Source organism: Urocampus carinirostris, chromosome 20 (assembly GCF_059441175.1).
Source record: "Urocampus carinirostris isolate Australia breed hairy pipefish chromosome 20, RoL_Ucar_1.0, whole genome shotgun sequence".
NCBI classification, from domain to species: domain Eukaryota; kingdom Metazoa; phylum Chordata; class Actinopteri; order Syngnathiformes; family Syngnathidae; genus Urocampus; species Urocampus carinirostris.
The window spans coordinates 29,184,795-29,314,970 of NC_142368.1; the positions used below are offsets into that span (position 1 = coordinate 29,184,795).

Below are 130,176 nucleotides of genomic sequence, written 5' to 3' on the forward strand. Positions count from 1 at the left end.
GGAAACCGTGGAGGGCTTTCTGCTTCAATGAGTCAGGCACCACAAACTGGAAGGTTTTCTTGGCAATGCCAAGTCAACTCATGTTACATTTATTTATATCGCCATTAATCACAAAAATGTCTCAAAGGACTGCAAGGATTACAATTACACAATTGCACAATTACCTGATCTTAAACCAGCATGCGAGGATCTTTCCTTATTTTGTAGAGCATGCCATTCTCTATGGTGAGTCTGCACCAATGCTTCAGTAGTTTCATCGCGCTAGGTGACGCGACAGCTCTCTCACGCTTGGTAGGTCTCCTGTGTCTATGTGGGAGTGCCGTTGACTGATCTTCCTTCTGCAGGAGATTGAAGTTAGCATCCGTTCCCATCACTTGACACACGCCGCCAGTGGACTGAGCACTGAGGACAGCAGCAACTTCTTCTGATGTCACAGAACCATTCGTGTCTGGTGGAACTGCCCTTTTCACTGACTCATCTGATGTCCCAACACTCTCGTCTACAACAGCGTGACAATTGTTGGATACTCTGAACACCTCTTGCACAGTACTGTTGTTCACCCCGTTGACCTGGTCCAACAGTGAGGTATAGGGCTCGGTAACAAGGCGATGACCCACACATGACCGTACAAATGGTTCACGGCTCAGAGCGTCGGCTACGGGAATGTACTTCGGGTCAAAATTGTATGCAGCTAGCTTCGCTACCCACCGCTGTTCACACGCATCAAGTCTTGGTTTGGTCAAAATGTATGTCACCGGGTTATTGTCGGTCCATGTGGTGAAGTGTCTTCCTTTCAACCAATGGCTGAATTTTTCACATAATGCCCATTTCAAGGCAAGAAATTCGAGCCGGTGTGCAGGGTAGTTGAGCTAGGAGCGAGAGAGCGTTTTACTTGCAAAGGCGACTGGTCTGGCTACTTTTCCACCAGGTGGCAGCTGTGACGGGACTGCTCAAAACCCATCAAAGGATGCGTCGACAACCAGAATAAATGGCGCATCAAAATCTGGGTGGGCCAGGGTGACAATTGTCACGAGGTCTTGTTTCAGTGTTTCAAATGTGTTCTGGCATGCACCAGACCAATCAGCAGGCGGCAGTTTCACTTGACCTTTCCTCACTAGTTTGCGGCCTCTCTTGCGCTCATGCTGGGCACCAGATTCAGATGTGAGCCTGAACAGAGGTTTTGCCTTCGCAGAACGTGCCTCAATGAAGCTTTGGTAATACATCACCATGCCTAGAAAAGATCTGATTTTACTAGGGCACGGCGTCTCACCGTCAGACTCCATTAGGTCGGCGACTTGTAGGTCATTTATCGCTCTCAACTTCTCAGGGTCAGTCCAAATTCCATCCTCACTGATGACATGACCAAGAAATTTCACAGTCCGTCTAAGGAAAAAACACTTTTTGGGTGCGAGCTTGAGGTTGTGTTCCTTGAGGCGAGTAAACACCATCTGCAGGCATTGGAGTGCAACTTCCTCTGTAGGGGCAAACACCATCAGATCGTCGAGGTAACATAATAGGCTCATGAAATTCTGAATTCCGAATATCGACATCATCATCCTCATAAATGTTGCTGGGCTGTTACAAAGTCCCTGAGGGAGCCGGTTGTACTCATGAAGCCCGAAGGGTGATGAGAATGTCGTGTACTTTTTGTCATCAGGGTGCAAGGGGACATTGTAGTAGCCTGACGTCAGGTCCATCGTGGAGAAAAAGGCATTTCCCCCAAGTGCGGCCAAAGCATCAGCTTGATGCGGTAGTGGGTAGGCATCCTATATGGTTCTCGCATTAAGCCTTCTGAAATCAGTAGATACCCTGAGTTCTCCATTCCGCTTCCATATGAGAACAAGCGCAGATGCATAGTCGCTAGTCGACTTATGAATTATTCCTTTCTCCTCCATCTCGTTCAGAGTCGTCCTCAGTTTTTCATACTGACTTGGTGGTATGCGTCTGTAGGGTAGACGAAACGGCTTATTATCAACAAGGTGGATACGATGTACAAACTCTTTGGCCTCTCCACAGTCCATCTTATGGCGAGAAAAGATTGACTTGAATTGTTCGATGATATGAAGGAGCTTGTCTTTACACTGCAGCGAAACCTCGCATGACTTCAGGTCAATGTCTTGCAGTCCCAGAGCTTCCAATGTACGCATCATGTCCTCTTCTGACCTGGGCTGGACCTCTTTGCTCTGTACACTCTGCACGGTGCACTTGACCTCCTTCCGCTGGGATACAAGGAGACACATCTGCAATTTTTCTGTTTCTTCTCAGCACCACAACTCTGTCCGTAGGATTAAAGACTTTAACAGGCACCCACCCATCTCCCAAGAGTGGAGTAACAACTCGCCCGACAAGGACCTGTCTGGGCCCAGCCTTAGAATGGGTTGGCTCAACGACCACAGTGCTGCCCGCTGACATCCCGGCCGACTCAGGTAACTTGCCCCAAATAAGGTACTCGGTCCGTGGATTCAGCGTCACGCAGCTCTTGATTTTCACTGTCCTTACCTTATCTGGAATGCAATCACCTCTCCATCTCTCTTAGAAAGCATTTACAGGGATTGACTGTGGTCATCAGGCAGAGCATTTTCAGGAGTGGAAACTAATCTCCAATAGCCGTCAGTGCTCTTCAATTGAGTCAAAATATGCTTAATGGCATTGCTGCCAAGGATCATCTGTTCTGTCTGGCACGGCACAACCATTACTGGCATTATCATTTTGCATCCGTAAACGGTAACACAATATAGTAGCTCCTAGCTCTGCTGCCACACAAGATGTAGCAAACATATTGAGTCAGCCTAGTCATGTGTCAGATGTATCACAGGTTCAGGTGGTTACACAGAGTTAAGGAACCACCGTCATTTATTGGGGATGGCTCAGACTCAATAAAAGTACTTGAGTGGGAAGATCTAATGAGGACATTTATTAAGAAAAGTAATGTGAGGCTTAAAGAACAGGCCGAGTAAATCATTATGCATTTGAGAGGAAAAGCTAAAGATGTAGTTAGGTTTGGCATTAGAAACAGTTATATAGACGTCTATACCCGCCCTGACATTATTTATAGTCTTCTCAGGAAACACTTTAGCTGTACCAAGTACTCTGCTGTCCCTTTAGCTGACTTTTACCCAACCTTGCCCAAAGACCAGGAAGACTCCTATGACTACTGGCTGAGACTAAACAGAGCAGCTGACCTTGCCTGTGACTGCTTGAGAGAGCAGGGCAAAACATTGGACAACCCTGAAACTGAGGTAACTCGCATGTTTATTAGGAACTGCTATTGCAAAGAACTGGCACTCACTTTTAGATCCAAAACCACCGATAAGTGGTCAGCATGTGAAGTACTAGAGGTGCTGAATGAATACCACGCTGAGAAGAGCTACAAAGCAGCTTGCCCACAACAACCTGCGAATAGGGCGGAAATTGCCGTACACAAAGCTGAGGTGAGCCATAGTCCAACCCTCATGCACGAGCCACCTCAGACTTCGAGCCCACAGAATGTCCCTCTAACGGACGTTATTAGTATGTTGGAGAAAGTTCTGCTACCAAGCCATGTATTATTTGCAAAGATGACGAACACAGTGCTCTCTCTCATTGCGGAGAAAAAAAGATTTGCTTTCACTGCCATGCCCCATGGCATTCTTACCCCATTCCAGCAGGTGGCACTGTTGGACTCATCATTGCATGACACTTACACAAAAACTATATGTATCCGCGGTGTACTTGTCTCACCAAAGATCCACATTCACGCTGGACTGGATGATGAGGTTTTTATTACAGTTACTGCAAATGGATGAGTCACAACATTAGTTTTTCTGTTGGCTTTGATCTCTTTGATCTCATTGCAGTTCTCTCTGGTAAGACTGCCAACAAATCATATCAAAGAGCTTTCTTTTCACTTTACAGAAAATACATTTTAGAATATCACAATACATTTTTACATCTTTACATTTTAACAAGATACTTTTAACAAGAGATCGTATAGTGGATTTTTAACGTTTACAATGGATTCAACATATTTTTCTTTCGTCCGAATTTTAACCAACATCATCCTTTTTTTAATGTATATGAAAAAATAGAAATAAAAACAATAATGAGTATAAAAACGGGTACAAGTTACCTGCAAATGGATGAGTCACAACATTAGTTTTTCTGTTGGCTTTGATCTCTTTGATCTCTACAAGGGGAATTCATAATTTTGTAAAACAGAAACAAAACAAAAATAAACCTAGACAGCTTGACAATATCAATCACATTACTGAGCATGTTGAGAGATTTGTCAGCTGGGGTTATAATGTTTAAAATTAACTTCTTTTGTGGAGCACCAAAAGATGTGTCTTACCATTGCAGTTCTCTCTGGTAAGACTGCCAACAAACCCCGCCTCCCGGTCACATGTCAGAAGCCAAAACCAAACCCCACCCCATACCAGCAGATAGCACTGTTGGTGTAGCGACCCTCTTTCATGCACGACACAAGGTTTCACAATCTCTGGGTTTATTGCCTGCATTCAATAAACAAAACAATACAAAAGTCAGGGGCTTCTGTTCACGACTGCAATTATCTTCAACGCTTACAAACTTATTTAAGCTACGGCAAGCGCTGAAGCCCATAAAGTGCCAAACGAAAAGAACAGTCGCAGACGCCCATGACTTAACAACTGAATGAGGTACCGGAATATTAACAGTAATACAACAAAAACACAGATTTTGTGAGAATTCAAAAAAACATTCAAAACAATAAAATTTCAACTCTGTTACACCCACCCCCACCGAATTCTGGACAAAATCTGACACTTGGTTATAAAATCAAAATCAATATATAACAGTAGTCATTGGGTCACACATATTAGGACCGACTTGAGAAGTATCCTTTAAGGATGCAGTGGACAGAGAAAATTCTCTGAACCAGCCACCGGCTATAGAATGCCTTACACATTCCACATTCACCCAAGACATATATAAGACATAAATGAGCACAAAACATTATCTCCAAAACCAAGTTATTTCAGAAGAATTTTAAAGGGAAAAAATGTCATGCCCCAAGAGCTCGAACTACTGTGTTACGCATAGTCTAAACATTACACTGTAGGTGTCTGGTGACATCTTGTCTAGCCATAGTGTGAAGAAGCCTGTTGACTGGTCGTATAACACGACCCAGGCGTGTAGTGTGGTGTGGTGCAGACTCTGGTTGATCAGTGTGGCTAACGTTACCTCCAGAGACAGCAGCCACTACAGATTGAACATGATCATGCTCACTAAGAGTCGAAATGTCATCCCTAACAGCAGTGTCGTGAGTATGAGTGGTCAAGGAATGACCAGAGTGATCAGAACTTTCAGAGTTCAGCCCATGCACCCACTCTCTGGTTCTCTCCCCAGACGCAGGCGTGAGATCTGTGTAGTTGTCAGGGCCTGAGATGCTTACAAGACTCTGCGCATCATCTGCCGTACATCCAGACCGGTTTAGCTGAGCAGGCACTCGAGCGTGAGATTCTTCGGAGACAGTGGGACTGGTCATTGAAGAACAAACAGAGGCAGATGATTGTGCAGAGGACAAAGACAAATCAGACTGGAGAGAGGGCTGGTCTTGAACTGGGAGAAAGTTAACCAACATCAGCAGGTTACGGTGAACAACCTTCTCATTCCCTGTGATGGTGTCTTGAATTTTGAATGTGTGTGTTTGAGGGTTCATCTCAATAACAGTGTAGATGGTAGACTCCCACCTATCAGCCAATTTTCGCTTGCCCCTCTCATTTTTGTTCGCCAGAAGGACTCTATCTCCAACTCCAATCGACGGCCCTTTTGCTGCCCTGTTATAGAGTCGAGTCTGTCTGCCCTGTTCCTTTTTTGCATGTTCCTGAGCAATTGACATAGCCTCCCTCAGGTCTTCAGACAGTTTTGCAACATATCTGCCGTAGGTGGTAATGTCAGGGTCAGACAAAATGTTCCCAAACAGAGTGTCGACTGGGAGGCGAGGAACTCTCCCAAACATCAAGTAAAATGGTGCATATCCAGTAGTTTCATGAGCAGTGCAATTGTACATGAATGTGAGTGTTTGTAAACGTCTTGGCCAGTCCTGCTTTGATTCAGGGGGCAGAGCTCTGATCATATTGCCCAAAGTACGATTAAAACGCTCAACACTTCCATTTCCCATCGGATGGTACGGGGTAGTATGTGACTTACGCACCCCAGATAATTGTAAAAGTTCTGCAACCAAATTGCTCTCAAAGCTTGGGCCTTGATCACTGTGGATCCTCTCCGGAAAGCCATAAACACAAAAATACTTTTCCCATAGAACTTTAGCTACTTGCCTGGCTGACTGGTCTCTACATGGAAAAGCTTCTGCCAATCTGGTGAAATGGTCTGTTATCACTAATACGTCAACAGATTTGTTGTGTGAATCTTCAGCGGACCAGAAATCAATACAAACAAGTTGCAATGGGCGGGAAGTGGCAATGCTTTCCAGAGGGGCCCTCCCTGCAGGCTCAGTGACTTTGCTGACTATGCAACGCTGACATTGACGAACATGCATCCTCACATCTCTGTCCATATGCAACCAAAAGAATCTCTGTCTGGCGATGCTCAGGGTTCTTGACTGGCCTTGATGGCCCGCACTGTCATGCACCCCTTTTAAAACTTAAGCCTTCAGGCAATCAGGGACCACTAACTGATGGCGTTTTGCATTTGAAATCTGATTACGGAATACTCTGTACAAAACATCATCACTCAGAACAAACTTCTCCCAGTGCTTCAGGAGGCCCAGAACTTGACTTGTCTCGTGTGCCCTTTCACGTCTAGACGGTCTTCGAGACCGTTCCACATAAAACCGAAGACGAAACAAAACTCTGTCCCTGGACTGAGCCTCTCGCAGGTCATCCATAGAGAAGGCAGGCAGACTGGGTAGTGTATCTGGAATAAGGTGGGGCATGTGGCTTATCAGTTGAGCTGCACGAGTTCTCGCACCGGAGGCCCATTCAGTGTGTGACTGGACAACAGCAGCAACTTCTTGATTGGATACAGTCTGGGCCGACACGAGTAATGACTGGACATTTGTAGCTATAGAATGGGACAGCTTCTCTGCCATGACAGGCTGATCTGTAGAGTCTCTGAGAGTCTGTTGGACGGCTGTATCAGACAAAACCGCAGCTTCCGCAGTGAGATCATGAAGAGGTTCACTGACTAGTCTGTGGCCAACATTCTGACAAAAAGGGAGACGGCTGAGAGCGTCAGCAACCGTGTTTTTGGGACCAGGCACATATTTGATTTCAAAATTGTAACTGGCCAGCTTTGACACCCATCTTCGCTCACAACAGTCCAATTTGGGTTTAGTCATAATGTGTGTAAGTGGATTATTGTCAGTCCAGATGGTAAACTCATGGCCTTTCAACCAATGGCTAAACTTCTCACACACAGCCCACTTCAGTGCAAGAAATTCCAAACGGTGAGCTGGATAGTTCTTCTGTGACCGGGTCAAAGACTTGCTAGCGAACGCAATTGGCCTAGCCACTGTGTCACCTTCACGTACCTGGGACAAAACGGCTCCAAGGCCATCCAGTGAGGCGTCAGTCGACAGCAAAAATGGACGACTAAAGTCTGGATGAGCCAAAACCACAGAATGGATAAGGGCCTTTTTGAGGTCTGTAAATGCCTGGTCGTGGTCAGCAGTCCAGTCACCTGATTTCAGTTTGCGGCCCACTACAGTGCATTTGGGCTTTCTGCCTTTCTTCCGTTTCTGGCCAGCCAGCAGATAAAACAAGGGCTTTGCGAGTGTTGAATACCCCGGAATGAAGTGTTGATAAAAATTTAACATGCCCAAGAAAGACCGTACACGTTTCTCAGAAGGTGTCGCTCCATCCGACTCCATCAAGTCCGCCACAGTCATTTTGCTTGTACTTTCAACTTTTTCTGGATCGGTTGACACTCCATGTTCATCAATAATGTGGCCCAAGAATTTTACAGATTTCCTTAAAAAGTGACATTTCCTGGGGGCCAGTTTCAGATTGTGGGCACGGAGTCTGCTGAACACCATTTCAAGACGTCTGAGTGCAGAACTTTCATCAGGGGCAAAAACTAAAATGTCGTCCAAGTAGCACAACAGACTTAAATAGTTTTGGTCCCCGAAAATGGAAGTCATCATCCTCATGAAACTCCCTGGGCTATTACAGAGCCCTTGTGGCAACCTGTTGTACTCATAAAGCCCCATAGGCGTAGTGAACGCTGAGTACTTCCTATCATCTTCGTGTAAAGGCATGTTGTAAAACCCAGACGTCAAGTCCATTGTACTGAAGAAGGAGTTGCCACCAAGTGCTGCTAAGCAATCAGCCTGATGTGGCAGAGGATGAGCGTCTTTCAGAGTCCTCTTGTTCAACCACCTAAAGTCAGTGCACACACGCATATCACCATTCTTCTTCCAGATGAGAACTAAAGGTGAAGCATATTCACTTGTCGACTTTCGAATGATCTCTTTCTCTTCCATTTCATTCAAGACTTGGCGTAATTTTTGATACTGACTCGGTGGCACACGTCTGAAAGGGAGTCTGAACGGCTTTTGGTCAACCAGATGGATTCTGTGAACAAAGTCCTTCGCCTTTCCGCAGTCAAGGTGATTACGCGAGAAGATGTCTTGGTAGTGAATGATCAGCTCTGACAACTTGTCTTTACACTCAGACGATGCATCACAACAGCCAACATCTAGTTCACCCAGGCCAATAGACTGTAGCTTCTCCTCAGCATTACTTACATCAGAGCAGACAGGAGGCAATTGCACAACGGAAGTACTCTGATGGCCACTGACCAGGTCTAGATCCTCCAAAGCAACACAAGGCACCAAGTCAGCCAGCTTTGCATTGCGTCTCAAAAACAGCGGATATTCTGTGACATTCATGACCTTCAGTGGAACCCATCCATCTGCCCACAGAGGTGTGACGATTCTGGCGACCATTAGACCCTTGGGGGCAGATCGTGCCGACGTAGGTTCTGTCATCGCTGCGCTCCCAGGAGATACTCGTGCAGTTTTTGACAGCTTCCCCCACAAGAGGTACTCATGGCCAGGCTCAAGGCATGTGGCTGAATTGCAGAGCACTGTGCCTATCTTCTCGGGCATTTCACCACCACTCCATCTATGCAAGCCAGCTAGCATTGAAAGAAATTGCTCCGTTTCAGCATTAGTGGATGATGGAGCAGAGATTGCTGTCCAGTACGCACTAAACTTCTTTGACTCATGCAATATGTTTCTGATAACATTAGTTCCAATGATTAGGTCATCAGGTTGCCCCTCAACAACAATTGTTGGCACAATCATTTTACAGTTATTGATTTCCATATGGATGTTGAAAGCTGACTTTGGGCACACTCGTCGACCCCCAACACCAATGAGTGTCACGTTGGTGGAAAATTCGTCTTCTGTACGTACTGCTCCAACAGAGAGCATCTTACGCAGAGCAGTCTCACTCACGGTACAGGCCATGGAGCCACTATCCAACATCCCCCCCAAAGTCATACTGCTCCCCACTCTAACTGGTACATAAAACAAACTATCGCTGCCCCCTACAGTATGTGTGTTTTGATAAACAATATTAGGCAACTGAGATTGTGTGAACGTGTCAGAATTAAAAACTGAATTGAAATTGAGATCAAATGGGTGGGAGAACTCATTTTGACCTGTACGGCCTCCCTCTGAATACAGGTCAGCTAGTTTCCCGAAACTGAACTGATTTGGGGAGAAACTTTGTCGGGGCAATGCTGCTTAGAGTGACCAGGGGCTAGACACTTGAAACACAGATTATTCAATTTGCAATGATATAAAGTGGAGTGATCAGCGCCACCACACACCTTACATGGAGGGGAGTTGAAAGGACTTAAGCGCCTCTGAATACGCTCAGGATTGCGTGGCTCCACTCTAGACAAAACTCTCTCTAGCATGCTCATCATTCGGCCAAGGACATCACTGTCATCTTTCTGAGCAGGCTGTGGGACATGCTGTGGTAGGACATGCTGTGGTGGGACATGCTGTGGTGGGACATGCTGTGGTGGGACACGGACAGGCGGTGAGACATGCTGTGGGCGCTGGGCATGATGTCGAACACACGAAAAATCTGTATATGGATCGGGGTTAACATGGTGGGGACAAATGGACTGGAGACCCATCTCTATAGAGCCAGAGTAGGAACAACAAGAAGATTCACTGTCAAGCACTGCAGTCGGGTAATTCTTCAGTGGAGGGACACTGCAAGACCTAGTTGACGCCCCTGATTCCCTTTGATACTCATCTATCCTGAGTTGAACGTCCTTAGAGGTCCACTCATTAACAGGCTTGCATCTGAAAATGTTCGATAGCTGTGGATCAGGACAGTACTTTGCAAACATTTGTGCCACTTCCCCACCAAGGTTTTTTCATTTTTCTGCCCAAGCGACGCAAACCCTCATCAGCAGTGTCTGCTGCTTTGTTTAGTCTGATCCAGTAGTCAACTGGATTTTCCTTTGGCGTGGGTAGCATGGTGTAAAAATCTTGCAACGGGAGAGTTGACGAGGAATGACTAAAGTATCGTATTAGAATGTCATAAATGATATCTGGGTCTTGCCTCACCACTCCTGAGAGCTACTCTGACAACGTCTCTTGCCCTCCCTAAAAGCCTACTTAGTATCTCATCTGCTTTTTCAGCTGTTGTATAAGACTGTTTCCGAAGCTGGGCTTTAGTCATGGTGATCCATTCTTGAATTGAAAACTTGTCAGAACCATTTCCCCTGAAAGTCACATTTTCACGTTCAGTCTTGACATGGACAATTACCGGTGTAGTGTTTACCTGCGTTGTGTTATGTGGTCTGGGGTCGTCTTTAGTCATAGCAGTCGCTGCTTTGCCAGTCATTGGTGTGTCATGTGCATGTGTGCGATCAATGAAACCAGAAGAGAGCAGACTAGCCAATACTGAGTTGCCTATCTGCTCTCCAATTCGGCCTACCATGTCAGTCAGGTGTTGCAGGGCAATGTTATCACTCATTGGGGTTGAAGTCTGTGCACTCTCCCTCAAGAACTGTTCACTTGGAGACCAGTTTGGGCTCATACCACGCCCCCTGTCCCTCCCATCACTAACATGTTCTTGGAGACCACCTACACCTTCACTTCCATACCCACTAGTAAGTGTGTTTGCATTCAAACCATTAAAATGGACACCCCTGCCCCTGCCAATAGAAAAGCCCTGAAAATCGTCATTTTGACTACTATATCCTTCAGCCATTATACTTTCAGTAGTACAAAGAATAGAAAATAAAACAGGAAAAAATAAAAACCAGAAATTAACGAATAATTTACGTATTGATAGCAAATGCACAGTGGCACAAATACATAAGACGAAATCAACGCGCCAATGCAGTGCAACAGTACCCTCTAGTGGACACAAGAAGAATATGCAGCAACGCCGGGATCTGCTCAGAGGCTGATCAAAGTGATCCAGTTGTGTAGTCACGGCACCAGTGTAGCGACCCTCTTTCATGCACGACACAAGGTTTCACAATCTCTGGGTTTATTGCCTGCATTCAATAAACAAAACAATACAAAAGTCAGGGGCTTCTGTTCACGACTGCAATTATCTTCAACGCTTACAAACTTATTTAAGCTACGGCAAGCGCTGAAGCCCATAAAGTGCCAAACGAAAAGAACAGTCGCAGACGCCCATGACTTAACAACTGAATGAGGTACCGGAATATTAACAGTAATACAACAAAAACACAGATTTTGTGAGAATTCAAAAAAACATTCAAAACAATAAAATTTCAACTCTGTTACACCGGACTCATCATTGCAGGACATTTACCAAAAACTATACACATATTTCAGCAGGAATTTCAATAAAACAAAAGTTATTATTACACCCGTTACATATACAACATATTTCAGCAGGAATTTCAATAAAACAAAAGTTATTATTACACCCGTTACAGATACATAAAATGATATTTCGAACATCAAAAAGACAAGAATAAAAGGATAACTCAAGATGAGTTGATAATTGCAAGGAAAATAGTGCAATGGAGGGATTTTGTAAGGTTTATTGTTCTATATTCTTTATCAATTATTCATTATCGGTTAAATCATAATACGCTACAAAGCCAACGGGCCGAGACACTTGCTCTCAGCCAAGAGGCTGAGTCAAGGTCCTAGCCACAGAGCCAAGCACCGATCATTGCGAATGCACCTTTCCCGGAGGTACTGCAATACCGGGCTGGTGAATTTCATAATTGCGGCACGAGCTCTAACAATTTGCAAAACATTTTTTGGGAGAGATTGTGGGTTCCCTTAACCACTAGGGTTGTAGGGGCACCACGCTTTCATGCGGTCTCGAACTGGGGACCTTTTGCGTGTTGGGTGTATGAGTAAAAAATAATATTAAAATATACTTTTGTCACTCATGTGTTTTTATTAAAATATTTATATAGTTTTTAAATGCACATGTGTTCTTTTTTCTCTTCGAATGTGTAGTTTCTGCTTGCATTTTTTAAAGGGTGACGGGGCTTCTCCTAACATGTACTACTCTGTAATAACTAAAATCCAGTCTTTGTTTTTCCTAAGGTGACGTTTCACAGACCACCTTCCACGACATGCAATTCAAAAGTACAAATCCCTAATACTTCAAATAGTAGCAAGCCATAGCAGTGAAAACATCCACCCATCCGGATCTGATCTGCTTTGCTGACGTGTCGCCTCCTTCTCCGGCGCTCAAGCCTAAATCTGCCAGCATGGCAGCTAATCATTTTTACCGAATTTTTTTTTTATTACTTTTATTTAATTTTATCCCAACTGCCGCCGTCGAAAAGCGATTTTCAGACTTTAAGAGATGTGCCGACGAGGAGTGCAGCAGTAAGTTTTTTTTTCTCCCTTTTTGGGGGGATGCCTCTTCATCTTTTCCTCGGCTAGCCATAAACAGATCCTTATCTCTTTGACCTGTTGACGGTCGATATGCGTGATTGTGATAACACGGGCTCCCGGGGTTTTATCTCCGCGACAACTGTCGACCGGTGAACGTTTGCGTTGACCCGGTAAGCTTTTACGTTCTGAAGCCGTCTTGATTTGACTATTTGCCGGTGCCCCTGGCCTGCTTCACTCGCTAGCTTTCATTAGCGGCTAATTGCTAAATTTTCTACAATAAACAACAAATACTTTGACAAAACAGGAGTAACAGTGGCTAATCTTAGCACTTCTTGGTTGAAGACGCACGTTGGTACTAGTTTTTTTTTAACAAAGTCAACCCAGGCTTAACTTTTTTTATCTGTCAGCTTTGTTTGCAAAACACAAACTGTAGAAAGCTACACTGAAAGTGTCTTTATTTTTTTGTTTCTTATATTCTTGTAAAATAATGGACTTGTTTCAAAACTTAATTACATACTTTCTTCCCCAAATTTTATAGCCTCAAAAGTATTGAGGAGAAAAATGAAAAAGAAAAAAAAAAGCTAAAAAATAATTTAAAAAATACTTAAAATGAGACGTTTTTCCTGCCACCTAACCCCCAAAAACTATCTAAGGGGAAATACTAAACATGTTTTTTTGCATATTTGCCCCAATTTTTAGTGTGTTATTTACAGTTTTATTCAAAACGCTTTGAAGCCTCACTAAGTTATAATGAAATTGACACGTTTTGATCTTCGATATAACTTTTTTTTCAAACCGTTACAACTACGGATACTATTTAGTACATATGTTTCCCTTCCCTCTGCAGAAAATGACTGATCATTAACATTAATTAAATCTCAACAAATTTGGTATCTTTGATATTGCATTTATTTACCAATTTATGATCCTTTAATATTGGGATCCTGATTGTTCAATGGCTACTAGGAAGAAGCTGTCGGTTGCGTTGGCTTCCATCACGAGTACCAGTATCGGGGGAAAAAAGTGCTCTCATTGAAACCGATATCAATATTTAGTATTGGTAGTCTGCACTAGGGCTGCACAATTAACTAATCGAATCGACATTGCGATGTGACTAGTGCGGTATTGAAACGCAAAGCATTGCGTTTTCTTTTTCAAGGTTTTGTAGTGAGTGATGGAGTTTTGGCTAACCACAATTTTTACTGTTTGGTCGGCGCTTTTAAAACTCAATCAGAAGCTTCAAAAATAGCACTAGCCAATAAATGTGATTCAAAGTTTGCAAGCACCACACTATGCCACACCCACCGTGTGAGCTCATTGAGGGTCATGGCAGACTCTGTAAACAGTCCCAGAGTCAACAAACGAGAAGGAAACAAAGCTTGCACAGAAGAAGGGCGGTACATCACTTGTTTGGACCTATTTTGATTTTGAGGAAGCGGACGTGGAATACTAGAAAAACGCCCGTTGCAGAATTTGCTTTCACAGAGGCGCTAGGTCCAGAAGAAATACAAGTAATTTTACCACTACCTTAAAAATGATCACGTATTAAAATACATGGCATGTAAAAAGGATTACATGTAAAAGACGAAGAAGGTGCATCTACAAGTGGACTAGGAGGTAAACAAACCTCCATCAAAGCAGCATTTGCGCCCTTCATGCTGTATGCAAAAAGTTTGCAAAGGCACTAGGAAATAACCAATGCTGTGACTCTAGCTAAATATGTCTAATAGTGTCCAACCCCAAAACTGCATTGTTGATTAGAGGTAAGACTTCTTATTTATGCAAGTTAATAAGTGAAATCTTATAATAAGAGTAATAAGTAGTTGTACCAGTAGTGTTAATAAGTTAGCAGGAATGGTGGGTTTGAATTAATACTCGAATCCAATTCTTGCACTGATGAACATGCTGCAGTAGCAAATGGTAAATTTTATATTACACTAATTGCAGACATGTCATGTTTACAGCCTTAAAAGTATGGATTATCTTTAGATAGATAGATAGATAGATAGATAGATACTTTGTTCATCCCCGAAGGGAAATTCACATTTCCAGCAGCATCCCTGAGCTGAGAACAATCGAAAATAACACGGGAGCTGCTGGAGTGGCTGCCATTCGTGACGGCGCCGGAAGAAAAGATTCAATTTGAATCATGTACAAACAAACAAACAATTGAATCATGTACAAACAAACAAACAAACAAAATATTCATGTTTCAATAAGTGGAGTGTTAATATTTAGTGTGCAATATTTACCTTTTTATAGTGTACACAATTTATATTTGTTGGACTTTCATCTTTTGTACTGTGCAAATGTTCCTGATTTTTTTTAAGAGTTCATTATTTCCTTTTTCAAATGTTATTTATGGTTGACTTTGTTTGGTTATGAAGACATGTCAAAATAAATAATTGGAATGCTATTTTGTGATATTTTATTCAAAGAATTGTCCAGACCACTATTTTAATGAGTTTGATGTGCTATCTAGTGCATTTCATTGGTGGATAGGTATTTTTGTCGATTGAGGAATTAAAAAGTAAAAAAGTATCAACAAACAGCAACTCAACAAAGCTCGCCAGAAGTTGGTGCTGTTTTCTCTAGGTTTAGCATTTCAATATGGTTGAGTATTAACAAAAACAAAATGATCACAGAAAATGTACTTAAGTAAAAAAAATTGAAAATCGCATTGAAATCGCATACTGGTCTGAAAAATCGTAATTACAGTGCATCCGGAAAGTATTCACAGCGCTTCACTTTTTCCACATTTTGTTATGTTACAGCCTCATTCCAAATTGTATTAATTTAATCTCTTATCTCAAAATTCTACACAAAATACTCCATTATGACAATGTGAAAGCGTTTTTTTTTTTTTTTTTACTTTTTTTGAATTTATTAAAAATAGAAAACTAAGGAATCACCTTTACATTTTGTGAATACTTTCCGGATGCACTGTAGTTTTTTGTTGTTGTTTATTTATTTATTTATTTATTTTTTTTATTTTTTTTCCAAAATCGTGCAGCCCTAGTCTACACCTATTTCATCTTCTTTTTGTCTCATTTGTAACCTTAAAAAATACATCAAACACAATTCTATATGTTTTATTTTTCTAGTGCTCCTTTGTCGTGGGAAAGCATTGGAAGATTTCTCAGGACCCGACTGTCGGTTCTTGTCTTTCAAAAAATCAGAAACTATCTATGTATATTATAAATTGTCAGGACAAGTGGCTGACTTGTGGGCTGGAAGTGTGAGTATATTCTACTTTTTGATTTAGTGGCTAAGAAGAATTCTGACAGTTCCTGAATGCACCTCTTTGCCGCAGGTCGGAAGTATGTTTGGATATTTCCCAATGAATCTCCTGGCTGTCAACCATGTTTATAACAATAAAGAAGTTGAACTTCCAGCAGAGGTAGATGAGATTACTGTTTGTTTGTTTGTTAGTTTTTTTGCTAAAAAAAAGTATTCTATCTGCTTTACAGGAAACAGATTTTGTCTGTTTTGACACTGGATTTGACAAATTTGAAAACTACAATGTTGATTCATTGTTGAGTTTTTTGACAGAGGAGGGAAAAGTTAATCATAAACAGAATCTTAATCAAGTGCCAGAGGAATCCGTGAAAGACACAAGCCCACCAGACAAGCAGGTGGTGAATTATATTGTAATCGGAGCTAAAGATATTGGAATGGCCTCAGATGATCCAAGTGTCTCTTTACTTCAACTTGACTTGGAAAATGAATCTAAAGAAGAAAAAGTTCCTAATGTAGTATTAACACCCGATGGGTTACATAATACTGCTACTAATTACATGAATGATCAAATAACGACCGCAGACTCTTACCTTGAAGATGCTAAGGTAGAACTGTATGAAACCAAATATGTCCAGGAAGAATCGGAGTCCCAACACATTACACTCTTAACTCCTCAAAGAGAGGAAATACTTGAGTTGGAAAATATCTTTGGATCAACTTTTGATGCTGTGACCACAGATACTGAAGCCACGGCTAAAGTTACTGCGTATGACCGAGAGGCGGAAACCGAAATTGTTGAGGGTGAGGGTGATGAGGAAAAACAGACTCTATTACTATCTTCTTCAGAGAAAGATGACAAATCTGATGATGGAAATGATAGTTTGATGGAACATGATCCAAAACAAAGTTGGAAAGATGTTTTGGAAGTAGAGCCAGAGTCATTAACACCTCAGAGTTATGAGGAACCTCAAAACGCTAAATCTCCAGTTCATGGAAATACACCTGATGCAGAATTTGAACAGGAAATTGAAGAGCAGGAGAATCTATATCTGATACATAGCCAATCACTGGATTCTTCCTCTGTTGATCATAGAGATGACGCAGCTTCAGAAAACCTAAAAAGAATCCATACAGATTCTGGAGATTCTCTTCCAAGACAAACAGTGGTCCAGGAACTCTGGTTGGATCTTGAAGATGTGAACCATCAACCCGAAACGCTAAAACCTACCAAGAACCCGAAACATCAAGGCGAGACTACCATTCTGAGTGCATTCGATTCTGCATTGTCCAAAGCACCTGTATCTAAATTGCCCAACGAATCCCCAAATTCTAACAAAAAGATTAATAAAAACAAAAAGAAGGAAATTTTCCTTGAAAATGTAAAACATGAAGAATGTTTTACTTCCAAAATGAACCAGGATGTGTTTTCGAGGGAGATTCGGCCCCTTGATTCATTTGATGATTCAGACCATAATGTAGTAGAGCATTTCCTTGCAGATGTTGAACATGATCAAGATGAACCATATATGGATGAGGAATCAGAGAAAAATACAGCAACTGATAAAGACAAATTCGAGGGAAGGGAACATCTACTTGAAAATGAGAATGCACTTTCTTTCTCGAAGTCAAACGACGCAGATACTGTAATTCTCCCACGAGAAACAAAAAAAGACGTCACCTCTATCCCTGAGCTGACCTACAGCGAAGATGTCCTGAGGCTGACTTTGATGCAAGGCTATTTTACTGAAGAAAAAATTCTGCGTTTCCAGAAGTTTCTGGGTCTCAAAAACCTCTACAAAGTGGAGTCAATGTTCTGGGAACTGGACACGGAGTTACAGACTACCCGTTTGTCGCATTCGGGGACGATGCAAGACCTTGAAGAGGCGCTGGAGAGTATCTTGGAAACTTCGGAAAATACAATCTTGGATGAGATTGAAAATATTTTAGACAGCCGGCACTCAAAATATGATGACGAGCAGCGGATGGGAACGATTGATGAGGAAACGCAAATGCTGGATGATTTCCAGGAGCTTGCATTTAGTCTACGAGTGAAGTATACTGCCACAAGGGAAAGCACAACTTTGTCTCCGGAGCAGAATGAAGTTAATCATGATCAGGGTATGCATGTTTTACTTTTGATACCTTTTGGGGGGGAAAACTCAACTGCACAAATTAGCAAACCATCAGAGGGCGCAAGATCTATGCAAATAGAAATCCTGATACAAGTTAGGATATGGTGGTAGTTTTGCGATTTTACTGTAATTATCACATCCATTTAAACTCACAGGAAGATACTAAATTTATTGATGATAGACTTGTACTAGATTGTAATAAGACTTTTTTGATTTTATCTAAATTTCCCAAAGCTCGTGTAATTTTTTTTAGTTTTTATATAAACTCACAGTAGAAGAAAGACAATGTTTATATACAATCAGCTAATTTTTTACTTGTTTTGTGAATTATATTTTGATAGTTACTTTTACATGTATGTATGTAAGTAATATTTTTTATATATTTACTACTGTGAACGATATAAGGTAAAATAAATGCAAGCCAAAATACACTTAAAAAAATAAATAAAAAACAAATACAATTTTGGGAAAACAACTGAAAACAAATCTCTGAATAAAATATAATGTATTCATAAAATTTGATAAAGGTAAAAAAAAAAATAAACACATAATGGCGTACATGTTTTTGATTTCCATCTTTTTGTTTGATTTTGAAAAAAAGATGGAATTATATTACATAGGTTTCACGCCATTATTTTTTTCCCCACTTTATCTTTTTGGTATTTTGATTATTTTACTATGATTGTTATTCTAAAGCTACAACGTTTTTCAGTTGTTCTGGAACCACCTGAGATCGAAACGGAGAACAAAACTGATGTCCCGGAAATGGAAAGTGAGGACAACCACACATTATTTTTTGGGGGGGGTCTCTGACCTTATTATTACTGCCATCTAAGCTACATTTTTTTCAGTCATTCAAGACCAACTTGAAATCAGCAACCAATCAGATTTGCCTCACATTGACAAAGCAGAGAACAGACCTGATGTCCGGCAAATGGAAAGTGAGGACAAGCACACAATTTGTGTTCGTTTTCTTTTCGTCATTGACCCTATTATGATCACCATTCTAAAGCTTTTGAGTCATTCCAGGCAAACCTGTGATCAGCAATCAATCAGATTTCCCTTACATTGTCAAAGCAAAGAACAATCCCAATGTCCTGAGGGTGGAAAGTGAGGACAACAACATCATTGCAGATCTTGTGAAAGAGGCTGCTGAGCTTGATATAAAAGCGCAGATACTCCTGGACAAGGAGCGCACTACGCCAGATAATAATGTGGAGGAAGACAGCGGCCACTTCAATAAAAACAAAGAAAACCAGCCAATTTTTGGATCGTCTGACGAGCTGCAAAAGTTTCCTCAAACAACATTTGAAAGTCCCTTGGACAAGGGCCTTGGAGAAGTGGAACACTCATCCTCAGGTTGGTCATATAAGCCGCAGATATTTTGGATATACAGATATTCCTCTGTTTTAACAGTTAACGGAGACCAAAACCACATGCGGAAAGTGAAAATCCACAAAATAGCGTCACACTTTGGAATTCTATGAAAATTGGAATTCTTAGACCATTTCCACACCGTCACGGACGTTGAAGCCCCTTTGCCTGTGTGGGTACAGAGCCGAGCGGCTGGCTAGTTGAGCGCTATGTGCAAGTGGAAGGGTAGCCGTAGCAGTAGGGCCAGACCTGCAGCCAGGCTATTGCTTGCGTTTCGAGTCCGCCTTAGTTGATTCCCGTACGCGATAACAATCCACACAGCAAACATAGCAGATAATCAGCATTTCTTTGCGTTTTTCTCTGACTTACCTTAGATTTTAATTTAATTGATTAATTTCTTCTCAATGTAAAAAGCCGCTAAAATCTAGTGGCCACTATGCTTCCCAGTTGTGTGAGATTGTGCATCCTCCATCTGTTTGAACTAAAGCATACAGCAGCTGTAGATTACAATTGAAAACAATTCGACACAGTTGAAAATCCACAAAAGAGTGAACCAGAGTGAAGGAAGTAGCGAAGGGTCTCTGTATTCTGGTCTCGTGTACAAAATGGCTTTGCAGCATGGCTGTAGTCAAATTAATTAATCGGTTATCCTCAGTCGGGTCATCTGGGGTCCTGGGGCCCATCTCGGCTTTCTTTGGGCTGTGGGCAGGGGATATCCTGAACTGGTTGCGATCCATCCATCCCTTATCTGCACCGCTTATCCTCAGTAGGGTCGCAGGGGTGTTGGAGCCCATCCCAGCTATCTACGGGCAGTGGGCAGGGGACACCATGAACTGGTTGTCAGCCAGTCCCAGGGCACACAGAGACGGACAACTCACTCGCTCATTCACACCTAGGGACAATTTGGACCCGCCAATTAACCTGACATGCGTGTTTTTGGAATGTGGGTGAAAACCGGAGTGCCCACGCAACACGGCGAGAACATGCAAACTCCACACAGGAGGTTCGATCTCATGTCCTCAGAACTGTGCCGCACACGCGCTAACCAGTGCGCCGCCATGCTGCCCTGGTTGCCAGCCAGTCCAGTCAAATGCTTGGTATTAAAAATGATTGTTTTACTACAGAGAAAATAAACTCATTTTCCATGCTTGGTCACGATTGGAAACAGAAAACGTCTTTCAGCAGAAACTTAAAATGACTTATGCAAAATGACTGGAGTCAGATTTTCTCCAATTCCATTATGTCATCCATTTTTTTTTCTTTACAGGGTCTTTGGACTCCATCAACCCTTTGTCTAAAATTCATGAGTATCAAGTGGGATTTATCTCCGATATGTTAACTTTCCTTGGTTGGGCTGCTACTTCGATCACAGCTAAAGTTGTGAGATGGACCATTATTGTAAGTATCAAGAGCTAAGATTTTGTCTCAGGGATGTGCTGTTTCTTTGTTACTTCTTTTTAAGGCAGTAAGTTCAAACACAATGATGCCTCACTTTTCGAACACCTCTGCACTCGACTAACTTAACCCCCGACCAAAAATATCAAGAAAGTTTACCTTTGCTTTCAACTGACTTTCAGCTTTCCAACAGCTCCCGTCGAACCGAACATTGTGTCTCGTGTGTCTCGAATGTTTGGTACTGCTCTCGCTGTTTATGATTATCCAGGGTTTGTACAGGTGCTCGAAATCCTTACAAATGTTTGCCAAGAAGAAAAGAGGATGCCAGTCGCTTGTTGTATAACAACTCGTAGGTTAGATTATGCCGTGCTTGATATATTTATTTTCTCTTCACCTCCACCACAAGGTCAAACTGTATTGGAGAACCTAGATAAGTATTGTGGCCCGGGTTTGTACGGGAGCTTGACATCCTTGAAAATGCTTGGATTTTGATGTTGTGTTTTCAAGGTCTGGAAAATGCTTGAATTTGGAAGAAGTGCTTAACATTTTGAAACTACATTTTTTTAAAGTGCGTGAAAATGCTCACAGGCCTGTTCTGGAAGCTTATCATTATGAAGTTGTCATTTGAAGCATCGCCACCCCCTACTGGTACCACTCAAGACAGTTCTATTTAGAAAACAGGCTTTTGGCTTTTTTCAGCTCCCAAACAGCTCTTCAGATGTTTTGTTTTTTAATTATAAATTATCAATAATAATAAAACATTATGCACCAAATTATTTAGTCATTTTATGTTTGCAGGGTATCCCTGCAAAAAACATGATATATAAGTTAAAATATTCAGAGGTCTACAAAAAGAATTGTAGAATTCAAAACAATTTTAGCCTTTTACACATAGAACAGATTTAAAGTCGTACAACAACAAAAAATCCGGAAAATGCAAAAAACAATAAAATAAAAATATTTATCTCTTCAGTGCTATAAATAAATAATGATTAGAGATAAATATAAATATTAAATAAAAAACATTTAAAATCCTTTTTTACCCAGTTTGGATACAGTAGCTCTGAAAAACACACAAAAAAATATGCCTTGTCAAAACAATATTTGATCTGCAACCTCAGTGGAAATGTTTAAATCTAAGCTTAAAACACACTTCTATTATATAGCATATGAATAACCTATATTTTATGTTGACAATATCAGGGGATGGTGTCATAATAGTCTGTAATAATAGTTTGCGATGGTCTTTGATCTGTGCAGCCCTTTGAAACTCTTTGCGATTAAGGGCTATACAAATAAACATGACCTGACTTGACTTTTTATACATACAGTCCTTACTTTTTTTGTCTTCCATATTAAACCTCCCAATTACCCAACACGTATAGAGCCCTTTCCTTGTTTTAAAAGAAGTGTGACAGAAGCAGAATGGCAGAATTCATGTAATTTTATTGTAGCCCATTGACACAAAAAGATTGTAGACCATGGATAGGAACAGCTCAAAATAGCACAAAGTATGTGCTAGCAGCAAGATAGTGACTTTATTTTAGTCATCAATGTAAGAAAAAAGTTATTGTTGATCGACACTGCATTACTTTCTTTGAAGATACTGGACACGATTAAAGTGCTTGAATTTGCCCATGAAAAAGGCGTACAAACTCTGATGTTCTGAAAAAAGATAAGTGTGGGGACGAGCAGCAAGGGGAATGTCGAAAGTGATCAAAAGTGCTTTACTTTAAAAGCAAGTTGTAGCAGATTATAGAGAATTACTTTCCATCGTGTGACTAAACATGGAGAGGCGGAGAATTAGAGCAAAAAGAAGGTATTGTTCAACTTGTACGTTGATTTTGTCTGAAAGAGTTGGGTAAACACACACACAAGACTAGAATTAAAAGTGACTGGTTTAAAGGTTTAAACAGAGAACTTATATCCATCTCATGACTAGTCATGTAGAGAGGTGGCAAGTTCAGACCAAAAGGAAGTACTGTTCAACTTATTATATGTTGTTGTTTTTTGGAAGAGTTCAGAAAAGTCACAAGGCTAGAATAAGAATAGTGACTGATCTAAAAGTTTAAGGCTCTTTAACTCCACCCGGCAGAGTAAAGGCCCACATTAAACCACACCACCTACATTGGATATTACCGAATCTTACTGCAATATGTATTCTGTGTAGCACTATTTAGTTACTCTATATAACACGCTACAGTGGGCATTTGCACGTCACACTGGGTATTTGTATATTGCATTCTTTTGGCTTTATTATTGTACTGTTCTCAGCTCAGGGATGCTGCTGGAAATGTGAATTTCCCTTCGGGGATGAATAAAGTATCTGTCTATCTATCTATCTATCTATCAATCCCTTAATTTTCCAGTAAAATTCACCTAAACTCCCAATCCTAGGAGTACCCTAAGTATATTGAATGCTGTTCTTGAACCGTTTGGAGAATATGGATGGTTCTGGTCTCTTTTGAAAGGTAAAACACTGAAGTTTTGTCCCAAATAATCACTGCAGATGCTACCAACATTAATTAATCTTAAGTTGGAACACACATAATAGAAGGGTTTTATTCTTTGTTATCAAACACCTACAGACGAGTGTAGCATTAGCTGGAAAACTGGTGGGACAATTGCATGAAGCCTTACCTGGTCCCAGGTCAAATTTGGGCTCAATCTAAAAAACTAAACATTGTATTATTTTACAGTTCTCGAAAGGTATGTCAAAAAGTTTCCCAAAATGGCCATTTGGAGATGACTAGTTTACAGCCCTAAACATTTTGCAACCGTGTATTTTACTTTGGGCAATTTAGAGACATTGTGAAAGAGTTTGACTTGTTTTTCAATAAGTTAATCAATAATTGTCCACTTTTGCTCATGACAATCGCGCGTAAAAATAGATCCTGGGTGGCCTTTACGCATTTTTATTTTTGGCCCTGATTTAAATATGTATAATACTATGTTGGGAATATGCTAGACAATGTGTCAAGCAACATTTGAATCGGTCACTCTTGGCTAAAGATTTTTGAATCCGAAGTAGTCATGTCTTTTTTTTTCTCTTTAATACAGGCCCTCATAGGTTTTTTTTATGGGCCAAAAGCGTGGAAAAAAAGCTTGCAATTGGCTGAGAGTGGTGTCAGTCTCTGACCTTTTGATTAACGGCCATATTGGAAATCATCTGAAGAGTCTGTTTATTTTTAAAGGGGAGTTAAAAAGCGAAACTAACCAATTACAACAGGGATCATCAAATAGTGCAGGAATGCTTTTAGGAGGATTTTTATCTGTCTGCGTTATCGTGTGTTTTACATGGTCAAATCATGTTATTAGCTGACTATCAGAATGAGTTATACCGGCTTTATAGATTTTGGTTATCTTGTTTCAGATTGATGGTGAGATTTTATTGATAAGTACATTTTTAAAATATATCTTCATTCCCAAGAGTTTAAGCTTTCTAATGATATGTGGCATTCCATATTTAAGTGACTGGGGACATCGTGAAGACATGTTGCTTTGTTTATTGACAGACTTCTCATATGGGGTTAAACAAAGAACTTGTATCTATTCCTCGTCTAGAAATGGAGAAGCGGAAATTCCAGCCCAAAAAACAGTTTTGTTCCATTTATAGGTTGTTGGTTCTTCAAAAGAGTTAAGAGAACCTAACACAAATCTAGAGTGAGAAAGGTAATTGCCATCTGTAATAAAGTGCTTTTAAGTGAAGTAGAAGTTGATTGCAATCGTTCTGAAGTATGGCGAGGAGAAGAATGAAACAAATACGTAATCAAACTTGCCCAGTACATAAAGCTTGAATAATTTGTTCCTCAGCAAGTGTTTATTTGTGACGAGACCAATCTTTTGGGGAAAACAATGCGGGACCAATAAAACATTACATACACACATACTGGAGCCATATGCCCCCAGTGGGAGGTGCCTTGAGTAATTTCTGACTTTCTGGGAGATTGATACAGAGGAGGGGATTCCCAGCCCCCTCGCTCAACTGATGTATTGGGAGTCATTAGGCGACCAAACCCCCTAATGCCGAGCGCCAAGTAGGGAGGCAATTAGTAACACTGTTGTAAGTCTTAGGTATGACTCGGCCGAGGCTTGAACCAGCAACCTCCCAGTCTCGGGAAACATTACAAATAAAGGAAAAAAAGGATGTTCAATGTATGTTCAAAAAAGCATTACTTTGCTGGTTAGATGGGACTTCTCATATGGACCAGAACAGTTTAATGAGTATTATTAAGTAATAATGAAAAAAATACTTTCAGATTTCAACCAAATCAGACAACCTGGAACGTATTAATGTTAAAAGCTGTGTCACCACTGTAAAGAACTTTTGAAAGTAAATCGGAATCTAATAATTATGTTTACATGTACAATCGTTGTCATTGACCATTCGTCAAAATGAAGCACATTACTACGCTAGAGTCAAATGTCTGACGTCATCCATCCCCCTAAATCCGAGTTTTATTGAACGTCTCACGCTCATTGGCCCCCGTCTGTTGACTGAAGGCCGAAGTTCAACACAGCTTTTGCTTAGCTGCTTGCTCGCACAAACGATCGGGTTTATTTTTGCATTGATACACATGTTGACTGATGTTAACCGATGTACCTTGATATTGTATTTACACAAAACAAAAAATCTGAATTCGTATCAGTTTCGCGTTTCTTATCGTTACGTATCCGGGTCTGCTCGCAGCCTGCACAACAACCTTTTCCGATATCAATTTTAGTTTTGATTAGGTTTCATTTCTACATTTTTAAAAATATATCCACAATCGTTGGGCTTCAATGTCTTCTTCATCACAAAAAAGTCCCCGTTGAGCTAACAATCTCACAAGCTAGCAACCGTCAATTGTTTAAAAAAGAAAAACATGGAGCGTGATATACTAGCACAATCTTTCATGGAAGTCCAGCCTGTTTACATGTTTTTACTAAAGGAACTTCAACATGTAAGTATGAAATAAAACGTTGCATATGCTCATTGATAGGCTAACGTGTTAAGCACGTTTGCCTATGCGTCTTAAGTCACCGCTCGCTAATGATTTACACAGCGTGCAAATTTCCAATTTTCTGTTTTTTTCATACGTAAATCATTTTTAGTTTTTTGGCCTGGACAGATCTATTGACACTAACAAAGATGTTAAAATGTCAGAAAAAAATGTTAAAACGTCATATTGCCAGACATAACGAAATTGTGAATACGCTTGATTGCTGTTAAGATTGTCGAAAAGAGTTGTTCAAACCTCACATTGTTTGTTTGCTGTTATTAGTGTCAATAAATTTGTTCAACCCCCCCCAAAAAAATTGGATGTCTGCACCTATAATTTCGATGCTAGTAAGTGAATATTGGGTGATCGTTTTTACATGCAGTTTCCTACTTGGCAGATGGCCATACGATCTGTTCCATTTTTATTTTACACCTTAATTGTGAACACGGGTTCAAAATCTTTTTTGTGCCTTTTCGTGCGTTCCTTTACTGAAAATTTCCCAAAAGGATACGAGTTTCCATACCATGTTGAGCACACATCGTTTTGGAATTGATCTCCCTAATTGAGCAATCATATGTATACCTTCAGATTATTTCACTTCTGCCAGAGGAGTGGAAGCCCGGGGAATCCCTGTTTGGCTGTCCTTGGCAAGCAGTCATCATCACCGCTGTGGTTGGCGTACTGACCTTCACCTTCTTCTTCTGGAAAACCGTTCTTTTAGTTAGTGTTTTTTCAAGTTATTGTACACTTTACAATGTAGCATTTACATCATGAAATGCGGGAGGGTATTATTGTGTTATTGAATAATCGCTCGCTTTACTAATTTTTTTTTTTTGCAGGTAAAGAGAAGGGAATATCTTGGTAAGTTTTAATTTCACAAGGTAACTTTATGTATGTTAAAGTATTTTAAAGCCATTGTTACTGTTTCTAGTGGATGAAGCACAGCTGTCTCATAAAATCCAAGCACTTAAAAAAGAGAAAGAAGATGCACTCAGTAGAATTAATGATCTCCAGAAACAAGTACGCCTGTAAATCGGAATAAAACATGAGCACACTTCAATGTGACACTTTTTAATACTGTATTTTTGTTTGCATTTCAAAAACAAGACCAAAGAACTGAAAGAAACTCAAAAGGACACTGCTGAAACTGTTAATTGTACAATGAAAAAGACTCATGAATTGGAGGTACAGTAAAAAGTTACAATGTTACATGCAGTTCACAGTTTGATAACACTTTTTTTTTTGTAGAGTCAAATTTTAGAAGCTGAAAAAAGGTATAAAAGTATGGTGGAAGAGAAGAAGACGTACCAAAAATTACTTGACGAAGAAAAAGAAAACTCACTACAAATAGAAAATCGGGTGTTGTATTATTCTTTGAATCTTTATTTTATTAATATACCCCACCCTGTGTTTGAATAACTTTGCAAACATATTTTACAAACAGATTAAAAAATTGGAGAAGTCAAACGAGAAACTCGAGCTGAGCAGGAAGAAAGTTCAGGAAACCTTAGATAAGGTACACATGAAGAGATGATCTTTTTGGTGGCATTTAATTAAGCGTTTTAATCATTAAACTTCTGTTTTCCAACAGACGTCCGTCCTTCTGGATGAGGCCAAGATCCGGGAAGATGCACGCAGTGTTCAACAGAAATGTCTTAACAAGGAGTATGCAGGACTGAAAGAAGAAAATAAACATGTAAGTATGTTTTATGAGGCAAATATATATATATATATATATATATATATATATTTTAAATGTGGGTGCCTTCAAATGTTATACCAAGATTTTATATTTTGTTTTACAATATGATGACATTAAAACATGAATATGTTTCCTTTGATAAAAGCTTACAAGCTTTGCTGTGATATCATTGTCGAATGCCTTGCTACTGTTGTCCATTTTATTGCCTTTAGACTCTCAAATGAAATTAATCTTCTTACTGTGGCCTACTTCCAATCAAGGTAACCTTGTTCTCCTTTGTTTTTTTAATTGCGTTTACTTTTTTTTTTTTTAATAACTTTTTATTTCTCACACAAATTCTGACAGAGGTTCGATTCCACCATCATACATCAACACAAATACAAAACATATACACTTGACACAACCATAAATAACAGAAGGAACAACAGGAAAAAAAATAAATGTCAGTTGAAGTCTTGCAGTGTTTTTTTCCATAATGTACAGTTGCTTTAATTTGTCTCTCCATTGTTTTATGTCACGGGGTTGTGGTTTCAGCCAGGACACTGTGATCATTTTCTTTGCTACCAGAAGAATAACTTTTAGTATATATTTCTGTTGACCAGACAGTAATTCTTCTGGCAAAATTCCCACTATGTAGGCCATTGGGTCCAACCGCAACTCCCAGCCAATAATTCATTTTATTTCTGTCTGGATACTTCTCCAAAAATTTAATATTACAGTGCAATTCCAGAAAATATGCGTAAAGTCTCCGACCCCCCCACAGTTACGCCAACATAGATTTGAGGTATTTTTATATTTTGAAGTGATAGAGGGAGTATAGAAGAATCGCTTTTTTACTTTCCATTCAAACTCCCTCCATGTCGGGCTGTTGGTTATTTTGTGTCCCTCTTTCAATGTTTTTACCCATTCGTTGTCTTTTATCACTACATTAGTTTTTTGTTCCCATTTTTCCTTAACCACCATGTCATTATTACTGAGATCCATTCTCAGGGCTTTATATAGTTTTGATATAACCCCCTTTATTGATTGTCCTTTTGAATATGATATTAATAATTCCTCAACTTTAGTTGGCTCCTTAAATATTTTCCCCCATTCATCATGTTTCTGGAGGTAATGCCTTAGTTGCAAATATTTGTAAAAATCGTTTCTAGGTAGGTCAAATTCTTGTTGGAGTTGGTCGAATGATTTAATTGCCTGTCCTTCAAATACTTGGGTAATTAACATCAATCCTTTTTGGGCCCATTTTTGAAATCCTACCTCCATAACCCCAGGTTTAAAGTCTGGGTTTTTCGCTATTTTTGTAGCCCTATTCATAGATCTTGATATATATATTTTTTGTATTGACCAAGTTTTAATAGTTCCCTTAATCCATTCATTCTGGATTTTTAATTTCTTCCACCTCGTGACTGATATGTATGGTAACGATTCCACAGGCATATTTGGACAGGATGGCTGCTCCATGTCCACCCATATCGTATCTTTGTCTGTAGTAATCCACAAAATAAGTGCTTTAATTTGAGCTGCCCAATAGTAATATTTAATATTGGCTAGGTCTAGGCCCCCTTTTTCTTTAGACGCTAACAGGGTTTTGTATTTTATTCTAGGTTTCTTGTTTTGCCAAAGGAATTTTGTTATCAATTTATTTAACATCTTAAATGTGGATGCCGGGATCAGAAGAGGAAGAGATTAAAACAGAAATAATAGTCTTGGTAATATATTCATTCTAATTGTTTCTATCCTTCCGATAAGGCTTAAGGGCAAAATTTCCCATCTTTCCAAAACTTTCCTTATTTTTTTTTATCAACATTCCATAATTTGCATCAAACAGCTGTGTGGATTGTGGTGTAATGGTCACCCCCAAGTATTTAAACCCTTTATTTGTCCATTTGAAATCAAATCTCTTAATCACATCTGTTGGACATTTTACCGATATCATCATTGCTACTGATTTGCTCTCATTATTTAAATACCCAGCTACTTCTCCATATATTGTAAGGCTCTCCAACAGTGGTGGTATTGATAACGAAGGTTCTTGCAGCATTACCAACAGGTCATCTGCAAACAATGTTATTTTATGTTCTGTTCCTCCTTCATCTAATATCCCCCTTATTTGCTCATTTTGTCTTATTGATTCCGCGAGTGGTTCTATGCTTATTGCAAACAAGAAGGTGACTTAAACAGTCCCCTTGCCAGACTCCTCTTTTGATATCGAAGAAATCTGAGCAGTGACCATTTACTCTAAAACGAGATTTAGGATTATATAGATTATTTTCACCCATTCTACAAATTTTTGAGGGAAGCCAAAAGCTATAAGGGTTTGATGTAAAAAGCTCCATTTTACCCTATCGAAAGCCTTTTGTGCATCCAAGCTTAGTAACATAGAGGGTTGGGTCTTAGATTTTGTGCGCTAATTATGTTTAGTATCCTTCTAATATTGTTTGCACCCTGCCTTCCCGGAATAAACCCTGTTTGATCATATCTAATTAATTCCGCTATGAATTTCTGCATTCTTTTTGCCAGTATGCTTGTAAGAATTTTTAGATTGTTACACAGTAAACTAACTGGTCTATAGCTTTCACGCAATATTGGGTCTTTTCCTTCTTTGTGCAAGACTGTTATGATGGCTTCTGACCATGATTTGAGGGGATCCCTTTTGTTAGCGCATAGTTAAATACTTTATGCAGTACTGGTGTTAATTCTTCCTTAAAGCTTTTGTAGAATACCCCAGGGAATCCATCCGTTCCTGGTGATTTATTTATTTTTAAGTTATTTATTGCATCTTGTATTTCCTGTTTTGTAATGGGGCGAGTAATTTCTAATGTATCCCCCCCCTGTTAGTGTTGGTAAAATGTAGTTTTCCCAAAAAGTTTTGTGCCGTGTAGTTATCCAAGTCATTTTCTGAGTCCCTGTATAAATCTTTATAATAATCTGCAAATGCTTCTGCAATACCTTTGGGTTTTACTAAACATTGTTTAGAGATAGGATGTTTTATTTGTGATATAATTCTATCTGTTTGGGCCTTTTTAAGTTGGAAGTCGAGCAATCGACTGGCTCTATTGCCCATTTCATAATATCTCTGGTTCATAAAACGCAAAGCCCCTTCTGCCTTATTTGTCAAAAGTTCATCTAATTTGCTTCTGGTTGTTTTTAATACCTGTAATCTGGATTCATTTGGTGTTTTTTTATGTTCTTCTTCTAGTTCCTTAATCTTATCCTCCAATTCCTTCTGGTTCTTTAATCGGGTTCGTTTCAGTCGGGAAGATATTTCAATTATTTTCCCTCTTATTACAGCTTTCCCTCCCTCCCATGATATTGATGGAAAAACCTCCCCGTTGTCATTGATTTGAAAATATTCCTTTATAAACTGTTTTATTTCTTGTACTACGTTTTTATCTGAGAGAAGAAATACATTCATCCTCCAATACCTAAAATGTGGTTCATTGTCTAAACTTAATTTCAAAGTAATTGGAGCATGGTCACCTATAATGACATTCTCTATACCACACTCCACTACTGTATGCATATGTTGTCTTGAAATGTAAAAGAAATCAATTCTTGAATAGCTGCCATGAGGGTTTGAATAGAAAGTATAGTCTTTAGTTTGGGGCTTCTTCTCTCTCCATGGATCTATCAATCCCAATTCTTTAGTTATGTTATTTAACATCCTTGACCTCTTTGTATTTGTTCCATGTACTGATGGATACTTGTCCACTTTGCCATTTTGTACAGTGTTAAAGTCACCTCCTGTAAGTAACATTCCCTTCGCACAGTTGGTTATTACTTTGGCTAATACTTGAAAAAATGTCCCCTTTTCCTCAATTGGTGCATAAACTTTCATTATTGATATTTCCCTACCGGCCATTGACCCTATAATCATTATATATCGCCCCAGATTGTCCTTTACTTCTTTTTCGGCTTGAAACGCCACCCCTTTTCCAAGTAAAATTGCTACTCCCCTTCTTTTACCATAAGAGGCGTAAAACACCTGGTTCACCCATTCTCTTTTTAGCTTCCTATGTTCAATCTCTGTCAAATGTGTCTCTTGTAATAAGGCTATTGAGCTTTGCAATGTCTTGAGTTGATTCAATATCTTCTTTCTCTTGATGGGGTGGTTTAGCCCATGTACATTATATGAAACAATATTTAGATTGCTCATGATTTATATTGAGTCCCACTGATTTTTGAGGCATACAAAAACATTACATTAACTACTAACACCTCCATTGACAAAACAAAACAACTAACTAGCAAACATGCTAACAAGCACACATAATACCCCACCAAAAAGAAAAAAAAAACATACCCAAAAAACAAAAACACATGTCTTCCAAGAGTCCAATCTGAGAGTTGTGGCTACCCTCCTGGAAATATGCACTCAGTGCGTGGACAACTTTTGTACAGTTGTCCATAGTTATAACTAACTAAATATTTTAGTGTAGCTCTATACAAAAAAAACAAATATTGTTTTAATTTAAAGATAGTAATTTTACTTACTTCTAACTTATTGAATACTTAACAGAAAGGGCAGAAATGGTCCTTACTCCTTCACCCCAAATCAGAATTTAGCTTTGTTTTGCTCCATGAGAGCTTGTAAGTCACCTTCTGTGATGGGGGTGTTCCTTCGCCTTCCTCTCGTTCCGGTCGCTGTGGTCCTAATGTTCTTTGACAACATCTTTTGAAATGTCTCCGTGTTGTCTTCTTCCACTTCGATCCCCATTTCTTTTAGCAATGTTGCTGCCTCCGTCAGTGTAGAAAATGTTTTTATTCCTGAGTCCAAAAACATCTTCAGCTAGGCGGGATATGGGGATTGTGCCTTTACGTTTTTTTTCCTTTAGCTTTTTGATGACGTCCCTTACTTGTTTCCTCTTTTTTTGGATTTCCGTGGTGTAGTCTTGGTTGAAGTAAACGGTCTTGCCTTCTTCTGTTTCCATGCTTTTTTCATCACGGATTCTTTTACTCTGTAGTCAGTGAAACGTACGATAATTGCCCGTGGCGGTGCTTTACATTGAGACTTGTTCACCAGTGAGCGGTGTGCCCTCTCAATGCGCAAATCCATATGTCCAGTTGTCGGAATGTTCGACTTCACGAAGTTTGTTTTGAAGCCGATTGTGTCGTTCCTCTCGGCACCCTCCGGAATGCCATGTATTCGAATGTTGTTCCGTCGTGATCTTAACTCCAAGTCCTCACACTTTGTTGCTAGTTTGGCGGTTTGTTGGAGCAGGAAAGCTGTGAATTTTTCTAGTCGTATCGTTCGTTCTTCCGTGTTAGCATGTAGCTCCTCCATGCCTTCCACGCTTTGCTCCAGCAACGCAGTGCGCTCCAGAAGCTCTTCAATGTTTTTTTCAAGTCTTGCCATGGCAATCTTGTTCTCGCTGGTTGCTTCGGCATGTTCTTGCCTTAATTTACGGATTTCTTGGAGGATGGCTGAGTCGCGTCCCTCGTCGACCGATGACATTCCTTCTGCTCCTTCGATCTTTTTCTCCTTGGCGCCAGTTTCCTCAACAAGTCTCCCCTTCTTGACCATGATTTCCTAAAGTGATTTTTTTTATATGAGTTACAAATTGTACCCTTTCTGTCTTTTTCCTAGTAGGTATTAGTCTTTAGTGATTTTTGCCAGAGCTACTTCCCTTGCTGCCGTCTACCACACAGCGCCACCGGAAGCCTCCTGCCGCGTTTACATTTTTGATCGATAGAGATTTGAGCCCCAGAAAAACCGTCATTCGCTTTTTGTGAAAGGTAATCAGATCAAATTGGGGTGCAGTAGACCCCCAGGATACGATATTATTTGGTTCTTTGGTAGGGATTGTCAGGTGAAATTCCCGCTTGTTGAGTAATAAAATAACCATTGTAAATCTTTGAGTTCCAAAGCCCCAGTACCCCAAATAAAATTAATAAATTAACAAAATACTCCTACTTTTTGTGTAATACTGTATGTCTGCACATGATTAAATATCATTATAAATATATATAATCCTGTGGTGAGAGGCCCTTCCCTATCTGAGGTGTGAGAATTCTCCCACCGTGATCCGCTGCGTACTGTAAGAGGCGACTAAAGTGGAGGGAGCGAGGGGACTGGGGATCCTCTCCTCTATCTCTACTCCCTCAGAGACAGCAAGGCAAAGAAAGGGGGTCGTTTGCGCTCCGCCCTGCTTTATTCCTGGACCCTGGCTATTTCAGCTGAAAATGAAAATCTCCATTCTGATCCCTGATTGTTTTAAAAGAGGGACATGAATAAGTGTACCTTTGTCAGAGTGGATGGTGGACAGACCACTGATGGATTATGTGGTGGTTAGGAAAGGGATGTGAAGTAGATTGTTGGATGTGCATGTTTACAGAAGTGAAATGAATGGTATGTCTGATCATTTTATGTAGAAGGAAAACTGAGAATAGATGGATCGTGGAGGGCTAGTCATAAGAAGAGTGTGAGGGAAGAGGTGAAAATATCAGAGTTGAATAAGGCAAAAAAGGAAAGAGAGGTTAAAGAGAAGTGGTTTAAATAGGCAGTGTTGAGGAGGGCAAAAGAAGTGTGTGGAGTGAGAAAAGTTGGTCGAGGTATGAGGAAAGGAATGGTGGAATGATGAGGTCTCAGAGGCTGTGACAGAGAAGAGACATGCCTTTGAGGAGTGGCTGCAAGATAAGAGTGGTGATGCGTATGAAAGGTATAAAGTGTAGAAAAGGTTGGTAAAAGTGGGAGTGGACGCAGCTAAAAGGAAAGCAAATGATGAATGGTGTCGAAAGAGGAGTGAACTTTGAGGAAAGGACAAAAGTGTTCTGGAAAGAAGTGAAAAGAGTAAGAAAGAGCGAGTCTGGAAAGGAAGAGAAAGTGAAAGATGAGGACGGTAGCAGTAGTGCAGGCAGGACGAGATGGGCAGAGTATTTTGAGAAGTTGCTAAATGTGGAGGATGGGAGAGAAGTGAGAGTCGAGACGATCGGTGCTATGGGGAGAATGCCCGTGCTGAGTGATTTAAATGTAAAGTCTGTGGAAACATCGGAGGTGCAAGAGGCAGTGAAAGAAATGAAAGGGGGGAAGGTGCCCGGGTTGGATGGTTGTACTGCTGAATGCTTGAAAAAAGGTGGCACGGCTATGATTGACTGGCTAGTACGCATTGAATGTATGCTTTTTAAGTGGTGTGGTTCCTGTTGATTAGTTTAGTGCATGTATAATGGTAAAGGTGATAAGATAGATAGATAGATACTTTATTCATCCCCGCAGGGAAATTCACATTTCCTGCAGCATCCCTTCGCTCACAACAATACAATAATAAAGCAAAAGGAATACAATATATAAATACCCAATGTGGCATGCTAATACCCACTGTAGCGTGTTGTATAGAGTATTTAAATAGTGCTACATAAAATACATACATTGCATATTACCATACTTTTATTGCAGTAAGGGGTGTGGTTTAGTGTGGGCCTTTACTCCGCCGGGTGGAGTTAAAGAGCCTGATGGCATGAGGAAGAAAAGATCTCTTCAGTCTGTCCGTGGTACAAGACAGTGACAGCAGTCTGTCGCTGAAGCTGCTCTTCTGTCTGGATATAATGTTGTGTAGTGGATGTGATGAATTGTCCATGATTGACCGCAGCTTTTTCAGTGCCCATCCCTCAGCTACTTTTGTCAGGCTGTCGAGCTCTGTGCCCACAACAGAGCTCGCTTTCCTCACCAGTTTATTGAGATGAGAGGCATCTTTCTTCATGACGCTGCCTCCCCAACACGCTGCCGCATAGAAGAGGGCGCTTGCCACAACTGTCTCATAGAATATTTTCAGGAGCTTTTTGCAGATGTTGAAGGAGGCCAGCCTTCTGAGGAAGTAAAGTCAGCTTTGAACTTTCCTACATAGAGCTTCTGTGTTGGAAGTCCAGTCCAGTTTGTTGTCCAGCTGCACACCCAGGTATTTGTAGGTCTGGACAAATTCTACACCTTCTCCTTTGATGGTTACAGGAACTGGGTGAGTTTTAGTTCTGAAATCCACCACCATCTCCCTGGTCTTGGTGGTGTTCAGGTGCAGGTGGTTTGCGTTGCTCCATTGGACAAAGTTCTGAATCAATTTCCTGTACTCCTCCTCCTGCCCACTTCTGATACATCCCACGATCGCAGTGTCATCAGCAAACTTTTGCACGTGGCAGGACTCAGAGTTGTACTGAAAGTCCGATGTATACAGAGTCAATAGGAACGGAGAGCGCACGGTAAGTATGAATGTAGCAATTCGAGAGGTATCAGTTTGTTGTCCGGGTAAGCTGTATGGAGGTCTTGATTAAGAGAGTGAGAGGAAAAAGGGAGCAGACTGGTTTCAGGAAAGGAAGCGTATGTATGGATAAGGTGTTTGCAGTATGACGGGTGTGTGAAAAATATTTAGCAAAAGGCAAGGATGTTTGTTTGGCTTTCGTGGATTTGGAAAAGGCGTATGACAGAGTTGATAGAGAGGTGTTTGTGGCAGGTGATGGTAATGTATGGTGTGGGTGGAAAGTTGTTGACTGTATGAGAGAAGAGGGGACTGTATGAGAGAAGACCCCTTATGATGAAACAAAACGTTGGTCCTCAATTTCCCTCGCCCGGACGCGGGTTACCGGGGCCCCCTTCTGGAGCCAGGCCTGGAGGTGGGGTCCGCTGGCGAGCGCCTGGTGGCCGGACCCTTACCCACGGGGCCTGGCCAGGCACAGCCTGAAGGGACGACGTGGGACCCTCTTCCCGGGGGCTCACCACCTGTAGGAGGGGCCAAAGGGGTTGGGTGCGAAGAGAGCTGGGTAGCGGCCAAGGGAGGGGTCCTTGGCGCGACGATCCCCGGCTGCAGAAACTGGCTTTTGGGACATGGAATGTTACCTCTCTGGCGGGGAAGGAGCCTGAGTGTCAGATTCAGATTCAGATCTACTTTATTGTCATTCTAGTACACGTGTATACAGAACGAAATGTCGATGCATCTGACCCCCACAGTTTCCTTGAATGTACAGATATAAATAAAGTTGTATTGTATTTTGGCTACGTATAGTATTTTACCATAGTGCCGATAGTGCAAGAAGAGTAGCTAACCAGATGTGCAAAATGAGCAGTCAGGTTAACAAGTCAGGTACACAGTAACATTAACACTGTGACAATACCGCTGTAATTACCAAAGTGCAGAGAGCAATGTGCAATGAGTGGCAAGCTATAAAAAACTGCCAGTAGTGCAAAAGGTCAGATTAGCAGCCGTTTAGATTTAAGTTAACTATATGTTAGATTGACCATTTAACAGTCTAATGGCCAGGGGGACTAGACTATTGCGGAGCCTGGTGGTCCTGCACCGCACACTGCAGAACCTCTTCCCAGAGGCTAGCAGAGTGAACAGTCCATGATGGGGGTGAGAGGGGTCCCCGGTAATGTTCTTAGCATGGGATAGGCAGCGCTTCTGGCCAATGTCCTGAATGGAGGAAAGTGTAGTCCCGATTATTTTCTCTGCTGTCCTCGTTACCCTCCTCACACTACCCCAGTCGGTAGCGCTGCAGCCTCCACACCACACAGAGATACAGCTGGTCAGGATACTCTCTATGGTGCCCCTGTAGAATGTGATGAGGGAGGGTGGGGGCAGGTGGGCTCTCCTCATCCTCCGCAGGAAGTACAGGCGCTGCTGTGCCCTCTTAACCAGTGATGCAGTGTTCACGGACCAGGTGAGTTTGTTTGTAATGTGCACCCCTAGGAACTTGATACTGCTGACAACCTCCACAGCCTTGTTGTTGATGCAAAGTGGGGCATGGTTGGGCTGGTTTTTCCTAAAGTCGACAATGATCTCTTTAGTTTTGTCAACATTCAGGACCAGGCTGTTGTCCCTGCACCAGCCCACCAACTGCTCCACCTCCTCTCTGTAGGCTAGGTCGTTGTCATCCCTGATGAGGCCCACCACTGTTGTGTCGTCAGCATACTTCACGATGTGGTTTGTGGCGGACCTAGGGACGCAGTCGTGTGTCATCAAGGTGAACAGCAAGGGGCTTAGGACGCAGCCTTGGGGGGAGCCCGTGCTGAGGTAGATGACATCTGAACTGTTCTGACCTATCCGCACTGATTGGGGTCTGTCACAGAGGAAGTCCAGCAGCCAGTTCCGCAGGGGGGTGTTGAAACCCAGGAGTCTCATTTTGTCTACCAGATGTTGTGGGATGATGGTGTTGAATGCTGAACTGAAGTCCAGGAACAGCATCCGCACATGGGTGTTCTCCTCTAGATGTGTCAGGCTCAGGTGAAGCGCAGAGGAGATGGCATCCCTGGTGGAGCGGTTTGTCCTGTAGGCAAACTAAAAGGGGTCGAATGAGGAGGGGAGACTGGAGGTGATGTGCTCTTTAACCAGTCTCTCAAAGCACTTCATTATGATAGGAGTCAGTGCAACGGGCCGGTAATCGTTGAATGATAAGATCTGGGGTTTCTTTGGCACTGGGATGATGTTGGCAAATTTGAAGCATGATGGTACTTTGGCTTGGTCTAGCGAGGTGTTGAAAATGTCTGTTAGTACACAAGCCAGCTGATCGGCGCACTCCCTAAGTACCCGCCCCGGAATGTTGTCCGGGCCTGGAGCCTTCCTTGTGTTGACCCTTCTCAGGGTCTTCCTCACGTCAGATGAGTCCAGGTGGAGTGCTCTTTCGTCCTGATTTGGAACCGCTTTCGCTGCAGTGGTGCCGTTTTGTGCCTCGAACCTTCCAAAGAATTTGTTGAGGTCATTCAGAAAGTCCATGCTAGTGTCCTGCACTGGGGCGGTGGTTGGCTTGTATTTGGTAATGGCCTGAATGCCTTTCCACATATCCCTGGTGTTGGTTTTGTTGAGGAAACGTTCCTGGATTTTTTGACTGTACGTTCGCTTTGCTAGTCTGATAGCACGGTTCAGGTTAGCCCTCGCTGATCTCAGCGCCTCCATGTCACCAGATTTAAAGACAAGGTTCCGTACTTTTAGTTGTTTGCGTATCTCAGCAGTCATCCAGGGCTTCTGATTGGCACGGGTGCATATAGTTTTGGTATTGCTGACGTCTTCTGCACATTTACTGATATAGGCTGACACAGAAATGGCGTACTCATCTATATTTATTTTGTTGTTGTAAGTGGCAGCCGATTTAAACATGTCCCAATCAGTGCAATCAAAGCAGTCCTGTAGTGCCTCCATTGCCCCCTCAGACCACACCCTCACCTGCTTCTCTGTAGGTTTTTCTCTGGTCAGCAGGGGCTTGTATGCTGGAATTAGCATAACAGAAAGGTGATCTGATGAGCCAAGGTGGGGGCGGGGGGCTGCTTTATATGTACCTTTGATGTTTGTGTAGGCCAGGTCTAATGTGTTCCTACCTCTTGTAGCAAAATTTACATGCTGATGGAAATGCGGGAGAACTGTTTTCATATTGGCCTGGTTAAAGTCCCCCGCCGCAATAAAAATGCACTCGGTGTAAGCATGCTGCAGTTCACTCACAGTTCGGAAGAGAACGTCCATTGCCTCCTTCGTATTAGCTCTGGGGGGCACGTACACGGCAGTAATGATGGTCGCGCTAAACTCCCTCGGTAGGTAGAAGGGTCTGCAGATCACCGTCAAAAGTTCAATGTCTCGTGAGCAGTGATTCGAGATTATCTTCGCATTTCTACACCAGTTGTTGTTTGTATAAATGCATAGACCGCCACCCTTTCTTTTGCCGGTGAGCTCGTCGCTTCTATCGGCGCGGAAAGCAGTTAGCCCCACAATGCTAACAGCGTCATTCGGGAAAGATGAGTTTAGCCATGTCTCCATCAGAATTAAAGCACAACAGTTCGTCAACTCGCGGTTCGATGAGAATTCCAATTGTAAATGGTCCAGTTTGTTGTCCAGGGAGCGGACGTTGGATAGGAAAATGGATGGTAGAGGCGTTTTGAAGGGTTTAGCCTTCATCCGAGCCGTTAGCCCGGCCCGACAACCTCGTTTCCTTCCCCGGTCACAGCGCTTCCGCTTGCCACTTTTACTCGCTGCTTTGTAGGCCGCTGTGTTCTGTTGACGTAGCACTCCGAGGCTAAGTAAACACTCCAGAGTGATCGTCGAAATTTGCGCTGGATTTCTGGATGTTCGCATATCCAGCAAAAAACTGCGATCGTATATTAATCTACAGTTAGAGTTGTCTTTGTTCGCCCTCATAAACTGAGTCGAAGATTGGGGTTTTTGACTAGAATGTGAGAAACTGTCGGGAGCAGATCCAGCCGCAGCCATAGAGGGCGCCGCCATTTTGATGTGCGTGAGGTTGAGAAATTCCGACTAGATAAAGTCGGACTCACCTCCACGCACGGCTTGGGCTCTGGTACCAGTCCTCTCGAGAGGGGTCGAACTCTCTTCCACTCTGGAGTTGCCCCTGGTGACAGGCGCAGAGCCGGTGTGGGCATATTAGTTGCTCCACGGCTCGGCGCCTGTACGTTGGGGTTCACCCCAGTAGACGAGAGGGTAGCCTCCCTCCGCCTTCGGGTGGGGGGACGGGTCCTCACTGTTGTTTGTGCTTATGCACCAAATAGCAGTTCGGAGTACCCACCCTTCTTGGAGTCCTTAGAGGGTGTGCTTGAGAGCGCGCCCCCTGGGGACTCCCTAGTACTGCTGGGAGACTTCAACGCTCACGTGGGCAATGACAGTGAGACCTGGAGGGGCGTGATTGGGAAGAACGGCCCACCTGACCTGAACCCGAGTGGTTTTTCGTTATTGGACTTCTGTGCCCCTCATGGTTTGTCCATAATGAACACCATGTTCAGACATAAGGGTGTCCATATGTGCACTTGGCACCAGGACACCCTAGGCCGTAGTTCGATGATCGACTTTGTCGTCGGACCTGCGGCCGCATGTTCTGGACACTCGGGTGAAGAGAGGGGCGGAGCTGTCAACTGATCACCACCTGGTGGTGAGTTGGCTTCGATGGTGGGGGAAGATGCCGGCCCGACCCGGCAGACCCAAGCGTGTTGTGAGGGTCTGTTGGGAACGGCTGGCAGAATCTCCTGTCAGAAGAAGTTTCAATTTACACCTCCGGCAGAACTTTGCCCATGTCCCGAGGGAGGCGGGGGACATTGAGTCAGAGTGGACCATGTTCCGTGCCTCCATCGTCGAAGCGGCTGATCGGAGCTGTGGCCGTAAGGTAGTCGGTGCCTGCTGCGGCGGCAACCCTCAGACCCGTTGGTGGTCACCGGCGGTGAGGGATGCCGTCAAGCTAAAGAAATAGTCTTATCGGGCCTCCCTGGCCTGTGGGACTCTGGAAGCAGCTGGCAGGTATTGGCTGGCCAAGTGGAATGCGGCTTCGGCGGTTGCGGAGGCAAAAACTCTGGTATGGGAGGAGTTTGGCGAGGCCATGGAAGCCGACTTCCGAACGACTTCGAGGAATTTCTGGTCCACCATCCGGTGTCGTATGGGGGGAAGCGGTGTGCCATCGATACTGTGTATAGTGCTGCGGACCAAGACCCAGGACGTTGTGAATCGGTGGACGGAGTACTTCGAAGACCTCCTCAATCCCACCGACACGTCTTCCTCTGGGCAAGCAGAGCCTGAGGACTCTGGGTTGGGCTCTCGTATCACTGGGGTTGAAGTCACCGAGGTGGTCAAAAAACTCCTCGGTGGCAGGGCCCCAGGGGTCGATGAGATCCGCCCGGAGTTTATTAGGGCTCTGGATGTTGTGGGCGTGTCATGGTTGACACGCCTCTGCAACATTGCGTGGACATCAGGGACAGTGCCTCTGGACTGGCAGACTGGGGTGGTTCCTGTCTTTAAGAAGGGGGACTGGAGAGTGTGTTCCAACTACAGGGGAATCACACTTCTCAGCCTCCCTGGTAAGGTATATTCAGGCGTACGGAAGAGGAGGGTCTGCCAGGAAGTCGAATCTCGGATTCAGGAGGAACAGTGTGGTTTTCGTCCTGGCCGTGGAACACTGGACCAGCTCTATACACTCTGCAGGGTCTTTGAGGGTGCCTGTCCGGTCTACATGTGTTTCGTGGACTTGGAGAAGGCATTCGACCGTGTTCCCCGGGAGGCCCTGTGGGGGGTGCTTTGGGGGTATGGGGTACCGCACAGTCTTATCCGGGCTGTGTCCCTGTATGTCCGGTGCCAGAGTCTGGTCCGCATTGCCGGCAGTAAGTCGGATTCGTTCCCGGTGAGAGTTGGGCTGCCCTTTGTCACCGATTCTGTTCATAACTTTTACAGACAGAATTTCTAGGCGCAGCCTTGGTGGGGATGGATTTCGGTTTGGGGTCCTCAGCATTGCATCACTGCTTTTTCAGATGACGTGGTGCTGTTAGCATCCCCAGGCCGTGATCATCAGCTCTCGCTGGAGCGATTCGCAGCCGAGTGTGAAGCGGCTGGGATGGGGATCAGCACCTCCAAGTCCGAGGCCATGGTTCTCAGTCGGAAAAGGGTGGTATGCTCCCTCCGGGTCGGGGAGGAGGTGTTACCCCAAGTGTAGGAGTTCAAGTATCTTGGGGTCTTGTTCACGAGTGAGGGTAGAGTGGAACGGGAGATCGACAGACGGGTGGTGTTCCGGGCATATCCCACCGGCAGGAGGCCCCGGGGGCGACCCAGGACACATTGGAGAGACTGTCTCTCGGCTAGCTTGGGAACGCCTCGGGGTCCCGTCGGATGAGCTGAATGAGGTGGCTAGGGATAGGGACGTCTGGGCTTCCCTTTTAACGCTGCTGCCCCCGCGACCCGACCTCGGATAAGCGGAAGACAATGGATGGATGTATGAGAGTGTGATTGTGCCGACTGTGTTATATGGTGCAAATACTTGGAGCCTGAATGCAGATTTGAGAGGGAAATTAAATGTTTTTGAGATAGGTGGGATGTTTGATGCGTTCTCAGGGATGGGCAGGGCACCCGTATGATGCTGCAGGAGTAAACCAGTGAAAGCTGTCGGACCTTGCTGTTGAATAGAAGAGTGTATTGTGTCACCCTGACTCGAGTGACGCGGCCACTTTCTTGTGTCCCGTATCATCTGGAGGGACGAAAGCATGACCAACGTGCTTAACTTGTTAGGGTGTTTAGGCATTTAGGTCAGCCATGGTCCCAAAATTTTAATGTGTGTTTTTGTTCTCTCCCTTTTTTAAAATTTTTGTATGTGTTTATCTTGCTGTTGGTCAACCCTCCCGAGGGATATGACCAGGGTTAGACGGAAAGATAGATATATAAATATATTTGTAAAGGAAAAAAAATAATTGATCTTTGGTGTGTTTTGACTGGTGCTGGTCGAGTAGACTAGGGGGGTCGATGCAGAGAAGATGAGGAGACGACAGATTAAAAATAAACAGATTTTATTACTTGTACTACTTAGGATTGTCATGCCCTTAGAAGCTTTCTTTGCAGTACTTGCCTCCCTATTTTTAATAATTGACCCGGTCGTCGATTGGTAGCCAGGTTAGCAATTCGCTTTCTATATCTTCATAATCACAAGCTCCGTTTCATGGGTTATCGGCGGTTGACTGCGCACAAAGTCGGCTCAAACTGCAGATGAATATACGATCGCAGTTTTTTTTGCTGGATATGCGATTATCCAGACATCAAGCGCTTGGTGCTACGACCACTCGGGAGTGTTTATTAACCACGGACTGCTATGTCAACAAGACCCAGCGGCCTACAAAGCAGCGAAGCAGAGTGGCAAGAGAGTGGCGTGACCAGACGAGAAAGCAAGGTTGTCGGGCCGGGCTAACCACTGGGCTAAAGGCTAAACCCTTCAAAACGCCTCTCCATCCATTTTCCTCTCCAACGTTCGCTCTCTGGACAATAAACTGGACCATTTAACAACTGGATGTGGCATCGAACCGGGAGATGACGAACTGCTGACGAAGACATGGTTAATCTTATCTATCCCGGCTGACGCTCAAGGAAACTGTGCGGGTCAGATGTATCGACATTTCGTTCTGTGTACACGTGTACACGAACGACAATAAAGTAAATCTGAATCATGTTTTTGCTTCCCCTTAAGCATCACTAAAAGCCTTGGCACCCATAGCAAATAATTACAGCAAAATAGATATAGTATTGTGTCACCTATTTGTAAAGTCTTTACCAAGCACAGGAGTATTCTGGGCTGAATGAAAAAGGAGAAAGTCTTTGTTTGAGGTAGTTCAGCAGCATATGCTGTGACGAATAGCAGACTCGCATTTTATATGACGTTGAACAATATGTATGAATGGTTTGGTCCGGTATACAAAGAGCCTAATCCCTACGGCAGTTTACTGTCGCAGAGTCACACAAACACACCCCGTTTTGGCTGTACGTCACTAAGGACTCCTTTATATGGAAGTTCAATGTAAATTCAATGTTGAAAAAAATGTTACAAACCCACACAAGAAAAAGTAAACACCCAGAATGCTCAGCCAAGCACACAGAGCATTTTGATTGGGTGAGCGGTAGGGGTGGGCAATATTTTGCACACAGCGCACTTCTGTCCGTGCAGCACTGTCGCTTGCAGTATTTTGTGACATTTTTTACAAAAGTACTCTTCTTTTACTTAGTTTAAAATTAGGGATGCAACTGGCGATTATTTTCATAAGTATATGACGATTTTTTTTTTCGATGAATGGAATTAAAGAAAACATTGATTTCCTCTTCTTAAATCAAATTCTGTGGACAAATAAGAACATAGTGCCCAAGACAGAATATTCTAATATTAAACACTAAAAAAATTAGTGTTTGTCAAATGGAAAACAAAATACTTTCAAATGTATGCTATACACCTGCAACTGTGAATATGTATATGTGTGTGTGTATAAAGTGCAAAAAAAAAGGCATATTTGTTGTCTGCAGGACAAGAGTTTTTGGAACAAGGAATCATTGCAAATCTGAAAACCCAATGACACGTATCATCATTAACATTCCAAGTGTTTGTCGAATAACATGACAATTAACAAAATACATACAAATCAATAGTATACACTTGCAAATGTAAAATAAGTTTTTTTTTAATTGTTTAAAGGGACATGGGCTTTTGAAACCTAAAATAAACGCAAATGTGAAAACCTAGTAATATGATTTTCAACATTAACATGGAAAAAGTAACCACTATCACCTTTGCTCACTGACTCACTCACCTTCCTTCGGTTAGAACTTGCAATGCACAAATGTGAGCATGTCAATGGGGATCTCATTGATGATAGCTGCTTGCAATGGCGAGCATGATGTCTCTTTCTCATCATGAAGTTAGTCATTGTTTGCTGTTTTCTAATGAGATAAAAACGTATAGTTTAAGTATTATTATGGCACAATTTACAAGGACACAATACTCAGACTTTGTCAGAAAAGTAAAACTTGATGCATAATCTTAAACTTATTAACATAATTGTGTGGGAGTTGAGCTTTTTTATAAAGTACAACCTTAACCCTATTCCCTCCAGGCACATGTCTATAATTATTATTGTATTGTTCAGCTTATTTTTTTTTTCTTGGTACTAATAATTTGTTGTTCCCTTTTGTTAATTAGTTGTTGGTACTTTTTTCTATGCTGTGCCAAAATAAATGTAATTTTTACTTTTTATTTCAGTTAAATGAATCTCGCTCACACACAAGCAGTCACTATTAAGCTAACAAATGCTAAGACATCAAGCTAGCTACCAGAGACTAACGTTATGCTTAATCACTCAGACTTTACCAAAAAAATTACAAAATTGAAACTTGATGTTCAATCCTACCAACATTGTGTGAAAGTGGAGGTTTTTTTATGAAGCACAATTAAACACTGCTTAAGAGGATTTAACTGAAATAAAAAGTATCTCACACGCACACATGCGTGTGCAGTCATTAATCAGCTAAAAAGCAAACATCAGCTAGCTACCAGAAACAAGGTTACGTTTCCAAACTTAAAAACCCAAATAACAAATAAAAACATATAATGTAGTGGCTTACCCTTCTTCTGAGTTCCCTTTATCGTCGTTGGTGACTCCATGTTTCGGTTTTAATTGCTACCTCACCATCGAGGTCCCTACGGTGTCATATCACTTTTTTGTTATGTAAAGTGTGAACTGCTACCACACTAATTGTGGACTTGGGTCAAAATGTTTTCTTCGCGTCCGTCGTGTTTCACGAGTTGAATTGACTAGCACAGGGGTCAGCAACCTTTTTCGGTGTAAAGTGTCACTTTTAACTGTCCTTGTAAATCAGTACGCCACACCAAGATTAATGACTCGCACAACATTTTTTTAATATCCAACAGAGCTGTAATTTTACACCAGTTCAAATATACAACATGGATATACATTTTAATCTTATAACTCACCAATTTATCTTCCACTCTTCTTGTTCATCAATCAACTAAAAAATGAATGTGAATAACAAGTGGAAAGACCTGTAGCCATCCATGACTTCAAATTTTGCTGCAAGAATTAACCAGAATCAACTATTCTTCATTAACAATGAACTACAATCAAAAACAGCTACTAGACCATTCATCAACGATATCTTGTTAAATATCAAAACTTGAAATAACAGCAGCAAAGCAGAAGGCACGCGCACACACGCACACACACACGCTTCTTTAAAATATTCGCCATCAGTAAATGGTTTTCTGTGCTTTGCTATGCACTGAGCAATGTGATAGCTTGATTTTGTGGTGGTGTTTTTAGCAGTGACAAAGGTTTTCAGGGTCTGTGTAAGTTTGCCGTACCTGGACACTGCGCGTTTTAATGTCTTCGCCATGTCAGACTCATCCTTGAATTCATGTTCCATCTTGTAAATACGTTTAACACTTGCTGTGCGAGGTACAACGCTCTCAAGGCATAATGCACAAAACAGCACGGTCATTTTTTTACTCAAAGTCTCATTCGTCTGTCCATGCTGGCTGGAAAGAACGTGATTTTTTTTCGCTCGAGAAGCCGTCATGATTCGTTCATTTATCGCACGCGTGTGTTTTGTTGGCTGCGTTAAAACACGAATCTCTCCTTTGCGAGGCGCCGCGCAAACACTCACTGACACACGAAGCAGAAGAGAAGAGGAGATGCGCTACTGTAAAGCCTCTAAATAACACGGCGCGCAACTGAGAATGTCTAAATTTCAGGTATAAATGCGCATTTTTAAAATATAATCATTATTAATTTTTTTTTTCCGTGCGCTCGCGTGCCACCGGTTAACCCCTCGCGTGTCATAAGTTGCCGACCGCCTTAGTTCGCACTCCACCTTGGTCTGTTATGCTCGCCGACTCCCGCGACGTGCTGAGTGATGCACAAATCGCGCAACACAACGAATCATGAACTAATTCGTTGTCAACACTTTTTATAATAAATTTTATTCGATTTTATCAATTTGTTGTTTCAGCTCTATTTGAAACCATTATTCATGAAAAAAATAATGAACCTAAACAATTGCAGGAGGGAGACAATTTTAAGGGGATATATTTGCTGATATGGGACACAGGCTCTGGCATTATTCTTATTTCATAGATTTTATTAAATAATCTAACGACACACAATGAAATGAAATGCGCTGGAAAATTTCTATTTTTATTTTTTTTCTGGAGAGTGCGAATTGCTTTCATGTTTCAAAATATATTGTATTGCTCCCTCAAAAAATGTTTTGCTATTATGGCTATGTAGGTCGAAAAGATTCCCAATACCTTCGTACAGACGCTCCCCTACTTACAAAACTTTTTTTTGGTATGTTGAAAAATATCCGGACATTGCTGTAAGTTAGATTTTGTATTGTGTGCACGTTTTTGCAAGTAGAGGACAGTACTGTAGTCCTTCTTTCCGCTGCGTGTCGCTGTGAGAGGTCACCCAGCATCCACCCCGAAGAAGAAATCCGGCTTCTACTTCCTGGTTTGTGTGTAATCATAACAGCGTGTACTGTATTGCTAGCGCGCTAAGAACGTTTTTTTTTAATATATGGCTGGTGTAAAGTTTAAAGAGGAGGCAAGCCGTTTCTTTTGAAACGAAAGTGGAATATGAAAGCTTGATGCGGTTTAAAAAAATGATCGGAATTTTTCGCCACTTTTTACTACAGAGAGAACCTCTTGAAGCGCATCTCCCAAAAGTTAGTTAAACCTCACTTTATTTATCTTAATAGAGCATATTATTTTATGAAATGTTTACTTTTTTAGTATAAAACAATACAGGTTACTTATAAAAGTCATAAACATACTTATATAAACCTTAAATATACAAAATGTAGCACTGAAACAACTTACGAACAAATTCAACTTATGAACGATCGTCCGGAACCCAGCATCCGTAAAGTGTCGAAAATGCCAAAAGAGGGGCTGATAAAACATTCTACATTCTAAAGTGAAAACCTCAACAGGTGGTGTCGCTGTATTCGGGTGCTCTTGTATTTCACTTAATTTTGCCCCTTTGATTCAGAATACTTTTGTATTCTTACTTTGAAATAATTCTTTTCTGATTCTTTTCATAGCTAAAAGTGACTATTAAAGAATGGGAGGACAAAAAAAAAGTGATGAGCGAGCAGATTAAAGTCTACCAGAAGGCTCAGAAAGAGCTTGAAGACTCAGTGGTGCTCAAAGATCACAATGTGGAGGTCTTGTACTTTTGTTTTGTGATGTTTCTAAGTATTCAAATAAGTATTTGAACAAATAATCAGTTCACATTGGAAGTGTCTGCTGTTTTGCAGGTTTTGTCTGAGCTCCTGGCAGACCTTGACGCCTGTGAATTGCAGAAAAACGAAGGCAAAGTATTGGTGAATGGTGAAGTAGAACCTGGTATGTGCAGCATATGAAAGATTATTTTTTTTAAATAAAAAGCTTACAATGTCGTTCTTATGTACAGATAAGAAGACTATGGTAAAGAACAGGATTAAACAGTTGGTAGATGTCTCCAGGGTATTGAGCAAAAATTCAACAGTTTTGTACTATACATATTATTGTTGTGTTGTCCAAAACTAAATAATTTTCCTGGTTCAGGTCCAGACCACACTGGCAGTGATCAAGGAGGAGCGTGACTGTTTTATGGCCAAGCTTTCAGATGAAGAAAAGATCCGAAACTCTCTGGAAGGTGTGTAATCTTTATAACACAATGAAAAAAGAAGAATGTCTTATGACTATGATATCGTGCAACAGAAAAACACCAGGAGCTTGAACATAGCATTGCAACTCTCAAGAGTGAAAAAAGCCATGTGGAGAACCAGTTCAATGTCCTCCAGCAGAAGAATGAAATTATGGTGGAAATGTACCAGCAAAAGGAAAACGCTCTTCAGCAGTAAGTAACAATGAGCAACGTCAAGGGAATGTGGAGCCAATATTTTATTTTTTACACTTGAGGACTATTCTTCTGATACATGTTGTAAAGTTTATTTTAGTTACTTTTTCCCATGCTTACTATTGAATGTCCAGTCAGAACTAAAGACTCTGGAGGATAGGTATTATTTTTTTGTTAAATCAAAGTTAGTACAGTAATCCCTCAGGTAATCGCAGTTAATGGGGACTAAAACCACCAGCGAAAAGTGAAAATCCGCGAAGTAGCGACGCCCCTTCAAAAATGCTTAAAAAAATATATATTTATTTTTTATTTTTATTTTATTTTATTATTTTTTTTTTAGACCAGGTTAACGGGGACCAAAACCACCCGCGAAAAGTGAAAATCGAAGTAGCGCTTAAAAAAAATAATATATATATATATATATATGTATGTATATGTATATATATAAATATATATATATATAATTTTTTTTAATTTATTTTTTTAAATTTTGTCATTATTAATTTTTAGACCCGCGAAGCTCTGAACCTGCGAACGTGGAACCGTTTAACACTTGCTGTGCGAGGTCCCACTGTATACTTCAAGATTAGGCATTAACGCAAAGACAGCCTTAGCAGCTATCAATTGTGTCTGCATGCTAGCATCAGTGGTTAGGGTCCGTTATGCATCCACCGCTAAAATATTCAGCATTAACTACTAGAGTGATGCGAAGATAGGCATTAAAGTGATGGTATTTGCTAATGCAGCTAGAGGAGAATGGAACTAAACCCAGAGATGATCTCACAATCTCATTGAAGTCCTTGATGGTCGAATATAACTATCACTCACCCTCAAAGCAAATGCTTGTCTTCACAATGTCACCAGTCTCTGAAATATGTCATGCCATATATTATTGGAAAACTTAGTGTTGCGATTCAAGATAAGATGACCATTTTAAAGTATACTCTATTATTTTATAAATTTTCATTTTGTTATGAGAGAGCCATACCATATATTTAAAGACAAAATTTAGCAAAACCGCCAAACCTGCTCTCCAGACAAAAGCAAAATTTTCAACGCGTTTCATTGTTCTGTGTGACGATAGTTGATTTGATACATTTTATTCAATGATATTCATGCTAGAGCCTGTGTTCCATATCAACAAATATACCACTTTAAACTTCCTCCCATAGTTACTGAAGATAATTGAGGCTCATTTTGCCATTCATTTTATTCTTAAACAACGGTTTCAAAACAGGGTGTAAAGCAGAGTTATTTTGTAAATATGTCTCAAATAACTGCAAACGAAAGTATGGATATATTTCCCTTAGGTGCAGTGTGAGCAAGAGGGCATACGACCGCCCACCCCTACCGCTCACACAAGAAAATTATTCGGTGTGTTTGTTAACTTTTGTGGGTAATAACAGTGTGTTGTGTTGGTTTTTATCATAGTTTTTCAGTGGTGAACACGCAATAATTAATGAGCTTACGTGTGGATTTTTTAGATATGTGCAGCCAAAATTAATTCTATCGGTGTGTCATCTTGACTGTAAGCTGTAGGTAAAAACTGTGCCCTTTATGGACCAAATTAAAAACATGTGTGGAGTAGCTTTGGCTATGCATGCACAAAACCCGACATAGAGCTTAAAAGAATTGGAACGCTACGGAGGAATTTGCAAAAGTAGCATGTTTTTATCGAGCCAAATGCACTCATGAAAAGAGCCATCTATGGTTCTTGAGCCATAGTTTCTTGACCCCGGTCCAAAACAAGGTACTCGAAAACAGTAAAACTGGTATAACTCACCAAAAAAGTGCCCTAGTATCCCACTCATTAAACAATTCTCCACAAACATAGTCTCATTACATTTGCTACAGTCCAGTGAATCAAACCGTGTAAAATATTTACACCAAAACACACGATAATGCTGACAGTAAAGAAAAATGCCTTAAAGCATTCCTGCATCGTGTAACGATCCCTGTTGTAATCTGTCTGTTTTACCCCATAATTTCCTTTTTAAAGTCAAAAGAAACTTCCAATAAGCCTCTGACCTTTCGATTGACACCACTCTCGACTAATTGCAAGCTTTTTTTTTTAACTGGTCCTTAGCCTTTGTTTAGCCTATGAGGCCCTGTACAGATGCTCCCCGACGTACGAACATTCGACTTATGGATTCCAGCAGATACGAATTTTTTTTCCGGGATGTCGAAAAATATCCGGACATTGCTGTAAGTTATATTTTGTATTGTGTACACCTTTTTCCGAGTAGAGGACAGTACTGTAGTGCTTCTTTCCGCCACGTGGCGCTGTGAGAGGTCACCCAGGATCCACACCGAAGAAGAAATCCGGCTTCGACTTCCTGGTTCGTGTGTAATGATCACAATGTGTACTGTATCGCTAGTATGCTAAGAACATTGACATTTTTATTGTTTAATATCTTGATTCAATATGGTTTGTGTAAAGTGTAAGGAAGAGGTGAGCCCTTTCTTTTGAAGCAAAAGTGGCATACGAAAGCTTGATGTGTTTGAGAAAATGGTTGGAACACCTTTTTTTTGGCCACTTTTTACCACGGAGGACTCCCAAAAGAAAGTAGGACCTCACTTTATTTATCTTTATAGAGCATATTATTTTATGAAATGTTTATTTTTTCAGCACAGGTTACTTATACAAGTCTTAAACATACTTATATAAACCATAAACATACAAATAAAACCACTGAAGCAACTTACAAATAAATTCAACTTACGAACGATCGTCCGGAATCTAACTCGTTCGTAGGTCGGGCAGCGTCTGTATTGAAAAAAAACGACTTGGCCTACAATGGCTTCAAAACTATTTAGCGAGTAGTGACTGATTCAAATGTTGATTGAACATTGGTTGCCCAATGAAATTCCCAACATACATATGTGTGTGTGTATATATCCATCCATCCATTATCCGCAACGGTTATCCTCAGTAGGGTTACAGCGTGGTGGAGTTCACCCCAGCTATCTTCGGGCTGAGGGCAGGGGACACCCTAAACTGGTTACCAGCCAGTCGCAGGGACAGAGACGGACAACTCACTCGTTCATTCAGACCTAGGGAAAATTTGGACCGGCCAATTAACCTGTCATGTATCTTTTTGGAATGTGGGAGGAAACCGGAGTGCCCGGAGCAAACCCACGCACGTGAACGTTAAGGGGTTTATTTAAGATTATTTCAAACAAAATGAAACCTAAGGGGATCAGTATACCTGTAGTGAGATTGCTCTTTCACATTAAAGCAGGCTCACAAAAGAAGAGTTAAAGCGTCGCACCAAGGAGACCATGCTTTCCGAGGTGGGAGGCAAAGCCATGGAAGCCGAAGAGCAGGTCAACGTTTTGCGTCAGCGTATTACCGAGATGGAGGAGCAGATGAAGAAGACCGAGGAAGTCTATAAGGAGCAGGTAGGCTTACACTGAGCTGAGAATTGTCCTCTTTTACATTAAGCCTTTATCTGTTTACCCGTTACTTTTTTCGTACTTTTTTTTTTTTTTTTTTTTTTTTATTTTTTTTTTTTTTCCAAAGATAAAAGAGCAAGAAAACAAGACTCACTTCAACTGGGTATGCCTGACAAAGTTCCTTTTTTGAGGAAGATTTTACGTGATGTTGAGTTCCATTTTCAATTTCAGATGAACGCTCGTAACGCAGAGCGGGCTTTGAATCAAGAGAAGCTGGAATCCTCCAAGCTCCGAGAAAAGTCAGCGGACACACTTACAGTTACTAAATGATGCATCATATTTTTTGTTTTTTAGCACGAAAAGATGACAGAAGTAAAAAAGTTAACTTGGATTTGTGGCACACTCCTTGGTTGGCAGGTTGGCAGGGCTGACTTTGCAGCTTAATGAACGCCGCGCTCCTCTTTTCAGACCCAACTCGGGACAAGCTGCTAACACTAGGCAAGGTGAGCACATATAGTGGTATGAAAAAAGTATTTGAACCTCTTGCAATTTCTAAATTGTCGTCAAAAAAATCCCCCTAAAATGTGATCTGATCTTTGTCAAAATCACATAGATAAAAAAATTGTCTACTTTAACTAAACCAACCAAACATTTGTAGATTTCCTTATATCAATGAAGACGCCACGCAAACCATGACAGAAGGGGGAGGAATAAGTATCTGAACCATCACATTTAATCTTTGTTTTTCCCCCAAAACGGTGTGTCTGCTTAACAAAAAAAAACTGAAAACTCGTGCCAACACTACCTCATACGAATATAATGGTACTCATGTCTATGTTCTTGCACATGTCGACTGCACTACGTTTACTGCTCACCTTGCACAATGTCTGACCATTTCCTTTTTCTGCACTATGATGTCTATGTTTGCACCAATGCATATGCTGACTATTTTTTTGCACTATGATGACTTTGCACCAAATGCAATATTGCACAACCCTTACGATACCAACGGTATCACGATAACACTGTATGTAACATTCCACATGCCGACATTTCTTGTGTAAATATAATGTAAATTATAACTATAGCCTTATCCCCCTTGTTTTATAACCTTATCTTCTCTGTTCCTTATCTTCTTGGCTCATACCTCACTGTGAATGTGTAAAACTGGAGTGTCATGCCCAATTTCGTTGTCACAATATGTTAACCCATTTTGTAACAATGACAATAAAGGTATATTCTATTCTATTCTAACTACAATCATCCAAATAATATATTGTTTTTATTATTTTATTGTTGGTGGCAAACAGTGGCGAAAAATACTGAACTGCCACATTTTTTAATATGTGCCTTACTCCCTTTGGTAGCTGTAACTTCAACCAGAAACTTCCTCTAGGTGTTTGGCACATTAATGGGGAAAAATTTTGGTCCATTCTGATTTACAAAATTACTCTAGTTCAGTTAGATTCCTGGAATTAATAACATTAATTCTCTTGGGGGCATGCATATCTAAAATACACAAAACATTTTCAAAGAAGATCTCTGAACATTAATTCCTATTGTTCCTATGATGATAAGAATAGCCCACAAGAGAATTGTGTAAAAAGAATGACGAGACAGAGAGAAACATTTGAGGAAAAGCAATTTGGGGAAACTCATCCAAACTGCCATACAGTGATGAAAGATAAGTAATGATATATATTTGATATATATCAATTTTTCTTTCTTTTTTTATTTTAAATTTGTGATTTATTGTTTTTATTGTCTGCTTCTATCTTTGGTGTTTTTCGTCCCGTTTGACAACTACACTTTGGATTACTATCCTATCCTTTTCTATCCTATGGACATGGTTTTAACGCACAAAAATGCGTTTATTCGAGGAATCTACTCCTTGCCCTGAAGAATTCTCGTGCTGGGGCCCTATCATGGATGGAGAGCCGGAGCTAGCTAAGCGGCCAGCGGCGTTATAAGTCTTCGGTACCGTCCGTAATCATGGTAAATGTGAACTCTATACCGAATAAGACCAACAAACTGGCTGTGTTGGTGAAGAACATCAAAGCGCACAGGGAGTGCAGTCTGCTGTGTTTTACGGAAACGTGGATCACGTTTAGCATCCCGGACGCTAACGTGGAGCCACCCGGAGCTAGCGCTGTTAGACGGAGAGAGACACGAAAGCCTGCGGGAAGCGGTGAGGAGGTGGACTCGCTAACATGAGGTGGTGTATCCCTGGGCACAAAGATTTTCATCTGCTGCAGGGACGTCGAACTTTTGGACTAGCGCGTTACGTCATCCACTCCGTGGCTAAACTACAACAAGCACCCCGAGGGCATCCTCTTAATCTGTTAATAAACAACAAAGGAGACTGCTGGAAGTGTGAATTTCCCTACGGGGATGAATAAAGTATCTATCTCTATCTATCTATCTTATTGAGTTATTGATTAATCATTTAGTACAGCGATGACATTTGTTATTTTGGTAAACGGCTGGTCTGATCACAACAGGTGATTCATACGGGCCCTCGCCAGTCAGTGGGGGTGCGCCATCACCTACTATAATGATCGAAGGTCCCAGGCGCCCTCCCTCAGCCCCTGTGGGGCGAAGAGCTGATCCATATGGTGAGTTCTAAAGGGCCCCTTCGACGACGTAGAATCCTTTCTTCCTGTCTTGTTTTTAATTCACTATTTTTTCAGCTTTCTTTACTTTTGAGTTCTTTAGTTTGCTTCTTCACATCCTCCTTGGACTCCTTCAACTTGAATTTTTTTTCCCTGAATTCATAGAGATTTGTGTTTCTCCTCTTAAAGAACCTCCTCAGATCATTTGTTGTTGTTTGACTTCTTCTGGATTTGATTTTTTTTCCTCCCTTAAGCACCTCTTAAAGTACAAAGTCAGCAGAGTTTTTTTTCTCTTCAGTCATTCCATTTAAGCTTTGTTTTTGTCATCCCACAGGCCCACGTCCTCCGTCAGACCCACATAGTCGTTATCTTGGGATGGGTAAGAATAGTCCTATGATTTATTTCTAAACACAACTGTAGTGTGACTTTTCCTGAATCTTTTTGTTTCATGTTCCTTGTTAGACATGTCAGGCCCCCGCAGTTCATCTCCCGCCAACATGGATGGTTCTGTAAGTCACATTCAGGTTTTTTTTTTGTGTTGTTAGTAAAACAACATTTTTCATAGACTAGCACAACAGGTGTGTGTTTATAGGTAGCGTGCAATCATGACTTGAAGCCAGGAGATGGCAGGCGAGTACCACATATTTCTCATTTATTTCTTAGACACGCTCGAATAAACTCTTTTTTCATCTTTTTGGCGTTTGTTCCGCTCCGAACAGGCCTGATAACGGTGAAATTAAAGCGGATAGGTACAATTGAAAATAGGGCATAGGGGCTTTTTGAAATTAGTCGGGCATTGTTGAAACATCCTTGAAAGAGAAAATCTTTAACTTTCAACTTTTTAAGGACACTTTAAAAATCAAACCTCCACTTTTGAAGAGTTATACTAGTTGTGTTTTATTCCCGGTATTCTATAGTTGCGTTTCATCAACTGCCAGGATAATTTCATATTGCACTTAAGATCACAATCTGACATTTTGATTTGGTCAACATTTGGGGTTCTTCTGTACCTTAAATATGAGGCTTGCATAGGAAACCAGGTCAAGATCCATAGTTATTTTCAATGTCATCTCAGCAGGTTTTATTGTAGCCAGGCAACTATCCACTTTGGATTAGCTGTGTTGGAGGAGTGAGCCATTGAAAACAGGCAGAATTGGGCTCTTGAGGATCTTAGTGCTGCTTTTGACACAGTGCACCACAATTTCCTACTAGAACGGTTGGAAAAATGGATTGGTCTCTCAGGAACCGTCCTCTCGTGGTTCAGATCCTACCTCTCAGATAGGACGCACTGTGTTAAATATGGCGAAATGACATCTGAGCCCTTTAATGTTACCTGTGGTGTTCCGCAGGGTTCAGTGCTTGGCCCCCTTCTTTTCAGCATTTACATGCTTCTATTAGGTGATATTATTCGCAAGTACAATATCAGCTTCCACTGCTACGCAGACGACACTCAACTATATCTTCAGTTGGAGGAATCTCCCACACTAAACTGTGGAAATCTGAGAGTGCTGGTCTTCTGGTGATCCCTAGAGCAAAGAAGTGTTCTGCTGGTTCGAGAGCGTTCTCCATCCGGGCACCGGTGCTGTGGAATGCTCTTCCCCCTGAGATCCGATCTGCAACCTCAGTGGAAATGTTTAAATCTAAGCTCACTTCTACTCCATAGCATATGAATAACCTACTCTTCTCGTCGGCTGAAAAATAGTCTGTGTAATATAGTGTAATAATCTGTGAAGCCCTTTGAGACTCTTCGTGATTTAAGGCTATACAAATAAAAATGACTTGACTTGACTTCTTACCTGTATGTAATCAGTGTTGGGAATAACGGGATAATCTAATAACCGTATTTTCATGACTATAAGGCGCAACTAAAAGCCTTTATTTTTTTTCTTAAAAGCTGACCATGTGCCTTATAATACAGTGCAGCTTATGTATGGATCATTATTGCGTCTCAAGGTCTCGCAACTAAGGCAAGCAGCCGCCGCCTTGATTTTTTCCCTGTAAGCGAAGTTGTGTGGGGTGAATGCTGGGATATATATATCGGCGTTTAATTTCCTAATCAATGTGTCAATCGTCATTTGGATCGGTCACTATAGGCTAAAGTTATTCATAGGTTAAGGAGGCGGGTTGTTTAAAACATGATCTCTCCTCATCTCCTCGGCATCGAGCAGACACACTCACACACGGAACAGAGGAGGAGAGGCGCTTCCGTAAAGCCACAAAACAACATGGCGCGCAATTGAATCCATCCATTATCTGCACTGCTTATCCTTAGTAGGGTTGCGGGGGTGCTGGAGCCCATCTCAGCTGTCTTCGGGCAGTGGGCAGGAGAAACCCTGAACTGGGACAGACAATTGGCTCGCTCATTCACACCTAGACACAATTTGAACCGGCCAATTCACCTGACATGCATGTTTTGTTAGCTCATTGTTGACAGTGTTTACAGGTAGCATGAGCTAATACTTGGGCTGGCTATGCAGCTAGCTTGAGTAAGCATAGCATCAGCCTCACACGGCTACACCAGCTTAACATTTTGCTAGCAGTGCATGTGGCTGTTAGCATCAATTCTTCAGCATCCACTCGTTAGCATGTATCCATTAGCATACAATTGTTAGCCTCCGCCATTCGTCCATGTCATATTTTTTGTCTGTCAGTTTCCCGTATGTGCCACCGCAGGTTAGCATGGCTACCTATTGAAATGAATGGGCCCATGCATTCCAGATGGTAAATTTTCAAACCCCAATCATGTCTATTGGACAAAATGTTGTCTTTGTGGGGGTCCTGTGTTGTCATGGTGATCGCCATTGCTTATCCAGGAGATGGCACACGATTCCCGATCGGGCCGGGCCAACAGTGCTTTCAGCCATCACAACTAATAATAATCTGGTGGAAAGTAATCGCACAACCCATTGCCACTGTGCTTACAGTTTGTGGGTTGTGCTGTTGAAGCTATCACAACTAAATATAGAATTTCCGAATGCGCTGAGGGCTGAGTTGCAAAAAATGTAAGCCATGAGGGCTTGTTGACATTCGTGGATGGGGCACAACCAACTAATGTCATCTGTGATCTAAACCTCTCTAAATAGAACGGAGAGAGGCTCCCCACCTATCAACAACTGGTTCCCTTCGAGTCGTCATTTTTTCTCTTGTGATTGGTCAATATGCATTTGTTGGGCATTCTGTTTTTGACTTTAAATTTGTTGAGCATAAACAAGGTTAAAAGTATTATGCATTGTCTTTTTTTGGCAGATTTATAAGTTTTTGTTTCATGTGTTTTTAGTGATAGTATGTCTGTATGAAAGTGTAAAGTTTATTCTTTTTTTATTTGATCTCTTGTGTTCCTTTTTTTGTCATTGTATATTTCTTCTGTTTCTTTCATTGTTTTAATTTAATTTATTAAATTCACTTTATTTTTTCCTACTGATTGTTATTCTATATTTAACTCTTTATAATTTTGAACTCTAAGTGTAGGATGAAATCTGTTGCTGGTGAGGTGCAATAAATATTACAAAGTTCTGCTCAGATTTAAATTCTTTAACATACAAAAACTTATTCTTAAAGTAACAGATATAGTTTATTTCCCTGGTAACATGTTGTGTGTACTACGGAGTTATTCAGTTCCTAATTCAGTTACTGTTTGGAAGAAGTAGTGAGTAATTATAGCTTATTACTTTTTTAAAGTGACATGCCCAGCACTGCCTGTACCAACAATAGATATTTATATTCTGGTGGTAAAAAAGAAAAAAACAAATCAGATAAACTTAGCTTATTACATATTAATCTAGGTGCATAAGTTTTTCATGTGTGTGATCCTGAAATGCAAGGGAAAAGTGAAATAGTTTGTTTATTCCTGCCGACTACCTTCTGTTACTTTTGCAAATGATCAAACCTGGTCTTTGGTAAGCTCTTTAAAGTATCCTCATGAATCAGCTATGTTGGATGAGTAAGCCATTGAAAACAGGAAGGATTAGGGATCCTTAAGATGGTTTCTGGACCTGTCATATATGGTTTGATTTTAACAGCTCAAAAAACACATCTAATTTCTGACATTATTTTGACATTCAGAAACAAGCTTACACGTGTTTTTCTTGGGGCAAACAGTGACACAGTGGCACTGACATGTTTTAATTTTTTAAGATATAATTTATTTCTGTATAATTTACACTTTGGTAATGCATTGTAGACCTCATGCGAAAATGGCATTACTGACAAGAAAATGGCTAAAAACTGTCAAATTTTATAAATAATAGTTGCTCTTAGTCTATTAATTAGCATTTATACCACATAAAAAGGTTGTTTCAATAAAGGCCTTAAACAGACTTATCATGCAATAGTAGCCTTACTAATATGCAATACTACAAATAAAGAAAAGTTAATAAAATATGAATAACAGACCAGGGGTACCTAACCCTTTTCAAGCGTCGACCTACTTTTTGTTCCTAATTAGCGCAAAGGGCACCCAGTTCGATATCAATTTCTAAAATAGCAACTCCGCTAGATTGCTTGCTAAATAGCTTGATAGTTAGCTTGATAGTTAGCTAGAAAGGTAATTCTGAGAAAACATACAGGACTGTCTCAGAAAATTAGAATATTGTGATAAAGTTCTTTATTTTCTGTAATGCAATTAAAAAAACAAAAATGTCATACATTCTGGATTCATTACACATCAACTGAACTATTTCAAGCCTTTTATTATTTTAATATTGCTGAATTTGGCTTACAGCTTAAGAAAACTCAAAAATCCTATCTCAAAATATTAGAATATCATGAAAAAGTATACAAGTAGGCTATTCAACTAATCACCTGAATTATCTAACTCGAAACACCTTGCGAGGGTTTCCTGAGCCTTAAAAACACTCAGCTTGGTTCAGTAAACTAAATCACAAGTATGGGGAAGACTGCTGATCTGACTGCTGTCCAGAGGACCATCATTGATACCCTCCATCAGGAGGGTAAGACACAAAAAGAAATTTCTCAAAGAGCAGGCTGTTCACAGAGTGCAGTTTCAAAGCATATCCACAAAAAGTCTGTTGGAAGGGGAAAATGTGGCCGGAAACGCTGCACAACCAAGAGAGATGACCGCAGCCTTAACAAAATTGTGAAGAAGAGCTGCTTCCAGAATTTGGGGGAGCTTCAAAGACAGTGGGCTGAAGCTGGAGTCCAGGTATCAAAAGCCACAGTTCACAGATGTGTCCGGGAAATGGGCTACAATAGCCGTATTCCCATGGTCAAGCCACTTCTGAACTCAAGACAACGGAAGAAGCGTCTGACTTGGGCTATGGAGAAGAAGCACTGGACAGTTGCAGAGTGGTCCAAAGTCCTCTTTTCAGACGAAAGCAAGTTTTGCATTTCATTTGGAAGTCAAGGCGCCAGAGTCTGGAGAAAGGCTGGAGAGGAGCAAAATCCAAGTTGCTTGAAATCCAGTGTGAGGTTCCCACAGTCAGCAATGGTTTGGGGAGCCATGTCAGCTGCTGGTGTTGGTCCACTGTGTTTCATCAAGTCCAGAGTAAATGCAACTGTGTACCAAGAGATTTTAGAGCACTACATGCTTCCATCTGCTGAAAAGCTCTATGGAGATGAGGATTTCATTTTCCAGCATGATCTGGCACCTGCCCACAGTGCCAAAACCACCAGTAACTGGTGCACTGACCATGGCATCACTGTCCTTGATTGGCCTGCTAATTCCCCTGACCTGAACCCCATCGAGAATTTGTGGGGTATAGTTAAGAAGAAGATGAAAGACACCAGACCTACAAATGCAAATGAGCTGAAGGCCGCTATCGAAGCATCCTGGGCATCAATAACACCTCAGCAATGCCACAGGCTGATTGCGTCCATGCCACGCCGGATTGATGCAGTAATCCGTGCAAAAGGATTCCCAACCAAGTACTGAGTGCATCAATGGACATTTTCAAATGTTTGATTTAGTTTTGCTGTTATAAAATTATTTTTTTACTTGGTCTGAGGAAGTATTCTAATATTTTGAGATAGGATTTTTGAGTTTTTTTCAGCTGTAAGCCAAAATCAGCAATATTCAAATAATAAAAGGCTTGAAATAGTTCAGATAGATAGATAGATACTTTATTCATCCCCGTAGGGAAATTCACACTTCCAGCAGTCTACCCTGTTGTTTATTAACAGATGAACATGATGCTCTAGGGGTGCTTGTAGCGAAGTGGATGACGTCACGCCAGTCCAAAATTTCGACATCCCTGCGGCAGATGGAAAACTTTTCTTTGTGAAAATCCAGGGATACACCACCTCGTGTTAGCAAGTCCGCCTCGTGTCTCTGTTTAGCAGTTGATGTGTAATGAATCCAGAATGTATGACATTTTTGTTTTTTTAATTGCATTACAGAAAATAAAGAACTTTATCACAATATTCTAATTTTCTGAGACAGTCCTGTATAAGGGAGCTAGATAACTAGCTCAAAAACATCAAAATAGCCAGATAGAAAGTTAAAAACAAGGCTTGATAACTAGCCCAAAAAACTGCACATTATTTGCTTATTCGCTTTTAAAAGTCTATAAATTGAAATTCAGTTTGTTGTATTTCCTGTAAAACAAATATTTAAAAAGATTGATTAATTAAAATTTAAACGTATAAATTCTCATTACACTCCTATTAAAAGCAATAAGCTTTAAAATATGTATCAATACTTAAATACATTTTTGTTAATGAAGCCCATGAATTTATTTGAGTTTCTCAACTCATTATTACTATGTCTTTTCTATGTTATTACCAGGTTTATTATTGAAAATAGGGTTTCAAAGACTCAGAAAACTAATGCAAAAAATGAATTTTATTCAAAAATAACAATGACTCAGCCCTAGTGAGCCATTTTTGGGACAGGTCCACTGACACTTCTTTGCGGGGCACCACGTTGGAGACTCCCATACTGAGACGATCCAACCATGCATCAAAAAAACCTAAAAATTAAAATTCAGTTCTCCCATTTTCCCAAGAGGTTAACAAAACCGATTTGTTTTCTCAGGATCGCTGGATTAGGGAATTTTATTCATATGTTCTTCTCCCCATCTTGACCTGTTTTTGTATATTTCCTTGTTGTGAAGTAGACTCAAGCACTAGATCCACACATAAAAGATGAGGATGAAGCCCAAGCCTCCAAAGAGGTTACCGAGTCAGTGAGTAACGAGGCTGTTTGGTGGTCTCTGTGTGCAAGGGGACCCCTTTACCCTTCCTCGTTTAACTTCACATGCTTTTGGTTTAACAGGCTTGGCTGCATGTTGTCTTTGGAGTGTTTTTAACACAACCACAACAAGCAGCAGTCTAATCATAATTTTTCTGGTTATGGTTCCGTGTAGAGGGTTGAGTGACCTGGCTGGGGATGGTTATTTGAGTTTTTTTTTTTTTTTTTTGCAATGGCAACCAGGTTTGAAACGGCATCACATGTTCTCTCAGGGTCCTGGATCCTTCCTAGCATCACCCATCAGGGACTCACCAGGCCCATTGGGTCAAGGATTGCCTCCACACAGTCGCCATGAGCCACCCTTCCCCCCAGGACCACACGGGCGCCTGCCACCTGGTGGTCCATACAGACCCCCGAGACCACCTCTTTACCACCCGCCCCCTGGACCTCCCAATGGGCACCTATGTATGCCACTGTCTGTGCCACTAGGAGGAGACTCTGGGCCCCGCCCTGCCAATGAACAGCAATTCCCTCCCAGGGGTCCTCTGCCTCCATTGTTTCGTCTGCCGCCGCATCATTTTGGGCCGATGCCACACGGTATGTTTATTTTCACAGACTAACCTGGACTGCACAGCACACCTGATTATAAGCCACATTTGCAAATTTAACCCCTTAACAATCTTGTGAAATCGCCTAAAATCTCTACTTTAAGTAAATTAATTACTGTTTTTAAACCTTTTGGAGAATATGGATGGTTTTGGTCTCTTTTGAAGGTAGTTTTGCCCCAAACTGAAATTATCACTGCAAGTGTTACTAACATTGAGTAATCAACAGTGAAGAAAATAAGTATTTGAACATCCTGCGTTTTTGCTATTACTCCCACTTAGAAGTCACAAAGGGGTCTGATGTTTTAATGTGCCAAGAAAAACGCAAGTTTAATGTAACTTCACGCTTCGTGCATGAATAAAAACCAGCATGAATAGACCCTCATCATGGAAAAGGTGTCAATCAAAAGGGGAGCTTTAAACATACAGGGAATAATTTAATTTAGTCAGTGTCTAAACGGAAATATTGTGGCAAGATGAACTGATTACAGGAAGCAACGTCCAACAAAGCAGGAATGTTTAAGACAGATTTTATTTATCTTGTCGGCATCGTTGTTCGTTTTGAAGTAAATGTTTTACAGGGTTTGATTCTATGGATTGTCCTTGATGTAAACAAAGTTATTTACACAGGCATTCAAACAAGTTGAAGATGGCCAGGGGTTGTATTGGTGAGTAACCTCGGCTTTGTAGTTTTTGGGTATCTTGTTTCAGACTGATTTTGATGTTTCTCTGATAAGTATATTTTGAAATGTTCATCATATCTTGAATTCAAAGAGTTTTTTCCAATTATATGCAGCATGACCTATTTTAGTGACCGGTGACATTGTACAGACACACATTTGTTTATCAAAACTCCGACAGGCCGTTGGAACGTTGAGGGGTTAATGAAGTATTTTTCAACCTTTTTTGAGCCAGGGCACGTTTTTTTTCCTTTAGAAAAATTTCGCGGCACACCACTAACTAAAAATGTTGTATAATGACACTGAACAGTATGTTTAATTACAATATAATTTATAGTACCCACAGTTTTTACAGCACAGACACTTGACACTGACATAATATTTGCAGAAAATGATTCAAAAATGTTTTATAAAATTTTTAATTTTAAAAAGTGACATTGGATAATTTCTCACGACACACCTGATGATCTCTCAAGGCACACTAGTGTGCTGCGGCACAGTGGTTTAAAGTCACTGGGTTAATGTACCGTATATCATTAAAACACTTGCTGTGTACCGTCTTTGTAAATATCTTATGTTTCAATGTGGGCACATGTGGCTTATAGTCAGGCACGGCTTATGTATGTAAAAAATGTTTTTTACGGTTAAGATGTACTGGGTGCAGCTTATAGAATAGAATCTACCTTAATTGTCATTGTTACAAAATGGGTTGAAAATATTGTGACAACGAAATTGGACGTGGCACTCCGCCCTGGTTTATTCCTGGACGCTGGCTATTTCAGCTGAAAATGAAAATCTCCATTCTGATCCCTGAAAACTTGACATCAAGTTACATTTTGAGTTTCCGGCAATGCAAAACATTTTTTCACTTTTGAATGAATTGACTAATGTATTATTGCAAAGGTTTTACTGCCTACAAACGTCATTTGTTTTTACAACAATTCTTTCACAAGATTTTCTTTTTTTCCTGGTATCTTTTGATGCATGTTGGTTTCAGATCAGGGGATGGTGTAATAATAGTCTGAAATAATAGTCTGCGCAATAACCTGTGCATGCCTTTGAGACTCTTTGTGATTAAGGGCTATACAAATAAATATGACTTGACTTGACTAACATTTTTGGGGGCTTATTTAGTCGGTTGCAAGATACAGTTCTGTATTTAATCAAATTTTTTTAGTGGAACTACAATGTTGGCAACAAGATTGACTTAGTATAATTGGAAATTATTTGAATGCAACACAAACTTTTTCTTCTTTTTCCCTGTCTTTTTTTCTATTTTTTTTTAAATTATTTAAAAAAAAATCTCATTGTGTTTATTTTTTTTTTTTCCTAGCTTTTTTTTTTGTTCTCAATTTTATTTTTATCTGGCTTTTTCTGATTTTTTTCTTTGTTCACTTCCTTTTGCGTCTTTTTTCTCAGCTTTTCACTTCTTTTTTATTTTGGTATTTTTTTCTTCCTTTAAGTCATTTTGTGCACAATTTTACATAATTAGTCGTGTAGGGATTAAAGAAGCAAAAACAACCTGAAGAGCCGTTTGGGACCCGAAACCGAGCCGAAGAAGCCGGTTTTAGAAAAACTCTACTTACTTTACTTTTCAACTTGGTTAGACATTAACTTCAAAATACCGCATTTAGAAAACTGCGTCGGGGGAACCCGTGTATTTTTACCTTCATGCACTGTAACTTTGACTTAATTTGCTTCTTAATTAGCAATTTCGAGCCCTTATTTTTGTGCACTGGCTAGATTTTCATGTGCGCTGAGAATGTGCAAGCAGTGCGCAATTGTGCACGCGCGCAGCTCAGAGTGAACGTTGCTGTACACACGTGCCTGGTAGTCCACTTTTATGGTAGATAATGAGGCATTTGGCTACCAGACAGAGTTAGTTAGTCTTTCCGTTAACTTGCGCTTCTTTGGATTTCTTTATTTTGACATTTTAGCACTTGGCCAAAATCACATTATCACCAGCAGCATTCTCTTGGGATGATTTGTTTTAATTGACCCCTGATGTTCTGACTGCCCGCTGTCGTGTCTTCATGATGTCACCAGTCACTAAATTGCGTCATGCCACATATCATTCGAAAGCTTAAACTCTTGGGATTCAAGATATGATGAACATTTTAAATGTGCTAATCACAGAAACAAGATACCTGAAAACTATAAAAGCTGGTATAACTCACACAAACATGGTCTGGTTTCATTCATGAGAGTCCAGGGAATCTAACATGTAAAAAAATTACTCTAAAACACATGATAATGCTGACTGATAAAAAGAATTCACCTAACAGCATTCTTGCATCATTTGATGATCCTTGGTGTAATCAGTTCGTTTGGCTATATAATTCACCATTTTATCATAAACCGACTTGTCAGATGGCATCCAATTTGTCTGTTAGCCACTGACCTTTTCATTGACACCACTCTCGGCCAATTGCAAGGTTTTTTTATGGTCCTTAGCCTGTGACAAGCTTTGGGTTTTTTTTGGGGGGGGGGGGGGGGAACATATAACCTACTTGTGCTTTAAAAATCTTCAACTAATAGTGATAGATTTAAATGTCCATTGACACATTGGTTAGCCAATGAAGTCTACAATGTAATATGCCATTTCACAGGATGAGTTCAAATCTGAGACAAAAATAAATGTGTGTAAATACAATCAGAGGTCCACAAGTGTGCACAAGTATAGATTGACTTGTGGAAAGAGAAGTCAAACATTTACAACTCTCCACAATGTCTAAATATTGGCTAAAGATATAGGGCTGAAACTCGTCTCCAACTAGCCACTTTTGGAAAGGTTTTAACATACCTTTAGAAAAATGCGTAAAATGCAACGTTTAGTCTTTTAGATTTAGATCAAATTTGACAAGGTATCAGAAAAGCTATTGTCTCTCCTGTTTTCCAGCTAAGTTGCCCATGCTACACTCTTCCGCAGGCATGTCATTGCAAAAACAATTTCAGGCGAGATTGCAAAACATTCTTTGTCTGTGTGTTTCAACCTGGATTACTCAATTTTAGTAGCACTTGCAGTGTTTTAGTTGTGACAAAACTAAATAAGTGTGTTACCTTTTCAGAAGAGAACAAAAACGGTGTATTTTCTCCAAACAGTTCAAGAAGTCATGTTTGTTTGTATCACAAGAAGTCTCAAAGGACTGCACAGACTATTACGGACTACTTTTACAGCATCCCCTGATCTAAAACCCACATGAAGGCAAGGAAAAAACTCAACATGAGAATGAAGAGACCTTTTGAAGGGGCCACACGTACAGTGTTGTTTTTATCAGATTTTTTGTGGCAAACTCGATAGGGCCCAACTTCACTCAGACCCTAGCTTGGAGTTTGAGACCCCTGGTCTATAGACGTAATAAATTGCAATTTACTTTGGGTATGTCTGGAATTGAGATTTTAGGCGAATCTTACAGTAGCGTTAAGGGGTTTAACAGTCCGATTCCCTGGTCTACACCAATCCTAAGCCATCTGCTAGGCACTGGCAGTATTTAAAACGTAGAAAAAAAGTAAATGGACACAAAATCTCAACACACTTTCTGTGCTGCCTCCGTTTTAGGTCTTCGGGGGGTGACGGTGCCCCACGTCCCCTTACCTCCTGACACACGCTTCCCGGGTCTGCCTCTACCACATCCTGGGCATAGCGAAGCTTTGGCTCCGCCCCCAGCTGCCAGAGCCCCGCCCCCAAAGCGGGAGGCCTCTCAGGACTCGGTGAGGCAAGCCACCATCAAGCCTTAAAAAAAAAACACGTTTGGAACGGGAACACTCCTCACAACAATACAAGTCCCTATATCGAGAATGATTTTCGTATTTTCAGCCTTGAAAAAAAAACATGCCATTTATAAAATATGGTCCTTGAATGGATTTTTAGCGATCGCGCGGAGTGTATTACAATGAGATAGTTGCCACATTGTTTATTAGTAATTATTGTGCAATAATTGTATGTCAAAGGATTTATGTTTTGAATAATATAACAAATGATTCATTTGTCATTTCCTGTGGAAATTTTTCAAAGCGGGCAAAGTGAGCTTTCGCTTCTAGCATTTCATGATCAAATGTAGTCTTCCCTCAAGTTTTCTCTGGTCCTGACTCTGCAGGAGATGTGTGATTTGATAGACAGATGTTAAACTTATTTTACTATGTTGATAGAAATCTTTTCAATAAAGAATGCAAAAACTGTTTAGCATGATGTCACACGCATTCACTGCTGGCTTCAGATGGAAAATACTTCTGTCTTTTCCTGTGAATGGCCCTACATAGGCGAAATTTCTTATGAGAAATTTTCATTGCTGCAAATCAAAGTGCTTGATCAACTAAAATGAAAAAAAAAACAATGCTTGTACGAGAATTTAGATTCTAACTTTCAATATGTGCACTTGTGAAGACAATGAGGAGCTCTTAAGTGGTAGTACAAGTGGACTTAGTCACAGTAAACATGATTCTGTTGAAGTATTTTTTATAAGATTAAAAAAATTATACATATTTGTTTTGATATGTTGTGTTAGAATGTTTAAAGTTTTTATTTTCTTTAGACAATTTTGTTCTAAACGTTTACATTTTTTTCAGTGCCCACCCACTGATACGCTCTTTTTGGTGTGTGAGTTTGTGTGTGAATGGGTAAGTGTGAAGCACATTGTAAAGCGCTTTGGTAGGTCTTCATTGACTTGAAAAGCGCTATATAAATGCAGACCATTTACCATTTGTTGTTGCTTTAATCCATATATTACCAATTATGTAACATTATGCACAGAATTGTTTAAAAAAGACAATTGAAAAAAAGGAAACAAAATGAAAACTGATTGAAAGCTCGAGGGAAAAGTAAAAGCAGGAAAAAATAAGTAAAAGGTAAAACAAGGAAAAGCGGGAAAATAAGTAAAAGGTACAAATGAAAAAAAATAAGCTAAGAAAATGAAACAAGAAAAAAAGGTGGAAAAAAGGGATTGGAAAAAACAAGGAAAAAAATACAAATAAAACGAAATATGAAGAAAGCATGAAGAACAAAAAAGAGAGGACAGGTTTTGGGGGTCCTTCGATCAGTATATTACCAATAATAATGCAATAGTATGCACAAAAAGAATATTTTTTTTAATCTATTATACCATTAAATTATAATAGCAAAAACGTATAACCTTTTTATATAGAGCAACTAAGGTAAAGCAACTGGAATCCCTGCCTGACAACATAATGTTAATTTCAAATATTGACTTTTCATTGCAAGAACAAATAAACGACAAAAACATTTTTTTTTTTCAAATCTCTTTAATGTACTCAGCGGGGAAAAAATAATTGCTGCTTTATTGTTCTAGCTGTCCTTGTGCAATGTTTGATGTAGATGAAGATAAAGCTGTTTCTTAGTGAGGAGCTGAAGTTTCTTCCTCTTGAAGTCGGTGGGCTTCTTGTATCTAAAAAGAAAGTTTTATTATGTCAATATTGTAGGCGTTTGGTCACCAAATGACTCCTAACATCAGGTGTTGCGAGACATCAGTTGAGTAGAACTATTGTCGCAGCATTTACTGTGCACAGTAGTACGAATGTTTATGGGAGCCGGCCCCTTATTAGGGATATGGCCAGGAAAAAGAATAGAATTATGTATTGTAGACAAAGTGACATAAATGGGGAAACAAAAAAAATAAAACTAGACCAAAAAAAGGGAAAAAAAATACAGGACAAACAAAAAAAAGCAGGAAACAAAATAAAAAGGAAAGAGCTAGGAAAAGGAAGTAAATAATTGTTACAGTGCATCCGGAAAGTATTCACAGCGCTTCACTTTTTCCACATTTTGTTATGTTACAGCCTCATTCCAAATTGTATTAATTTAATCTCATCTCAAAATTCTACATAAAATACTCCATTATGACAATGTGAAAAAGTTTATTTACTTTTTTTGAATTTATTAAAAATAGAAAACTAAGAAATCACATTTACATAAGTATTCACAGCCTTTGCTTAATACTTTGTTGATCCACCTTTGGCAGCAAATACAGCCTCAAGTCTTTTTGAATATGATCCCACAAGTTTAGCACACCTATCTTTAGGCAGTTTTGCCAATTCTTCTTTGCAATAAGTCTCAAGCTCAATCAGGTTGGATGGGAGACATTTGTGCACAGCCATTTTCAGATCTCTCCAGAGATGTTCGATCAGATTCAAGTGAGTGGTTCTGAAGCCAATCTTTTGAGATCTTGGCTGTGTGCTTTGGGTCCTGCTGAAAAATGAATCTTCGCCCCAGCCTGAGGTCAAGAGCGCTCTGGAGCAGGTTTTCATCCAGGATATCTCTATATACTGTATTGCTGCATTCATTTTTCCTTCTATCCTGACTAGTCTGCCAGTTCCTGCTTCTAAAAAACATCCCCACAGCATGATGCTGCCACCACCATGTTTCACTGTAGGGATGGTATTGGCCTGTTGATGAGCGGTGCCTGGTTTCCTCCAAACATGGCGCCTGGCATTCACACCAAAGTCCAATTCTTGTCTCATCAGACCAGAGAATTTGGTTTCTCATGTTCTGAGAGTCATTCAGGTGCTTTTTAGCATTTTAGCATCATTTTAGCATACAAAATGGCGGCGCCCTGTATGGCTGCGGCTGCATCTGCTCCCGACAGTTTCTCACATTCTGGTCAAAAACCCCAATCTTCGACTCAGTTTATGAGGGCGAACAAAGACAACTCTAACTGCAGATTAATTACGATCGCAGTTTTTTGCTGGATATGCGAACATCCAGAAATCCAGCGCAAATTTCGACGATCACTCTGGAGTGTTTACTTAGCCTCGGAGTGCTACGTCAACAGAACACAGCGGCCTACAAAGCAGCGAGTAAAAGTGGCAAGCGGAAGCCCTGTGACCGGGGAAGGAAACGAGGTTGTCGGGCCGGGCTAACGGCTCGGATGAAGGCTAAACCCTTCAAAATGCCTCTACCATCCATTTTCCTATCCAACGTCCGCTCCCTGGACAACAAACTGGACCATTTACAAGTGGAATTCTCATCGAACCGCGAGTTGACGAACTGTTGTGCTTTAATTCTGACGCAGACATGGCTAAACTCATCTATCCCGAATGACGCTGTTAGCATTGTGGGGCTAACTGCTTTCCGCGCTGATAGAAGCGGCGAGCTCACCGGCAAAAGCAAGGGTGGCGGTCTATGCATTTATACAAACAACAACTGGTGTAGAAATGCGAAGATAATCTCGAATCACTGCTCACGAGACATTGAACTTTTGACGGTGATCTGCAGACCCTTCTACCTACCGAGGGAGTTTAGCGCGACCATCATTACTGCCGTGTACGTGCCCCCCAGCGCTAATACGAAGGAGGCAATGGACGTTCTCTACCGAACTGTGAGTGAACTGCAGCATGCTTACACCGAGTGCATTTTTATTGCGGCGGGGGACTTTAACCAGGCCAATATGAAAACAGTTCTCCCGCATTTCCATCAGCATGTAAATTTTGCTACAAGAGGTAGGAACACATTAGACCTGGCCTACACAAACATCAAAGGTGCATATAAAGCAGCCCCCACCTTGGCTCATCAGATCACCTTTCTGTTATGCTAATTCCAGCATACAAGCCCCTGCTGACCAGAGAAAAACCTACAGTGAAGCAGGTGAGGGTGTGGTCTGAGGGGGCAATGGAGGCACTACAGGACTGCTTTGATTGCACTGATTGGGACATGTTCTCAGTAGCCTAGATGGTAAGGCGCCCGCTTTGAGACTGGGAGGTCGGTGGTTCGCGCCCCGGCCGAGTCATTCCTAAGACTTAAAAAGTGGTCGGCGGCGCCCTCTGTTGGCTGCGGCTGCATCGGCTCGCTACAACGGGTCAGGTGCAATCGACATTTCGTTCTGTGTACATTGTTACACAGAATGACAATGCAAGGAAATTATTATTATTATTATTATTTAAATCGGCTGCCACTTACAACAACAAAATAAATATAGATGAGTACGCCATTACTGTGCCTATATCAGTAAATGCGCAGAATACGTCAGCAATACCAAAACTATATGCACCCGTGCCAATCAGAAGCCCTGGATGACTGCTGAGATACGCAAACAACTAAAAGTACGGAACCTTGTCTTTAAATCTGGTGACAAGGAGGAGCTGAGATCAGCAAGGGCTAACCTGAACCGTGCTATCAGACTAGCAAAGCAAACGTACAGTCAAAAAATCCAGGAACGTTTCCTCAATAAAACCAACACCAGGGATATGTGGAAAGGCTTTTAGGCCATCACTAAATACAAGCCAACCACCGCCCCAGTGCAGGACACTAGCATGGACTTTCTGAATGACCTCAACAAATTCTTTGGAAGGTTCGAGGCACAAAACGGCACCACTGCAGCGAAAGCGGTTCCAAATCAGGACGAAAGGGCACTCCACCTGGACTCAACCGACGTGAGAAAGACCCTGAGAAGGGTCAACACAAGGAAGGCTCCAGGCCCGGACAACATTCCGGGGCGGGTACTTAGGGAGTGCGCCGATCAGCTGGCTTGTGTACTAACAGACATTTTCAACACCTCGCTAGACCAAGCCAAAGTACCATCATGCTTCAAAATTGCCAACATCATCCCAGTGCCAAAGAAACCCCAGATCTTATCATTCAACGATTACCGGCCCGTTGCACTGACTCCTATCATAATGAAGTGCTTTGAGAGACTGGTTAAAGAGCACATCACCTCCAGTCTCCCCTCCTCATTCGACCCCTTTCAGTTTGCCTACCGGACAAACCGCTCCACCAGGGATGCCATCTCCTCTGCGCTTCACCTGAGCCTGACACACCTAGAGGAGAAGAACACCCATGTGCGGATGCTGTTCCTGGACTTCAGTTCAGCATTCAACACCATCATCCCACAACATCTGGTAGACAAAATGAGACTCCTGGGTTTCAACACCCCCCTGCGGAACTGGCTGCTGGACTTCCTCAGTGACAGACCCCAATCAGTGCGGATAGGTCAGAACATCTCAGATGTCATCTACCTCAGCACGGGCTCCCCCCAAGGCTGTGTCCTGAGCCCCTTGCTGTTTACCTTGATGACACACGACTGCGTCCCTAGGTCCGCCACAAACCACATCGTGAAGTATGCTGACGACACAACAGTGGTGGGCCTCATCAGGGACGACAACGACCTGGCCTACAGAGAGGAGGTGGAGCAGTTGGTGGCCTGGTGCAAGGACAACAGCCTGGTCCTGAATGTTGACAAAACTAAAGAGATCATTGTCGACTTTAGGAAAAACCGGCCCAAACATGCCCCACTTTGCATCAACAACAAGGCTGTGGATGTTGTCAGCAGTATCAAGTTCCTAGGGGTGCACATTACAGACAAACTCACCTGGTCCGTGAACACTGCATCACTGGTTAAGAGGGCACAGCAGCGCCTGTACTTCCTGCGGAGGATGAGGAGAGCCCACCTGCCCCCACCCTCCCTCATCACATTCTACAGGGGCACCATAGAGAGTATCCTGACCAACTGTATCTCTGTGTGGTGTGGAGGCTGCAGCGCTTCCGACTGGGGTAGTGTGAGGAGGGTAACGAGGACAGCAGAGAAAATAATCGGGACTACACTTCCCTCCATTCAGGACATTGGCCAGAAGCGCTGCCTATCCCATGCTAAGAACATTATCGGGGACCCCTCTCACCCCCATCATGGACTGTTCACTCTGCTAGCCTCTGGGAAGAGGTACTGCAGTGTGCGGTGCAGGACCACCAGGTTCCGCAGTAGTCTAGTCCCCCTGGCCATTAGACTGTTAAATGGTCAATCTAACATATAGTTAACCTATCTTAACGGCTGCTAATCTGACTTTTTGCACTACTGGCAGTTCTTTATAGCTTGCCACTCCTTGCACATTTGCTCTCTGCACTATTGTACTTACAGTGTTACTGTTACAGTGTTAATGTTACTGTTTACCTGACTTGTTAACCTGAATGCCCATTTTGCACATCTGGTTAGCTACTCCTCTTGCACTATCGGCACTATGGTATGGTAAAATACTATACGTAGGCATAATACAACTTTTACTTATATCTGTACATTCGAGGAAACTGTGCGGGTCAGATGTATCGACATTTCGTTCTGTATACACGTGTACTAGAATGACAATAAAGTAGATCTGAATCTGAATTTTAGGAAATTCCAGACGGGCTTCCATGTTCCTTTTACTAAGGAGTGGCTTTCGTCTGGCCACTCTACCATACAGGCCTGATTGGTGGATTGCTGCAGAGATGGTTGTCCTTCTGGAAGGCTCTCCTCTCTCCACAGAGGAACGCTGGAGCTCAGACAGAGTGACCATCGGGTTCTTGGTCACCTCCCTGACTAAGGCCCTTCTTCCCCGATCGCTCCTTTTAGAAGGCCGGCCAGCTCTAGGAAGAGTCCTGGTGGTTCCAAATGGCTTCCATTTATGAATAATGGAGGCCACTGTGCTCATTGGGACCTTCAAAGCAGCAGATTTTTTTCGGTATCTTTCCCCAGATATGTGCCTCAAGACAATCCTGTCTCGCAGGTCTACAGACAGTTCTTTTGACTTCATGCTTGGTGTTTGTGCTCTGACATGCACACTCAACTGTGGGACCTTATATAGACAGGTGTGTGCCTTTCCAAATCATGTCCAATCAACAATTTACTGCAGGTGGACTCCAATTAAGCTGTAGAAAGATCTCAAGGATGATCAGTGGAAAAAAGATGCACCTGAGCTCAATTTTGAGCTTCATGGCAAAGGCTGTGAATGCTTATGTAAATGTGATTTCTTAGTTTTCTATTTTTAATAAATTCAAAAAAAGTTGATCTTTTTCACATTGTCATAATGGAGTATTTTGTGTAGAATTTTGAGATAAGAGATTAAATTAATACAATTTGGAATGAGGCTGTAACAACAAAATGTGAAAAAGTGAAGCGCTGTGAATACTTTCCAGGTCCACTGTAATTGTTAATAAATAATGAATAAATAATTGTTCATTTCTTTTTGATGATGATGGCGGCGCTAATGGACATAGCGACTCACAGCTCTTCAGCTAATTTTCTATTTATTACCGTTCTTTTATCTTTTTTGCTTTATTTTCTGGACACATGCGTGGCCAATAATACCTATAGTTGTTGATAATATTATTCGTGATCATAAACTTAACCTGATTGGTCTGTGTGAAATTGGTTTAGACCGGATGAGCTGCTAGACCTTAGTGCTGCCTTTGACACTGTGGACCATAATATCTTACTAGAACAGTTGGAAAAATGGATTGGTCTCTCAGAAACCGTCCTCTTATGGTTCAGATCCTACCTCTCAGATACGACGCACTGTTTTTAATATGGTGAAATCACATTTGAGCCCTTTAGTGTTACCTGTGGTGTTCCTCAGAGTTCAGTACTTGCCCCCCTTCTTTTCAGCATTTACATGCTTCCATTAGGTGATATTTTTCGCAAGTATAATATCAGTTTCCATTGCTACGCAGAAGACACTTAACTATATCTTCCGATGGAGGAATCTGCCACACTAAACTGGAAATTTGGAGAACTGCCTCACTGAGATAAAAGAATGGATGTCACTCAACTTCTTGCGCCTTAACTCTGAAAAGACCGAAATGCTAGTTATTGGTCTATTTAAATGCCGTGACTTTTTCTCAAAAACGGCTCTGAACATTGAGTCACTCTGAGTGAAATTACATTTGTCAGTCAAAAATTTAGGTATCATATTTGACCCCGATCTTTCCTTTCCAACACACGTTAAGAATATTACAAGAACAGCTTTTTTCCATCTTCGCAACATTGCTAAAATTCGCCCTATGCCGTCAGTCGGATGCGGAGATTATAATTCACGCGTTTGTTACCTCCCGTCTCAATTACTGTAATGCACTACTCTCCGGTCTCCCAAAGTCCAAAATCAAGAGCCTTCAGCTAGTACAAAATGCTGCAGCAAGGCTTTTAACCAAGACAAGAAAGTTAGATCACATTACCCCGATTTTAACTAACCTGCATTGGCTCCCTGTTAGCTTAAGATGTGATTTTAAGGTTCTGTTGGTATTATACAAAATCATGCATGGACTTGCTCCCTCATATCTTTCAGAGTTAATCTCCCCTATGTTCCGGTCCGGAGCCTTCGCTCTGAAAATGCTGGTTTACTAGTGATCCAAGAGCCAAGAAGAGATCCGCAAGTTCAAGAGCGTTCTCCATTCGGGCCCCGGTGCTGTGGAATGCTCTTCTCCCTGAGATTCGATCTGCAACTTCAGTGGAAATGTTTAAATCTAAGCTTAAAACACAAACCGTAGCATTTGAAGAAACCTATATTGTATGTTGATAAATGTGTATGATTTGCCCTCATGTCGGTTTTAGATCAGGAGAGGTGTCGTAATAGTCTGTAGCTTGCAATAGTCTTTGATCTGTGCAGCCCTTTGAGACTATTTGTGATTAAGGGCTATACAAATAAACATGACTTGACAAATAGCAGAAAAAGGAAACTGGAGAACAAAAGAAAAAGGCAAGAAAAGAACAAAAAAAAACTAAAAGCTAGAAAAAAAGTTATCAAAAGAAGACAAATTTAAAGAACAAAGGGCAGGAAAATAGAGGAACGAAAAAAGCGGGACAAAAGACATGTTTTATAAAGGTGTATTTGATTGGAAATCATTTGAATGTAACAATCTTTTTGCCAACATTGTACTCCCACTAAAAAGTCCAATAAAAACCGTTAGGAAATTTGTATTTGTTTTGACATAATCTAGAGAAAGTTTTGCCTAGGTTTTATACTTCATATTTTACTCTCAAAATATGTGCATTAAAATGTAAAAGAAAACCAAAACTAATTGAGAGTTTGTTAGACTTAAAATTAACAGTTTTATTTTTTAGGTTTAAGACAAGTGAGTGGTTCCCTGTGTTGACTGGTGTGAGATAGTGGTGTGTGATGTTACCATGGCTGTTTAATGTGTACATGGATGGTCTGGTGAGAGGTGAATGCAACAGTATTTGGCAGAGGTGTAGAGATGATGGATAACAGTGGAACGGTGTGGCAGGTAAGTCAGTTTTTGTTTGCAGATGACACAGCGCTTCTGGCTGATTCTGAGAAAACATGGAGAAGGTTGGTAATGGAGTTTGGAAGAGTGTGTGATAGGCGCAAGTTATGAGTGAATGTTGGGAAGAGTAAGGTGATGGAGTGGGCATGGCTTAGAAATAAGGTTGCATGGACAGGTGCTGGAAAAAGTTGAAAGCTTTAGGTACTTGGGATGGGATGTAGCTGCAGTTGGTGGAATGGAGTGCGAGGTATTGCACAGTGTGAATCAAGGAAGCAAGGTTTTGGGTGCTCTGAGGAGAGTGATGAGCTACAAGAGTATGAATATGGATGTTAAGAGGGGACTGTATGAGAGTGTGATTGTGCCGACTGTGTTTTATAGTGCAAAGACTTGGAGCCTGAATGCAGATTTGAGAAGGAAATTAAATGTTTTTGAGATGAAGTGTTTGAGGAGTATGTTAGGAGTGACTAGATTGGATAGATTGAGAAATGAAATTGTGAGAGACAGAACTGTAGTTGTAGAGGAATTGAGAAAGCGTGTAGATAAGAGAGGTTGATTTGGACACATGGAGAGGATGGATGAGGAAGGAATGTTGAAGAGGATATACAGAGCAGAAGTGAATGGAAGGAGACCAAGAGGAAGGCCGTGATTGACGTGGATGGATGGTGTTATGAGTGCACTGCAGGAAAGAGGTCGAAATGTTGTGGAAGCTAGAGCTCTTGTTGGTGATAGGAATGAGTGGAGAGGTGTTGTGAAAGGACAGTGGGATGTTGGATGCGTTCTTAGGGATGGGCAGGGCACCTGTATGATGCGGCAGGGGTAAACTAGTGAAAGCTGTCGGGCCCTGCTGTTGAACAGAAGAGTGTGTTGTGTCACCCTGGCCTGAGTGACATGGCCGCTTTCTTGTGTTCCGTTTCATCTGGAGGGACGAAAGCATGACCAACTTGGGTGTTTGGGCATTTTGGGTTGACCATGGTCCAAAAACTTTTGTGTGTGTTTTTGCTACTTTTTCCCCTTTTTTTTTTTTTTTGTATGTGTTTTCCTTGCTGTCAGTCACCCCTCTCGAGAGATATGACTAGAGTAGATAGATAAAAAAAAGTTCAAAGCTGAGCTTTTAGAAAAATATTCAAAACAGATTTAACTTTTAACACAACTTTTTGTAGCACCAATCCTTGAGTTATGGCTGCTTCAATAATGACAAAAAACTTTAAAGCAACTTTAAACTTTTTACTGCCCAAATTGTTGACTTATAGCTGCTTTAATTATGACAAAAAAGTTTCAAACCAAATCTAACTCTTGGGTCAACTTTTAAAAGCCTTAAACCTTAAAATCAGCTTTTCAACTTTTCATTGCAACAATGATTGAAATAACACTTTTGAGGTCTGGGAGAGGGAGACAGAGTTGGGAGCAAAAGAGAGTGGTAGAGAGAGAGAGAGAGAGTTGGGAGAGAGAATTGGGAGGAAAAAAAAAAGAGTGTTGGGAGAGAGAATTGGGAGGAAAAAAAAGAGAGAGAGAGTGTTGGGAGAAAGTTGAGAAAGAAAGAGAAATAAAGAGAACGACAAAGACAGAATGATTGAGAAAGAAAAAATGGAGAGAGAGTGAGAGGAGAAAGAGATAAGAAATGGAGAGAGAGGGAGAGAGAAAAACAGTGAAGGAGAAAAATAGACAGAGACCGAGGGAGAGAAAGAAATCGAAAATAAATATAGAAAGAAAGAAAGGGAGAGAAAGAGCAGAAGGGGAAATATAGTGAGAAAGAGGGAGGAAGAAAGAGAGAGAGTATGTGTGGGAGAGAGAGAGCGAGAAAAATAAATACAGCTCCAGTTGTTTTGTTACTGGTGCCTGGCTTTACCAGCATCCAGTGACATATTTTAGACAGCAAGTCATTTTCTCTCGTGCTTCTCTCAACGTATCCTTTCGGGCAGGATTAAAACCCTTAACAGGCTTATATGGCCCGTGGGCTGCATGTTTGACACCTATGATCTAGCTCAACCAATGGCATTCTGAGGCTGCTATAAACTGACATGAATTCTGCCATTCTGTGTCAACAATACACACGCGCAGATTGGCTATGTCACACTTGTTTACTAACACGGAAAGCGCTCTATTGTTGGGTAGTAATTGAGTTGTATACAGAAGACTAAAAGGAAGGAACGATTTTATGTATAGGGACCAGAAAATGAGCCCAATTTGGACTCATTTTAATGATATCGATTGCTCTGAAGCACAGCGCAATCTTTTGATCTGAGAGACTGCTGATCTTTTGATTTTTGTTTTACTTAATTTTATTTTACATTTTATGTGGTTTTCAGAGGATCAGTGTCAAAAATTGTCAAATTAGAAGTGGAGTTAGTTATAGTTTTTTTGTTGTTGCCTTTTTATAATTTATTTAGAATTACCAGTCTTTTTTATTTTTATTCTTCCCTTTTTTTCAGGGCTTCCCTGCAAAACATATGAACTTATTAACTACTGAATCATTTGGTGCATAATGTTTTATTATTGTTAATAATTTATTATTAAAGAAACAAAAAATCTCAGTGAGCCAAGCCAAAAAAGCCAATTTTCTAAATAGCTGTCTTCTTTGATGCAACCAGTAGGTGACGCTTCACATGACAACACCACAATAACAAGCCACCAGAGCAGGTGTGTCAGCGTCCCAAAATTTAAGCATTTTTCAGACCTTGAAAACAACATTAAATTCAAGCATTTTTGAAGGATTTCAAGCCTCTATACGAACCCTGTATTTATCTGTGACTTACAGCTCGATCACAATGGGTCCAGGCTTGATCTCGTCTATCTCCAAGAAGGCAAAACATTTGGTGCTGGTAAACCTCTTCTTGGGTTTGTAGTGTTTGAATTCAAAAAAAATAGCTGCTCCTGAGGAAGACCAGTTATATTTTTGGAAAATAAGTCAAACTCACGTCTGTTTATGGTATTTTTTTTCTTTTACCTTTCGGTAATTTCTCCACATGCCTTTGGAGCTCCACATCCATGCTAAAGTGAATGTAGATGTCTTCCTTTTTGGTAGCTACGGGCGTGTCCTGCACCGGGTCCAGGTCAAGCCCATTCGAATCTGCTCATTATTTAAGAATTATTGACATGAATGATGAAACTGCACACCAAAGGGTTTCTGCACCCCCCCCCCCCCCCCCCCTTACCTTTGACGCTAATGCTCATGTACGGATCAATGCATTGCCCGGCGTCCTTCAGACCAATTGTTTCTATTCTAATAGTAAGCAGCGTCATCCCAGGCTCGGAGGGTAACCGTGGCAACAGGGTACCTGAGTCACAAAAATATACTTCACCGTGATGTAATTTGTGACTATTAAAAATAGCCAATCCCTTTCTTTTCTTTGACGAATAGTAATAACATAATAATAACATTATTAAATGTTTACACAATAGCATGATCATTAACAGAGTAGTAACATGGTTAAAAAAGTGTTACTCTGAGGGCGAGTTAATTGCTCTTACGAATAGTAATAACATAAGTAACATAGAAATAACGTTAAAAAATTGGTAAATGTAGTTCAGTACTTCGGATAATAGTAGGCTACAACACGAAACAGGATAAACTTAGTAGTGACATTGTATCAAAATAGTAATGAAATTATTATTATTACAATGTGTTTTTTGCACTTAATGGAATTGTACTGCTTTTATGATGCAACTTTCTTTCATGCACTATTATAACTAAGGCCAGTCTCTAAGCACTGTGTAGTAAACATCCATCCATCCATTATCTTCCGCTTAGGTCACGGGGCAGCAGCCCTAAAAGGGAAGCCCAGACGTCCCTATCCCCAGACACCTCCTCCAGCTCATCCGACGGGATCCCCAGGCGTTCTCAAGCCAGCCGAGAGACATAGTCTCTCCAGTGTGTCATGGGTCGCCCTCGGGGCCTCCTGCCGGTGGGACATTCCCGGAACACATCCCGAGGGAGGCGTCCAGGAGGCATCCTTATCAAATGCCCGAGCCACCTCAACTGGCTCCCCTCTATCCGGAGGAGCAGTGGCTCTACACAGAGTCCCTCCCGGATGATGTAAACATTTTTGGCTATATATCCTGATATTTATCCTGCGACTTATACACTGGTGCAATTCCTGTCTGATATCATTAACACATTATTATATCATTTTATAGGTTTCTTTCACATTAACCTTTATGTGTGAAATTATCAACATAATAGATCATTTCACACTAAAACAAAAATGGCACCGAAATAAAATCGTATTCTGCAGATTACAAGAAACAGATAAGTGGAATATGCAGCCTTAAAACAGATACATGAAAGTTTGGAGTTAGCGAAAAGCGGAGTCTAATGTAAGCATCGTGGAAGAGGTAGCGAGGAGTTGTTTGAAAGTGACACCCAGTTTAAATGTTTTATTGAATTTAGTGATTTGTAGTGAAACTGATAGTTAGGTAAGAATGTTCTTCATGTTAAGAGTTATCTTAATAACTCTTAATATTTTACATCATAACTGAGATTACCAGTCATGTCAGTCATTTAACATTGGTAAAATGGCGGCGCCCTCTGTTGGCTGCGGCTGCATCGGCTCGCTACAACGGGTCAGGTGTATCGACATTTCGTTCTGTGTACATTGTTACAAAGAATGACAATACAAAGGAAATTATTATTACCAGCTCAGTAGCCTAGATGGTAGGGCGCCCGCTTTGAGACTGGGAGGTCGCTGGTTCGCGCCTCGGTCGAGTCATACCTAAGACTTATAACATTGGTAAAATGGCGGCACCCTCTGTTGGCTGCGGCTGCATCGGCTCGCTACAACGGGTCAGGTGTATCGACATTTCGTTCTTACAAAAGAATGACAATACAAAGGAAATTATTATTATTATTATTAGTATACTGTAGACTTATTCAGCCTGTTGTTCTTCATTTTATTTTCATTTTAATTGCCTTTCAAGATGACAAGTATGTTTTTGGTGTTTATTTTTTTTTTTTTAAATTAACCCCCAAAAATGAGATGTAGGTGTATACACTGCCAGAAATACATTCCCCCTAACCTTTTCAAACCACTGACTCTTCCAAAACAAGGGAGAACCTCGAGAGACTCACAGCATGTCAAACAAGACCCTTTTTCTTTTTCTTATTTTGGTTTCCGCTGCGAGTATTGGATTACATAAACCAGCCTGAACTGCACCCAACAGCTCCCTGGACAATGGGGACAAAATTCTGGAGCCTCGGCGGTCAAGGAACGGGAGCGGCCAGTGGCTTCCTTCTATTTCCTCTCTTTGTTTCTTGAGCAATAGAGGAGTTCTGCCAAAGGGAAGTAAGGTCCAGGTTCCATGTTGTGACTCAAATAGTGCTTAAAGCCTTAAAAAAATGTAATACAACCCCTTGCAAAAAATATGGAATCACCAGTCTTGGGCAAGCCCTAACTCAGACATTTTATTCTGTAGAAAAAACTCAGATCAAAAATATTAAACAATAGTAAGGTCATTCAAGGGCAACATTTTGAAATTCAGAAACACTAAAATAAATTAAGAAAAAAAACATTGCAATGGTCAGTAAATGTTAATTTCATAGCGCAAGTGCAGGGAAATAAATATGGAATCATTTAATACTGAGGAAAAATAAATGGAATCAGGGCATTTTGAGTAGAAAATAAGGACACACTCAGTCAGTTTTCTTTCCTAAATTAGGCTCCTGGCTTAGATTAGGTCTGCTTGTTAGTCAGCGGTTAAAAACAGTGCCGTTGTCACACTCTGGCGGGCTCCTCAACTAAATGGATTGGCAAGAATCATGGCTCCAACAAGAGGGTTTTTTCTTGAGACCAAAGACAGGGTCGTCAAACTTCTTGTATGGTTGCCAAAAATGTGGGCTATTCACAGTCAGCTGTATTGGACCAAGTACAAACAGCATGGAAAGGATGTTTAAGTCAAGCGTACTGGTAGACCAAAGAAGACATGTAGGAGTCAAAACAAACAACTAAAGGCCATACGTCTTGAAAACAGAAAATGCACAACAATGCAAATAAGAGGAAATGGGAGTCAATGTATGTGACAGAACTGTGCCAAATCGCCTAAAGGAAATGAGATTTTCATATAGGAAGGCTAGAGGGAATCCATCACTGACGCTAAAAAAAACAAAAAACAAGACTGCAATGGGCTAAGGAGAAGCAATCATGAATTGTGGATGACTGGACGAAGGTTATCTTCAGTGATGAGTCACCAATTTGCATGTAACAAAGTGATGATGCTGGAACTTTTGTTTGGTGCCGTTCCAATGAGATTTACAAAGAGGACTGCTTAAAGAAAATATAAAAATTCCCACAGTCCTTAATGATAAGGGGGTGCATGTCAGGCAAAGGCACCGTGGAGATGACTATGGTCAAATCTGCAATAAATCCACAAGTTAAAGTTGAAACTTTGGACAGCTCTCTTGTTCCTTCAATTGAAAAAAAATGTTTGGGGATGATTAACTCATTTTCCAAGATGAAAGGGCATCATTCCACAGAGAAAAAACTGTGAACGCATTCCTTGGAGAAAGAGGCATGTCAATGATGACAAATAGCCCAGATCTCAACCCAATTGAAACCTGTGGTGGAAATTGAAAAAAGTTGTCCACAGCAAGGCCAGACCTGCGAAGATGACCTGGCAAGTGCAATCAGATAGTTGAGAGTTCATTAGATTGATGAAAAAATACTGTCACTCATCAAGTCCATCCCTCAGAGACTGCAAGCTGTCATAAAAGCCAAAGGTGGTGCACCTATATACAAGTGATATGTTTTGATTGTTATTTGTCTTTTTTTATTATTCCATTTTTTTCTCAGAGTGGAGTGATTCCATATTTTTCCCTGTGTTTGCTCTATAAAAGTAGCATTTACTGACCACCACAAATGCTTTGATTTATTTATTTTAGTCTTTCTGAATGCCAAGGAGTTGCACTTTTGAAAAACTATTATTTTTTCATGCTTTTTATCAGTTAGTTCTAGGTGTTGTATCACTCAAAATGACGCAGTCAAAAATGTAACATTTGATCCTTAGAAGTCGTTTCAGTTACATGCGGAAAATATGACTACAATAGTTTTCATTCACTTTCGTAATATTGCAAAGATTGGCCCGTCTGTCGCAATCTGACGGAGATTATAATTACCGTATTTTCCGCACTATAAGGCGCACCTAAAAGTCTTAATTTTTTTCAAAAGCTGACTATGCGCCTTATAATACAGTGCGCCTTATATATGGCTCAATATTAAATTCGCAAGGTCTCGCAACTTACGCAACAGCCGCCAACTCGATTTTCCCCCGAACGTGGAGTAGCCCGTGGTGTATGCTGGGATTTATATACCGGCGTTTCATTGGCTAACCAATGTGTCAATCATCATTTGAATCGATCGCTATTGGCTAAAGTTATTCAGAGCCTCGGATTGGCTAGAGGGCCAAAACAAACCCTGCAATTGGCCGAAAAAGATGTGTCAATCATCCGTTAAATCGATCGCTACTGGCTGAAGTTATTCGGAGCCTTGAATACACTAGAAGGCCAAAACAAACCCTGCAATTGGCCGAAAAAGATGTGTCAATCATCCGTTAAATCGATCGCTATTGGCTGAAGTTATTCGGAGCCTCGGATACGCTAGAGGGCCAAAACAAACCCTGCAATTGGCCAAAAAAGATGACTGAATAGCAAGCTTGCTAAACTACGGCATAGAGAAAACATTTTTTACTATTCTGTATTTGTAAATATTTTACTCTCCTGGATTTACTACACTCACGGTTGTAAGAAGACCATGATTGCGTATCATTATTGAACGTGAGAATTTAGGTGAGTTATGCGGCTTTATATTTTCCCGGTATCTTGTTTTAGAACGATCTTGATGTTGCTGTGATGAGTTGAGTGAATTAAACTCAATTCCAAGTGTTTATTGTCATATGCACAGTAAAGTTGCGACCGAAAAAGAAAATAGAAACTAAGGAATGGTTGGCATTTCTTGAATCCCAAGACTTTAACCTTCCGAATGATATTTGAAATGACGCATTTAAGTGACATCGTACGGACATCGCATCCGCACGTGTCTACGACACGTATTTGCTTCTTTGCAAGCTTTGGGAATGTTAAGGGGGTAATCAGTTTGACTGAATCATCTGACTGTTTTGTCGACGTTCCCATTGTAGCGCCTTATAATCCGGTGCGACTTATCTATGGAAGATATAGGACCAAAACAGTTTTTTTGGGGGTGCGCCCTAATAGTGCGGAAAATACGGTAATGTGTAAATTACTCCTCCGCTAGATTACAGTAATGTATTGCTCTCTGGTCTCTAGATGTCTAGCATTAAAAGTTTGCAGCTGGTTCAAAATGCACAAGTGAGAATTTCGACTAAGACAAGCAAGTCTGACCATATCACTCTAATATTAGCTAACCTGCACTGACTCCCTGTCCCCTTACGATGAGACTTTAAAGTTCTCTTACGAACACACAAATGTTTGCAGGGACTTGCCCACTCTTATTTCTCTGAATTGAATTTCTCCAATGTTCCACCACTGACCCTACATTCTGAAAATGTTGGTCTACTTGTGACTCAAAAGCAAAGAAGTCTGCAAGCTCAAGGGAGTTTTCCATCCGGGCCCCTGGTCTGTGGAATGCTCTGCCTCCTGAGACGATCTATAACCTCAGTCGAAGTATTCAAATCTAGACTTAAGACACATTTCTATTTTATAGCTTATGACTGATGCCGACCTCATACATTTTCTGTCCTTTCCGGATGCCTGGTTTAGGGCAAATTGACTGAAAAGGATGAGTGATGAGTCAGTGGACCAGCACCTTGACCTGAAGCATGTCAACATCTGCAACAAGCACTCAGCTGAGATTGGAAGCTGTGTCTTTGCTGTTAAGAATTTCTTTAACAATTTTACACATTACTTGAGTTTTTTTATCGATGTTGACTTATGTTTTGTGTATTGTTACCCAATGCAACATCTATTGGAGCCTGGTCATCCTTGAACAGGGATTACCACTTGTATGACCCTTTCTCAAGGTTTCTTACTTTCCTAATGCTAGGGGTTTTGAGTTTTTCTTTCCCCACATGTTGGTTTCAGATCAGGGGATGGTGTAATTGTGGCTTGTGCAGTCTTTTGCAATATTTTGTGATTAAGGGCTTCACAAATAAGTGTAACTCGACTTCACATGTGGGACCCTTCCCACACGCGAAGCTCCCTCTGACCAAAGGCAAATCTTTTCAGATTCAGATCTACTTTATTTTCATTCTAGTACACGTGTATACAGAACGATATGTCGATACATCTGACCCGTACAGTTTCCTTGAATGTACATAAATAAAATGTTGAGTTGGAGTATTGAGTACTAATAATATACTAAATAATTATGGCTATGTATAGTATTTTACAGTAGTGCAAAGAGTGCAAGAGGAGCAGCTAACCAGATGTGCAAAATGGGCAGTAAGGTAAACAAGTCAGTCAACAGTAACAATAACACTGTAGTACGAATAGTGCAGAGGAGAACAGATGTGCAAGGAGTGGCTAGCTATAAAGAACTGCCAGTAGTTCAAAAAAGTCAAACAAAACCAACAGATGTACAGATTAGCAGCAGTTTAGAATTACTATGTGTTTGATTGGCGATTTAATAGTCTAATGGCCAGGGGGACAAGACTATTGTGGAACCTGGTGGTCCTGCACCGCACACTGCAGTACCTCTTCCCAGAGGCTAGCAGACTGAACAGTCCATGATAATGTTCTTGGCTTGGGATAGGCAGCGCTTCTGGCCAATGTCCTGAATGGAGGGGAGAGAAGTCCCGATGATTTTCTCTGCTGTCCTCGTCACCCTCCTCACACCACCCCAGTCGGAAGCGCTGCAGCCTCCACACCACACAGAGATACAGTTGGTCAGGATACTCTCTATGGTGCCCCTGTAGAATGTGATGAGGGAGGGTGGGGGCAGGTGGGCTCTCCTCATCCTCCGCAGGAAGTACAGTCGCTGCTGTGCCCTCTTCACCAGTGATGCAGTGTTCACGGACCAGGTGAGTTTGTTTGTGATGTGCACCCCTAGGAACTTGATGCTGCTGACAACCGCCAAGCCTTGTTGTTGATGAGAAGTGGGGCATGGTTGGGCTGGTTTTTCCTGAAGTCGATAATGATCTCTTTAGTTTTGTCAACATTCAGGACCAGGCTGTTGTCCCTGCACCAGCCCACCAACTGCTCGACCTCCTCTCTGTAGGCCAGGTTGTTGTCGTCCGTGATGAGGCCCACCACTGTTGTGTCGTCCGCAAACTTTACGATGTGGTTTGTGGCTGACCTAGGGACGCAGTCGTGTGTCATCAGGGTGAACAGCAAGGGGCTCAGGACACAGCCTTGGGGGGAGCCCGTGCTGAGGGTGATGACATCGGAGATGTTCTGACCAATCCGCACTGACTGGGGTCTGTCAGTGAGGAAGTCCAGCAGCCTGTTCCGCAGGGGGGTGTTGAAACCCAGGAGTCTCATTTTGTTTACCAGGTGTTGTGGGATGATGGTGTTGAATGCTGAACTGAAGTCCAGGAACAGCATCCGCACATGGGTGTTCTTCTCCTCTAGGTGTGTCAGGCTCAGGTGAAGCGCAGAGGAGATGGCATCCCCGGTGGAGCGGTTTGTCCGGTAAGCAAACTGAAAGGGGTCGAGTGAGGAGGGGAGACTGGAGGTGATGTGCTCTTTAACCAGTCTCTCAAAGCACTTCATTATGATGGGAGTCAGTGCAACGGGCCGGTAATCGTTCAATGATAAGATCTGGGGGTTCTTTGGCACTGGGATGATGGTGGTAATCTTGAAGCATGATGGTACCGTGGCTTGGTCTAGCGAGGTGTTGAAAATGTCTGTTAGTACACAAGCCAGCTGATCGGCGCACTCCCTAAGGACCCGCCCTGGAATGTTGTCAGGGCCTGGAGCCTTCCGTGTGTTGACCCTTCTCAGGGTCTTCCTCACGTCAGTTGAGTCCAGGAGGAGTGCTCTTTTGTCCTGATGTGGAACCGCTTTCGCTGCAGGGGTGCCAAGTTGTTGAGGTCATTCAGAAAGTCCATGCTAGTGTCCTGCACTGGGGCGGTGGTTGGCTTGTATCTGGTGATGGCCTGAATGCCTTTCCACATATCCCTGGTGTTGGTTGTGCTGAGGAAAAGGTCCTGGATTTTTTGACTGTGCGATCGCTTTGCTAGTCTGATAGCACGGTTAAGGTTAGCCCTCGCTGATCTCAGCGCCTCCTCATCACCAGATTTAAAGGCAAGGTTCTGTGACTTTAGCAATTTGCGTATCTCAGCAGTCATCCAGGGCTTCTGATTGGCACGGGTGCAGATGGTTTTGGTATTACTGATGTCTTCTGCGCATTTACTGATGTAGGCTGACACAGACATGGCGTACTCATCTATGTTTATTTTGTTGTTGTAAGTGGCAGCCAATTTAAACATGTCCCAATCTGTGCATTCAAAGCAGTCCTGTAGTGCCTCCATTGCCCCCTCAGTCCACACCCTCACCTGCTTCACTGTAGGTTTTTCTCTGGTCAGCAAGGGCTTGTATGCAGGAATTAGCATAACAGAAAGGTGATCTGATGAGCCAAGGTGGGGGCGGGGGGCTGCTCTGTATGTTCCTCTGATATTTGTGTAGACCTCTTGTAGCAAAGTCGACATGCTGGTGGAAATGCGGGAGAACTGTTTTCATATTGGCCTGGTTAAAGTCCCCCGCTGCAATAAAAATGCATTTGGTGTAAACATGCTGCAGTTCACTCACAGTTCGGTAGAGAACGTCCATTGCCTCCTTTGTATTAGCGCTGGGGGGCACGTACACGGCAGTAATGATGGTAGCACTAAACTCCCTCGGTAGGTAAAAGGGTAAGCAAATCACCGTCAAAAGTTCAATGTCTCGTGAGCAGTGATTCGAGATTATCCTAGCATTTCTACACCAGTTGTTGGTATAAATGCATAGTCCGCCACCCCTGTTCTTACCGGTGAGCTTGCCGCTTCTATCAGCGCGGAAAGCAGTTAGCCCCACAACAGCGTCATCCGGGATAGATGAGTTTAGCCGTGTCTCCGTCAGAATTATAGCGCAACAGTTTGTCATCTCGCGGTTCGATGTAAGTTCCACTTGTATATGGTCCAGTTTGTTGTCCAGGGAGCGAACGTTGGAGAGGAAAATGGATGGGAGAGGCGTTTTGAAGGGTTTAGCCTTCAGCCTAGCCGTTAGCCCGGCCCGACAACCTCGCTTCCTCCTCCGGTCACAGCACCTCCTCTTGCCACTTTTCTTCGCTGCTTTGTAGGCCGCTGGGTCTTGTTGACGTGGCACTCCGAAGCCAAGTAAACACTCCAGAGTGGTCGTAGCAACGAGCGCTGGATTTCTGGATGTTCGCATATCCAGTAAAAAACTGCGATCGTATAATCTGCAGTTAGAGTTGTCTTTGTTCGCCCTCAAAAACTGAGTCGAAGACTGGGGTTTTGAATGTAAGAAACTGTAGCGAGCAGATGCAGCCGCAGCCGTACAGGGCGCCGCCATATTGTATTGACAAACCAACAAACCGTTTTGATGCTCTGCATACATAATTTCATTCTGACAGCCTCTGAAATTATTCCTAATCATTGAAATTAGTTGATTATCTTAGAATCTTATTGATCAGTACCTTCAATTACAACGTCGCCATCTCTATTCAACCCCCCTTACCTACATGGTGCCTTTGCTTTTGTTGAGTAGAAGCACAAGCGAGTTTCTTTTGATACAATGTAGTGTGTTATTGATTTGATCTTCTTGCCCAGTGAATAAGTATTAGCTTGTTGGAATCATTGTTTGTGTGTTTATATTTTCCTTTGGATTGAACAGTTATTATCAACATCAATGAACTGCAAAATCGATCATTTTAAAGCTAAAATGCAATGTTTTAAAATAATTGCTCTTTCGTGATACTAGAGGAAAAATAGGCTATTTTAGAATAACTCTGATGTGGATCTTCTCCCCCACCCACTGAATGATCCAGCAAATTAGGATTATAAACCCTATAAACCACAATTTAAAGCAATTACTCCCTACAGCGACTTAGACTCCAGTTGTGTCTTGTATGTTTTTTTATTCTCAATTATGCATTTTTTGCCTGGCGAGTTAGATGAAATTAGTAGCCTTTCCCAAAAACCTGGTTACCTCTGTGTTAAAAGAATCCAAGCCATGCACCAAACACCCATACAAATTCAATGTTACGATTACAGTGGGACCTCGCTACTTCGCGCTTCGACGTTCACGGGTTCAGAGCTTCGCAGGCCTAAAAAAAAAATAATAAAAGAATAAAATAATTTAAAAAAAAAAAAAATCTTTTTTTTTTTTTCCAAGCATTTTTGAGGGGGCGTCGCTACTTCGTGGTTCCATGTTGGCGGGTTCAGAGCTTCGCAGGTCTAAAAAATAATAATAATAAAATAAAATAAACATTAAAAAATATTTTGTTTTTTTAAGCATTTTTGAAGGGGCGCCGCTACTTTGCGGATTTTCACTTATCGCGAGTGGTTTTGGTCCCCATTAACCACGATAACCGAAGTCCCACTGTATATCCTACCTCGCGAAACTGCGGAAAAAAATTGTGCCGTTAAGAATGAGTGTCATGTATGTATTAGTCATGCAGAGCACCAAATGGACCGAAACAAAAACAGCAAAGTCAAATCGGGACTCAAGCTGAGGATGTCAAAAGTACCAAGAGCTCTTGGAAGGAACGCTAACGTGGAACAGGCAACTGCAGCGGCGTCTTCTCCCTCCAGCTCTACGTTTTCTTCTTCGCTGGGAGCTAGAATTTTTCTGATGTGCAAAAACAAGAAATAAATTAAACGTGACAATGTTCGCAAAAATTGTGACAGTTGAGGGTGGGCTTTGGCATGTAGTCGTTAGCAGCTAGTCGTTTGCATATACTTGTCAGCATGCAGTTGTTAGCTACAGTTATATTTGATCCGAATCTGTCGTTTCAGTTACTTGTGAAAAATATTACTAGATCAGCTTTCTTCCACTTCCGTAATATTGCGAATATTCGCTTGATGATGTCTCAATCCAATGCTGAGATTAAAATTCATGTGTTTATTACTTCTTGACTTGATTATTGTAATGCATTGCTTTCTGGTCTCCCGATGTCTAGCATCAAAGGTTTGCTCCTGGTTCAAAAGGCAGCGAGACTTTTGACTAAGACAAAAAAAAAGTTTGACCATATCATTCCTATATTAGCTGACTAGCACTGGCTCCCGGTCCGCTTAAGATGTGACTTTTAAGGTTTTCTTACTAACATACAAATGTTTGCATTGACTTGCCCCCATACTTCCCATATCGCTTACATTTATAAATATTACCTATGTTTTCTTTCAATTGATGTTGACCATGTTTCGTGAACAGTTACCCAATGCTAAATCTATTGCACACTGATCATCCTGGAAGGGGGTATACCACTTGTGAGGCCCCTCAAGGTTTCTCATTTTCCCCGTGCATGAGGTTTTGAGTTTTTGGTTTAAGATCAGAGGGTGGTGTAATTGTAACATGTGCAGTCCTTTGAGACATTTTGTGATTACGGGCTATACAAATAAATGTGACTTGACTTGATTTGACTACAGTAATACCAGTAAGAACACTTCTTTATTACACTAAGTAATAACAAGTAAGTTATAACCAAATAAAAATGAATGGGCTTCTTTATTTTAAATGGGCCTATGCATTTTGAATTGGCATCTTGGCATGTAGATGTTAATATCTACCCGTTAGCATGCAGCCGTTTAATAGAAATGGTAAATGGTCTGCATTTATCAAGCGCTTTTCAAGTCACTGAAGAGCTCCCAAAGCGCTTTACAATGTGTTTCACGCTTACCCATTCACACACCCACACTCACACACCAATAGCAGCGACAGTCATACAAGGCTATCTGTCTATCGGGGGCATTAGGGAATTAGAATTGGGAATTTGAATTAGCATGTAGATGTGAGCATATAGTCATTAGCATCTAATCATTTGCATCACAATGAATGAAAATGAATGGCCCAATAATATTGAATGGGCTTATTCATTCTGAATTAGCATGTTAGCATGTAGTCGTAAGAATGTTGTCATAAGCGCTGCTCGATAGAGTCTACTTTTCAGAGTCTAGCCATCAGCGTGTAGCCGTTGGCATGAAAATGAATAAAAATGAATGTCCCCTTTAACGTTAAATAGGCCTATTCATTTGGATTTAGCATGTTAGGATGTAGAATAGAATAGAATAGAAAAGAATATACCTTTATTGTCATTGTTACAAAATGGGTTAACATATTGTGACTACGAAATTGGGCATGACACTCCAGTTTTACACATTAACAGTGAGGTATGAGCCAAGAAGATAAAGGAACAGAGAAGATATGATTATAAAACAAGGGGAATAAGGCTATAGTTATAATTTACATGGTATTTACACAAGAAATGTCGGCATGTGGGATGTTACATACAGTTGTTATCGTGATACCGTTGGTATCGTAAGGGGTGTGCAATATTGCATTTGGTGCAGAAGTCATCATAGTGCAAAGAAATAGTCAGCATATGCATTGGTACAAACATAGTCATCATAGTGCAGAAAAAAGAAATGGGCAGACATTGTGCAAGGTGAGCAGTAAACATAGTGCAGTCGACATGTGCAAGAACATAGACATGAGTACCATTATATTCGTATGAGGTAGTGTTGGCAAGAGTTTTCAGTTTTTTGTGCGGTGTCAGTTTACAGTGAACAAACATAGTGCAGTCAGCATGTACGCGAGTACTATTTTACATTCGTGTGAGGTAGTTTTTTGCAAGAGTTCAGTTTTTCTGTACGGTGTCTGTTTAGGGTGGTAATGGCTGTGGGGAAGAAACTGTCTCTGAGTCTGTTTGTTTTTGCTTTGTGTGACCTGTAACGCTTGCCGGAAGGCAGCAGGTCGAAGAGGTGGTGGCCGGGGTGAGAAAAGTCCTTGATGATGTTTTCTGCTCTGCTGAGGTAACGAGAGCAGGCAATGTCCTCCAGACTGGGCAGAGAGCAACCGACGATTTTCTGGGCTGTTTTGATGATCCTCTGGATCTTTTTCCTGTCTGCTGCTGTGCACCCAGCATACCACACCGTAATGCAGTATGTTAGAATACTCTCCACTGTGGCTTTGTAAAAGGATGCCTGCAGCTGCTGTTTTATTATTTTTCCTGAGCAATCTCAGGAAGTGCAGTCGCTGCTGGGCCTTCCCTACCACCGCTCTGGTGTTTGCAGACCAGGAGAGGTCATCGGAGATGTGCACACCCAGAAATTTGAAGGAGTGGACTCTCTCTACACAGTCTCCTTTTATGATGATTGGTTCTGGATTCCTGCCATTCCTTCTGAAATCCAGAATCAGTTCTTTTGTTTTTGTGGTGTTCAGTATGAGGTGGTTTTCTGAACACCATGTTGACAGTGACTCCACCTCATCCTTGTACGCCGCCTCATCCCCTTCAGAGATGAGGCCGATCAAGGTGGTATCGTCAGCGAACTTAATTATAGTGTTTGTGGGGTGGGTCGGTGAGCAGTCCGAGCTGTAGAGGGTGAAAAGCAGGGGGCTCAGTGCACAACCTTGGGGGGAGCCAGTGTTCAGTGTTAGGGTGGGAGAGATGTGGGTACCGAGTTTCACGGACTGTGGGCGGTTGGAGAGGAAGTCCACCTAATTGGTAAAATGGCGGCGCCCTCTGTTGGCTGCGGCTGCATCGGCTCGCTACAACGGGTCAGGTGTATCGACATTTCGTTCTGTGTACATTGTTACAAAGAATGACAATACAAAGGAAATTATTATTATTATTATTATCCAGTGGCAGATGGAGGGATAGAGTCCTAGGTGTGCAAGTTTCTCCACCAGTATAATGGAGGCTGAGCAGAAGTCCAGAAAGAGCATTCTGACGTAGCTCCCCGGTGGTCCAGGTGTGAAGTGCTGTGTTTATGGCGTCGTCAGTGGAGCGGTTTGCCCTGTAGGCAAACTGGTGGGAGTCCAGTGTGAGTGGCAGGGAGTTTTTGAAGTGCAGGGACACTAACCTCTCGAAGCACTTCATGACCACAGGCGTAAGATCGACAGGCCTGTAGTCGGTGAGGCTTTCCACTGCTGACTTTTTGGGGATGGGAATGATGGTGGAGGTTTTGAGGCAAGGTGGGACGGTCGCCAGTGACAGGGACCGGTTGAAGATGGTGGTGAAGACCCGAGCCAGCGGATCGGAACAGTCCCTGAGTACCCTCCCTGGTACTCCATCCGGGCCAGTTGCCTTCCTGGGGTTAATGGTATTCAGCGCACGCCTAACTTCGTGCTCCTGAAATGTGAGTGAGTTGCTGCTGGTTGTTGGTGGGTGTGATGTGGCTGTTTGTGGCCTTCCAGCTTCAAAGCGAGCGAAGAACCGATTAAGGTCCGCAGCTAGTGAAGCCTCAGCCTCAACAGTTGCCAGGTTGTGGCCTCTGAAGTTGGTGATGTGTTGAAGACCCTGCCACATCCTCCTCGGGTCATTTCCAGCGAAGAGGTGCTCGATCTTCCTTGTGTAGGCTGCTTTTGCTTTCTTGATGCCTCTCTTCAGGTCAGCCCTGGCCACCCCGTAAAGAGCCTTGTCAACAGACCTGAAGGCGGTGTTGCGGTGTTTGAGGAGGGTGCGCACCTCGCTGGACATCCAGGGTTTTTGATTTGGGTAGACCTTGATTTTTTTATTTACTGTGACTTCATCTGTGCAGTATCAGATGTAGGATAAAACAGTGTCAGTGAATTTCTGGAGGTCATGGTGTTCAAATACTACCTCCCAGCAAGTTTGATCAAAACAGTCCTGCAGTTTAGACAGGGCTGCCTCAAGCCACGTTAGTATTGTCCTCGTTACAGGTTTTGTTTTTCTTTCTTCTTTGTGATCGGAATTAACTAGGTGAGGGAGGGGGGAAACTTTGTATGCGTTTTTGATGTTGCTGTAAACGCGGTCTAAAGTTTTTTCACCCCTTGTTGCACAGTTCACATGTTGAAAGAATTTTGGAAGAACAGTCCTTAAACATGCCTTATTAAAGTCGCCAGCGATAATGAAAGCTCCGTCGGGGTGTGCAAGCTGTTGTTTGTTGATGCAGCGAGCACGAGGTTTAGCGCTGTGCAAGCGTTAGCATCCGGAAGAATGTAAACAGCTATCACAATGAGCACAGTTAGCTCTCGCAGTATGTAGAATGGTCTACACGATACCGCCAGAAACTCTATATCGGGCGAGCAGTGTGCATTTGCACGTCACACTGGGTATTTGTATATTGTATTCTTTTGGCTTTATTATTGTATTGTTCTTAGCTCAGGGATGCTGCTGGAAATGTGAATTTCCCTTAGGGGATGAATAAAGTATCTATCTATCTATCTATCTATCTATCTATCAATAATTCTGCTGTTATTGCACCACGCATTATGTACGTAAATGCATAGTCCCCCACCTCTTTTTTTGCCGGAGTCTTCGTTGCGGTCGTATCGGTGTAGCGTGCGTCCTGCTAGCTGGACTGCAGCGTCGGGGATCCGCGGGTCAAGCCAAGACTCCGTGATCACAAAAATATTGCTATTCCGTACGAAGCTGTTGGTAGCTATCCGCAGCTCAAGTTCACTGATTTTGTGTACGATGAATCTGGCGTTGGTCAGGAAGATACTCGTAAGGGCTTGTCGGTGTGGTCGCCTTTTTAGCTTCTCCGCTAAGCTTCCCCGAGAGCCTCGTTTTTGTTTACGTTCCCTCCGCCGTCTCCGTCGCTTATTGGGCGGGCAGATCACCCAGGGAGATCCCGGTGGTCTTCGTATGTCCTTTGGGATGTTGTTGTTGCATTATAATCGTGAAATGAGTCGAAATCTAATCTTAGACCCAGGTTAATAAGTTCCTGGCAACTTAATGTGATAGTTGGCGGCCAGGTATTTATCAAAGAAAAGATGAGAGATAAAAGAACACTTAAAGTAAAAAGATTTACTGGAGAGACACGTGAAGCCGCAGCGTATAGACGCGCCGCCATGTTGAAAGAAATGTAGACGTTGTCATGTTGTTAGCGACTCCTCGTTAGCATCAAAATGAATTAAAATGAACGGTCCCGTTAATATTGAATGGGGCTTATTCATTTTGAACTAGCATGTCAGCATGTAGTTGCTAGACCTAGCTCGCTAGCATCTGCTCGAGGCATTAGCGCATACCCGTTAGCATGTAGTCTCTAGTGTCTACTTGTTGCCACTGTGCATTCTGCAGTGATCTTCATCTCGCAAAGCCAGCCCCAAATAAATGAATAAATGCAGGCAAATCAAATATTTAGGTGCACACTTAAAGATGCTTCTTACTTTAAGGGCACAGGCTGGACATCAAAGGGGAATTCTTTGTTGTACGACATCACATTTGTAATGACTGCGGGCATAAAGACAAAATATTGCCAATCTAAGAGGGATTGGACTAAAGACGACAATTTGTAACTTACTGCTTTCCAGTTTCTTCAAGTCTTCCAATTTGAACTCCTCTGATGACTGTGAGCTCTAAACAGAAAAGGGAAATTGTTTTGGGGGGTTGAATCAGAAATATCAATGGTATTCAAAAATTGGTATCAGTATCTAGCTAATTTAGTAGATTAATTATACTGGTGTGATTCTAACAAAGTGTAATTAAACATTCCTAACATTAAGAGAAAAAATATTTATTGCATTTTTATTTAATAGTCAAAAATGGGTTTTGTGTTTTATTTCCTGTTATTTTTGAGCAATGGGGTCGCAATTTTAAAATAAACTGAAAAAAAATTGAACGATGAAACATTTAACTGAATAATTAAAAAAAAAATCAACGAGTAAGATAAATATAAAATATTAAAATTTTTGGTTAAGTTACTGCTCCCGAATTTAAGGTAACATAAATAACACAGTAAGAACATAGTACCGGTAATAACGTGAAAGGTAAACATTCCATAACAAAAAAAACCAACAAAAAAAAGACAAAAAATGATAGCACAAAATGAGACAATTGTTTTTTTCATTTGATTTCACCAATTTATTTTTAATCTTCAGTTTTTGTATTTAAGTATGCACTTTGATTTTTTTGTTTCTTGTCTTAATTCATAACTTACTTGTTTTTTGTTGTTTTTCCCCTATTTGTTTTATCCATATTTCTTTTCACTATTATTTTTAAAGGGTGAGTTACACATCATATGTAAAGTACTAACAATGTTTCACACAAGTCATTAAATGAATTTCAAAACAAACCTGCAAACTGTTACTCCGCATCTCCAGGCATGTTGCAATCTTCTCTAAAGTTTTCTGAAGCGCATGCAGAAAAATAAAGTTTCATGTACATATGTGACGTGACATGTTGGAGCGTGTAGACATAATTTACCTTTTGCTCTTTAGTGAAGGCTGCAGAGTTGGATGACTGTGCTTCTTTCCGCAGTTGCTCCGCGAGACTGAAAATAAGTTTGCGATTAAAACCAAAATTAGCACATCACTATGGAGGACTGCCATACATAGGAATTAAGGTATAAATAAAAAATGCCATATAAATGGCCACATAAATAACTCATGTAATACCTAAATATTTGAACACATCAAATGTATTCATATTTTTATGCAGTTTTTCATTTATTCATTTCGGAATTTGTCGTATACTTTGCCACAACCAGCACGGCAGCGCAGTGGTTAGCGCTTGTGCGGCACAGTTCATGTCATGGGAACCTGTCGTGGGTTCAAATCCAGCTCCAGACTTCCTGTGCGGAGTTTGTATGTTCTCCCTGTGCTTGCGTGAGTTTTCTCCGGTTTCCTCCCACGTTCCAAAAACATGCATTTCAGGTCAATTGGCCGGTTCAAATTGTCCCTAGGTTTGAATGAGCGAATGAGTTGTCTGTCCCTGTGTGCCCTGCGATTGGCTGGCAACCAGTTCAGGGTGTCCCCTGCCCACTGCCCGGAGATGGCTGGGATGGGCTCCAGCCTCCCCGCGATCCTAATGAGGATAAGCGGTACGGTAATGAAATGAGACTTTGCCACAACAAAATGTTTTTCGAATGAGGTGGCCCAGTTGCCAGAGCTATTCTCCCATTTGTTGGTCAGGGATACACGAATCGATTAATACACCAATAGGTCATGTAATTAAATGCATGACAAAACAAATGCCAAACGATATACCAAAACAAATGCAGAAAATTGACAAAACATATCAAGAAACGACAAAATAAATGACAAAAATGCGACAAATTACACAACAAAATATGTGACAAAACACACGACAAATCAAACAACAAAATCAATGCCAAATTACGAGAAAAAAATATTTTACAATTTACACAACAAAATAAATGAGAAAATATGACAGGATTAATATAAATTTATAATGCATTAACAACAAATACTGATCATTACAGAGACCCTCACAGTTGAGTAGTATTTCCTTCCATTATAACTTTGTGAACCAACTATTTGGCCAAGGACAACAGCTGCATTGTCATGTTTGTAACTCGGTATGTACTGTATATGTTCCTTGTTTTCCAATGGTTTCCCCCTAGGGATGTGATTGGTCAATATGCATTTTTGTAGGATTCTGTGATGTGAAATTTAAATTTGAGCATAAAAAAAGTTAAAACTGTTTTGGATTTTTTTTTTCTGATTTATTTATTATATTTCCTGTTATTTTAGTGTTCATAATGTGTTTAAATAAAAATGTAAAATGTTTTCTTTTTAAAATGTATTCATTTTACATTTTGTAATGTATTGTTTATTTTGTTGGATTTTTTTTCTGTTGCCTTTCTTTAATTCCCTTCTTTAAGTCATTCTGTGCATAATGTTCTATAAGAATTAGTAAAGTAGAGGATAAAAGCTAATAAAAACCACCAAGGGTGAAGGTTAGGGAGAGAGTTCTGAGTGAGGCAGACTGATGAGACTTTAGCCTGTTGGTTCTGGATCCAAGACTATGCAGTCAAAACAGACAACAAAAAAAACACAGAAACAAAAGCCAAAACATACTACAGATTATGTGACAAAATTCACAACAAATCACACGACAAAACACACAACATAACACACGACAAAATAAATGCTAAAAACACGACAAAATAAATACATACAATGGCTTACGAAACTATTTGCCCCCCTTGAACTTTGTCACCTTTTGCCACATTTCAGACTTCAAAACATCGAAATATAAAACTAATTTCTTGTGAAGAGTCAACAATAAGTGGAACACAATCATGAAGTGGACACACTTTATTGGATATTTTAAACTTTTTTTAACAAATAAAAAACGAAAAAGTGAGTGTGCAAAATTATTCTTTAACATGTTTGACCACCCCCAATCGTTCTTACCCCAGAGTACTGCAGCTGTCCCTTCCCCTCTGGACACCAGCATGGAGTAGGACAAGCCGCCCGGGGGAGCAACAGCCCACATTAAAACCCCACCACCACATTTGCATATTATCCTAATTTTATTACAGTGTGCATTTTCCGTAGCACTATTTAAATACTCTATTGCAAAACGTTATATTGGCTATTTTTGTATTCTATAATTAATTTTATTTTATTTTTCAACACAAGGATACTGCTGGAAGTGTGAAATTTCCCTATGGGGATGAATAATGTATCCATCTATCTATCTGACTGGTGCGTTATATCCCCCGATGCAACTTGAATAACTGTGCAGTCCTGAGTCCTCGATTATATTTAATGGGCAACAATTTGAAGCTCCCCAAAATGCAAGTGCGTTGGTTATTTTTTTTTTCAAAAGCATCCCACCACTTTCATCAAACTGATCCAAGGTTGTTTGTCAAAGTCCGCGGTCTGACTGTACTACAGCACCGGGGTGCTTGGACTTCAAGTGATACATCAGGGTGCTCCGGTGTTAATAAATTCAGCTTTGCGAAGCATACATACATGTACGCTAAAAGAGTTTATTTTCCCTTTCCGTCGCCAGCATACTACGCCACAATAGCCTCAGGAAACGGAAGTGACTCGTCTTCCTTTATCGGAGCAGCGCGGCTTAGCAACCCCAAAGCTCTGAATGTAAGATTGCCCCTGGTTTGCATCATTATTAAGCAGACTTGTTGAGAAACATGGTGACGATTTTCAAGCATTTACAACCGAAGTGACGTCATTAGTATACTCGTGATTGTTAGGGGCACTTACATTTGATATTCGTCAATGGCTTCCACTAATTGTCCCCAAGAGTCAAAGTCAGTTCCTTTTCGGAAACTTGCGTTCCATTTCTGCAGACTCTTGTTGACATCGGACATGTTGGCTAGGCGGCTACCGGCGGCACGGTCAGGGCAGCATAGCCGGGTCATAGGGGTTGGGGGGATTCTTCGGGGCTGGGGCTCCTCCGCAGCGCGGTTCTTTGCAATGGTTGACTTACACGGCGATGGCTGACATACCTACAATTACTGGACAGGACAAACTTGCTTTTGTCTCCTTCTTCTAAATATTGTTTTGTAATATTGTCTGCTGCGCGCTCGTCATGAAATCCCATCCGCGAAGAGGGAGAAACCACCGGAAATTCGTCCCTTTTGGGGAAAGGGTGCGCGTGATTTTAAACGCGGGTTTGCCCGGTTTGTGCGGTGCGAAATGCTCTGTCAATTAAGCATGGTTACTTCACAGTTTGGTTGGTGGGTTGGTTGGCTGTGGTGATGTGCTCCTTGGCTTGAATTCCCTGAAGCGTGTACTTAGTATTTTAGATGAGTGGTCGAGGTGTTTGTTGACGACGTATGCGGTGACTTTTAAGTTCCACAAAGCGGTCGTACCACCTAACAGTTACGTCGTAACTGATTCAGGAAACGATTTACTAGCTTTAAGTGAGGTTCTGAATACAAGTACCTCCGGGAACGGTGCATTCGCACTGATCGCTGCATGGCTCTGTGGCCAGGACCTTGACTCGGCCTCTTGGCTGAAGGCAAGTGTCTCGGCCCCTTGGCTTTGTAGCGTATTATGATTTGACCGATAATGGATAATTGATAAAGAATATAGAACAATAAACCTTACAAAATCCCCCCCTGAATACAAGTGGCAAAGAAACTACCTCGGTTTTGGAAAACACAGAAATATGCTCTTGCAATTCTTAAACAAACATGTTAAATATATGCCCCCATGCTTTATGTGTAGCACACCTGAGTTTTTCCAAAGCTAGTGAAATTCTCTGCAAAAAAGAAAACGCCTGGGTCCAAAACATTGTCCGCCCAAAAATTGTTTTTAGGTAAAAATAGCACTTTATTTACCATATTTTTTCTCTTGTTGCATACACACAGAATAATTTATCATACACTCTTACTCTGTTACTCTCTTAGTGCATTCTTAAAATATGTATTTTATTGTATTCAAAGCATTTTTTTCACACCAAAAAACGTTATACCTTATTTGTCCCCACAATGACAAATGTGCGTGTGTGTGTGTGGAGCATTCCCCTTGAGGGCTTCACTGCTTTTTGGGCCCTCATTTTGCCATCACTAACATTTCCTGTGGTTTGTCCTGGGCAAGTTCAGCATACCTGTCAACCTGTACCTTTTGCCGTACAAAGTACCTTTATTATGCATTTTAAGACGTGTACGACGTACAAGGAAATCTGTATGGAAAAACGCAAATTTGTCAATTATGACTACCATCCGGTATACATCGACCGCAAATCAATCAAGTCATACGAGTTCGCCGCGGTACCCTCTATTTCGGTATCGTTTTTTTTCGTTGCAAACTAAGTGAGCGGTTTGATGTTACTGTGCGCATGCGTCTGCCGCCTGGGGATTTCCCATCATGCATCATTCTGTGGTAGTTGTGTAGTGAAAGAAAGTCCATCTCTTTTTAGAGAACCGGCTTTTTCGGCTCAACTCATTCATAATTTAAATCAAGTTGTGGAGAATTTCAATAGTTATTTTGTAAATGTTGGACCAGAGCTCGCTGCAAATATCCCAGAGTGCAGTGGTAAACAATTTGAGTCACTGATAAAAATGAACTGTGAACCATGTTTTTATCTGGGGTTACGGAATCAGAAATCTTAGTCATGGTTAACAACTGTAAAAACAAAACGTCTATGGATTGTTTTGACATCGATATGGTACTAGTTAAGCAAATTATAGATAGCATTGTGAAACCATTGATCTACATCTGTAATCTATCATTTCTAACAAGCAAATTTCCAAATCAAATCAAAATAGCAAAAGTTATACCAATATACAAAAATGGAAACAAGCACATTTTTACAAACTATAGACCGGTATCTCTGCTTCCTCAGTTCTCTAAAATATTAGAGAGACTTTACAATAATAGACTAGAACAATTTGTAGATAAACATAAATTGATTGGTGAAAGTCAATATGGTTTTAGGGCAAACAGATCATCAACAATGGCTATTATTGATGTAGTAGAAGAAATCACCCATAGTATAGAAAAGAAGAGATACGCAGTCGGGGTATTTATTGACTTAAAAAAAGCATTTGATACCATTAATCATAATATACTATTAAAAAACTGGAAAGATATGGCATCAGGGGAGTGGCTTTGCAATGGAGTCAAAGTATTTGATAGGGAGGAAGCAATATGGGCTCACCACCTGTAGGAGGGGCCAAAGGGGTCGGGTGCGCAGAGAGCTGGGTAGCAGCCAAGGGAGGGGTCCTTGGCGCGACAATCGGCTACAGAAACTGGCTTTTGGGACATGGAATGTTACCTCTCTGGCAGGGAAGGAGCCCGAGTTGGTGCGTGAGGTTGAGAAATTCCGACTAGATATAGTCGGACTCACCTCTACGCACGGCTTGGGCTCTGGTAACAGTCCTCTCGAGAGGGGTTGGACTCTCTTCCACTCTGGAGTTGCCCGTGGTGAGAGGCGCAGAGCCGGTGTGGGCATATTAATTGCTCCACGGCTCGGCGCCTGTACGTTGGGGTTCACCCCGGTAGACGAGAGGGTAGCCTCCCTCCGCCTTCGAGTGGGGGGACGGGTCCTGACTGTTGTTTGTGCTTATGCACCAAATAGCAGTTCAGAGTACCCACCCTTCTTGGGGTCCTTAGAGGGTGTGCTTGAGAGCGCGCCCCCTGGGGACTCCCTCGTACTGCTGGGAGACTTCAACGCTCACGTGGGCAATGACAGTGAGACCTGGAGGGGCGTGATTGGGAAGAACGGCCCCCCTGACCTGAACCCGAGTGGTGTTTCGTTATTGGACTTCTGTGCTCGTCATGGTCTGTCCATAATGAACACCATGTTCAGACATAAGGGTGTCCATATGTGCACTTGGCACCAGGACACCCTAGGGCCTGGCCGTGGAACACTGGACACTGGAGTTTGCCTAGGGCCTAGGCCGTAGTTCGATGATCGACTTTGTCATCGTTTCGTCGGACCTGCGGCCGCATGTTCTGGACGCTCGGGTGAAGAGAGGGGCGGAGCTGTCAACTGATCACCACCTGGTGGTGAGTTGGCTTCGATGGTGGGGGAAGATGCCGGCCCGAGCCGGCAGACCCAAGCGTGTTGTGAGGGTCTGTTGGGAACGGCTGGCAGAATCTCCTGTCAGAAGAAGTTTCAATTCGCACCTCCGGCAGAACTTCGCCCATGTCCCGATTGAGGCGGGGGACATTGAGTCCGAGTGGACCATGTTCCGCGCCTCCATTGTCGAGGCGGCTGATCGGAGCTGTGGCCGTAAGGTAGTCGGTGCCTGCCGCGGCGGCAACCCTCAGACCCGTTGGTGGTCACCGGCGGTGAGGGATGCCGTCAAGCTGAAGAAGGAGTCTTATCGGGCCTTCCTGGCCTGTGGGACTCTGGAAGCAGCTGGCAGGTATTGGCTGGCCAAGCGGAATGCGGCTTTGGCGGTTGCCGAGGCAAAAACTCGGGTATGGGAGGAGTTTGGCGAGGCCATGGAAGCCGACTTCCGAACGGCTTCGAGGAAATTCTGGTCCACCATCCGACGTCTTAGGGGGGGGAAGCGGTGTGCCATCGACACTGTGTATAGTGCCGATGGGGCGCTGCTGACCTCGACCCGGGACGTTGTGAATCGGTGGGCGGAGTACTTCGAAAACCTCCTCAATCCTACCGGCACGTCTTCCTCTGGGGAAGCAGAGCCTGAGGACTCTGGGTTGGGCTCTCGTATCACTGGGGTTGAAGTCACCGAGGTTGTCAAAAAACTCCTCGGTGGCAGGGCCCCGGGGGTCGATGAGATCCGCCCGGACTTCATTAAGGCTCTGGATGTTGTGGGCGTGTCATGGTTGACGCGCCTCTGCAACATCGCGTGGACATCGGGGACAGTGCCTCTGGACTGGCAGACTGGGGTGGTGGTTCCCGTCTTTAAGAAGGGGGACCGGAGAGTGTGTTCCAACTACAGGGGAATCACACTTCTCAGCCTCCCTGGTAAGGTCTATTCAGGGGTACTGGAGAGGAGGGTCCGCCAGGAAGTCGAATCTCGGATTCAGGAGGAACAGTGTGGTTTTCGTCCTGGCCGTGGAACACTGGACCAGCTCTATACACTCTTCAGGGTCCTTGAGGGTGCATGGGAGTTTGCCTGTCCGGTCTACATGTGTTTTGTGGACTTGGAGAAGGCTTTCGACCGTGTTCCTCGGGAGGCCCTGTGGGGGGTGCTTCGGGAGTATGGGGTACCGCACAGTCTTACCCGGGCTGTGCGGTCCCTGTATGCCCGGTGCCAGAGTCTAGTCCGCATTGCCGGCAGTAAGTCGGATTCGTTCCCGGTGAGGGTTGGGCTCCGCCACGGCTGCCCTTTGTCACCGATTCTGTTCATAACTTTTATGGACAGAATTTCTAGGCGCAGCCTTGGCGGGGATGGAGTCCGGTTTGGGGGCCTCAGCATTGCGTCACTGCTTTTTGCAGATGACGTGGTGCTGTTGGCTTCCTCAAGCCGTGATCTTCAGCTCTCGCTGGAGCGATTCGCAGCCGAGTGTGAAGCGGCCGGGATGGGGATCAGCACCTCCAAGTCCGAGGCCATGGTTCTCAGTCGGAAAAGGGTGGTATGCTCCCTCCGGGTCGGGGAGGAGGTCTTGCCCCAAGTGGAGGAGTTCAAGTATCTTGGGGTCTTGTTCACGAGTGAGGGTAGGATGGAACGGGAGATCGACAGACGGGTCGGTGCAGCGTCTGCCGTCATTCGGACCCTGTACCGGTCTGTCGTGGTGAAGAGGGAGCTGAGCCGAAAGGCAAAGCTCTCGATCTACCGGTCGATCTACGTTCCTACCCTCACCTATGGTCATGAACTTTGGGTCATGACTGAAAGAACTCGATCCCGGATACAAGTGGCCGAAATGAGTTTCCTGCGCAGGGTGGCTGGTTTCTCCCTTAGAGATAAGGTGAGAAGCTCAGTCATCCGGGAGGGACTCGGTGTAGAGCCACTGCTCCTCCGCGTTGAGAGGAGCCAGTTGAGGTGGCTCGGGCATCTAATAAGGATGCCTCCTGGACGCCTCCCTCGGGAGGTGTTCCGGGCATGTCCCACCGGCAGGAGGCCCCGGGGGCGGCCCAGGACACGTTGGAGAGACTATGTCTTTCGGCTGGCTTGGGAACGCCTCGGGGTCCCGTCGGATGAGCTGGAGGAGGTGGCTGGGAATAGGGACGTCTGGGCTTCCCTTTTAACGCTGCTGCCCCCGCGACCCGACCTCGGATAAGCGGAAGACGATGGATGGATGGAAGCAATATGTAAAAATGGGAGAGTTGTCATCTGAATACTTGGACATCTGTTGTGGAGTACCACAGGGTTCTATCCTGGGACCAGAGTTAATTAATTTATATATTAACGATATTTTTAATGTTTCAAAACTATTGAAAATAGTAATATTTGCAGATGACACTAACATTTTCTATTCAAATGATAACTATATTGATTTGGTAACCTGCATCAATCATGAATTAATTAACCTAAAGGTATGGATGGACATAAATAAATTATCTTTAAATTTAAATAAAACCAAAATAATATTCTTTGGTAATCGTTTGGCAAATCAAGATTTAGAAGTAAAAATGGATGGTGTTGCAATAGACATTGTATCATAAATTAAGTTTTTAGGGGTCATAATAGACAATAAATTAAGTTGGAAAACACACATCAGACACATACAAACTAAGGTATCTAAAATCTTTTTAATTATTAATAAAGCCAAATTTCTTTTAAATTATAATGCATTGTATTTATTATATTGTTCTCTAGTTCTGCCATATTTAACATATTGTGCAGAAGTCTGGGGCAATAATTACAAAAGTTCACTGCAGCTCCTTTTTTATCAAGAGACCAGAACAGACCAGGAAACCCCAGAGCATTTGTTACAGTCGTTTATTAGGGAAGCGTACAGGGCTTGCGGGAGACCTGATGTCTGTCAGACGTCAGCAGCGGAGCCGGGAAGAAAGTTTCGGATCAAGTAGCCAATCGGAGTGCGGAAGTCAAGCATGTCAAGTTTACCGGGGCTGGAGAGAAGTTCGTAGCGTGGGACGGAAGCAGGTCGGGTCGGAGGCAGGCAGAAACAGATAAACAAAGTTCTAGGCGAAACAGGTAATCAGGAGAGTCACACAGAGTTACAATCGTATCCTCAGACGAAAAGGTCTGGGCGCAGCGCGCTAAAGGAAGCATCAGCCAATCAGAAGATGTCCACATGATTGCTCCAGAGTTAGCAATCATGACACTTTTTATCCTTTAAAAACGTGCAATAAGAACCATACACAGGGTAGGATATCGAGATCATACCAATATTTTATTCATGCAGTCCAAATTATTAAAATTGGATGATTTAATAAAAATTTTCACTTCACAACTGTTATTTAAGGTCAACAAAAACATAGTGCCGGAACACATACAAAAATTATTCACTCGAAAGAGGAAAATTATAACTTGAGGGGCTGTAGTAAATTCAAAATCCCAAAGGTGAGAACAACTAGCAAAAGTATGTGTGTATCTGTGTGTGGAGTCAAACTTTGGAATAATTTACAAGATGAGATCAAACAGTGTCCAACTATCCATGTGTTCAAATTTAAATACAGAAAAGCATTACTGGCGAAATACAGGGATGAAGAAAATGGGCTGTGAGGGAGATTGGAAATACTGCGTTTAAAACTATGGTTATCTTGTTGTTATTGTTGCTATTATTTTATCAGAACTGTTACTATAAATATGTTTATTTTTTATGTTGTTATCATCATTGGTGCCGCAGTGACATTTGGTAACTAGTGGCATTATGACGTTGAGGGATGGGTATTGCGAAGATTAGTGTATAAAATATGGGATTATTGTAATTGTTATAATTTTTGATATCTGACCTATGTAATAAGTATATCCATGAGATTTTGTTATATTAGACATAAGAGGAAAGGAGGATTTGTAAAATGTATTTAATAGGGAGGATAAAGGGGTAGGAAAAATAAGCATCAGCTTCTGACTATGTCATGAAACGGACCGAGAGGCAGGAAGTCGAAACTCATATGCGTAGATGATCTGTCACTTTAATTAGGAAATAAAAGTTGTCCAACACACAAACGGAACAAAGACAAAACAAAACAGGTTTAAAGGCAATAAAAATTACAAACAAGGTCATACTCAGATCAAATAGGCATGAACACCTCTTCAACAAGGTAAAGCAATGGTCTTGCAACGGGCAGTCCCAAAAGGAGCGTTTAAGTACTCCACAAGCAATCAGTACAATGCGTCTCAGCCGGTGTCAATAGGCGGGGCCAGCTGGGTGCCATGACAGCCGTGCAGGACATGACAGAACCCCCCCTTCAAGGGACAGCTCCTGAGGTCCCAAAAGGAAACAAATACCTCGCCCCCCAGAGTGGGTCGACGCTTCGATGAGGGCAACCCCACTCCCTCTTCCGAAAACGCAGGAACGGGGAGAGCCAGGAGCGGAAGGCGGACGAGTCGAACTGGCGGTCGGAGTCGGACTGGCGGTCGTCGGTGTCGGACTGGCGGTCGTCGGAGTCGGACTGGCGGTCGTCGGAGTCGGACTGGCGATCGTCGGAATCGGACTGGCGATCGTCGGACTGGCGATCAGCGGAGTCGGAATGGCGATCAGCGGAGTCGGAATGGCGATCAGCGGAGTGGGACTGGGGATCAGCGGAGTCGGACTGGCGATCAGCGGAGTCGTACAGGCAAGCAGCGGAGTTGGACAGGCAAGCAGCGGAGTCGGACAGGCAAGCAGGGGGGTCAGACAGGCAAGCAGGGGGGTCAGACAGGCAGGCAGGAGAGCCAGACAGGCAAGCAGGAGAGTCAGATTGACAGATGGGCACGGAAGGTCGGCCGATAGGCGCGGCGTTGAGGCCGACAGGAACTTCGGACAGCTCGGCGCCAAATCTTCCCGGGAACCCCATTTGAGGCACAGCAATGGCCACTACGGGCGGGGCCGTGGTTCAGGTGGGCAGGGAAGGTGACGTCGCTGCCAGAGAAGGAGCCGCGGAAGGCGGGGCCGTTGCCGATAGGAGCTCATTCAGCAGACGAGACAGGGACTCAGTCCGCTGAGCTAATGGCTCCATCTGGCGTTGCATGCGTTTGGCTTGCTCGGCCTGCAGCTGAAGGGCGGCGACCTAACTGGGCGATTCCCAAACTGCGTCCTCCAGCCTTCCCCAAATTGTGTTGGGATCGTTCGCTGAGTTCACATCGTTTGGCCAGACCATTCTGTCACGAAACTGACCGAGAGGCAGGAAGTCAGAACTCATATGCGTAGACGATCTGTCACTTTAATTAGGAAATAAAAGTTGTCCAACACACAAACGGACCAAAGACAAAACACATCGGGTTTAAAGGCAATCAAAATTACAAACTAGGTATTACTCAGATCAAACAGGCATGAACAGGTCTTCAACAAGGTAAAGCAATGGTCTGGCAACGGGCAGTCCCAAAAGGAGCGTTTAAGTACTCCACAACCAATCAGTTCATAGCGTCTCAGCCGGTGTCAATAGGCGGGGCTAGCTGGGTGCCATGACAGCCGTGCAAGACATGACAGACTACCACTTTTCGAACATGTCATGTGACATTATTCTGTTGTTGACTCATTGTTTTTGTCCTGTTTTTATTTTAATGTTCGAAATAAAAGTTTTCATTCATTCATTCAAGAAAGCCGGCTCTCACTTGCTTTGATGCATTATATCACAAATTATTATGTTGTATAAAGAAGTTAAGAAAAAAAGGAAGTATAAAAGGAGAAAACCAAAAAAGAAGGTTTGTGGTTATCCTTTTAATCAGTAAATGAAATGAAATTGAATGATCTGCATTTATATAGCGCTTTTCAAGTCAATGACTTCCCAAAGCGCTTTACAATGTGCTCCACATTTCCCAATAGTGGCCTTGCAGCCATTTAAGGCGCTAACCTGCTTATTGGGGGTAATAGGGGTTCAGTGTCTTACCCAAAGACACTTCGACATGTAACACGGACGAGCCGGGATTCGAACTGGGATCCCTTAATCCCAAGACGAGCGCTCTACCTCCTGAGCTACTGCCGCACAGTATATTAACAACAATAATTTAATGCAGAAAATTAATTATTCTACTTAATTATATTTGCACGTATGTTTTCCTTCTACAGTGAATGTCCAAGCTACTTAATTTTTGAACCTTTTTTTTTTACAGTAAACCTCATTCATGTCGAGCAACTCAGTATATCACAACAAAATGTAATATATGTAACGGGTGTAATAATAACTTTTGTTTTATTGAAATTCCTGCTGAAATATGTGTATAGTTTTTGGTAAGTGTCCTGCAATGAGTCCAACAGTGCCACCTGCTGGTATGGGGTAGGGTTTGGTTTTGGCTTCTGACATGTGACCGGGAGGCTGGGTTTGTTGGCAGTCTTCAGAGAGAGCTGCTAACGGTAAGACACATCTTTTGGTGCTCCACAAAATAAGTTAATTTTAAAGATTATAACCACAGCTGACAAATCTCTCAACATGCACAGTAATGTGATTGATGTTGTCAAGCTGTTTGGATTTATTTTCGTTTTGTTTCTGTTTTACTAAAATGTTAATTCCCCTTGTAGAGATCAAAGAGATCAAAGCCAGTAGAAAAACTAATGTTGTGACTCATTTCATCTGCAGGTAAATTGTACCCGTTTTTATACTCATTATTGTTCTTATTTCTATTTTCTCATATATATATATATATTAAAAAGGATGATGTTGGTTAAAATTCAGACTAAAGAAAAATATGTTGAATTCATTGTAAACGTTAAAAATCCACTATACGATCTCTTGTTAAAAGTCTCATCTCATCTCATTAGCTGCACCGCTTATTATCCTCAGTAGGGTCGCGGAGGTGCTGGAGCCCATCCCAGCAATTATCGGGCAGTGGGCAGGGGACACCCTGAACTGGTTGCCAGCCAATCGCAGGGCACACGGGGACAGACAACTCACTCGCTCAGTCACACCTAGGGACAATTTGGACCGGCCAATTCACCTGAAATGCATGTTTTTGGAATGTGGGAGGAAATCGGAGTGCCCGGAGGAAACCCACGCAAGCACGCGGAGAACATACAAACTCTGCACAGTAAGGCCGGGAGCTGGATTTGAACCCACGCAGGAGGTTCCCATGACCTCAGAACTGTGCCGCACACGCGCTAACCACTGCGCCGCCGTGCTGCCTTGTTAAAAGTATCTTTTTAAAATGGATGTAAAAATGTATTGTGATATTCTAAAATGTATTTATGAAAATTGAAAAGAAAGCTGCTAACGAGATCAAAGAGATCAAAGCCAGCAGAAAAGCTAATGTTGCGACTCATTTCATCTGCAGTAACTGTAATAAAAACCTCATCATCCAGTCCAGCGTGAATGTTGATCTTTGGTGGGACAAGGATATATATATATATATATATATATATATATATATATATATATATATATATATATATTATATATATAAAATTTTACAATATATACCCTAAGCGTGGTAAGAAAAAGCTTACCACGTGTTGTGAGTCATCATTTTATTCATATTTTATATTGGAGTAATCCAAAAGTAATTGAAAGTAATCCAGTTAAAGTAACCCTACCCAACCCTGTTCCTTTCCTAATACCTCGACCAACTTTTCTCATTCCTCACACTTCTTTAGCACTCCTCAACACTGTTTCTTTAATCCAATTCCATTCCATTTCCACACTCCGCTTTTCTTCTACTAATCCGTTCATACTCTTCCCCTATCCTCTCTTTAAACTCTATTTCCTTTTTTGCCTTATTCAACTCTGCCATTTTCACTTCTTCCCTCACACTCTTTTTATAACTAGCCCTCCACGATCCATCTATTCTCAGTTTTCCTTCCACATAAAACAGATATAAGTCCTCATTTTTGTTGAATTGAATCAAATGTAACAATGATCAGTCTAGCTTAATTGTTGCATGTGTAACCGCGGTGTATCTGTCCCACCAAAGATCCACATTCACGCTGGACTGGATGATGAGGTTTTTATTATAGTCGCTGCAAATGTATGAGTCACAACACAACACGTGGTAAGCTTCTCTGCTGGCTTTGATCTCGTTGACAGTGCGTTGTTAGACTGCCAACAAACCCCGCCTTCCGGTCACAAGTCAAGAGCCAAAACCAAACCTTACCCCATACCAGCAGGTGGCACTGTTGGACTCATCATTGCAGGACACTTACACAAAAACTATACAACATATTTCAGCAGGAATTTCAATAAAACAAAAGTTATTATTACAACCGTTACACATGAAAGACGGATGAGTAAAAACTGAGCATGGCGTACAGTGTTTCTTCTAACCACAAGATGTGAGAAAACGGTGACACTCCTGAACAATGATGAATAATCTTAAATCACTTCAGTGAGATGAAACAAAAATTAACCAGCCAGACTGGGTGCTCAGCTCCCCCAAAGCTCTGCACCCCCCTGTTGAAGACAACATATTCAAACAACATGTGTGTGCAAACAAATCATTGCATAACATACTGTAAACACAGTATATACATGTAAAAATGCTCAAATGTAATTTAAACGAACAAGCCTTGTAGATGAGCTCATCAGTTTTGTTAATAATATATCTTTGGCAATTTATGAGTGCCAGTAAACATTAGAACAAAAATCGGTGCAAAACTGCTTTTTTTTGTTTTTGTTTGAACAAATTTATTGACACTAATAAAACAAACAATGTGAGGTTTTAACAACCCTTCTACTGAAATTCATCATTTACGTCGTTAGTATCCTAGGAAATTTATACCGAGTAATATCCAACACATCCTTGTGTTGTGCTTTTGTTTTGAAACCTTTTCCGGTGCTGTCATAATTCTACGGCTCTGTGTCAAGCTTTACTACGTCACCCACTGTGATTACACGCTGTGCGTGAATGAGCAACAGCAATGAGACACAACATGAGATAAACATGGCTCAAGCCACTACGGACTCTTCTACAACCGATGAAGACGAAAGTTTGGACTCAGAAGTGGTTTGTTTAATGAGAGTCGGGAAGAACTCCGATTGGCTTCGCTTGATAGACAACACACAGGTTCGCACACTTAGCTAGCTTAGTTAGCTAACGATACAAAATACCCAAATGAAAACCACAATTGCTAGTAAAATTAAAAATAACTACCCTTCCCAAATAAGCAACTCCTGCCGTTCTTGTCTTCAGGTTACTGTTGGACGTGGGGTTTCTGTTACCTACCAACTCTCTTCTCTAAGTTGCCCATTAATGATATCTAGGTTGCACTGTACCTTTGCTCAAAGGGAGGATGGACACTGGACAGTCACAGATAATAAGGTACAAATACTTGAGCACTGTAAGAAAATCAGCATTGTTTGGTCTTCTTCTGTAGAATTTGACAGTCCCCCTGATGCATGAAATATGTTTTCTCTTTTTTGTAACCCTCCCTCAGAGTCTCAATGGTGTGTGGGTTAATGGGGTTCGCATACGCCCAGAAAAAGCCCACCTAGTCCAGCTGGGCGACTCCATCCAGCTGGGTGTTCCCATCATGGACTGCAAAGTTGAGTTTGAGTACATTCTTGTGCGGCTACCTCTCAGAGAAATCAAAGAAAATCTGATCCGAAGCCAGAGAGAAACATTAACACCATTGCACATGCCCAAGAAATCCAAAAGAAAGTTATATATAGAAGAAGCCGAACCGTCGACGTCTAAGGCCAAATTATATCGCTGCTCATTCCCAGATCATGCTCTGGCACCGACTATGCCTATGACACAAGACCAACACTACCACCGTCGCAGTTGCCCTCCACTGCAAAATAACAATCCCAATTCACATATGAAAGGAGAGATGCAAGCCTGTTGTTACCTGGATTTCCCCCGTGATCTTGACAACTTTCAAATGTATGCATTCAACTCTCTCCACACTTTTTAGTTGCTTGAAATATCCTCAAAAACTTTCCGCTCTTCATCTGGCAGGTATAGCCAGAACATGTTGATGCTCCGGGAGCAGGTGGACACCACGCAGAGGCAGTTGTCCTCGCTGGGAAACCAATCAGGACTGTCTGACCCGTTGAGGGAAGAGCCGATTAACGAGCTACAAGGACAGTTGAAAACGCTCCAAAGCAAGATGGAGAAAATGGAGAAATTCGAGAGAGATTTCTGTGAAACTGAGAGGCAGCAAGAGGCAAGATACTGTTCTAAAAAGACATCCAAAACATTGTGTGTGATTAAAAATGAATTATAATCAAACACTTATAGTATAGATTAGGGATATTTGGCACATGTTTTTTTTTCTAAATGACACCTATATAGGTAGTATAAACTTTGAGTAACAATAAGCCACGATACCACTTAAACATTTGGTATGTCAAAAATAGTAGAACAAAATGCAGAAAGCAAGGCCAAACTAAATAAAACATAATTTTTAAGAGGAGTACAACATATTTATAATGAATTAAGAACAACTTAAAAAAACGTCCTTTGTTTTATGATAAATACAGGACTGTTTCAGAAAATCTAAATACAAAGGTCTTTTTTTTTTTTTATTTGTACTTTTTTATGAGATCCTAATATTTTGAGATAGGGTATTTGAGTGTATACCATCGTCAGCAATACTAAACAATACAATGCTTGTAATATTTCAGTTGATTGATGCTGAATTAATGGGTGGATAAATGAAGTTTAGGGATGGGCACTTAGTCTCGGCTTCAGCCTACACCCTTTAGGCACATGTTTATGTTTAATATTATTGTATTATTCAGCTGTGTTTGTGTTATGTGCAAGTATTTTGTTCCTCAATTTGTTTTGTGCTGTGCCCAAATAAACTTCATTCACTCATCCATTGATAATGATCCAGAATGAATGAAAAAAAGAAAATAAATAAAAAAAGGATCAAAAGGTTATATTATTGATTTATAGATATAAATTATATTTTGTATACTCAGAAAAGCATTCTGTGTTAACTAATAAGTGAATATAGTTCTGCTTTAGTTGTTAGTGAGTCAATTTGTTAGTGATTTCTTTTTGGAAAACATGGGCCACTTGTGTTATCACGCTTTTCCATTTTCATGCATAAAGTATGTTACAAAAGTGAGTACACCACTCACATTTTTGCTGTGATTTCATCATAATGTTCAATCAAACGGTGAAGAAACATTGCTTTGACACAATTAAAGGTAGTTTGTTTAAAGCTTCTATAGCAATGTATATGTATCTTCCTCCTAAAAACTTAAAATATAGTCATTTGTAGCTAAACCCCAGGTGACAAAGGTGTGTACCCCCTAAGTAAAAGTTCCTGAAGTTCAATATTTCTGGACCACCATCATTTGCATGACCACTTTAATCTTCCATGGATTTCACCAGAGCCTCACAAATTGCCACTGGAATGCTCTTCCACTCCTCCACGACAATATGACTGAGCTGGGGGATATTCAAAATCTTGTGCTTCTCCACCTTTCACTTGAGGATTTCCCAAAGATGTTCTATTGAATTTAGATCTGCAGACATGCTTGGTCAGTTCATCCTCTTTCCGTAGCCCCTTTAGAAAAGCGTTGGTCATCTCAAAGGTGTATTAGGGGTCATTATCGGGCTGGAACATTGCCCTGCGATCCATTTTCTGGAGGGAGGGGGTCCTTCTCTGCTCCAGTTTTTCACAGTACATCTTATGTTTGTGTTTCCCTTAATGAAATGCAACTCCCCAATTCAATTTGCACTCATGCAGGCCCAAACCATGACATTTCCAACACCATGCTTGACACAAACATGTTTGTAATCCTCACCCGGTTGCTACCAAATATGCTTCAGACCATCTGAGCCAAATTGATTAATTTTTGCCTTGTCAGACCAGAGGATATCTTTCCAGTCAGCCATGGCCTTTAGTTTACATACTTATTTTAATTGTGTCAAAGCAATGTTTCTTCAGTTCTATTACACGTTAAAATGAGATCCCTGCAGAAATGTGAGGGGTGTACTGACTTATGTAACTTATTGTATTTTTGTATAATAATTGACCTTCATCAACATAGCAACGACGCTTCCATGTTTGCAGCATCTATTGTATTGTCCTTCACGCATTACTGCTCTCCTTGCACCCATTCTTAGATATATTCTTCATTTTATGTGGCAGAAAGTATTGATTAATAAGCAGTCCTTTAATATGTTGCTTGTCTTGTTTTTGTAATTTTCTTATGGAAGGTTCAGAAAACACAAGCGCAAAAAGAGCTGATGGAAAAACAGCTTCAAGACGCCTTGCAGGAGGTGAAAACGTCGTCATAAGGAACAATATTCATTAAGTAGTTAATTGTGCATTGAATTTGTTCAATGTTTTTCATCATTCTTTTTAGCAAAGAAAAGTTCTAGATGAACTTACGTTTTCTCGGGCAAGATTTGAAGAGATTCTGTTGGCCAAAAACAAAGAACTGGAAGTCACCAAGGTGGGTTGCTTGGCACTGACTATGTTTATATGTAGGCAATAATCCTATTGGAAACGGAATATTACCATAACATTCAGACTATAAGGTGCACCTGATTATAAGCCGCACCCAGTACATTTTAAAAGGAAAAACATTTTGTACATGAGCCGCACCTGATTATAAGCTGAATGTGCTTCCTTAGAAACATGAGATATTTACAAAGAAAGACGGTACACAGAAAGAGTTTTAATAATGTATAGTACCTTAAGGTTCTAATGCCCCGCCGGTGGGCCGCCTGACTTATGACAAACAAATACATGTCTGTACAATATTACCAGTCACTGCAATATGTCATGCCACATATCATTCGAAAACTTAAACTCTTGGGATTCAAAATATGATGACCATATCAAAATATACTCATTGGAGAAACATCACGATCAGTCAAACAAGATGCCCGAAAACCATAAAGCCGGTGTAACTCACCAGTACGTCCAATGGCCGTCTTCAACTTCTTTGAATGTCCGCAAAAATGGCTTTGTAAATCCAGAACAATCCATAGAATCCAACCATGAAAATGTTTTACTCCAAAACACACGATAATGCCGACCGACAAGTAGAAATCTGCCCTGAACATGTCTGCTTTGTTGGACATTGCTTCCTGTATCTGTTTGCTTCGCTACATTATTTCTGTATCCATACAAACGGACTTGTAAAATTATTTCCAATGTGGTAGTTAGCGCTCCCCTTTCGATTGACACCTTTTCCATGATGAGGGTTTATGCTAGTTTTATTCATGCACAAAGCATGAAGCCTAGATGGTAGTGTGCCCGCTTTGAGACTGGGAGGTCGCTGGTTCGCGCCTCGACCGAGACATACCTAATTGGTATAATGGCGGCGCCCTCTGGCTGCGGCTGCATCGACTCGCTACAACGGGTCAGGTGTATCGACATTTCGTTCTGTGTACATTGTTACAAAGAATGACAATACAAAGGAAATTATTATTATTATTATTATGAAGGTACATTATACTTGCGTCTTCTTCAACGCATATATTCCATGTCCCTCACACTTAGCTTTACTGCCTAGAAAAAAATGCATAATTTGGCAGCATCATTGCATAAGCTGTAGGGTTAAAAGCTTGTGAAATTGATTTGATTTGTAAATTTGCCTTTTAGAAATGATAGATTACATATGCTATTTATAATTTGCTTAACTAGTACCATATCGATGTCAAAACAATCAATAGAAGTTTTGTTTCTACAGTTGTTAACCACGTCTGAGATTTCTGATTCCGTAACCCCAGATAAAAACATGGTCTTGGAGTTAATTTTTATCAGTGACTCAGATTGCTTACTACTGCACTCTGGGATATTTGCAGCGAGCTCTGGTCGAACATTAAAAAATAACTATTGAAATTCTCCACAACTTGATTTAAATTATAATTTTCACTGATCTTATCATTAAAATAGTTTGGATATGCATTAGTTACATTCTTTCCTTTTATAATACCATTTAATCCATCCCAAATAACTTTAATATTACTTTTGTTATTATTTAATAAATCGGTATAGAATAATATCTTGGTCGCTCTTAATATTCCTGTGAATTTGTTTTTATACATTTCATATCGGGATTCAGCTTCCTCAGTTCTTTAATAAATTTTCTATATAAGTTGTTTTTTTCTTACAAGCATTATATAAACCCTTAGTTATCCATGGATGCTTTACAGATTTACTCTTAATTTTAGTTTGTGTCATTGGCCAGTTTTTGTTATACTTGTATGTGAATATTTCCAAAAACATGTCAAACGCACGATCCACATCATCTGTACCATATATAGCATTCCAGTTTTGATTAAGTAAGTCTTCATAGGGTGATATAATAGTCTCTTCAGTTCTAACTCGTTTGTGAACATATACCATAGTTGATTCTTGTCTAGTAACCTTTTCATCATACACTGTAAATACTGGTAGGTGATCAGAAATATCACAAACCAGTAATCCGCTGACCTTTGTAAATTCAATATTATTTGTAAATATATTGTCAATGAGTGTTGCACTGTGTGAAGTAATCCTACTAGGCCTTAATATAGTTGGGTACAAACTCATATTGTACATTATATTAATATAGTCATCAATGTTTTTATGTTTGATTGGATTCATTAGATCTATGTTGAAATCTCCACAGATGAAGTGTTTTGATGCCGATTGTTGCATATGTTTTTTCAGCCCAATTTGTAAAGGTTTCAAGATTTGAGCCCAGTGATCTATATACACAACTGACTATAATATTTTTCAGTTTTTCATTTATAATCTCTATTGTAAGACATTCAAGTAAATCATCGATGACAAATGAGATGTTACGTATTATCTCAGATTTATTTCTTTTGTGCACACATATAGCTACTCCTCCTCCTATTTGTTTTTTTTTTATTTACATAGTTCAAATTATAGTCATTTAATTCAAAATTAACTCAATTTTCCTCATTGAACCACGTTTCTGAAACTGCAATCACACTAAACGGGTTCTCAAAGTGCTGTAAGCATTCTGTGATGTCTTCAAAATTTGTGTACGTGCTTCTACTGTTGAAGTGAATTATTGAAAATTTCCCTTCAGATTTAACAAAAGTTTTATATTCATTTCCAGTATAATATTTGCAATTGTCCGAACTAGTTGATAGAAATTTGTGGTCAGGATCGATTTAATCCAATTTTCAATTATTGGAGTCGGTGTGATCAATAATGCTCAGTTCCGGTAGTTCATGGCCTAATAATATATTGTGATAGATTTTTTTCATTGTGATTTGTAAAAAAACTGTCTATGTTGTCAGTCTAGGATGCCATTGTATCATTTGAATCCATCATTGTTCAAGATTGTTCATTGTCATATGTATTTACTACTCTATCCAGGCCTACAGGCAAATCGGTCCAGCTCCTGCATTTCTCGAGTCCAAATTATTTTTGCTTCTTCTGGAGTGGCGTTTAACTTTACGTATACTCTACAGTTTGAAGTCCAAGTTCCTTGTATCTTGTTTGTTTTCCTCAAAAATCGAGCTTGTCTTGCATTTTCAGATTTTTTTTTTTTGCTTAAGTGTTCATTTAAATAAACATTGTCTCTTTTAGTTTTTTTCCCTTGCTTAAATCAAGTCAAGTCATTTTTATTTGTATAGCCCCTAATCATTTCTGTTGACAAACCTCAGTACCAGCTCAGTAGCCTAGATGGTAGTGTGCCGGCTTTGAGACTGGGAGGTCGCTGGTTCGCGCCTCGACCGACACATACCTAATTGGTATAATGGCGGCGCCCTCTGGCTGCGGCTGCACCGACTCGCTACAACGGGTCAGGTGTATCGACATTTCGTTCTGTGTACATTGTTACAAAGAATGACGATACAAAGGAAATTATTATTATTATTATTATTATTATTGTTGCTTTAGGCTGGTTCTCGCCTCTTGATAATGGATGGCATGCTTCGATGTCCTCATCATTGATAGATATCCCTTTATAACTCATGAAAGCAATGACCCGTTTGCTCAGCAGATTCTTGATCAGCATTTGTTGTAATACTTTTATTTGCCACAGCCTTGGCATAAGTCCGAGGTTTTGACGTCCAGACCGGCGAATATAATGTCATTGATCCTGGTGTACTGTTCAAGTTCTGCTACACGTCCTTCTAGTGAATTAATCCTCTCGTCCTTTTCCATGTTTTCGTTTTTTATATCTTTGATTTCAACCATTAAACTCATGATTGTATTTTGTTGTTTGGTAGCTATATCCACTTAGTCCATCATAAAGCCAAGTGACTTTTGATTTCCTCAAGTTCCTTGTTCCATCTTGAAAATTCCACTCAACTTTTATGGCACCGTCCGCTGTTCGCTCATCCGAGCGCCCCCCGGCTTTTTAAATGATGAATTTTCTTTCAATGTAACAAGCCGCTAAAGGCGAGCACCTGCTATCCTTCCCAGTTTGGTCTAATTCAAAGACATTACTGCACATGCCTATGCTGTTTGACTGACTGCATTCAGCAGCCTATCACGGTCGCTCACGCAAACAGTCATGCCCACCCAACACACACACGATCGCCTTGTGCAGCACTTGCTTTGTGCTTTCTCTTACCACAATGAACAATACCTTGATAGCAATTACAATAAAGACAATTCAATAAAAAATCTGCAACGAACTGAACCTGCGATAACCGAAGCGAGAAGTAGCGAGGGGTACGCAAAATTTTTAGATGTGTTCGAATAAACTTTTTTGTGGTTAAGGTTGGCATTTGGACTGTAATTGAAACATTCCTTTCCTTACTTTTACTATTTTCAACCTTAAATAACAGGAAACCTCGAGCACGCGTATGAAATCCCTAATCCCCCTCCCCACATTCCGTCCGCCTCATTTCCTTTAGCCTTATGCGCTCTGTGGCCAGAACTCAGAGGATAAAAGTTGTATTAAAGCAGATAGGCGCAATGTGAACAAATATATAAAGGCTCTTTGAACTGAGTTGGCCAATTATACACATACTAAATAGAGAGAATATGTAATTTTCTACTTTTTAAGGACACCTTAAAACCCACCTTCAATGGTACTGTAAGTATAGCGCTTAATAGCATTTTTTTATCTTAGGAGGAAAAAGAAAAGGCGAAAGCCCAGAAGGATGAAGTGGTCACGCAAGTTACTGAGGTCCTGGAAAATGAGCTTCAATGCATCATCTGCTCCGAGCTCCTTATTGAGGTGCAAGTCCGTAGCACCCAGTCACAGGTATCAAACAAGACCAATTTTGAACAGTTATTCCTTTTTAGGCTGTCATCCTGAACTGCGGTCACAGCTTCTGCTTCCACTGCATCACGCAATGGCGCCGAAAAAAAGAGGAATGTCCTATCTGCCGGCAGGCCATCCAATCATCGACTCGATGCCTGGCGCTGGACAATTGCATCGACAGCATGGTGGACAACCTCAGCCTGGAGATGAAAACCAGGCGGCAGTTGCTCGTCTCCGAGAGGAAAGAAGAGACGTGCGTTAAATCCAGAGACAGCAAAACATCCACATAATTTTCTTTTGTTTCCTGAAAGGGACTGACACACGTTTACATAACTTCACACATGTTGGGTTGCGTAAATACTAGTATGAATAAATGTTTTTTTTTCTAAATAACAAGGTCATATTTGGTCTTTTTCTTCCACTGAGATCATATTCTTTTTTTTTTTTCTTGTTAGTTTGTTGGCTGCAGCCTGTGCGAACATGGCCCAGGATGAGAACAGAAGTGGAGATAGCGATAGCGATGTCAGCAGCTCAATAGAATCAGTGGAGGACAGTACTAGCGATGGCAGCAGTTCAATAGAAACAGTGGGGACTCTCAACAGAAACGACTGGACCGACAGTCCTCAGCAAAGCAGTTCTTCTCATAGTGAGTTGGGCACTCAACTGCCTGTGATGAGCCTTTTTTTCCCTTTTTACACTGCATCATTGCACAGCAGTCTTTGAAGGGTTTTTTGTGTAGCAAGGGGTAGGTCAAGAAAGCGTTTTAAGTTTCACAAAACCATTTTTTATCAATGGGACGCCGCTAAAATATTGTTTTCAACCATGTACCCCCTAAAAAGTGCTGTAACTGAAGATTGTATACGAAAATCCCTGGCTACAATGCTGTTTAATTTTCACAGTTTAACTACTTTACAGATTTGCAAGTCATGCTTTGTGTTTTGCATTCTGATAGCCTAAAGAAGGGGTAGGAAACTTATGGCTAGCGAGCCATATAAAGCTCTTCATGTATACATATGGCTCGCAAGCCATATAAAGCTCTTCTCATGGATTCATAAGACTCGCGAACCATATAAAGCTCTTTTCATGGATACATATGGTTCGTAGATAAAATTCTGATCTATCAAACTTCATTAATAGTATTCTAAATTTGACAAGCACAGAGTTGAGTGTGGTGCGCATTTAACCCACTTAAATCCTACAGTGAAAGTGGTTCGGTCCAGTATATAAATTGCACAGACCGAACTACAGTTGACATTTAAGGTGTCACACCAACAGACCCCGTTACGGCTGTAAAGTGCTAAAAAAAATTATAATGAAGCTCAATGTATGTTCAATGATGAGACACTTTATGATGAAAGCCCACAGAAAAAAAAACAGAAACACCAGGCAAGCACACAAAGGAATTTTATTGGGTGATCAGTAGGGGTGGGCAGAGCTATGCACGCAGCGCACATACTTCTCACCGCTCAGCACTGTCTGCTCCGAAGGTACATATGGTTTTCCTAATTTCTAGTATCATTTTTTTCAATTCTACAAAAAATTAGAGCATACATATATAAAAATAACTTAAATTGTCATTAATTAATCAATTTAATAAATTGCACATAATTTAATATGTTTTTATATTTTCACTTTTGTAAAATGTGTATTAAAATAAAATAAATAATACTTAAAATGGTAAATAAAAAATAAATATAAAGTAATTAATAAAAAGTAAATACATTATTTTTCCTCTTTACTATAATATAATTACACTTTACTATACTACTTACATTATTAAAAAAAATAAATGTTATGGGATTCAATACATTTTGTCTTGTGTTTTGTATATTAAAACAACTAGACAAAAAAAGGATGAGCAAAATTATTTATGGCTATAATATACAGTTGTATTCAAAAGTTTGGGCACCCCTGATCATTTTCAAGATTTTCCTTTTGAAATCATTGGTTATTCGGATCAGCAATATCAGTTAAATATGTCATATAGCAGACACAGTTATATCTAATAAGTGAAATGAAGTTCATAGGATTTACAGAAAGTGTACACTAATTACTTAATCAAAAGTACACAGGTGCATAAATTTGCGCACCATTGTTGTTTGATTGATTTGTACCATAAGCACTAATTATTGGAACACAAAATTTGTTTGGTAAGCTCATTGACCCCCTTACCTACTTAAACGGGTGAAGCCAATCCTGAGAAAGGGTATTTAAGGCGGCCAGTTGCAAGTTGTTCTCCCTTTTTGCATCTCATCTTAAGAGTGGCAACATGGGAGCCTCAAAACAACTGTCAACTGACCTTAAAACAAAGATTGTTCCACATCATGGTTTAGGGGAAGGATACAAAAAGCTAGCTCAGAGATTTCAGCTGTCAGTTTCCACTTTGAGGAACATAGTGAGGAAAGGGAAGACCACAGCCACAGTGATAGATTAGGCCCAGAGTGGCAGGCCAAGAAAAAGCTCAGATAAGCAAAGGCGAAGGATGGTGAGAACAGTCAAACTCAACCCACAGACCAGCTCGAAAGACCTACAACATGATCTTGCTGGAGATGGTGTCACCGCGCATCGTTCAACTATTCAGCGCACTTTTCACAAAGAGATGTTGAATGGGAGGGTAATGTGGCAGAAGCCTTTTCTGCGCACATCAGTTGCTTGAGCTATCCTGGAGCACATTTGGACAAGCCAGCTTCATTTTGGAATAAGGTGCTGTGGACTGATTAAACTAAAATTGAGTTATTAAGGGCAGTATGATGGCAGAAGAAGACAGCATTCCAAGACTATCACTTGCTACCCACAGTTAAATTTGGTGTTGGTTCTATCATGCTCAGGGTCTGTGTGGCCAGAGCAGGTACTGGCATCTTGTTAAGGTTGAAGGTTACATGGATTCCAGTCAGTATCAGCAGATTCTTTCGAACAATGTTCTTTAATCAGTGACAAAGCTGAAGGCTCGCCGGGGCTGGATACTTTAACAAGACAACGACCCCAAATACTGCTCAAATTCTACCTGGTATGGCCATCTCAGTCCCCAGACCTGAATATTATTGAAAATGTGTGGTGTGATTTAAAATGGGCTGTCCATGCTTGGAAACCATCAAACCTGATTGAAATGGAGATGTTTTGTAAAGAAGAATGGTCATAAATAACAACAAGAATCCAGATCCTCATTGGAAGCTATAGGAAGCATTTAGAGACTTATTTCTGCAAAAGGGGAGGATCTACTAAAAATTAACGTGATTTTTCTGTTGAGGTGCCCAAATTTATCCACCTGCCTATTTTTGTTTAAGCAATTATTGCACATTTTCTGTAAATCCTATAAACTTCATTTCACTTCTCGGATATCACTGTGTTTGTCTGCTATTTGATATATTTAACTGAAATTGCTGATCCGAACAACCAATGATTTATAAAGGGAAATCTTGAAAATGATCAGGGGTGCCCAAACCTTTGCATGTGACGTGTATATATATATATATATATATAGATAGATAGATACTTCATTCATCCCCGCAAGGAAATTCACATTTCCAGCAGCATCCAAGTGCTGAGAAACAATACAATAATAAAGCAAAAAGAATACAATATACAAATACCCAATGTGACATGCTTATACCCACAGTAGCGTGTTCTATAGAGTATTCTAGGTGCTACACAGAATACATATTGCAATAAAATTCAGTAATATGCAATGTAGGGGCTGTGGTGCGTGCGTGTGTGTGTGTGTGCGTACTATTATTAGAAATACATGAGTAAAAACTAGGGATGGCCGATTAATAGTTATTTTGCTAACCAAAAAGTGGAGTAACACGACTGAACAATGGTAAGTGATCTTTATCACTTTAAGTGAAATGAAAAATCAAAAGACCCAGAAAGACACTCTGGGTGCTCAGCACCCCCAAAGCTCTGAACCTCAAATCGCCCTCGGTTACTAGTACCCACATTTTAAAGTGTCTGGTCTAGAATATGACAAGATATTGGCCAATTTATTACTTAAGAATAGGGAAAAGGAACAAAGCAAAAACGTAGGAACTTAAGAACATATGAGGGATCTGTCTCTTAGTGAGTTTTAAAACAGTAGTCGTTTTTGTTTATCTTATTCTGGATAAAGATGTTGTCGGTCAACAGTAATAAAGTAAATCAGTTAGATGTTGTCAGCTGTATGGAAGAAAATTGTTTTTCCCAATGAAATGTAAATATCAGTATTTTGCGCAGAAGTGGTGGGAAGTGGAATGAGAGGAAGGCCTAGATATGGTTGGATGAAGGGGTAAAAGGTGTTCTGGATGTGAGGTCAGTTATTTTAATGCAAAAGTGTACAAGGGATGGATGTGAATGATGTAGGATAGTTAAAAATGACGTATATTGGCACATATAATGGGGAGGGGGTAAACCAGTCGATCCTCTGCTGATGAAGGGTTGCACGTCACGGCTGAGGAATGAATGTTTGGTGGATGTGAAAGTGTTCTTAAGTAAACAGCCTCCCTCTAGGGCAGACCTGGGCCCTCCGGTCCTGGAGGGCCATACGTCCTGCCAGATTTTGAAGTTTGCTCTTCTTTAACTCAGGTGATACAAATTATAACCTCGTTAGCAAGCTAGCAAGTGCTCGTTAACGATACTGGGGATTGGAATCACCTGTATTGGATCAGAGAAACCTCAAAAATCATGCAGAACATACGGCCCTCCAGGACCGGAGTGCCCAGGTCTGCTCTAGGGGGATATTGCTTTGATTACTTAATAGATAGAAATGCAAATAAGCTTTGAATTATTTCCCGTTTTGCAGATGCCTTTGGAAACCAGGACGAGGACAGCAGCAGCAGCGAGGGCGGTGAGCCTGACAGTGACAGCAGTCACAGCTCTCCTGAACCAACTCGAAGCAGGACATCATCATCTCGTCGCAATACCTATTACAATTAGGGGACAATTTATTGTCAATTTTTGCAGGCTCATGCAATCCATTTCTTTCTGTTATAAGTGATATTGGTACTTTGCTAGTGTCAAACACAGTGGGCTACTTAAAACAGGTAATATAAACTGCAATTAAAATCAAATATTTTCATTATTTTGCCTGCAGGCCTGAGATTCACCTCTCGTGAAATCAGGGACTGATAATATCTATAAGCATTGTCGGCTTTTTTGAACAGCCACAGGTGAAGTTGGTGGGATTGTCTCTTTTGAAATTTATTTTTCTTTTTGCTGCATATTTACGTTGTTTGAGTTTCTAAAAGGGTCTTCCCCTTATTCCAATCAATAATAAAACTTTTAATAGCACGACTCAATTTATACCTCTGTGTCCTGCGGGTGACAGCATTTTACTCTATTGGCTGAAGAGCGTTCGGTAACTAAGGAAACGGCGACTCAACTAGACCGACCGTAAGTTTCTTTCCTGACAAACAATTGTTAGTTTATTCCCCTTATAGTGTCAAAATGTTTTATCCCTGCGAGTCTTAAGCTATTAAAGTAGAAGAAGCAGGTTGTGCCCAGCCACATATGGTGAATTTGCTTTGGTGTAAACTATCTTAGTACAATCGTTAGCAATGAAACAGCAACTAATGTTATTAGCATGTTGCTTCTTTTGTTGATTTATGGTGGTAATATTCTGATGAGCTAGTCGTTTGATACTTTTTATATACCTATTTTTCAAATAACTTTGTCAACACGTTTATTAGATTGAAAGAGACTTGTAACAACGGTTTCATATTAAAAGCAGTTTTTACAATCTTTTGAACACGTCGTGCACTTTATTTTGATTTTTTAAACAACGTTTTACAACATACCTGTGTTTCAAATGATTTAATTTGTTTGCACTTTTTCTGTGTAACCTCATAGATGACGCTAAATTGGATGAGACTTGTTTGTGCAGCCGTTTGAGACTTGTGATTAAGGCAGGGGTCTCAAACTTAACTGACTCGAGGGGTGCTGGAGCTAGGTAGGTCGGGGTGAGGATAGTCCGAATTGGGTTTTCCATTGGAATAATTACACTGCGGTCAAATATCTTTATTTTTTAAATTTTTACACAAAATAAGACATGCAAATATAAATCAATACTTAATGTGAAATGTATCAATCAGCAATAAAATGATCCACAATTCACAAGTGCTTCACTTCAAAGGGACAGTGTATATTATATGACCAATAGATGTTGCTTTATTGTACTGTGCAATCAGAAACCAGTGCTAAAAAGACAACATAGGCTTGAATTGACCAAACCACAACATTTTTCTCTTTTTTGCCCAACCTTTTACAAAGAAAACAAAGGAAAAAAAGGGAATAAAGAAGACAAAAAGGAGGAAAATACATTGAAAGAAGAAAAAAAAAATATGAAAAAATGTAGAAAGGAGCTATGCAAAAACAAGGGGAAAAAATAGAACGTTTTTTTGGGGGGGGGGTACTGTAGTAGCAAGTTGGCCGACAGTGATATCACCTCCACCTAAGTGAGGCTTACATTTCGTAAAATAAACCCGAATTTCGCTTGGCCTTTCTACTGGCCGCAATTGGCCCCTAGGCCGCGAGTTTGAGCCGGTGCATTCGCAATGATCGCAACAAGGCTTTAGGGATAGGACCTTAGCTTGGCCTTTTGGCTGAGAGTAAGTGTCCCGACTCCTAGGCTTTGTAGCGTATTATGAACTGACCGATAACGGATAATGAATAACGAAGATAGATAAATAACCCTTAACCCCCCCCCCCCCCCCTGGATTAAAGGCTATACAAATAAACTTGACTTGGGCCAATGGTGTCAAAAGAAAAGCTCCTTATGCAATTTTCTTAATACAAAGTGCACTTTCATGTATTCATTTTTTAAACATACCTTAAAACATGTGGTTTAAACAATTCACATTGTTTCCACCTTTTTTATTATAACAAGCAAAAAAGCCCGTTGTTGCCGGGCTGTTAGAAGATCGGATTTGGCTGTTTAGATTGGTCGCTGGTCGAGATCAGAAGTACCCATTTTGACGGATTGAGGGAGTTAAAGACCCCACAAAAGCAGACTACACAAAAGCAGATGGAAGAACAGAAGAAGGGTTAAGCGGCAATATATAAAAAAAAACATCCAATCCTAGTCATTCTCTTAAACACCCACAAGGTGGCAGTGATTCCCAACAATGGGATCTCACAGGCATCCAAATGTGGCAACAAGCCAATAGCACAGGGGTCGGGAACCTATGGCTCGCCAGCCATATATGGCTCTTTCTATGAGTACCTGTGGCTCAGAGACAAATTTGATTGCATGCAAATTTTCTCCATCTCGTCCAAAACATAAGCTATAAATCCTGTTCAGATACACACAGAGCCAAACCAAAGCTAACAATGGAGTAGTACTTCGCAGTATATATAGGGCACGTTTTTCACTACAATTTACAGTCAAGGTGTCACAAAAAAAAAAAAAACCTTGTTCTGGCTGTACAACGCTAAATAATCCGTTATATAAAACATCACTATATTATCTGTCTTCAGTGTTCAGATACCTTATGATGAATCCACAGAACAAACTATGAATACGCCAAAACACCGGAAGAGAACTTAAAGTTTTTTGATTGGGTGAGTGGGAGGGATGGGTGGAGCTATGCAAAAAGTGCAAGCACTCCCTCCCATCTCTTGCCCTACGCCGTCTGTGCCATAGATAAGCACATCAGGCTCCCTGTTTGCAGAATGTTGTGACGTTTTTACAAAATAACTGCTTACATCTGGTTTTGAAACCAATATGTATGAAAAAAAGGGTCAAAATGACTTTAACCGATCTTGAGTAATTGCAAGAAAAAGACAAGTTTAAAGTGGTATGGTTGTTGATTTTGGGACACGGGCTCTGGCATTATTCTCTTTTCATAATTTTTATCAAATCATCAAAAGTAAATGTGCTGAAGACTAAGCTTTTGTCTGGGGCGCGGGTTTAGCAATTTAGTAAATTTGTCTCATAATATATGGTGTGGCTCTTTCCCAAAATAAAATTGATATATTTTGCTTTTATGGCTCTTTGAGTCAAAAAGGTTCCCGACCCCTGCAATAGCAGGTAAGAAATGACACGGATGGGGCAAAAAAAGTAAGGCATTTTGTACGACACTTTTTCTTATCTGCAATCAATAAAAACTCATTTGAATCCTTTGAACACCACTTTGTTAGGTTTGATTGTCAAAAGGGCAATACTTTAGGGTACTGTTGTGTCATGTATGATGTGGGTCTCTGTCTCCAGGAATTGCTTCACAATGTACCTCATAGGCCCATAAAATGCCTGCTCATAGTGAAAAATAATTGACAATATATAACTTAGAAAGACTCAAAAACCCTTTTGTATATATTTATAACAGTTCGTATTTTGCGTTTATAGTGTCTTACAATGTGCCAATGTTCAGTTCCAGTCTTTACTTCACTGTAATCTTGAAAAATCCAAGCCTGTTCTTTGTTTTGTTTTTTTGTTTTACACTGATTTTACATCGTCTTAAAACATAGTTATGGTAAATATTGCCAGATATTGAAAGTTTGGGTTGTTCTAGGAAAAAAGGGGACAAAAATAATCACTCATTACATGATTTCTGACTCTTTCATGGCCAAAATAACAAAAAACAAATTCCAGGCGGCCTGTAATGATACCTGGTCAATAAAGAGTTAACAAGGAGAATTGCAATCATTAATCAGGGGAGTAATTGATTGAGGTTGTCAGGTATGTACTGTATTACCACTCTATAGGATGAGACTTGTAACAATGGTTTCAAAAGAAAAGCTGTGTTTTACAATCTTCTTAACCCACAGTGTACTTTAATTTTTTAGAACATTGCCCTATACCAAGCACCTAGAAAAATGTCAAGGCTCACTGGAGGCCCACCCATACCGACTGTGGACAACAGGAGATTGAGGAGGATCATTGCAGAAATTCCAAACTGGTCTTTGGGCCTTGTACCATTTTTATCAACCCTCTGCCTTGATTGCATTGTGAGAAACTTTGAGGGTATGTCAAAGGCTTTCTTTATTGACCCTTTGCACACTTGTGACCTAACCAGGTAATGACACCATGATGGACAGCAGTAAACTGTAGTTAACAGCGGACGCAGCCAGTTAACAGTAGACAACAACAACAAAAGTTATACTATTCCACCCCATTGGCAATGGCTAGTCAAACCAATGTTCTGCAGCTGCCGGATGAGGTCAGAAAGCACTAAACAGCGCTATTTAGAGAGACTTACGACAGCATTAGCAAGGCTGCCTAACGACCCATCCTGTCTTCCTCCTGACATATCTAACCTAATGGTCCAGTCTGACTGACTTCATCCACACGATCTGTACCAGTATATTGTAAATTTGAGTATCCCCAAAAAACGGTGCTGATATAAGTGATTATAAAAGTTTGTATGCTTACCAGTTCCTCATAGCTGGTTGGGTTACCGGCACGTGTCACTTACTAATGCAGGGAGGGACCTGATTATTGCAGGGGTATGACAGCTGTGTAAGCCAATATGTTTTATCCAGAGTGCCATCAAATCTCAAATCGACTGTAAACGAAAGCTGCTCAAATTGTTTATGTTTATCTTACCTACAACAGCTACATTGAGTGTATTTGGTATGACTCGTTGTGGCTAATTACCTGCAGAATTCTACCCTCCTTTACGCGAGCGCAAGCTCGTTTCTCTGGTGTTTTAATAACGCCAATCAGTATTCCTCAAGAAACACATTGACTGGGATCGTGAGACTCGTTCTATTGGAAACGCAGTACTGAGAGGCATAGGAAAAGAACGATCACGCATTCACGTTAAGGGGAGTGAGGTTCTTCTGCAGGCGAGTCGAAGTTAGCCACAATACTCTAAATTATTTAACATAAAATTGATCAGAAATACATCAAACGTATTCGTCAAATTCTCGCTTGCAAGCCTGCATTTCCCTCCATGTGATCTAAAGTCCAAATGACCCGTCGGCCCCTTGATGGTGTTGGATCTCCTGGGATCTCACATCAGGCAGATCTTATGACCCGATTTTGATGCGTTTTCCCGTAGGGCTTCAAGGCAGCTAAGGGGAGAACAAATGGTTCTGCCATATGGCTCTTCTATGGCCCTTTTTCCCTTCGCCATAGCCAATGGATGTGACGGAACACCTGTCCTGACTAAACCCTCCAGTTCCAACTCCTAATGCTGAGCGCCAAGTAGGGAGGCAATGGATAACAATGTTGTGAGCCTTAGGTATGACTTGCCTGAGGCTCGAACCAGCGATCTCCCTGTATCAGGACTGGGGTGCTATGCCAAGGCCACCAAGTTGGTCTACCTCCGCGTGATTTGCAGATAAACATTACAGTCTTCCGTCTTCATCAACACGGACACGATAAAATTCCAAATCGGGCTCAGAACCTTGCCCGTTGGTACAGCAATAAATTACCATCGTAAGAAGAGGGGATTATATTTTTCTATTGTGGTAATTGGTATTTGTTCCAACTCAAACACTCATTCAAGTGCTGTATGCTCGGGTGGTTCTTGCTGTCCGCCATGGCTCTCATATTGCCACGGAAGGCAATGTGACGTCATTTGCAAAGGACAATAAACTATTCAGTTTGTTGCAAAATAACTTGAAGCTCTGTTTGTGGCAG

At 41.3% G+C, this 130,176-nt stretch overlaps 4 protein-coding genes across 20 annotated transcripts in view; 3 read left to right on the plus strand and 1 right to left on the minus strand.

Annotated features, from left to right (window-relative positions):
- The first annotated feature begins 12,641 nt into the window (after positions 1-12,641).
- On the plus strand, positions 12,642-67,419 carry mia3 (MIA SH3 domain ER export factor 3). Of its 9 annotated transcripts, none has more exons than XM_088325383.1 (29): positions 12,649-12,838; positions 15,952-16,085; positions 16,161-16,247; positions 16,318-18,205; positions 18,932-18,991; positions 19,071-19,160; positions 19,249-19,578; positions 20,861-20,991; positions 26,559-26,690; positions 26,810-26,831; positions 26,902-26,990; positions 27,078-27,155; positions 27,219-27,329; positions 27,415-27,486; positions 27,562-27,666; positions 47,997-48,119; positions 48,213-48,300; positions 48,368-48,420; positions 48,502-48,592; positions 48,658-48,796; positions 52,039-52,198; positions 52,320-52,355; positions 52,424-52,491; positions 52,610-52,695; positions 54,694-54,807; positions 55,139-55,183; positions 55,267-55,313; positions 62,224-62,548; positions 66,796-67,419. In XM_088325383.1, the coding sequence occupies exons 1-29, from the start codon at positions 12,718-12,720 to the stop codon at positions 66,972-66,974; spliced, it is 5,004 nt and encodes a 1,667-aa protein (XP_088181509.1). In that variant the 5' UTR covers positions 12,649-12,717; the 3' UTR covers positions 66,975-67,419. The 9 variants fall into 9 exon arrangements, 5 of the variants coding, with proteins under 5 accessions (XP_088181511.1, XP_088181512.1, XP_088181509.1 ...); XM_088325382.1 differs by having other exon boundaries at positions 12,651-12,838; positions 52,036-52,198; XM_088325384.1 differs by lacking the exon at positions 12,649-12,838 and adding an exon at positions 12,871-13,017 and having other exon boundaries at positions 52,036-52,198.
- A 1,065-nt stretch (positions 67,420-68,484) lies between these two features.
- aida (axin interactor, dorsalization associated) lies at positions 68,485-99,833 on the minus strand. Of its 6 annotated transcripts, none has more exons than XM_088325167.1 (10): positions 99,275-99,821; positions 96,504-96,570; positions 96,374-96,427; positions 95,602-95,656; positions 95,468-95,531; positions 89,865-89,965; positions 79,368-79,490; positions 79,160-79,282; positions 78,969-79,086; positions 68,485-68,638 (listed from the first exon to the last, which is right to left on the minus strand). In XM_088325167.1, exons 1-10 carry the CDS (start codon positions 99,430-99,432, stop codon positions 68,539-68,541), a joined length of 963 nt encoding a protein of 320 aa, XP_088181293.1. In that variant the 5' UTR covers positions 99,433-99,821; the 3' UTR covers positions 68,485-68,538. The 6 variants fall into 6 exon arrangements, with proteins under 6 accessions (XP_088181293.1, XP_088181295.1, XP_088181294.1 ...); XM_088325169.1 differs by having other exon boundaries at positions 68,494-68,638; positions 78,947-79,086; positions 99,275-99,822; XM_088325170.1 differs by lacking the exons at positions 68,485-68,638; positions 99,275-99,821 and adding exons at positions 78,643-78,889; positions 99,023-99,111.
- Positions 99,834-111,319: 11,486 nt separating this feature from the next.
- rnf8 (ring finger protein 8, E3 ubiquitin protein ligase) lies at positions 111,320-124,886 on the plus strand. Its single transcript, XM_088325160.1, has 10 exons — positions 111,320-111,537; positions 111,664-111,792; positions 111,908-112,356; positions 112,432-112,639; positions 114,649-114,711; positions 114,798-114,887; positions 119,487-119,594; positions 119,663-119,874; positions 120,077-120,267; positions 124,396-124,886. The coding sequence occupies exons 1-10, from the start codon at positions 111,379-111,381 to the stop codon at positions 124,527-124,529; spliced, it is 1,743 nt and encodes a 580-aa protein (XP_088181286.1). The 5' UTR covers positions 111,320-111,378; the 3' UTR covers positions 124,530-124,886.
- A 10-nt stretch (positions 124,887-124,896) lies between these two features.
- The window catches only part of drc5 (dynein regulatory complex subunit 5), a 44,686-nt gene continuing 39,406 nt past the window's right edge, over positions 124,897-130,176 (plus strand). Inside the window, exons 1-3 of one of the 4 annotated variants that reach the window (XM_088325162.1) lie at positions 124,964-124,985; positions 125,442-125,541; positions 128,376-128,553. In XM_088325162.1, coding sequence (XP_088181288.1) covers positions 128,406-128,553 — 148 coding nt within the window. In that variant the 5' untranslated portion in view covers positions 124,964-124,985; positions 125,442-125,541; positions 128,376-128,405. Of the gene's footprint in view, positions 124,986-125,441; positions 125,542-128,375; positions 128,554-130,176 lie in introns of those variants that run through there. The other 3 variants (XM_088325161.1, XM_088325163.1, XM_088325164.1) reach the window with 3 other exon arrangements.

Coding starts and splice junctions, on each gene's coding strand:
- mia3 (XM_088325382.1), top strand. CDS start 12,718: ATGGCAGCTAATCATTTTTACCGAATTTTTTTTTTATTACTTTTATTT. Junction 16,086..16,160: donor CTGACTTGTGGGCTGGAAGT/GTGAGTATATTC, acceptor TCTTTGCCGCAG/GTCGGAAGTATGTTTGGATA. Junction 52,199..52,319: donor AGGAAGTCTATAAGGAGCAG/GTAGGCTTACAC, acceptor TTTTTTCCAAAG/ATAAAAGAGCAAGAAAACAA.
- aida (XM_088325165.1), bottom strand. CDS start 99,432: ATGACCCGGCTATGCTGCCCTGACCGTGCCGCCGGTAGCCGCCTAGCC. Junction 96,428..96,503: donor CCTTCACTAAAGAGCAAAAG/GTAAATTATGTC, acceptor CATGCGCTTCAG/AAAACTTTAGAGAAGATTGC. Junction 79,491..89,864: donor GTTCCTTCCAAGAGCTCTTG/GTACTTTTGACA, acceptor TTTGTGACTCAG/GTACCCTGTTGCCACGGTTA.
- rnf8 (XM_088325160.1), top strand. CDS start 111,379: ATGAGCAACAGCAATGAGACACAACATGAGATAAACATGGCTCAAGCC. Junction 111,538..111,663: donor GCTTGATAGACAACACACAG/GTTCGCACACTT, acceptor TCTTGTCTTCAG/GTTACTGTTGGACGTGGGGT. Junction 111,793..111,907: donor GGACAGTCACAGATAATAAG/GTACAAATACTT, acceptor ACCCTCCCTCAG/AGTCTCAATGGTGTGTGGGT.